The 144179-nt window shown below is 44.7% G+C and overlaps 2 protein-coding genes and 1 pseudogene across 6 annotated transcripts; all 3 read left to right on the top strand.

Annotated features, from left to right (window-relative positions):
• Window positions 1–4525: 4525 nt before the first annotated feature.
• On the top strand, window positions 4526–5314 carry LOC308595152 (translationally-controlled tumor protein homolog pseudogene; annotated as a pseudogene). The gene has a single exon. The product of its transcript is annotated as a translationally-controlled tumor protein homolog pseudogene (transcript).
• An 11685-nt stretch (window positions 5315–16999) lies between these two features.
• GSX2 (GS homeobox 2) lies at window positions 17000–21709 on the top strand. Its single transcript, XM_081209090.1, has 2 exons — window positions 17000–17995; window positions 21035–21709. The coding sequence occupies exons 1-2, from the start codon at window positions 17467–17469 to the stop codon at window positions 21370–21372; spliced, it is 867 nt and encodes a 288-aa protein (XP_081065216.1). The 5' UTR covers window positions 17000–17466; the 3' UTR covers window positions 21373–21709.
• Window positions 21710–65724: 44015 nt separating this feature from the next.
• On the top strand, window positions 65725–123540 carry PDGFRA (platelet derived growth factor receptor alpha). Of its 4 annotated transcripts, none has more exons than XM_081208748.1 (23): window positions 65725–65908; window positions 82534–82594; window positions 83353–83667; window positions 89432–89698; window positions 91480–91610; window positions 93589–93760; window positions 93853–94042; window positions 95426–95541; window positions 98660–98783; window positions 100523–100716; window positions 102276–102370; window positions 102466–102598; window positions 105617–105721; window positions 108148–108258; window positions 108961–109114; window positions 110150–110316; window positions 113051–113166; window positions 113441–113563; window positions 114473–114584; window positions 115313–115412; window positions 116518–116623; window positions 117206–117441; window positions 118869–123540. In XM_081208748.1, exons 2-23 carry the CDS (start codon window positions 82537–82539, stop codon window positions 119014–119016), a joined length of 3273 nt encoding a protein of 1090 aa, XP_081064874.1. In that variant the 5' UTR covers window positions 65725–65908; window positions 82534–82536; the 3' UTR covers window positions 119017–123540. The 4 variants fall into 4 exon arrangements, with proteins under 4 accessions (XP_081064874.1, XP_081064875.1, XP_081064877.1 ...); XM_081208749.1 differs by lacking the exon at window positions 65725–65908 and adding an exon at window positions 66767–66947; XM_081208751.1 differs by lacking the exon at window positions 65725–65908 and adding an exon at window positions 68483–68505.
• The last annotated feature ends 20639 nt before the right edge of the window (window positions 123541–144179 follow it).

Genomic DNA, 144179 nt, shown 5'->3' with positions numbered 1-144179 from the left:
TAGGCATTTACAGTTGGTTAAATAGAGAACACCTGTATAGGGTGCCTGTCTAAAATTCCATCTCTAACACTGAGGGAAGTCTATGGGTGGGGGGGGGAAGGATGTATGCTTGTTTTCTTACGTGACTTATGTTAATGGATTATGCTGATTAAATTGTAAAATTCAATTTTACAATTTTAAAAATTTACAATCTTTTAAAAATTAAAAATTAAATTCCATCTCTAACACTAACTAATAAATCTTCAGGAGGGGAATTGTATCTCCTTTAAGACCCCAATATACAGAGCAGCATTTCCTTGCATAAATAGTATCCCTTTAATAAACCAACAATCTTATTTAAATTCTTCCTGGTGTCCATCTCACACCATAGCCTACTGTACTAGCTATGAGGAGGTTTTGAAAGGATTCTGAGTAAACTGGTGGCAGCGGAAAATTAAAGAAGCACAGATACCTACACTTGTGTTTATACAAGTGAGGCTGAGGGAACTGGTTTCCCTGACAGTGAGGTTTGCCTGAAATGATTATAATTATAATTCATTTAGTACATATTATGTTAAGTGCATGCTTTGATGTGCCTGCTTATAGCTGGCCACTGTTGTTGTTTATTAAACAAAAGCAGCTGCAGGAGCCCACACACACTCCCCCAAATGTAGATCAAGACTGGGGAGGAATGTGTGCGTTCCCTTTCCCTTCTCTGCACTGATTTTCTGCCTCACCTGCAAGGCCAGCCCTACCATTAGGGAGAGCAGGTGTGGGGAACATTTGGCCTTCCAGATGTTGCTGAACTACAACTCATCTGATCAACACTAACAAGCATGCTAGTCAGGGGGTGATGGGAGTTTTATCTTGCAACGTTTGGATGGTCAAAGTTGAGGTAAACAGGCAGCTACTTCAGGTGGTAAATGACTGGGGGTAAGGAGAGGCAGCAAGGTGCTTTTTTCAGGTGGTACTCAGGGGTACACAGTACCAGCACACCTTTTTTGTTAAAAACTGAGACACTTACTGTAACAACTTCATGGTAAATACCGGCACCTATTTTTCTACCGGCACTGGTATTGGACGATAACATTGTGTATAGTATACAACCTTCCCTTTCCTTGCCAAACTAGACTGCTGCCCCAAGTGCATTGGAGAAAGCTGTGCCATCAGCAGCATGGTTGGATTCTGTGCATGGAATAGGACTGGGGGGGCATCTTTCTTTCACCTCAGCAGCTACTAGGTGCCCCCAGATGTCCTGTTTTTCCTGCATATAACAAAAAATATTTGCCTCTAAGTAACAAAGGCTGCCTAAATAGTTCAAAGGAAACTGTACTGATGTAGCACATGTCAATGTACTGAATTCCTTTTCTTAAAAAATAAAAAAATATGTTCATTTTAGCATACATAGCTCCTGTCAGCTGGAAAAGCCCAGAGCTATGCATTCCCCCAGTGAATTTGCCTGTCAAATCAGTATGATAAGTTATAATATCCTAACATCTTTTCCATTAATTCTTGTGGCAAATTTTGATCAAGGGAAAATAACAAAAGACAGCTAGTTTCAAAACTGTCAAAACATTCCCATCTATTATTTTTTCATGGGCTTTCTCAATTGTCTGTTAATGTTTAGAAATACAAACATACCTGCAGTCTTTTAATCTAAGCCATTTTGGTTTACTAATGAACACCTTCTTTCCAGAGGCAGCAAGTAAAATTATTCTACACATATGGAAATCTCTTTTTCTTATAAATTTGTTTTAAAATATACTTTATTAATTTTCAAGCCAATGTTCCATAGTTTAACTACAACACACAGCACATCCAAATTACATGCACAAAGCCCAAACAAATGTGAGATAAATTAATTGGGTCTTTCTTTTTTCTTTTCAGCTAGTAAGCAATATACCACCAGCATACAGTCTTGCATTTTGCTATAGCAATCCATATAAATGCAGAGGTGTCCAGTTGTTCCTTTTCCTGTCCTGTTCACAAAACAATAAATTTCCTTCAAACTCTACTGCATTTTATTGTCCTTTAGCCTCTTAGAATTTTCAATACCAGGTTCTTCAGAATGCCTATATTTCCTACTAGTCTCCATAACTTGAGATACAAAAAAGCGGAATGGAATGAAAATCTTTAATCACTACCAACAAGTAAATCAGCATCTTCTTTGTGCAAGGTCTTCATTTTCTCCTTCAGAAATTGATAACAGTGCTGGTTTTGGGTTCTTCCTACTAGTTTGAATAGTTGTTTTTTTTTACATTTATTAAATATGGCACTCCCACTATAAGAGAAAGTAAATTCCAACTGCTTCACAGCCTTTTCAGCAGTGTGTGTCACTCATTTTATAAATTAGACTTGCCCTCTGTATTCAGCCCTCTGGGCTGAATAGGTTATGAAACCCACTGGTGCTATTGGGCAGGACTTGGGGGTAGAGTCCAAGGTCCTACACAACAGCAGTGTTGGCTGGTGCCCATTGGGGGACCAACAGTAAGTGGAGACATCCTCTCCTTTGCTGAGGTCTACAAGGGCAACACTGAAACTAAGCAGGAGGAAGGTGCCCCCTCAACCCCTTGGACTGTGTTTAAGTAAGAAACAGGCAGAGCTTTGGGTCGCAGAGCTACATTCACCCTCCACTGCTAACAGAATGATGAAGAGGTGCCCCCCAGATGCAGCAAGGCCTTTGAAGAACAACCACCTTTTGAAGTAAGCAAAGTAATACACATTTCCACCTAAAGGAGGACAACCCTTTCTCCCTATTATCACCTAGCCGCACCCTGAATGTAGGACTTGGGATTTATCCTTATAACTACCATAATGGGCCTTAATCTCCATAAAGTGGAGGGTGGGAGAAGATAAGCTTTTTTCAATCCTCATTTTGAAATGGCGGTCCACTGTGTGGCTATTCAGATGGACGTTCTACACCAGAGGTAGGCAACCTAAGGCCTGGGGGCCAGATGCGGCCCAATCACCTTCTCAATCCGGCCTGTGGATGGTCCGGGAATCAGCATGTTTTTACATGAGTAGAATGTGTCCTTTTATTTAAAATGCATCTCTGGGTTATTTGTGGGGCATAGGAATTCATTCATTCCCCCCCCCCAAAAAAAATATAGTCCAGCCCACCACAAGGTCTGAGGGACGGTGGACTGGCTACGGCTGAAGAAGGTTGCTGACCCCTGTTCTACACATACCCAAATACATTTTAAATTATTGCTCAAGCTGAAGTCTGGCGCAATTGGACACAAACAATTTCCCCATCCTTACTTATTTTCAAGGGTGGGGGGAATCACCCTACCTTTTTATGCTTTTGTATCATTCAAGGTAGCTTATATAAATCAAAATTACAATCACACAATAAAACCACACCCACCCATTGTGAAGACATTGTAATTTGGGGGAATGTTCCCCTTTAAATAGGAACATGGGAGGTGCACATTCAAACAGCTGAGAACATGCTAATGTGTACATGAGTTGTGCAGATCTCATTTTTCCATGTGCATTCACACAAGTGCTTTCAGCTGCACCCTGTCTCAGTGTTTCCCATCCACACAAGGGGGTGGTGCTTGACAGGATGTGTTTGTATGTAAGGGACAAGATGGAACTTTTCAGTACCTCAGCAAGGGGCCAAATAGAATCCCCCTAGCACCACCTTCTGAAAAGAGCCCTGTGAGGGAAACCACAATATGACTGTTCTCCCAGCTGACAGAGTGAGCCCAGAAATTGACATGGTCACACTCCCCTGCCCTCCTCCAATGGAGGTCTCCCATGAGGTTGTTTCTCCGCCATAAGCACCATGATTTGTTTTTACATCATCTGCCTCATCCAAGTGAGTCCAGAATTGGACAGCCACTACTCACTTGAGTATGTCTGAGTATATTTGAGATGGTGTGGGTCCATGGCGGCCATTTTAAGGAGCAACTGCACCACTACTAGCTTCAGAAGGTAATTGGAACCACTCCCTTTCTTAATGGGGCATTAATTCCTGGATATACCAAGTCAACAGGGCCAGTGCTATAATAAGCCAAGAGGAGGAGGGTGCGTCAGTGGCAGAATGAGAGGGGCAGCAGATCTGGATCAGGGTCCTAGCTTACTTCCCTTGCTAGAAAGGCAATCTGCTGCCACAAAATGTCTCACCAAACAGCACACCTTATCTCTCTGGCTCCCATTGCCTCATGGAAGAGCAAGCTCTGTCCCCATGGGTGGGTGGGTGCAGCTGCTGACTTGGGAGTAGCCAGGATTTTTGTTAAGGAGGGCGGGCTTTTGTCAGAGGGGGTAGAACCTCAGATTTGTACAGTGGTACCTCGGGTTGCAGATGCTTCAGTTTACAGACTCCACTAAGCCAGAAATAGTACCTCTGGTTAAGAACTTTGCTTCAGGATGAGAACAGAAATTGTGTGGCGGCAGGGCGGCAGCAGCAGGAGGCCCCATTAGCTAAAGTGGTACCTAAGGTTAAGAACAGTTTCAGGTTAAGAACGGACCTCCAGCTTTTTCGCCGCCTCGCTCCTTGCTCTCGCCGGGAGTTGCTGCCCAGCCGCTCTGCTCCCCAAAGCCTCCCATTTGCCCACCCACTCAAGCCACCACCGCCCAATGACGCCTCAGCCATGATCATCTACCGGGACTGCATCAGCCAAGACGAGATGTTCTCGGACATCGACAAGGTCAAAGAAGTGGCCAGCAGACTCTGCCTGGAAGTGGAAGGGAAGATGGTGAGCAGGAAAGAAGGTGAAACAGATGATGCTTTAATTGGTGGAAATGCGTTGGCTGAAGGTCCAGATGGTGAAGGGGCAGAGGCTACCGTTGTCACTGGTGTTGACATTGTCATGAACCACCACCTTCAGGAAACAAGCTTCACTAAAGAGTCTTACAAGAAGTACATCAAGAACTATATGAAAGCAATCAAAGCAAGACTTGAGGAACCAAAGCCAGAGAGAGTAAAGCCGTTTATGACTGGAGCAGCTGAACAAGTCAAACATATCCTTGCAAACTTCAAAAATTACCAGTTTTCTGTAGGCGAGAACATGAATCCAGATGGAATGGTGGCGTTGCTGGATTTCCGTGAGGATGGTATCACTCCTTATATGATTTTCTTTAAGGATGGATTAGAAATGCAGAAATGTTAACAAGAGACCAACCCTTCTGGATCATCTGTCATCATAACTGGCTGCTGTTCTTTATTCATCAACAAAACATCATGACTCAGCATTGTTTGAAAACTGGACTGATGCCATCTTGAGCTTAATTTGATTTATTTTGACCCTGAATTAATTGGAGTGGAGGCATTGGTTTTTAAAAACTTGCCATGTAGGCTGCCTAAAATTAAAAAAAAAACTCATTTAAACCCAGAAAAGGAAAAAGAATGGACCTCCAGAACGAATTAAAACCTGAGGTCCCACTGTATTGATTTTTATTGATTTGGGAGGTAGCCACCCCCTGCCCCCCAGTAGCATAGCTAGGGGGCTGCAGGGGGGCGCACTGGGAGGCCACTCACAATATGGGTGGCACTTACCCAGGGGGGCCTGTAGTACTCCCGAGCCATGGATCTCTCCTCGGAGTGACACAGTGGCTCAGGCACCTGCAGGCACTGCGCCACCTGAAAAGGAGGCCTGGGGCTCGCGTCCACCCACCGCCTCCCCCTCAGCCGCCCTGCAGCTGATGCAGGCAGAGCATCTATGCAGGCTTTGGCTCTGCGCAGCGTGCCCTGCCTGGTTGGCCGTGCCCCATGGACAGCTTGCCCTGCCCCCTGGCTAGCTACACCACTACTGCTCCCCCTTGGCTATGCCCATGGCTGCTGGTGCATTCTAAACTGCAAATAAATAAATTGAGTATGCATGCACACAGCAGGACACCTCACTTTTCTTCCGTCTCCCCTCTGTGCGCTTGCACAAAATGGCATTCTTGCACTGCCTAGACTGGCATTTCCTCTTTTTTGTTTTTGCTGCTGTATCACACTGTCAACTCATTAAGTTGGTGATCCACACAGACCCCTAGATCCTTTCCATGTGTACTACTAGTAAGCCAGGTGCCCCACCGTCTTATATTTGTACAGCTGGTTCTTCGGGCCTAAGTACAGAACCTTACATTTGTGCCTATTCAGTTTGTTAGTTTGGGCCCAGTTCTCTAGTTCCTTTTTTGTAGCTATTTTCCCCAGGGGATAAGTGGGTGGGGGTGGGGAACCTGTGCCCCCCCTTCTTCCTCCATAACTTTTATTTCATTTTCTGCTTTACATTTTAGAATATTCATTTAAGCAACCTTAAAATATCAATGACTTCTCTTTCCGTGGTTCATTTTGCATAACATAAACGAAACCATTCAGTCTTTCATTATTACATCCATCAAAACTTATTCACACTGTTGAATTTATCTTTATGCTGCCCACGTTTTCAAGTGCACACAATTTCCTCCCATATATTCAATAAACATTTTTCAATCTTCTTGAAAAGTATGTTCTTCATGTTCTCTTATTCTATATGTTAAATCTGTAAACTGCGCATATTCTGTCAACTTACGCTGCCATTCTTCTTTGGTTGGGACCACGCTCGTTTTCCATTTTGGGCTAATGAAACACGGGCTGCAGTAGTGGCATACATAAATACAGTGGTACCTCAGGTTACATACGCTTCAGGTCACAGACTCCACTAACCCAGAAATAGTACCTCAGGTTAAGAACTTTGCTTCAGGATGAGAACAGAAATCGTGAGGTGGCAGCGGGAGGCCCCATTAGCTAAAGTGGTACCTCAGGTTAAGAACAGTTACAGGTTCAGAACGGACCTCCAGAACAAATTAAGTTCTTAACCTGAGGTACCACTGTAACCTTTTTGGACATCTGGGAATTTCTGTCTGAATTATCCCCAACAAAAAGGACTCTCTGTTTTTTTGGAGGGAAGTACCTTTTTCAATTCATTGTGAATTATTTCCCAATTCTCTTTTACCCTTTTACAGGTCCACAGCATATGATAGAATGTACCCTCGGTCTCATTGCATCTCCAGCACTTATCTGATTCAGTCTTATACATCTTAGCAAGGGGAACCTGTGGCCTGCTCAGTGATGTTGGACTACGCCTCCCATCATCCCTGATCGTTGGCCATGCTGGCAAGGGATGATGGGAAATGGACTCCGATAAGCTCTGGAAGGCCATCGCTGTCCTAAATCATGTAGATTAAGTTTGGAAAGCACTGGTGTGTGAGTGTGAATGGTGTGTGTGTGTGATTGAGAGAGAGAAGTGTTGATGCATGTTGTCTCTTTATGGTGCAGTGGGGAGAGAACTTGTTTTTCCACCCACCTCCAGCAACCCATCCTTACTAACAATCAGGATCTTTACAAAGTCTTTTTTTGAAAATAATAATAAGGGGGGAAAGATGGGGGAGGAGGACCTCTAGCTCCGCTTTCTGCTGAATGAACTTCTTAGTTCCTCTAATGCAGTGGGCCTTTTGATGTGCTACAAAGCGCGTTACGCCCCAAGATTGTCTCTTCGGTCTGATCGACAAAACGCTCGGCTTCTGCATCAAGGGCTGCGAATGAAATGGACAGCGGGGCTGTCGAAACTCCCACGCTTGCTTGAACCCACTGGGACAATTCGCTACAATTTCCGTGAGAGAGAGAGTTTAAAGTTTCCAGAAGTGAACCAGTGGAAGCTGGAGGGGGGGGAGGCTGGGGTGCAAAGGAAAATAAAAAGGGGGCAGAGATTAGGATTCTTCCCCCCCCCCCTGCCCCCACTCACCGCCCAAATCCTTGGCAACATTAAACTAACCAACTCTTTCCTCCGGGATGACGGTTTTGTACCTTTCAGCCTCTAAAAATGTTGCTTCTCTATGAAGTCAAAATTTATGATTATTCAAATGTTGGGAGGTGGGGGCAGGTGGGGGGGAAAGAGAGAGAGAAGACTTTGAAAAGAGAGGAAGAAAGCGAGAAAATTAATATTGCAGCTGTTCTTCTGATTAATGAGAGATAATTGCTCTTGAAAAGTCACCCCTGTGGCATTTTGTTGTCTCCTGGATCTTTGTTCTTTTCCCCACTATTATTGAGGACTTTCTTGAAGACTAAGCGGTTCTTTTCAATTTTTGGTATTCAGAAAGTGTTGCTTGGTTACGGAGAATGGAGAGATCTGGGGCTATATTGGGTAAGATGTGCCACAGGCAGGAATATCACAATGCCACGCTCGGGAGAAAAAGGATGGATACAAGTTAACGATGCGCTTTCAATAAAACATTCATAGGCTTGTTCACGCTTTTAGAATGGCCTCATTAAGGGGAGCTGGGGCAAGCCCCGGCTTCTGTTTGCCTTTGCTTACACACACACACACACACACACACACACACACACACATACACATACACACCAGCGCTTGCTTTGGAAACTTTTCGAGGAAAGCGAAAGATAACGTGAAAAGGAAAGCTTAGATTCTTCGGGCGCTCACGCGATGGTCCTCTTTGCTGTTCCAAACCAGCGAGCCATGGTGGGTAGGGCGCATCAGGTTTTGCCTAGAGAGCAGCTTGGGTTTCCGGGACTGAGATGAGCGCACACTTTGCATTTGGAAACCGGAGAGTTTCGCGAAGTCACTGACTGAAATCCTTCGGGTGACGTTAGAAATCTCCCTCACCCTCAAATCAGAAAAGGATCCGAGGGCTTATAGGTAGTTCCCTGGACTTTCAAAAACTCCTCGCCAACTCTAAAAGGGAGACACCCACCCAGAGAGTCTTAAGAGCGCATAGTGGGAAGTTAAGTCCTATTCTGCATTCTGTGGTTTTCTCCTATGCAGAGTTAGATGCGCCTCTAAGGCGATGGAGAGCCTAACAGGTTGGGTTCAAAGGGACCACAAGGGAACTTCTATAGCGGGGATCGATCCCACAAGTAGGACTTGGAAAGTGAACAGAGGAAAAAGGGTATTTTGAGTATCAATGATTTGAAAAGATTGGCAGCGGGGTGGGGTATCCAAACCTTATAAAGAAAGAACAGTCCTCTTACTCGGAAGTAAATTGCAACCGCGACCAGGGGGAGAGCTATTAATCTATGCTCGCTCGAAACCCCATTGAATATTTATGCACAATACTGCCATCCCCTACAAATTTACCAGGAAAGTAAGGCCTGTTGGATCTCAGAGTATTTTACTTCTGAACAGGCATGATTCGGACCTCCAGCGTCGTGCGGAAGGTAGACACGGTTGCTCCGGCTTAATCCCATGGGCTTCGGGAATTCTTCTGGAAGATTAAATCCAGGATCATGTTGGCTTGCCACTCTTCAGCCCATGGACAGGAGTCTTCTAGGTATATTTATTCATTCAGAAGCAAGCACTATTGAGTTCAATGGTCCTTAATTCTGTCCACTATGTGCATTTAGGACTGTATACTTGCTTCGAAAAAAGCCTCGTTTCATTCAAGTGAGCTACTAGCCCAGAGTTATGTTGTTGCTCGGATCGCTTTGCGAAGCGCCATGATAAGCAAACACGCCTGTAAACTGGGTTTCAGATTTCTTTATTTATGCATAGAGACGGTGTATTTTGTATACTTAAAAATAAAATAAAATAAAAAGCAAACCCAAACCAAGCTTCCATTGTTTGATAGCAAAACACGACTAGGAATACACACGTCTCCAATCCTAAAAGTTGCAGGGAAGAAAGGCAGAGGGGTGTGTGTATGTGTGTGTGTGTGTGTGTGTGTGTGTGCGTGTGTTGTCGTCTCTGATGTTCTTTTTGAACAGCACTGGCATAAAAAAAAAGTTTTTTTAAAAGGGGGGCAATTTTGTTACATTCCCATTTGTTACACTGTCTTGAACTAAAAGCAGACAAAGCTATACTCTGTCACCCCGAGCAGAATGAAGGGAATCAAAGGATTTTCCCTTAAAAGGACTAATTTTCTCCTTGAATTATGAAAGTAATGGCAAGGTAACAGCCCGCGCTCTGTACCCAACCGCTTAATACCTTCTAAATCCTTCCACGTGGCTCGACTAGTCGTGGCAATTAGAGCTCATTATAGGCTCATAAGAGCTCTCATTTCGGGGATTACTTAATGGACAATGAAATTTTATCGGACAGAATTATTGAAAAATAAAATTGTAACGAGGTCGATGTGATGCGGGCGCACGCCTTGCATTCATTCCGCCTGGGTTGGGATATCTTTGCTTTTCAAATCGCTGTGTTTTTATTTGCTCTCTCGTCTCCCTTCTCGCTGCACTCGGTTTGTTAGAACAATTACAGGTTCAAATGCTGATCGGGATTCTCGCTGCCTCCAAGCAGGAGGGCATTTCCAGGCTGCCCAAGGCCAGCAGCCTGATCACACACCCTCGAATTCGCTTCTTACACGGACGTAGTTCCCATATTCAAGTTCCTCTCTAAAGGCTGCCCCAAAGGCGTCTTTATCGAAGTGAGCTCCAGGGTAGAAGTAGGGCTGTCAGCTCCTTAGCTGGAGCTACTCTTGTGCAGAAACGGAACAGTCCAACCCGTCTCTCTACGTCGAGTTTTTGAGACAGAGGGCGTCGAAAGCGCAGGAGCTCAGCTAGGAGAGGGGCAAAGTTGGCTGCTGTATCTGGAATCCATGGGACCTGCTTTCAACTAAAACCAGAGCTGCAGGGAACCTGGTCCCCACATGCATACTTTCAAATAATGTTCTCAATAATACTAAGTTTCTAGTCAACTCTTAGTCGTGGCTAATGGAGTCACTGATTCGGGTCGTATGCTGTAACGCGCAAAGAATATTTCCATCCAGGAGTTCACAAGCTCCAGTTTTCTGGCCAATGAAGGAGGTTGTGCAAAAATGGCTTGCAGTCATTCATTCACGCAGGCATGCCCTAATTGGATACAGTTTTGAGAGGTTTACCTGAAAGAATGGGAGTTTCCTATAGAGCCTCCTAAATGCAGGTGTGTGTGCCTACTAAAAACAAGCTTACCTGTCTTCTACTATCCAGCCCTCCTATAGCTACTCTTAACCCCCACTGGTTTCAAGGGAACTTGAGTGCGCCTGTGCATATAGCCTTGCTAGTTTCACGGTCCAACAATAAATTCTTTCACACAAGCCCCATTGAAACACCGCTGCCTTCTTTACCACATTGGAAGACAGTGAAGTGGCAAATCACATCCTCCGCTTCCCCTGTTAATGAGCAAAACATTGGAGAGACTTCAGCTCTTCTCGGCTTATATATCAGACCGCCCAAGTTCCCTAAATATAATTAGTCGAGACTAATCCACAACATACTTTTAAAGCACTCTCATGCCATGGTCATGGAGAATTCTGGGAATTGTAGTTTGTTCAGGGTGCTGACCTCACAGAGCTGCAATTCCCAGCACCCTCAGCTACAGTTCCCCGGGATTCTCCACAACTGTCAGAGAGGTATAATAGCGCTTTACATGTACCGTATGGCTGTGACATAAGACTGCGGGCACAGCACATTTAAAGTACATCATTACTCACAAAGAATTCTGAGGTGAAGGGTGCTGGGAAATGTAGTTCTGTGTGGCGTTTGTGAACTAGGATTTTGTGGGGTGAAGTCATGTGTATTAAATGTAAGGCGTGTCTGCAGCCTAACACCCATTCAGCTAGTTGGATTTCAGCTTCTGGTTGGAATGCCCTCCCATCAGATGTCAAGGAGATAAAGAACTACACAACTTTTAAAAGACATTTGAAGGCAGCCTTGTATAGGGAAGTTTTTAATGTTTTAAGTTTTATTATGTTTTTGTATTTTGCTGGAGGTCCTCAGAGTGGCTGGGGAGGCCCAGCCAGATGGGTGGGGTAATAATAATAATACTGGAACAATAACCAACCAACCAACCAACCAACCAAGGCTATCATTGTCATGTTTTCTGAGAGGTAAACCCCACTCCGCTCAAAGGAGTTGGTTCCACGGAATGCACTTCGCAGTACAGGCCTACATTTGTGAAAGGGCACAATTCTTTCCATGTTTACTCGGAAGGATATCCAACTGTGTTCAATGGGGCTTACTCATTACTAGGAAGGATCCTTAGGATTGCATTGCAGCCTTCGTCCCTACAGAAAATGTGTCTGAGATTAGACGTAATTTTAGCGATTTCCAAGCACAAATGTGCTTATGCAGAGGTCTGGACAGAGGGTGGTGAGCAACCTCGAGTTGTCGAGGTTAGTTAGCGTGTTGGACTAGGACCCTGTGGACCCGAGTTCGAATCCCACCTTGACCTCGAAGCTCACCGGGTGACCTTGGGCCAGCCACCAACTCTCCACCTCCCAGGGTTGTTGTGGGGGCATTCTTGAGAAGGGGGAGTCGCCTGCAGGCACATCCTTGGTGGAAAGGCTGGCTAGAAATGCAAACATCATAAATGACTCCAAAGAGTCCAGCAGCATCTGGACAGCCGCAAGCATCCCTCCCGGAACAATCCGTTGCAAAGGTTCCTTAAAGGAGGACCAGGAACCTTGACCAAGAACTAAAATCAGGTAGCAATCCACTGTGCGCTGCTGGGAACAGAGTCCCCTTTTACCCAATGGACTTTCCTCCCAAGGATCGGACGACAGCTCGAATGAAGCTTTGTCTGAGGCTTCTCTCTCTTGCCCTCTTTGGAAATGCCACGTTCTTGTCCAGTAAACTCCTGTTTCCTTTTGCTCTTTCCACCGCCACCACCACAACCGCCGCCAGCAGCAGCAGCAACAGCAGCAGCAGCAGGAAGGCCTCGGCAGCGCTGACCTGCCTCTCCCTTGGTTGCCTAATTGTTGTCACAAGACCTTGGATTAGCACATTTCTGGAATAGCTGCCTGTTTACCCTCCAGAGACCCCACCGTCCAGTAAACACTTTCTAATTGAATCCTAATCGCATTCGAATAGCGGCATCGCGGGTCTCAGCTGCAATTCATAAAACTTTAATTGCCACCCATAAATCCTCCTCAGACGAGGAAGTAGACTCCCGACGACCATGCGATCCTTCCCTTGAGACGACGCGACGGCAAGGAAGCAAGGCACGCCGACAGCCGCAGAGGTGGCCATCGCAGCTTCCAGACAGGGACGAGCCTAATCCATGGAGCTGCCACCCCCAACGTGGCGCCCTCGGGATATTTCGGAATACAACTCCCATAATCCCTGATTCATCGGCCAGGCTGGCTGGGGCTGGGGCTCCAAAAAAAGATCTGGCGGGCGCCACGTTGGGGAAGAGGGTAACCGGAGCAGCCTTTTGTTAGCCCTGTGCGGGGATATTACTTGAGCTCGGGGTGGTGTTAAAATCCAGATAGCCCATATATCATTTGATCTCGTTCACAGTATCCAGACAGTAACGTGGTTTCAACAAAAATGGCGCAACTGAAAGATGAACCACAGCATTATGGTGGCATAAACTTTCGTGGACTGCAGTCAACTTATTCAGTTGTATGGACTGTTATTTTGAGCTACAGCTCTCTCTCTCTGTGTGTGTACTCACACACATAACGGGACTGGAGGGACAGAATAATATTTGCATGCAACTGATAAAAATGGACTACTGTATAGTCTATAATCCACGAAAGTTTACGCCATAATACATTGGTTCGTTTTTAAGCTGCCACAAGATTCTTCGCTGATTTTAAGAGATGGGTATAAAGAGAAATTTGAGAAGAGCTGAAGAAATCGACCTGCAGAAATGCCAGCTTTTTCCTCACCCAGTAAGCGCACCGTGTCTTCTCTTTCTGTCTTTCTGTCAAAGCAACTGGTCCCTTCATTGTACACGTCAATGTCATCGAGGGACCTCATAGGTTTACATCTTATCTTTCTGTCCACTACTATACCTTCCACGAGAGGATACAATTCCATGTACCTGAAGATGAGGACTCTAGTTCACGAAAACTAATATGAATATGTTAGTGCCACAAGAATCTTTGCTGGGGGTTTTCGCTGCTTGGGTTGCTATCCCACGCCTTGGTTGCAAACCCTGTTGCATAGGACTGCACTGCCCATTGCATGGTGTACCGGTGGCTGCCAGTCGACGTTCGCTTCTCTTCCTTAGGCTTGAATACAACCGAAGAATCCGTTTTTGTCTGGAGTGGGAGGGAGGTTGAGCATGGAAGATCCGCGGACCCACCTCGCAAGGGAGGAGGAATCGGCTGGTATGGATGCTGAGCTGCCATCGAACTTAATGGATCCACCACCAGTCCAGAACAAGGACCCCGATCGAAAAAAGACGGGCCCTAACTTCGGTTAATTACATCTTTGTAGTCCTTATAATACTTACTTGGGAGTAAGTCCCATTGTATATAGGTATTTACTGTACAGGATTGCGCTACTGAGTGAAATCCACACCAATTTTTAAGCGATGGGGTGGGAGAAAGGAATCAGTCTCCTTAAAACTAGGAAACTGGTTGAGATTATACCTGTCTTTTCAACCCGTTTAAGTGTCTTGTGATTCACATTTTAAAGCTACCGGTTGTCTCCAAAACACACACGGCTTCTCTCTCATAATATCCTTCCTTCTATGTACTCGGACAAATGACCACTGAATTCAGTGGAAGTGACTCCTGAGTAAGTGTGCACAGGATTGCAACCCGACAGTTTCTCCTCCACTCCACTTCGGGTTGTGGGGGGTTACATATTCATGGTTTTATTAGTGCTTTCATTGGCAATTTGTCGACTTCTGCCGGCCCCAAGTTGAGTGGAAATGGATGGGCAGCTCTCGCCTCAAGAAGGCTGCAACAATCTCCCCTCCATTAACTCTATAAGCCGCTTCTTAAACTCCCATAAAACAGGTCATTGGGAAATCGCGTAATACGCTGCGAAGTGTCTCTGGCTGTCGTCTAATGAAATCTGAAATGCTCAGGAATCAGCGAGCGCGCCTTTTCGCCATTTAGCCAATTTCCCTCGGCCTGATCGCCTCGGCGAACTTGGTGGAGATCAAAGCATCCTTCCGGCCGGCGTTTTCTCTTTGCATTAAGGCTTCGGAGTGAAGCCCCGCAACCATCGCCAAAGTTTGACTTGAAAGTCTTCCGTTTTGGCCCAGAAGCATCCAGAGGAGTTTTAAGCCTTTGTGCCTTGAACTAATTGCCAATTTGACAAAATCCACTGCTTGCTTGCTTTTAAAAGAAAAGCTCCTGGAACCAACTTTGCGGTTTACTTTGAAATAAGGCTGAAATCCTAAATGACTGGGGGAATAAGGCGTCCCACTGAATTCACTGAGGATCCTTAGGCTACAGTCCTAGGCACACCTCCCTGGGAATTACTACCAAAGGAAACTCGCATAGGATCGGGCAGTTAGGATTGCGCTGCAGGAAGCTTCAGTTTCAACAGGACTCTTCTCCAGAGGTTTGCAATCATAGGCGCATTTCCCCGGAACTGAATCTCACAGGATCGTGCCGCAAGTCTGCCTCACTCTTCCAACCAAAATCACTTCTGCACAATGTTGACCAAGTCCCATTGAGTTCAATGACACTTTCGCGCTCTGAGTGTGGATTGCATCCTGACTTGGCTCTCGGGTTCCCAGTATCGCTTTACAGAGGATTTAAAGCAAAGCAATGTGGGGGGAGTCTTCAAGGACATGTACAATGTCACCAAATGTATAGAATCAGCTCCCCCCTCCCTTTTTTAAATGCACCTAAAATAGGAAACAGACGTAAGTGGCTGGGGTGTAAGTCGTAAGAAGAGCAGGTGGTGTCTGCAGCAAGAGTTGCGCTCCTTTTTAAAAGAAAGCTCTCTGTTCCACTGTAATCTTCCTCCTCCCATTCACGCTACAAACTCGCTTCTCAAACTACAGTACTATCAATACATTATACGACCATTCCATGCAAGCTTATTCGGAGTCGTAGGGCTGTTCAGTGAGACTTATTTCGCGACAAACGTGTTTATGGGTGCAGAAAAGGATATTGCTATACACGTTTACTCGAAAGTAAATCTCACTGAACTTTATGGGACAATGTGTATAGGACTGCAGTCAGCGGTACTCAGGCATGAGTAGCACAGAAGTACTACCAAATGACAGGTGGAGCACTGGCATTTTGGACGACCGGGAAGTAAATTTAATTCACACTTATAGTAGGAGGGGATAAATATACAAACAAGCACACACACAGAGAGAGCGCAAGTGCGATCGTGACCTCGTTTAAAAATTAGAAATCAAGGGTTTAAAATACTAAAACCAGCTTCATATTATGCAGGGAAGAGCTGCTGCAAGGCGGCTTTTTGAAGTTACATAGTTGGGGTTATGGCAGCAAAAAGTTATCGCTACATTTACACAGTATTCTGTGTTCAGTGGACACGCCAGAGCCGCTAACTGAGCAAGCCAACCCGATCCTATGCGGTTTAATAGCGAAGCAAATCCCTCGGAGCTCAGACGAGCTTTCTTCCATGTTAAGAATGGATCGTAAGACCAGAGCTTTCTACGTATGTATGGATCGTTAAGGCACGGTTCTCAAAACTATGAAGCGAAGAACATGAAGCAAGAGTTAGAAGCGCCTTCCATTAGGGTCCATGGGAGCCAATGCTCAGAGCAGAGCGCAGGAGAGGAGAGCTGCGCAGGAGCTGGGCTCTAGGTTGAAACCCTAGAAAAGGCGAGCTCGTTGCCTCCAGTAGCCCAGCCGGGGCAGAAGCCCAGAGCCCCACTCAGCAGAAGGAGCAGAACGGGCCCCAAACCAAGCAGGGCTCCTGGCTAACATCTTTTGAACTGATAAAACATAAATCTCAAGGCAGGGTGGTCGTGGTGGTAGGCTGGACCACTAAGCCTAGCGTCTAACATTTCCTAACTGCTCCCCTGGAAAAAGAGACTCTTCTGGAGAAAGAGTCCCGTTGCACCTGACAGTCGCAGCGGCAGGCGCTCTGCCTTGGACACCTGCGAGGGCTTACAGAGGCTCAAAGAGAACAAAACGAGAATGGAAGATGAAGAACGAGTGAAAATGGGAACCAAACGGATGTAATGCTGGGTCCTATACGGGAGATAACGGTTGTTGTGTCGAAACAAAGTTGGCCCACCAAGTCGCAGAGGCAATCGGACTTTTTTTTTAAGGGCTGCGAACTGGAAACTTGTAACCTGCGCCCCAGCACTTGCTGTTTTTGCCTGTCGACTGAATCTGGTGATGGAGGGGGACGAAGAAGAAGAATAGCCGGCAGCTCTGGAGTCCCTATGAAATGAACGAAACGCACACGCGCTTCTTGCCAAGCAAGCTCCCCTCCTTTCTCTGCCTTCTTTTTCCCCCCAGGCGGTGGAAGGGGGAGAGCTTCTCCCCTGAAAGGGCTCCCAAATAGGAAGCCCGAGGAGCCTCAGATGCGCGTCGATTTCCAGGCATCACGTGTTAAATAGTTGCTATAAATCCCCACACCCGCAGTAGAGGGGGCGGGGGAGAGATCCAGGGGAGGTCTAGAGAGAAGGAAAGGGGGGTTGGTTGATGGTGGTTTGTTTTTTTTAAAGACCAGCCCTCTCCAGAGCCCCCCTTTGTTCAGCTCTCAGACTTAAGCACCTTCCGGGCTCGCCCAGGGGCTTTTGCAGAGGCGACTCGGCCCCAGGAGGACCGGCTCCGCAGAGCGCACAGAGCCAGAGAGCGCCACCGGGAGTCACAGCCAGCCAGCCCGCGCGCCTCCGATCCTCAACCATGTCTCGCTCGTTCTATGTGGATTCGCTCATCATCAAGGACCCGGCTCGGCCGGCTCCCTCGTTGCCGGATCACCACCACCCGCCCCCCGGGCAGGACTTCCTCATCCCGCTGGGCGTGCCGTCGCCGCTGGTCATGTCGGTGGCGGGCGGGCCGGCGTGCCCGTCGCGCAAGAGCGGCGCTTTCTGCGTATGCCCGCTGTGTGTCAGCTCGCACCTGCACGCCTCTTCCCGGGCGGGCGCGGCAGGAGGAGCCGGAGGAGGAGGAGGAGGAGCGGGCGCCGCTGCCGCCATCCCGCTCCTCAAGGGCCACTTCCCTCCCGCTGCGGCCAGCGAGGGCCAGTATTGCCCCCGCCTGAGCCATGCCCAGCAGCAGCCAGCCCCGCAGCAGCAGCAGCAGCAAGCCGGCTCGGTGGCCTCCGCGGCGGCCGCAGCAGTGGCAGCAGCGCACGCCCTGGGCCACCCACCTGTCTGCGCAGCGGCCGCCTACAGCATGAGCGACCCCCGGCGATTCCACTGCCTCGGCATGGGTAGGAGCTTCCTCCGCCGCGTCCCGCCTTTGGGGGACTGGGAGGTGGGGATGGGGATCCAGGGGGCAGCGGGGTGGTTGCAAGGATAGCTGGGACAGGTCCAGTAACAGGTTGGCTCTCCAGGTAAGGCAGAGTCCAAAGGCGGTTCTTCTGCAGCCCTTCGTTTCCGGAGTGGCTCCGGATCGTGTTCTCACCGGTTGGTGCCGAAAGAGTTAAGCGGGGAGAGGAGACCCCTCTGGGGCTTGCACCTGTGTGAGCCCCCAACCTGAAGGAGTTGTAATCAGTTCAGCCGGCAGAGCATGAGACCTTTGCTCTCAAGGTCGTAGGTTCGAGCCCCACGTTGAGCAAAAGATTTCTGCATTGCAGGGGGTTCGGATGGATGACCCTCGGGATCCCTTCCAACCCTACAATTCTATGATTCTCTGGAGTCTTTCCGTTTGCTCCGACGGGGTTGTGCCATAAACCAGCTCCAGCACCGTCCGTCGTCCTGTCACTTGCCTACTCCGACAAGGGACATTTGATTCCGCTCCCTGCCGGTGTTGGCAGCTCAGGCGTTCCCAAGAGTGAGCCCCACTGACTTCCCAAAGCATCCTCAAATCCTTCCAAGGCAACCCTCGCCCCCTCCGACTCCCAAGGAGAGCAAGGACCTCATTAAACGCCCCCCTGACTTCGTGGGGATCAGCCCATCATCAAGAGCCCTAGGCTCTTAAACTCACTAAACCTCTTCCCCTCCAGGGGACCTTCAGTGGGGAAATTCAGAAGCTAAGAAGTGCGAGGACTGGCGCGTTAGTTTAGCGGGCTTCTTTTTTCCATCTTCCCTAGACGCGAAGGTGAGAAGTTGTTAAAGTGAGATCTGGATACTGTAGGTAATGTTGTGAGGCGGCGGTGCAGGAAGGACACTAAAGTATTTCCGCACCCTGTAGACTGCAGTCCTCCGTTTCCTCCTGGCCAGATTTGACTTGAGTGGGATTATCTCGCAGAAAGCAATTTGGGGATTGGTATTCCACTTAATTGAGGATAAGTGGTCAGAAAGATGCGAGGATGGAGCTGCATGGCTCGCAGAGAACAGGTGCAGAGGCCGGGCTGGCTCCGACTCAGAGCGACCCGAAGAGAGCCAGATTCGTGTCTTTGATTCTGAATGGAGCAGAGCGCGTGTATGTCACAGGCTGAACCAGAATCAAGCTACAGGGTGCATCTCTTCTTCTGAGAATAGCGGCAAACCCCAAGCCATTATGTCGCGAGTAGTCCCATTGGCTTGAGGATCCCAGTCTGAGCCTACACCTTCAGACCGGATCCAACGTTAAGTTCAGTGAAATGTGCTTTTTTCGGAGCAATAGGCTCGACGGATACGAATTGCACATTCAGTCTTAGAATGGACAGCTTTCTCAGAGACACCGATGTAAAGGATGGATCTGACCCACGTTGCGATCCTTAGCAACCTCAACCAGTCAAGGCTTGCAGCCAGTCAATGAAAAGAGGCAGTAGCTCGAGAAAGATCCTATTCTGATCTTAGCTGCGCACCAGAGTTCAACAAGACTGCTCTAAGAATCTCAGTCTGCACTTGCAATCCAGGATCATGACACAGGGCTACTTTGAGAAGAATTTAGGTGCATGCAGCTCATTGGGACTGGCTTCTGCAATCCGCATAGATGATCCGGATCAATGCAGGCATAAACTGGAACCTCTGAACGGTTCCTTCTAACTGGAGTTAATAATACCGAAGTTAGAATGAAGAGTTTGAAAGGTATCCTTCTGTGAGCGCCTTTCTTTCGAGCAGACACTTTGTTTCTCGAGTGCTTGTCAACGGTGTAAAAAAATTTAAAATGCTGTAAAGGTCTGCTGCTAAGAAGGGTATAAAAGAGTTCTTCCCTCTCGGATAAAACGAAGCAAGGACTGAAGAGGTGTAGAACTGTAACCCCTGATTTCCAGCTAGCGAGACTCGAAAAGAAGTAGGCTTTTCTCTCTGAAAGCTTCGAGCCAGAGGAAGTCTAACAGCTGAAAGCAGGACTCAGCTATGGGCAATGCAGCAATTTGATTTTCATTTAAGAACAGTTGGAGCAGATAGTTACTACTTACCATTGAGTTACTACTACTTTCAGAAGAAGAAATTAGGATAGGAGGACTTCCAGTCCAGAGGCGTGGCTTAAAGGCAGCCTTAACCCCTGACACTTCCTTACAGTAAAATAATAACGTGATATCAGTCAACCGCGGGGTGTGCAAGCTTCTGGAGTTTCAGTTTCACCTGGCAAAGGTGAAGAGGAAAGGCTACATTGGCTTCCACCTGGTTTAGCTGCTTGGGCAGAAATAAATTGCCACACATAGTGCTAGAACTCTGAGCCTTCCAGCAGAATGGATGGACTGTCGTTCCATCACAGGGTCATTCTGCACAGGTGCCTGATAAATTTGTGGAATTTGCTGCCACGTGGTGATGACCTTCGGTTAAGATGGCTTGAAAAGGGGGATGAGACTGAGTCATGGAAGACAGCTCTGCCGGTGGCTACTGGTCTTCATGGCTGCCTATGCCCATTCGAGGATCAGAGGCTCCAAGCCTATGAACACCAGTCTCTATGGTACAAAAATTGGGGGGGGGGGTTTCCGCATGCACTGCTGCAGTTTGCAGGCTTCCCATAGTCAACTGTGGAAAATCGGGTGCTGGTCTTGATGGTCTTCTGGTATGATCCAAAGGGGCTCTTACATTATTATGTTCTGATGTCTCCTGTTTTTGGGGGATCAAACTAGTCACTGTTCGGTGCCCCCAGCGCTTCTAGTTAAAGACCTCGTGTTTCATTTTCCTAAAACAAGTGACTCCAAATTCTCAGCGGATTGCTGGGGGAGCCGCCCTACTTGTGGCTATTCAAGGCCAAGCGAAAGGCTCCCTCTGTGTTCCCACTTGGTTCTTTATCCCAGGACTCAGCCCGGGTTTTGGAAACATATTCCAGGGCTCCGGCCCATCATTTTAGCATTTCCTTTCTGTCGGTTGCTAACTGGGTCTTTCTGTGTATGTGTGTTCTCCACCTCCTCCCGCCCCCCCCCCCGCAGGAGGCTCGGATGCCAGCCAGTTGCAAAACGGCAAGCGGATGCGCACGGCCTTCACCAGCACGCAGCTGTTGGAGCTGGAGAGAGAGTTCTCGTCCAACATGTACCTGTCCCGGCTGCGTAGGATCGAGATCGCCACGTACCTCAACCTGTCCGAGAAGCAGGTGAAGATCTGGTTCCAGAACCGGAGGGTGAAGCACAAGAAGGAAGGCAAAGGGACCCAGAGGAATCCGCACGGCGGCTGCAGCTGCACCGGCAACCCGGGACGTTACTCCAGGTCCGAGGACGAAGAGTCGCTCTCGCCGGCCTCGGCTAACGAAGACAAGGTCTCCCCTTTATGAAAAGGCTCCCCTTGGACTTCTTGACGGGCGATCGCAGGCAGAGGCAGCCAAGTTGAGCCGGCGGGGCCTTCTGCAAAGAAGAACAGACTCCCAAGGGCTCTGTCCACGGGCCTAGTGCTAGATTTTGTTGAATGTAAATGAACGTTCAGTTGAAACGGTATTTATAATGTAACACAAGCAGCTGCAAGGCCTCCACTCCCAGTTAACACACAGTTCTGCCTTCCCCTCTTAAGGGGGTGGGAGAGGAGAATCTCCTTTTCTCTTTCTTCCTCCCCACAAATATCAGTTCCTTCTTCCTTCCAGGGTTTGTGGGCAAAAGTTTAGAAACTGGAATTGGGGGGAAAAAAACTGTCTGAGACTCTCTTTTTTTTGGTACAGATCTTTATATGAAATGGAAAATAATAATAATAATCCGAATTATAGTTGTTGGGTGCTCTCCTTTGTATGTGAATAGTTTTATATTAAATTTATATTTATATTTATTTAAATAAAGGAGTTCAGACAAGAAGTGCGGTGGCTTTCACTTTTTAAAGGATTTTCCCCCCCTCCCCACCCTCTCTTTTGCCAGCATTGAACCTGAAGCTTTTTGTTTCTATAGAAAGGTAAAGGGACCCCTGGCTGTTAGGTCCAGTCACGGACGACTCTGGGGTTGCGGCGCTCATCTTGCTTTACAGGCCGAGGGGGAATTGTTTCTGGAGAGTGAGAAAGGGACCATTCAAGCCATCTTAGTCTGTCGCAGCAAAAGCAAGGAAGAGTCTTGTGCCACCTTAAATAGTATCCATTGCATAATGGCATAAGTTCCTGTGGGTTACTTCATCAGATGTGCAAAGCTTTGGCCCAAGTGGGGAAACTACATGTAAAATGTTGTGTATTTTTGTGAGGGTTGTGAACAGTGTCAGAGGGAGATGCAAAATGCCATGAAAATGCCATATAGTATTTCTAAACTCATGGTACATGCTTTTCTAATCAGAGTCCCTCTCCAGGATTGGGGGTGGACAGTGTATGTGTTTCTGAAGAGGAAAATGTATCCTTTTCACTTTCCTCTCACTCAATTCCTTCCTGTATAATGTGGCAAGGTATTTTTTTATTTTTTTTAAAAATACAAGAAGTGCAATTTTTCTCCTCTCGTTCTGAGATGATTACTACATTCTCACACACTTGATTTTATGTGCTGTGTGGAAGCTCAGAATACACAGATCTGCGTGGGGTTGGGGCACCAATTACCACTGCAGGGTTGTGTTGTTGCTTTAAATAACTGGTGTTTCCCTTTGCTCTTGATGGAGAATGAAGCAAGCAGCCTTGCAAAAGTTTTTCTTCAGTTGTATGAAGCAGCTTGAGGAATGATAGCCAACCAAACAAGCTGTCTCCTCTTGCCCTTCTCCCTGTGTCCATTAAGGTGAGCAGTCAGAGCCATATGGGAGCTGCTTTTCTATAGGCTGATCCCACATGGCTAAGGGATGCATCGGAAAGAGACAACCTACATAAGAATTTCCCCATTTCTCTGTACTTGAAATCTATAGTTGTGCAGCAGACACAGGCAGTACCATATAGGGAAACTATTATTGCCCTCCATTATATATTTTGCAGTATTCTACTTAGAATTCAAGCTTTCTACTCACCCTAGTCATCTTGGTATTTGAAGAGAGTTGAACTTCATCTCCTCTTTTCTGCATCCCCCACCTTCACCTCTACTTCCAGGCTACTTCCAGGATAAGCAGGTCAATTCCCTTTCCTGAACTCTGTTTCCCTTTTCTAATCATTGCATTGTTCACCTGCTCTTCCCCATTTTGAAGGTCCTGGAAGCTCACAGTTCCTGGCTAGAAGGTTGTGTATGTATGTTTCAATTTCCTTTTCAAATTACAAACTACTGGGTGGTATTCAACCAAGTGTTACTCAGAGTAGACTCATTGAAATTAACAACTGTATGTTAGTCATCTGAGTTTACTCTGAGTAGGGACTAGCACTGAATACTATCTAACATCTTCTGGCTACTTACAGAATCCACCAGCTATAGAGAAAACCAAGGCTTTATTTAGGATTTTGCTCCCAAATTGATAGGGATGGAACCACTCAGGTTTGGTATTGGGATATAGCAATACAGGACACAGGTTGCATTCCCTGCCCCAATCCTAATCTCCACCTTCATTCTAGGCTGTTGGGAGCTTAAGCAGACCAATTCTGCCTCGCCCCACCACCTTTTCAGCTGACTCTCTAAGCATTGTGTAGAATTATAAGCATTTTCAAATGCACTGTAAACGAGAGGCGCCATGGTAGCTCTGCAGTGCCCAGTGTTTATATTGCCAATTGTGGCCTAAGGTTGGTTTGGGTTTCCATCCGGAAATCACCTGTGCAAGGTGCTCCTGGGGTTTCCACAAAAATCAAGTTGCTTAAATTCCTCCTCAGGATAACAACCCAACCCCCAACCCCCAACCCCCAACCAAAATCAATTGGTTGGTTCCAGTAGAACATACCTTGTGAATAGCATGAGGTCATGTTGCATTATTAAAGCTATCCAATCTATCTAATTTCCCTCTTCTTTTGTACTCTCTTACAAATTCTGACCAAATTGAATGGGCTGAGAAGGAGGAGAACTAAAGTGCTTCATACACAATGGTGCTAAAGGGTTTCATCAATGCCCATGGGTTTGGGATGAAAACTGTCTCTGCCTGAAACTGTACTGGCTCGCACTGCTGAGACATTAGGTTCCTTGCTTTTAGCCCCTGTATTGCATGTGCTTGCCACACATTTGCTTCCAGCCAGGCTTGTGGCTGACCCAAGTCAAGGAAATAGGCCTCACCTTCTCCCAACATCTCATTCCCTACATTCTATCTATCACCAGGGACACTAGTTGAGAAGACCTCAGTGTCTCACCAGATCTGCTTCTGAAGCTTTAGTCAAAGATTGGGATAGGACACTATCCAACTAGTTTTTTGTGAATTGCCAGTTTGAGCAGCACACGAATGCTGATGGAATAGACATCACTCTTCTCCCCCTCTACCTATATTTTGCCTTTGGGCTGCCAATCCAAAAGCCACTTGAAATTCCACAGAAAGCCAGTCTTTTGTTAGGGGGGCAGAACATCTGATTTGTATTGATTTTTATTCATTTTTTACTTATGGGGGGCAGCTGCCCCCTGCCCCCCCACCAATGCCCATGGTGGGGCCACAGGAAGAAGACAAGGTTGAAAGAAGGCTATGGTCAGAAAAAGGTGTGGGAATGTTCAGGGAGGCAGGAGAGGATATATTGTCTAATTATATCCTTCCCAACTTGTGTTAACAAGTTCTACAATTTAGCAGAGTAACATTCCCCTTTTTTAAACTTTCACAGTGGATAACGTCTTATGCCAGGCAAAAGCCTCTAAAATAAGTTTCCTGGTAAATCCCCTTTATTTCCTCTTAAAAGAATAGACACAACACAGTCTTATATAAAAGTATAAAATAGTTTACTCACACACATTCTGTTCACAGATGGATCCCAGAAGGCAGACTTAATTTACAAAATATATACACCTGGAATCTATCCCATAAGGAGATAGTTCCTTTGTCCTCCCTTGGCTGGGCATCTCAGGCTAAGGAGATGTTGCTTCTTCGAGGAATGGAGTCAGAAAGAGAGATGGCTGCCTCCCCTGTGCTGTTTGGTTACCTGAGCAGGTGAGGGCACGCTCACCTCTGGTCACATGTAGAGTAAGTTTATCCCAGCCCAGGAGGAAACAGGAAGTTCCGACTGGCTGGTCCAGACATCCCATTTTAATGTCCACTCTAGAAATGTTGTATTTGATTGCTCTGTGTTTTACACCCCACAAAAGGTTGGAAAATACTGATTTAATTTGTGCTGACCTTCCCTCAAGTGTTAGACTGATACTCTTCAAGTTGTTCCTTCTTCTTTCATCTGTACCATGGGAGAAAACACATATTTGTTTGCTTCTCCTGCTGAGAACAAAGAGCAAGCATGACTCTTTGTATCTCCACCTTAGTTAGATAGGTCTTTCCTATCAGTTATTAAATAAACTTAACTTTCTTATTTTCCAAATTCAGAGTCTTGGTGTGATTATACCCAGGGTAAAGTGTGCTCCTCCAGCAGGGATCCAGTATTCAGTTCAGCTTGTGTGTGTGTGTGTGTGTGTGTGTTGACACCAAAGACCATCATGTATAAGGACAAACTTTATGAAGTTTCCTCCTGGAAACAAAAATACAACTAAAGAGCTCGTTCTTTGAGGTTACCTTTGATGCAAACACCTCTCTTGTGAAGATAATTTATTCTGGTACAAAATCTTTGTACCTCACCCCTTCTGCACTTGAATACCCTCAAGTTTAAAGACAATAGAATTTGCTTGGAAGTAAATGAGATTAAGGGACATGGGTGGCGCTGTGGTCTAAACTACAGAGCTTAGGGCTTGCCGATCGGAAGATCAGCAGTTCGAATCCCCGCGATGGCGTGAGCTCCCATTGCTCAGTCCCTGCTCCTGCCAACCTAGCAGTTCAAAACCACGTCAAAGTGAAGGTAAACAGTGTTTCCGTGCTCTGCTCTGGTTCACCAGAAGCAGCTTAGTCATGCTGGCCACATGACCAGGAAGCTGTACACTGGCTCCCTCGGCCAGTAAAGCAAGATGAGCGCCACAACCTCAGAATCGTCCGCGACTGGACTTAATGTTCAGGAGTCCCTTTACCTTTTTAAATGAGATTAGAATTCTGGTCCCCTCCTCTCCAAAAAGCTATTGGATTTGATGACCCATAGTTTTATATTCAAATAACAATTGGCACCAGGCAGCCACAACCAAACACTTTTCTGCCCTCGCATATTTTTAATGGAAGACATTTAAGAACTTAATTAACTCCCACTTTGGCATCAGTAGGACTTGGAAGTATCCCTTTGGCTTGCTCTTGAGCATCTTGCTCATAGGTTTTCCACAGGCAGTTTATATTATGAACTGCACATGAAAACAAGCCGGTAACAGAAGACAGTTTTGAAGTTCAAGCTGAATGTAATTATGAGTTGCAAAATGCTTGGTCAAAAGATAGGAATGAAGATCTGCAAATGGTAAACTTTACTGCAAGCATTTCTACGCAGGCTTAGGAGGAAGTAGGTCTCATTCAACTCAATGGGCTTGACTCCAGAGTAAATATGGTTAGGAAGACTGGGCGGGAAAAGCCCAATCCACTAAAACTCAAAAGGTGGTGCCTCAATACCTTCATTCCACAGATTCTAGCCAATTTTCTGACTTCACTGACTTCAGAAACAAGCCTCTTTGAGTTAAAGTTGTGTTACCTTGAAGTAAAGATACACACAGGATCACATCCTTAAATCCTACAATCACCACTGAAATAACTGAGGGTGCAGGGATGTCCTAAGCACAGTTACTTGGAAATGACTCCCTAAGCCATGTGTTTAGGAATGCAGCCATAAAAAGTGCTTAACCATTTGCTGTGGCAATTTTATGAGTTTGTCCTCATACTAAAAACAACCTCCTTGGGCATCCAGCTGCCAAAAGACTGGATATACATAATATGAAAAAGGTTCCAGGAGGCATTAAGGCATCCCTTAAGGTTATCTCTGTGTTACTTAACCTGACTGCAAGAATATATCCAAAGAGGAGCAGCAAATAAATATCTAAACAGGCACCCCATCCCCCACCACACACTTCCCCATGTGGAACATAACTAGTTCCAGATTAATTAAGGGGTGACAATTTCAATCTGCTGTGAGGCCGCAGTTGGCACTGCCCAAGGCTGAGAGTGGGGAGCTTGCCAGGCTTTGCTTTTTATTGTCCGCCTTCTTCTCTGAAGAACAGACAAAGATGGATAGAGGGACCCTGAAAAACAGGAGGCGTATTTCAAGCAGCCCAATAAAGGAGGCCTGTCACTTCAAGACAAGAACCAGAGGGCTTTGATGACTTTGTATTGAGCATCACCGTTTCCAATAAGTGACTCCCGACTCCCTTGAGACTGGAGGCTGAAAGGAAATTTAAGGGGATGACACTTCAAGTGAAGCTACCTTAGCCAGGGCACTCCGGGGCGAAAATCCGCTTAAGGGAAAAGAAAGATACTGGATGGACGGCTTGACCTGGGGGGTGCGTGTGCTGTTTTGTTTTGCTTGCCAAAGTCAAACAAAATGTAGGGATTCAGAGTTGCAGAAAAGTGGGATGCAGACTCTTAAGATCTGGAGAAAATGGAGCAAAGCCGCCTGGGATCAGTTATGAAGGAATCCTTAATTCCTCATTTGAGGAGAATCATTTGGCTGAGTGGAGCACATGTTTTAAAGGGGTCTTAATGAAGATTTGGGGCTACTGTTGGTGCTTGGATCCCCCCAAATTCTCTTTTGTTTCTGACTCTCCGTACCTCTTAGAGAAAGGCAAAACTAGACTCAACCCCCCAGAAACATTGGCAGCATTATAACCCCATATGCATATATGGGTCAGCGTTTTAAGTCAAAACACTTGAAAAATCTTGACAAAGTTAAACTAGACGGGGTATTCTCACACACAAAAGCCCTGTTGTCTTTCCTTTCTACACTAGGCCATGTTCACAAACCACATTCCACTCTGTACAGACTACTTTGGACCCACTTCTGTACACGGCTTTCCCCATTCCCACATGCCTGGGCCGAATTTGGAGTCCCACCCTGTGAAGCGAAGTGGCCTTTGGGAGGGTTGTGTTGGTGTGTGTGTGTGGGGGGGAGCTACTTTAACCACCTCATGAGCCCGGAATGGGGACACTTCTTCCATGAGGGAAAAGAGGGGCTCAAATCCAGGGGGCTGCTTAGGTGAGGCGAAGAGGCTGCTGAGGAAACGGAAGGTTTTCCCGAGTGCTTGAGGGAGGGCAAAAGAAGTGGAAGAAGGTGGGCTTTCAAGGAAAAGAAAGAGAATTGTTTGTGCGTCAGAAATTACTGCGTGCGAGAGAAGAAGAAGAAGAAGAAGAAGAAGAAGAAGAAGAAGAAGAAGAGGCTTAGGGACGAATGAATGAATGCCAGGCTGAGTGTAGCTGAGAGAGCACGTGTGAATGTGAGGGAAACACAGTCGTGCCTTCGTACCCGTGTGAGTGGATGCGTGGGAACTGGGAGAGTGAGGGACAGCTGTGTGACAGGAAGCCTGTGCTTGGGAGTGAGACGCTTGTGAAGGAAGGAAGGAAGGAAGGAAGGAAGGAAGGAAGGAAGGAAGGAAGGAAGGAAGAAGGAAGGAAGGAAGGAAGGAAGGAAGGAAGGAAGGAAGGAAGGAAGGAAGGAAGGAAGATAAAGGGAAGTTTTCCTTCTGCCCATACTTGCTGCATTTTGGGGAAGCCTTGCACCTTTTCTCTTGCATTCTAGAAAGTCTTGCTTATAATCTTTTCCCTGCTTTCGCACAAACTGTACAAACTGTTCCAAACACCAGGACATTCTTTTCCTTGTTCAGTCATCCTAAGCGCATGGAAAACAACATGACCTGCTCTCCATGCCTAGCTGACCACATCTACAGAACCTGATTGTTATATTGTTTGTGCCATATTAATCTCTAGTTACAATTCAATCAGGAGGCTTCATGCCTGTCTAGTTCCAGCTTCGATTCCCAGCCTTTACTCCATCAATGATAAATGATCACATGTAATCCCCACCTCTCACATGTAATTCCCACCTTATGCTTATGTATCAACCAATCAGCTACAAGCACACCTGCGGCAATGCTTGTAATATTCAATAAAAGAGGCTCTCAAGGTCCGCCCAGGGAGACACATGTTACACCTGCCTCTCGTCTCCTGTGATTTTTCATTCCTACAGGAAGGAAGGAAGGAAGGAAGGAAGAAGGTTAATGTGAGAATGTGGCAAGGGGACGTAAGCGAGAGTCAGTCAGAATGGTGCGAGTAAATAGGTATCTGTGGCAGAGGAAAACAGGGGGAGAAATGCGCGTGGATGGTCCTCTGCGCGCGCGAGAGAGAGTTGTGTGACAGAAAATCTGCATTAGGGTGTGTGAGGAAAAAGGGGAGCCAACAAGAAAGCGAGAGGGATGGGGTTGCTCAAATAAATGAGGGCTAGGCAGGCGCAGCCTTTGGGAGTTTTCTGCCCAAGCTCTTTTCCCGGCCACCTCGCCACCGACGCGTGGTCAGTCCTGAGGGCCCAACGGACCTGAGGGCGAGAGGGAGGGTTTGTGATGGCGGCCGAGGGGAGCCGGCGAGGAGATGAACCCTCGCTTAATTTAACGCTGGGTTGTTGTTGTTTTCTTCTGCTCGCATTTTCGCCACCTTCCGAGGCAGGTGAAAGCGGAGCCCTCATGCGGGCTCATTCACGGCCGGGAATCAATGGCTCTTTTTTCAACTCCCACGTCCACTCACACAATATGTCACCGGGGGGAAAAGGCAGGCCATGAATATGTTGGTTTGAATCTCTCTCTCTCTCCACCCCCCACCCAAACACACCAAATAGTCATATTCTTAGTGGAGTTACATCCAGAAGAGGAGGCTATATCGAAATGAAATCAGACGAACGTGTCAGGATTCAAAGCACCATAAAAAATGAGGAACAGGGAAATTATTAGATCCCCCCCCCCAGACAGAGGCTCCAGAATGGAGAGGAGGAGCTCGCTAATTAATAATTAGATAAACATGATAATTAACAGCGATTATCAAGCAAAACCGAGTAAACGTGTCTACTATGACTGGGCTGCGAGGCAAGGAGCATCTCGCTTGGAGCCAGCCGTTGCCCTAATACAGGGTTTCGATTTTATTAAAGCTCTGAAGTAGAGGCTTCCTTGAATCATCATCATTCATGCATTGCAGAGGGTTGGACTAGATGACTCAGGGGGTCCCTTCCATAGAATCTGCAGTTCTGTGATTCTGTGATCATCATCATTTTTTAAAACCCTCCTGGCCACGAGGGATCCAAGGCATAAAAGGCATAGAACTGTAAGAGTTGGAAGGGACCCCAAGGGTCATCTAGTCCAACCCCCTGCAATGCAGGAATCTTTCACCCAAGGTGGGACTCGAACCCACAACGCTGAGATCATGAGGCTCATGATGGACCGACTGACTGATTCATTCATTCATTCATTCATTCATTCATTCATTGCATTTATATGCCACCTTTTCTCCAGAGAGCTCAAGGTGGCATATACATCCTCGTTTAATCCGCACGACAACCCTGCGGGGTAGGTTATAGAATCATAGAATCATAGAATCATAGAGTTGGAAGAGACCACAAGGGCCATCGAGTCCAACCCCCTGCCAAGCAGGAAACACCATCAGAGCACTCCTGACATATGGTTGTCAAGCCTCTGCTTAAAGACCTCCAAAGAAGGAGACTCCACCACACTCCTTGGCAGCAAATTCCACTGTCAAACAGCTCTTACTGTCAGGAAGTTCTTCCTAATGTTTAGGTGGAATCTTCTTTCTTGTAGTTTGGATCCATTGCTCCGTGTCCGCTTCTCTGGAGCAGCAGAAAACAACCTTTCTCCCTCCTCTATGTGACATCCTTTTACACATTTGAACATGGCTATCATATCACCCCTTAACCTCCTCTTCTCCAGGCTAAACATGCCCAGCTCCCTTAGCCGTTCCTTAGGTTAGGGCTGAGAGATTTGTGACTGGCCCAAGGTCACCCAGTGAGCTTCGTGACTGAGTCTCCCAGGTCCTAAGCCAGCACTCAAAAGCAAGTTGTTGGGTTTTGTGTGTGGTTTTTTAAAACAACAACAACAACAACAATAACGAGGGATCCTTAATAAAATGGGATTTAATATAATGGAAGCGGAATGGAGTCGTTGATGGTATTTTTTTTAAAAAAATAAGTATTGTAAGGAAGCAGAAAGCGTGTGACATCGTGTGACATCTAGGGGTGGGGGTGGGGCGCTACCTGGGTCTGGCAGGCGAAGAGGTGACCCATGCAAATGAGCTCGTGCTAGCCGAGAAAGAAATACACTCCAAATCTTCCAAAAGCTGTTTCTCTTTTCTCCCCCTTCCCCTTCGCAGCGTTTCCCCACCCTATAGAAAAGGGAGGTATTCTGCATGACAAAACACAATTAAGCTTGCTATTCAGGAGTTTTGCAGCTGGTAGCCCATTGGGAAAGTGGGAGGAAACGCGAATATATTAATTGTTGTGTGCAAAAAGTTTCTCTTTTTTGTTTTTGGAGGAGGAGGAGGGGGAGAAAACGCTCCGACACTTTGGAGCCCTGCCCCCTGAACAATGTCGCCTCTTCCCACGTTAAAAGGCACGCTTGTCACGGATCAAGGACCTTTCGGAGTGAACCCTGCGACCTTCTTCTGCTACAAAGGCTAAACGCAGGAGGTAGATCCCTCCGGGGGGTGGGGCAGAAAAGGGCACACGTGTAGCATCAGTTGCAGATTCAGAGGTTGGGTGCGTAAAAAGATCCAGGTAGGTGAGATCGCGTGCGCGCACGCACACAATTATGCCCCAAGAAGCAACAGATCACTCGACGCCTGCTTGTAAAAAAATATTCAGCTCCACTCCTGCTGAAAAGCCAGGGATGTGAGCCATTAAACAGAAGGCGAAGAAGCGGAGCTTTGCACACGGGGTCGGTGCTGCAAAGAGCCCTGGAAACACGGGGCAAGGGGAGGGCTGCAGCTGGGCATGTTATTTATGGTCTGCAGATTGCTGTAGCCTTGAAAAAAACAACAACCAAAGTCTACGACTGCGTTGGAATGAATCTTGTTCTGATCAGGGAGAGGGAGGTTTCCTGTGTTGTCACCTAGCTCCTTTCAGGCCTTGGAATAATCAAAATAGCCAAAGGCGCTTTTCACAGTTTCCCTTTCTTCTCGCTTCTTTTTCAAACGGTTGAAAAACAACAACAATCAACTTTCCTAGATACCATGATGAACAGCACCACGGTTCTAGACCTCATGATAAATGTTCGGTAATCCGTCTGGTACCATAAAGGCTGTGGAAGGGACTTCACAGCAATCCAAGGTATTGGTGGAAATGGGTTTGAAAGCTGAGAAGAGCCTTATACTTAAAAACACAAAAAGTAGATAATTATGCAGTGAAGGCCTCTGTGTCTGTTTGCTGCTGAATCCAACCCTGTGCTATTAGTACTACTGAAGAAGTGGGCGAATCACTAGTTAACAGCCCTTCTAACTAAACAACATAATAAAATTAAGAAATTTTACAATATAAGACTGTAAAACAGTTGGTTTACTATAAAGACCAAATAGTTCAATAGCAAGTAACTTCGTATTTACTCTTTTCTGTAGAAATATAATTGGAGACCCCTTTCTGGTCATTTATTGTGGACATCAATAACTAGAAATGGTAGTGCTAATCTCACAAGTACCTACCTACATGCTAGCCCCAAATTTTCATAATTTCTATCTGTCATCATTCTGATTATTATTTTTCTAAACTGAAACACACATTTTCGCAGAGGGAGCTATCATTGTATTATATTTTTGTATAATAAAGTCATTCCACACAGTGAAATAGTATTCTGGTTTCACTTTCCCTGTCATCACACTACAATCTGCTAACTTCCAAAAATTTACGCAAATCTAATGTGCTTTCAAATCTACTGAGCACCTCAATTTTCAAAACCTTGAAACCAAAAAAGTATTTTCTGCTGCCATCAAATCTAATGCACACCCTAATTTTCATGATGTAATTTGGCCAAAAAGGATGTGTGTTATAACTGAGTAAATATGGTAAATACAGCTGTGCATAACCTTTCCAGTTTTGTGTAATAGCAAGTCTGGTCACAACCAATATAAAATGTACAAACACTTTTGGTTTCAAATGTGTGCTGACTTCTTCAAATGCAGAAAGCGATATTAGTTTTGGAGTGTTCACTGTCATGAGCCCTGCAGTGCTATCAGTACTGTATCTGGATTGGGTTTGAAGTTGCTGATGCATGAGGAAGAAATTGGGGGGTGGTCCTGAATGATGGGAACCTAGGTTAGAGGAAGGGGGCTCTCCCATTTCTGCCCTGATTTGGTAGGGGGAGCAGGGATGTTGGTTCTCCCCCTTGAGTTTCCTGTGGAGTGCAGAATCTTAGCTGAGGTTGGGGAGGCCTTGGAACAGCCATGGGAGGGGGGAGGCAGAACTGGAGGCTGCAGTGACTGAACAGGAGTAAGAACAGAAGGGTGCAGTCTTGGCACCTAAAACCAGACACTGCTTTCGCAGATGGGAGCAGACTTACCCACCCCAAGGAGATACGAGTTTGCAGTCCCAAAATTCCTTGTGTCTGCTGCTGAGCTTGTACAGTTATATGGCTGAATAAATATCTCCTTCTTACTTACAAGTAAGAGCCTCTTCTTGTGTGTTTTGTGGCAAGAACTAGGACATTCACAATCATTTGTCCTATAATTCTAGACAGCACTCTATTCCAGATAATATCTACCTATAGACATTGCCATCAAAGATGTGTATAAGTTCCCTTTCCCCCACATCCTTTCCAACAGTTTGGGAGGAACTTTCACTGCCTTTGTCTGAACCACACAGTTTTTAACAGTTTTTAACTGTCTTTAATTGCCTTCAGACTGTTGTTTAGAAGTCAATTAATAAATCAATGATGATGATAATAATAATAATAATAATTATTATTATTATTATTATTATTATTATTATTATTATTATTATTATTATTATTATTATTTATTTATTTATTTATTTATTTATTATTTATACCCCACCCATCTGGCTGGGTTTCCCCAGCCAGTCTGGGTTGCTCCCAACAGATTAAAAACAGAATACAACATCAAACATTAAAAACTTCCCTAAACAGGGCTGCCTTCAGATGTTGTCTAAAAGTCAGATAGTTGTTTATTTCCTTGATATCTGATGGAAGAGAGTTCCACAGGGGTGTGTGCCACCACCGAGAAGGCCTTCTGCCTGGTTCCCTGTAACCTCACATCTCGCAGTGAGGGAACCACCAGAAGGCCCTCAGAGCTGGTCCTCAGTGTCTGGGCTGACTGATGGGGGTGGAGACACTCCTTTATGAATACAAGAATAAGATCAGTGGTGACACATTTTCATTCTGAAGAAAAACCCTCATTAAAATAAACTAGATTTACTTTGAAGTAAGATGGTTAGCAGTGGAATAAGGCCTTATAGCTTGATGCTGTTGAATGTAAGGTCTATGTGTGGACGTATAGCCCACTGATTTGAGTGGGACTAGCTCTTAAGCTGGGCCACCCAGTGGCAGGGGTCATGGTTTGTCCCAGTAGCAACCCCAAGTACCTTACATTGGCTTTCCCCATAAGATGGAATAATACTGTATTTTTCCTTCTATAAGACGCCCCCATGTATAAGACGCCCCCTATTTTGGGGGACTCAGATTTAAGAAAATGGAGGGAGATAGCCCCATGTATGACGCCCCCTAATTTTTGACATTATTTTTTAGGGGAAAAGCCTAGTCTTACACACAGAAAAATACGGTAACTGTTCTTTTATGCAGACAAAGTAAAGAGACACCATTAGAGTGGAGGTTTCACACATTGTGGGTCAAAGCCTCTCTCTGATTTTCTCAGTTTCTTAGAGGGAACAAGATTTGTTCCCTTCCCATCTGCCTTGCTGGCCACGGTCATGCTGGTGAACTCAGTAGGACCCACTGGGAACCAAAATTGAACCTGTCTATGAAGTGCACAGATGTTGTGTTTGATTATATTGAAGTTCATCCCCTCCAGCATTGTACTTCCAAACACGTCCACCCAGGGCATGAAGATGATGGTCATTCATTTTTGCTTTCCCCTAACTGTTGGCAATCAGAAATAGGCTGCCTCTGAACATGAAGGGTCCATTAGCTGTTTACGGCTAAAAATAATGAATTCATTTACCATATTTACTCAAGTCTAATGTGCTATTGAATCTAATGCACACCTCAGTTTTCAGAACCTTGAAACAAAACCAAAAAAGTATGTGTGAATGTAAATGTGCCGTCGAATCTAATGCCCACCTTAATTTTCTTATTGTAATTTGGCAAAAAAAAAAAAGGTGAGCATTAGATTCAAGTAAATACGGTGATCCTTTTATAAAGTCATCTAAGCTTGTGGCCATCTTTCTGTCACATCTTTCAGTTCTTAGCTTGGTAAGGTAATAATGCATTGTGGGGGAAAGTGCTTTCATTTGCTTTTATCAACCAAGCCTACTGCAATCAATTCCATTACTTTGCACCAAATTAGATTGAATCAAAGAGCTGTGCTGATATTATATAAAAATCAGAGTACAATTTTACATATTTGTGGAAGTTCAAGAAGGGAAGCGACACCCTCAATGACCCTTCTCTTTTTTAAAATTTAAATTGGTTGGCTTTTGACTGAACTATAGGAAAGGGGGAAAGAGGGATTCAGATATTGATTTTCACCTTGGTATTCAGCAGACTGTCTGAATAAAAATCTGAATCCCTGAACACATTATTATCCCAGTCATGTATTTACAAAAGTGGCTCAGACTGTGAAGAAAAAGCAAGCAAACAAACAAAACAAGCAAACTTGCACTTGAAGGGATGATAGATCATGCTGGATTAATATATTTGCCACATCAGCTTTGTTTAATGCAACAAAGATCACTGGGACAGTGCATAGCATCTTGTTCGTGAAGGAGCAAAGACTAAGTTTGTGGGGAAGGGTCATGGCTTAGTAACTGGGCATATGTTCTGCACCCAGAAACTTCTGGGTTCAATCTCTGGCATATCTATGTAAGGCTGAGAAAGACTTATCTGAAATCTGGGGAAACACTGATACTCAGGGTAGTGCTCTTCAGACATTGTTGGACTCCAACTCCCTTTAGCCCCAGCTAACAGAAATTACCGTATAGGGACTGTAGTAAACAACATCTGGAGGGCTCCATAATGTCCACCTCAATATAGATGAAACTGAGTCTGATTCAGTGTATAGAGGTCTCGTGCACAAAGTGAGAAGAAAGCAAAAGAAATAACACATTAAGAATAGCACAAACCTGCCAGGCTATAGTTGCTAAGATGCAATCAGTAGCATTCAGGAAAAAACATCTGGGCCCATGAATGATGTGGGGTCTCACTCAATGATAGTGATTGACACAAAGGCCTTCGAGAACTGTGCAGTGACTGACATGTTCTGGGACCTTTGAGCGAACAGCCCTGTTGCAGTCTGGTTGAGCTTTACCTGGAGGAAGCTAATAAAATACCAGCAAAGATACATTTAGGGCTACACCAGATATTCACCCATTTCCAGGTTTTTTCAGGTTAAAATGTTTTTTATTTTTTGAAACATTTCCCCTTAAATATAATCTTTTTGGAGCCTGCTACTACCAGTTTTAGCACCCATTTTTTATTTCCCAAGTTGCTGCAACTTCTTCTTGATGTAATCACATGGGAGATCCCAGATATTTGGGAACCACAAAGAGAACAAGGTGGTGTCATTGAATACTTAGCCAATCAGAGCAGGAGACACACTGATGTCACTGAGCTTGAGGAAGCGTTCCCTCACTCTTAATGGATGAACACTTTCAACCTATCTCAAACCAATTCCTAAAAAACTGTTGAAATGTGTGTGCACATGGTGGGGAGATATTTTTTTAAGCTATCCAAAAGCTTCATGAAAAGTTTCTTCTTTGGGTTCATCTCTACAAGAAACAAAGCAGGGTACTGTGGCTGGATGGGCAGAAGGAACAAGCTGCTAACTTGCTTTCTGGATCTGGGGCCATCTAGTGGCCTGAAAAAAATGATTATACAGTACATACCATGCAATGTGTAAACAGATTTTTTTGGAAACTGTAAGAAGTACTAAAGTTAATACAATTGGGGGGGGGGTTGTTGTTTTTTGTTCACTTATTTCTCAGAGTCGTTAGAGGTACTGTGAATGGGAAAGGTAAAAGGGAAAAAAGTAGGAGAAGGGAAAGAACAGAAATCAAAGGACAAAACTTTCCTTTCCAAAAGTGCATTTTGACCCTCTGACAATTTCACTATTTCAGGTTGCCAGGGCTTCATGAAAGGGAGTACAGGAGGAGTGATCAACCAATCAAAGATTGTATGTGGATTTAAATGCTTCATTCTTAGTGCAACTAGAGCAGAAAATGGCACAACGTGAATCCATTCTAGTGGCACTGATTGTAATGAGAATGGGAATGGCACAAAGGTAACCCATTACAGTCTCAATAAAGTAATCTTGTGTGGTCTTCCTTGGATGGCCTAACACCCTTGTGCTCTTTATTTTGTGCAACCTTCAAGTTTCTTTTGCAGAATAACTGCATGCTACATAGCCATGGAACTGCACTTTCGCGAAGCCTTATTCATCCTTAAAGGCTATCAGCTCCCACTTTAATCAAATGGATGTTGACCAGTAAACTTCTTGCAGCCATATTATTACAGCATCATGAAAGTGATATCAGAGTTACTAAGGGGGCACTCATCATTGCAGACCTATTTCTAGGTACTTAGGACTCTGCAAAATGTAGACTATTTGTCCGGAGAGAGAAAATGGCTCATTGCTCTGTGTCTGGTTTGGCCATGTGCAAGCTCCATTGATTACAGAAGCAAACCCTAATGCAGCAATGAAGAGACATAATGCTTTAGTGAGACTTGTGTCTGTGCACTAACGTTTGCTTATTTGCAAATCTACGAATACAGCTCATGGCATGCAATTAATTCAAATGAAAAGAAGGCTTTGCTTTTTGAGGAAAAATAAACCACAATGGGCTGTAGGTTTAGAAAATGGATTTTTAAATAGTGGATATAGCTTAAAATGGAAAGATATTTAATGAGTAAGGATGCAATAAAAAAGCATAATTTTTTTAGGAGAAAGCCCAACTGAAACAGCTTGAGCCAAGAAAGAAGAAAGAGATAAACACACAATTATTACAATATTCTGTGCAGGCAAGACTCAAAGTTTCAACAGATCTCAGAAAACGAAGGTGTTAGAACATACAAAAGCACATGTCTTTTGGCACTGTTGAAAATATAACTTTGAGGATTTCACCCCTAAACGTAGTTTTCTTTGGGCGGCATTCAACTAAGTTTTACCCAGAGTAGACTCATTGCAATTGACGAACATGACTAATTTAGCTCCACTAATTTCAACAGGTTTACTCTGAGTAAAATTTAATTGAATATGCATCTTCATTTATCAGTTCGCTGTTACTGAACAAATGTTTTAAATCATTTACTTGCAAGCTTGGTGCTGGTAGGAAATGCTTATTTGCAAACCCAGGGACTACCTTTAATTCCAGTCTGCAACTCTGTGTGTGTGTGTGTGTGTGTGTGTGTGTGTGTGTGTGTGTGTACTATTTGTATTCCATCCTCTCCCCTTCCTTCTATCTCCATCTTCTCTTCCACTCTTTTTGCCCCCCCCCCCTCCGAAACCTAATAGCGGTTTCTCTGGTATTACTAATATTAGGCAGGTTGTTACCCAACTGTAGATTCAGAGTGAACAGCCAAATACCAGCAGTTAAAGAAGTATCTGCTGCAGAGCCAAATAATCATTAGTTTGGTTCATGCAATTGCTAGTCATAAGCAGATTTGTTATAAGTGGTTCTTATCAGCATCACATCTTCATTCTCATGGAAGAGAGAGGTGGTAATGATAATAAGGTACTGAGCCTAGAGTCAGTATACTCCAGTTCCGGTCTCATAATTGCCATCAACTCAATTGGTGGCTTGAAGCAACCCTAAATCTGCAACCTTACACTGTTGTTGTAATTAGTGAGATAAAAGATGTGAAGTGTTTTGAACATTCTAAAGTGTGGCAGAAATGCCAAGTAGTATTTAGTGCTCAGGCTTATTACAAAAACAGATATACTCCAGATTTCAAATAGCTGCTAGTCAAAAGCTCTTGACTGCATTGTTATGTGTTACTTGGGTTTTCAGCTTTAGGATGTGATAACAGACAATTAAATTTGCTTGGCATGATAAAAAATGCATGGTTTCTTTCCAAATGTAAGTGTGCATTTCAAAAGGATGGCTGACTCTCCTTTAAACGTCTGGTGGAGGAATACAGTTTTTTCAATGTTCTGTGCCATATTGTGCAATTCATCCTCTGGTTTCCCCCATCATTTCTTCACTGTAGTTTTGTTTAAAAATGAGCCAGTAATTCATTACAGAACAGAGAACCATTACACAGCACTCTTTCTTTCGTGGAGATAACTTTACAAGATGTATTGCACAAAGGAAGTGTTATCATTAATAGTTGGCTGGCTAGCATTTTTCCCCCAGTGTAAGATAGGCAGTTTCAAAAAGCTTCTGGATCTGTTTTCTAAAATGGCATAAATACCTAGCTGAGCTTAATGCAAAACTAAAAAACCTTCGTGTGCAATCCAGAATCAAGTCTTCTTCATCTTCAATGGAACAGAGATAAGCCACTGATGGGCTTTAACTTTGACTAGATTTCAACATTTTATTATGGCAATTCTAAATGGAATTAGCATGGGCTAGGTCACTGGTATTAGGTCAATGTGGTAAATGTTTATACTTTGAAAAAAAGAAGTGGTAAATCACATGGAGGAACTTCAGATAAATTCCAATAAGGGTGGAGCTATACTGGGCATGCTTTGGACTACAAGCCAAGCTCAAGCATTGCATGCAACTGTGGCAGATGATTGCTCCAGTTGTAAGAAAGAGAATTATAGACTGATTTTGGCTGTGCCCTGTTGCCTTAAGAACACCATTGCATGTTGGATTAAAATAAAATAAATAATAAAATAAAATAATCCTTCCAGTAGCACCTTAAGGTAAAGGTAAAGGGACCCCTGACCATTAGGTACAGTCATGGCTGACTCTGGGGTTGTGGCGCTCATCTCGCTTTATTGGCTGAGGGAGCCGGCGTACAGCTTCCAGGTCATGTGGCCAGCATGACTAAACCGCTTCTGGCAAACCAGAGCAGCGCACGGAAACGCCGTTTACCTTCCCGCCAGAGCGGTACCTATTTATCTACTTGCACTTTGATGTGCTTTTGAACTGCTAGGTTGGCAGGAGCAAGGACCGAGCAACGGGAGCTCACCCTGTTGCGGGGATTCAAACCACCGACCTTCTGATCGGCAAGTCCTAGGCTCTGTGGGTTAACAAACAGCGCCACCCGCGTCCCTTAGTAGCACCTTAGAGACCAACTAAGTTCGTATCTTCATGTGCATGCACATGAAAGCTCATACCAATAACTAACTTAGTTGGTCTCTAAGATGCTACTGGAAGGATTTTTTTGTTTCTTTGTTTCAACTACGGCAGACCAATGCGGCTACCTACCTGTAACTTGTTGGACTAGGCAGTCTAGCCGAGCATCTGATTCTCACAGAAGCCAGCCAGATGCCTACAGGAAGGTTGAAACACAAGAGCGCTCTACCCTCCTGTGGTTTCCAGCAACTGGTATTCAGATGTTTGAGGAGTTTGGATTTGATATCCCGCCTTTCACTCCCTTTAAGGAGTCTCAAAGCGGCTAACATTCTCCTTTCCCTTCCTCCCCCACAACAAACACTCTGTGAGGTGAGTGGGGCTGAGAGACTTCAAAGAAGTATGACTGGCCCAAGGTCACCCAGCAGCTGCATGTGGAGGAGCGGAGACGCGAACCCGGTTCCCCAGATTACGAGACTACTGCTCTTAACCACTACGCCACACTGGCTCTCTGTATACTGAGATGTATACTGCCTCTGACTGCAGAGGCAGAGGATAGCCGTCATGGCTAGTAGCCACAAAGGAGTCAGCCTCTCTGGAAGTCTTATCTTCTATGAATTTGTCTAATTCTCTTTCAAGGCCATCCAAGTTGGTGGCCCTCACTGCCTGTTGTGGGAGTAAATCCCAAAGTTTAAATATGCATTGTCTGGAGAAGTACTTTCTTCTGTCTGTCCTGGGATCTCCCAACATTCAGCTTCATTGGATGTCCTCAAGTTTTAGTGTTATGAGCAAAAACCTTCTCCACACCATGCAAATGTATATGAGTTTCTATCATGTCAATGCCCCAAATGCTGTAACCTTTCCTCTTAGTGGAGTTTTTCCATACCCTTTATCATTTTGGTTGCCCTTTTTGAAACCTTTCCCAACTCTACAATATCCTTTTTTGTGGGAATGTTCAGGGATGCAGGAGAGGATATATTGTGAGATTATATCCTTATCCAACTTGTGCTAACAAGTTCCCAAAATATCAGCAGATTAAGACATTCCCCTTTTAAGTTCCCAACGGTAATGCGTGCTCAGGTTCACTAGAACCTCTATAACAATCATTTTGGTAATTTCCCCTTTGTTCCCTCTTAAAATACAAGACACGACACAGTCTTTCATAAAAGTATAAAAAACAGTTTACTCACGTTCTGTTCACAATAGGATCCCAGAAGGCAGACAGGCTTAAAAAGGTAACATACATTTAGAATCTATCTTATAAGAAGATAGTCCCTTTGTCCTCTCTTGGCGGGGAGCCAAGAGGGCATCTTTAGATGTTGCTTCTTCGAAGGAAGATGGCAGAGAGAGCAAGAGAGAGATGGCTGCCCCTGCCCTGTGCTTTTATCATTACCTGCACAGGTGAGGCCACCCCCACCTCTGGTCACATGCGGAGGAGGTCTGTCCCAGGAAGTTTACCTGCTGGCTGGACAGACATCCCTCCCCATGTCTCAACATGTACACTCTAGGAATGTTGTAATTGACTGCTCCTGTGTTTTACATCCCACATTTTTGAGGCGAGGTGACCAGAATTGCATAGAGGATTCCAAATGTGGTCACAAGGTAGTTTTGTATGATGGCATTATGGTGTTGGCAGTTTTGTTTTCAACTCCTTTCCTAATAATCCCTAGCATGCAATTAGCTTTTTTCACAGCGCTCATGTACTTGGTCAACATCTACGCTGAGCTATCTGCTCCAAGGTCTTTCTCCTGGTCAGTCACCACCAGTTCGGACCCCATGAGCTTATATGTGAAATTAAGATTTGTTGCCACTATATGCATTGCTTTGCACTGTTTACATGGAATTACATTTGCCATCTTAACACCCATTCACTCAGTTCAGATAAGTCCTTTGGGAGCTCTTTGCAATCCCTTTTTTGTTTTAATGATCCTGAGCTGCCTTCAAAATGCATCAAATGTGTAAAAAGAAAAATGCAGTTTCAAATGGGGGGGGGGGAATCATTTGTAGCCAGAATCCCCACTATCACTATGTTGGCATGTATACTTTGTATTTTAATGGCAGTATGAAATTTGCAAAGCATTCCTTTGTATCTTTCCAGCTTGAAATACCGTATTTTTCACTCTATAAGACGCACCAGACCACAAGACGCACCCAGTTTTTGGAGGAGGAAAACAAGAAAAAAAATATCTGAATTTCAGAAGCCAGAACAGCAAGAGGGATTGCTGTGCAGTGAAAGCAGCAGTCCCTCTTGCTGTTCTGGCTTCTGTGATAGCCGCTCGGCCTGCATTCACTCCATAAGACGCACACACATTTCCCCTTACTTTTTAGGAGGGAAAAAGTGAGTCTTATAGAGCAAAAAATACGGTAATTCTAGTATTTTTCCTAGACCTTTTCATGAGAATGTATTTTGGGCAAGGGTGGGTCTTGTTATTCCTTAAAAAAAACCACACACAATAACCATGCATCCATATGACACAATATATCAGCCTCAGATACTTTATTGAGACAAGCAAGATAATATCAAATCTCAAGGATGCTCACGTAGTAAAAGCCGGAAGAGATACAGATTATCTTACAGAAAGCTGCTAGCATTTCTTGGTTGACATGAAGCCCAAAGAATAGATAAGGTGTCATTGATTCCTTGGACTATATTGTAACAAGTTATGGATACCACTTACAGACAAATCTTCTTGGCAGCTATCATGAGGTCACAGCCTTCTATATAGAGTTGACTCTAGAGCTGCTTCCTCCACCCTTGTGCCCTCCAGCTCAGTATGTCCAGTGGCCACGGGTGATGGGAATTGTAGTCAGTGTTACCTGGAGAGCAGAAAATTAGGGGAAGCTACTCTAAAGTATGTATATTTCCTTCACATTTTCTCCCCTTGCATCCCAAAAGAACATGGTTCCTCTGGCCCATTCTCCTTCTTCCTGAGGGCCGGTTCAGAAATGCATCTCCATCACTTGTTGACTGCAGCATCAACGAATGGCTTTCATATGTGAAGGGATACAGAACTACAGGTAGAATGTTCCTATCAGCTTTCATATCTCCCAGTGTAGGGAAGGACCATTGTTCAGTGGTGGGGCACATGCTTTGACTGCAAAAGATCCCAAGTTAAATTCTTGGTGTATCCAGGCAGGGCTGAGAAGGACTCTCCCCGAAACCATGGAGAGTGAGGGATGTTTATTGCAGACAAACCAACAATTCATGTTTTGCTAGATAGGCACATAATAGGCACAAAGTTCCTCTGGTACTTACTAAGGAGGACTCTTTGAGATCACTTCCCTCTTGTACCCTGACAGGACAAGGCATAACTATATATGCTCCTCCCTGCCTGGGCACACTCCTTTTCCATCCTGCCTGCAGCATGAGAGCACCTGTAAATCTAAGCTCCAGCTCAGATCCCATTTTGAAGATAGACTGTATGTTAGAGAGTCAATTAGCATTTTAAGCCTGCCTGTATCAAGCTGCTGTATCTGTTTTTCTTGAAGACGTAGACTGAGTGAGTAAATGTTATTTTTTACCTTTTCTCAAAACTGTGTGTGATTATTACTTTGAGAGGGAGAAAACTGGGTGGTACAAAACAGTAAATGTTATTTTTTTACCTTTTCTCAAAACTGTGTGTGATTATTATTTTGAGGGGGAGAAAAGGGGGTGGTACAAAACAAATCCAGTCTGCCTTAAAGTGTCCTGGATTACTAATATGAAAAGACTAATACTAGCCTATCCAAGAATCCCTTTAAGATGCAACAGGATGGCACTCTGCTGAACTCACAAATATGAAGAAGGAAGGAAAATATCTAACAAATATATCTTCTCCTAGCATGTAATCAATTAGCAACAGAGAGATGCTGCCAGTCACTGTTGAAATACAGAGCTAAATGGACCATTGATTTAGGACAGCTTATGAACACAATGGCTTGGATCATAACTTTCCTTCTGTGACAGGAACATGGTCCACATTCACAGAATCGGGCTTTCCTGACATCCTTCCCCTTCACCCTACGAAAATCTGTTTGTGGAGATTGGGGAACCTTCAGGAATGGTGTGCAGGAGAGCTGCAGATGGAAGCTGGACTTGGCAGAAGCTGACCCTCCCTTATGAGAATGGAAGAACAGCTTCAGTTCAAAGCCAGTGTTTTTCAGTCAGGCCAGTTCACATAGCTGGCTGAGAGTTACGGTAGGTACTGAAGAATCATATGCATGTGTTAGCCAAGAAAAATGAGCTTGCTCCTCTGTTAGAAACCTGATGGTCCTCAAATTGTATTACCTTATATTGGTGAAAGTTGATTCTCTTAATCATGCACAAGCTAAGGCACTCATATCCCAAAGCCACAAGGCTGGGGAAGAAGCTCTAGAGTCTACTCTATACATGTACACACTACCCCAGGGGTCTGCAACCCGCGGCTCCGGAGCCGCATGTGGCTCTTTTACACCTTTGCCGCAGCTCCGGGGCAGATACTAGTGAGGGGAGGAGGCGCATTGTGCGCCCCGACACTCCCCACTGTGGTGGGCGCTGTACTGGCTGTGACGTCGCATGGGGGCGGTGCGTGCGTTAGTCACGCACCGTCCCGACGTCACCTTCCCGCCCGCTGTCAGATCGCGGCTCCGGAGATATATTTGTTTTAAATGTCGCAATGGTTTTGCGGCTCCCAGTTGTTTTTTTCTTCGAAAACGGGTCCAAGTGGCTCTTTTTGTCTTAAGGGTTGCAGACCCCTGCACTACCCCAATCTCTGAGCAGTGAGAGATTCCAGGGGTTCCAGGCACTTACCAATAGTTTAGTTTCCTTGGAACGAGGGACAGCAGAGACTGTGGTGTCTTTAGGATATATGGTTTATGTGCACACATATACAGCCTAAGCCTAAGATGGAGTGGCTCACAGCGCTAACACCTCAGCAAATTTTGATTCTCCTATAGTCATAGCTTGGATTCAGTCCCAAAGCAAGCATGCCTCTGTCTCTCAGCTTCCCAGCCTGCAGTCTGCCTCCAGATGAGGTCTCACACCCTACACTCCTATTGTTCTCTATCTACCATCCTGATGAGGAGGGGAGAAGGCCCACCCATTTGTCCAGAGGGCACCATCACTGTTGCCACCCAACTTATTCTTTTGGGATGCTGATGAGAACACCTAAGTGGCCAGCTAGGTCCTTGTCTTGCAAAGAATCTTGCCTGACTAGTCACACAATAGAGTCCTCCATTAGATTTTTACCCTCACTGGGTATAAGACCCCAAGAATTGGAAGAGATTCGGAGCAGACTGACCCTCCAAACCTGCAATGTTCAGACATTGAAAATGTATAAGCAATGAACCTTGATTCACATTTAGCCCTGATAACATAATGCTTCTTCAGGTTGAAACTGCCATTTGGTTTAACTATATGGTGCAACAATTCCCCAACCCCAGCATACTGGATATACGGTACATTGCTTGACTATGCAGTCAGTTGTCTTTGAGATCACAACAGAAGAGACACAATCTTGTTAAAACAAATAATTATCATCAGAGCCTGACAGGAACGATATGTTTCACTTCCTGGAATTTGGGACTGTGTAGTTTTATATTTTGCACATTCTTGTTGTGGAAGGCACTTGAAACAGGGCAAGATTAAATCATTTGCTCGTAGCTTTCCCAGACAAAGCCATCTGTTTTTCAGTAATATTAACACATGAGCCTGATAGTTCCATGACTCGCAATTCTGTAAACATGACTTTTGGAAACACTATCAACTCTGAAACCACTAACTTACTCTGAAACCACTCCAAGGATATTGTGAATGTCTCTTTGTTATGCTAAAAATGTCTTCGGAATTTTCACTCACAAATTTTGAATAACTGAATTTTAAACTGAACAATCTGAGGTAACTGGAGAACAAAAACAAGGATTCACTTACTGAATCCTTATTTTCCTCTCTGTTCCACTGCAGTAGCTTGTGATCGTGTTGTAACTGCTGAGACTTCCAACATGGTTGTTCCATTGTTTCATCAGTCCAGAAAAGGAAGGCCTACAGCCAACTATATTATATGGCATATACATGTACCCACTTCAACCATTTGATATTTTGTACTGAATACATACCACAACATCTTAACAAATTTCTGGCTACAGTTCTCCCCGAACTGTTTTCTCGTTGAAATGTGTATGTGTGCCTAGAGTGAGCAAACTAGCTATTCTCAGAAGTCTTAAGTGACAGGCTTCATCAAAACAGCTTAGAAAATCTATTCTACAAAACTACAGTGCTATAGCAGTCTAGTGAACCCAGAAACCTAATAAATGGCAAAAAAGGGCAGGACGCAGAAACTCTCCCCTTCCCAAAACAGGGCACACTACAAATGTTTAAACACCCACCCAGCCCTAAAATATAAAAAGCTCATAACTTCCTCAGGTTAAAATTATTATTTTAAAAAGGCCACCACATTTCTTAATAAAGAAAAGAGCAGCATACAGATACATATAACATCTATGCCATTCCAAAATGCAACAAAACAAACCCATTCTGTATAACCACTCTGTATACAAATTTAACAATAACAACAATTCCAAATGATTATTTTGGACAACATTTCTCTTAGCTTCCTTGATTTATTTTTGCGTTTGTTAAATTTCATTTATGTTGATTACCTTCTAATCCTCTGGCAAGGAGGCTGATTTTAGGCATATGTCACATATTTTAATATGTAACCATTTCAGCTACGTATTGTTTCTGAACTTTCGAGGGAATGCTATAGGGCACAAGGGGGCCTGAGACATTTTGGCACCTGAGGCAAATGACAAAATGCCCACCACTATGGAAGAAGGGATGAGTAAACATCTAGATCAGGAACAAGGGGGGCAGATAAAGATCCTACATCGGAATCTGCTGCCCCTGTGATCCTGCCGCCTTCTTCACCTTGCCACATGGGTGGGGCGGCCTTGTCTAGCACCAACAACATGCTACTTTCAACATTTTGAAATATTTATTCTACCAACTAAAACTTCATCTTGGGACACCTCTGTCTGATACAGTTGTTAACAAGCATTGCCCTAAAACAATGGTTTCACAAGAGCAGCAAAGACAGAAATCATTTAAGCATCTCTGCAATTTCCTTACTTTTTTACACCCGACCCCCCCCTGACTAGGGGAGGCTGAAGTTCATAAATGAGAGGCATTTTCTCCCTGTGTCAGACCTTGCCACAGCTGATACCATCAGCCAGCTAGAAACAGGATGCTTACAGTGTTCTCTTCTTGATTACGTTAATCAAGACCATTCAGGTCGTGCAAGGAGTACAAATGATGCTGAACTGAATCATCTATTTTACTGAAAAGGTCAGTGTGACTAACAGTAATCCTGAGCTCCCTACGAGGAAGTACATTCACCCCCAAATCAATAGCACTTGCTTCTAAGCAAATATGTTTAGAATCAGGGTGTAATGAGACAGCAAAGTTTTTGGGCTTTCCCATAATTACTTTCTGAATGTAATGGCAATGTACGACCTCCAGTAACCAGAGGTTTCTGAATATCCATTGTTGGGAATCACAAGAGAGAAGGGTGCTATTGCACTCACGTCTTGCTTATGGGCTTCCTATAGGCATATCGTTAGCCATCATGAGAATAAGGTGCTGAACTAGGTGGGTCTCTTCTTATATTTTACTTTATTAATGCAAAAATAAAAATAAAAGTAGAAAGTTTTAACACATTTGTCCGCATAACTTAAAATGCACCTTACTTATGTTTGATTCTTGTCACACAGCTCTTTTCTAATTGACACAGTTTGGTCCTTTCGTGGGTGTGTCTGTTGACACTTCCAGATTTAGTCTGTTTGGTGATTAAAAGTCTTTTCTGAGCGATTCCAGCTGCGAAACTCACACACACTCATGTTCTTACAGAACCATCATGTTCGTTTCAAAACAAATTATTCCTTCCTATATGCTAGCTGTTTTCCAGTGCTCCTTGAATCCCAACACATCTCAGGATCTATTAACTACTGCCTTCTTTTTTCAGAAAGTGAAATAGCACAGGGGGGAGCCCGGCCAGCCGATACAGGCCTTGCATCACCCCAGCCTTGCAAAGTGGTTCGGGGCTGACAGGGTGGCATGAGGAGGACACAACAGCCATGCGCTTTTGGTCCCAGCCCTGCAAAGCAAAGGTGAGACTGGGATCAAAGGGAGCATGGCTGTTGTGTCCTTCTCATGCCGTCCTGCCAGCCCTAAGCCTCTTTGTGACACTGAGATGCTGGGACTCCTTTGCCTGCAAATTCCATCCACTTCTGTGGAAAGAAAATAGATGTAGCCATTTTTAGATTCCCCATGGTTTCAGTTTTAACAGAATCGATCTGCACCCAAATAACAGGTTCCTTCCCAACACAACAGACACATATACAAGGCAAAACTTGCGACTGGCGCAAATCCTTAACATTTCCTGCCCTAAAGCATTTATTTCTGTTGGAGCAATCAAAAATTGCTTAAACTGATGTTACTATTCTCAAAGCTAGGCTAGGCAGTGGGTCTGCCAGAGTACAGGACATAACAGAGCAAGTTATTTTAAACTTTCTTCTTTCTATGTCAATATTGGGGTAGACTGAAATGAAAACCAAAAAAAGAAAAGAGAAAGAAAAAAGAGTAACACATGGAAAAGAACTTAGGAGGCATTTTAGAAGCAGTGACCACACAGGGCAAAGAGCAATTAAAAGACACCAACAGGTGTAAATGGGCTGTAGGACCTCATATTTACAATAGCTTGTATCCATTGGATTTGTCTCATCGCTTATACTTTTTTTCTTTGCACAAGCACAATTCTATTCCTGTGACACGTCTGGTGTTATATGACAGTTACATTTATAACAACAGCGCCGTTTCTGCCATTCTACATGGAAATGGTTTAAAATAAGGTCACTGAGGCATTTATTTGTATTAATTAGAGTTTATGAACCAGATATTTCCTTTAGTTAGTTTTAATCCAGCAACAATATGATGCAAGTTCCCATAGTCTTATGTAGGACACTGAACAACCTGTGATGCATCAAGGCAGATAGAGCGCATCAACAATGTATTTTGGTTGCTTAATTATCCTTTTTGTCTCCTTGCCCTCTCCAGTGTTTGGAGTCCATAGCATCAAAACAATGAAGTTTACGCTGACACATCATATGCTACACAGGCTTGTCCTTTAGTTATATATGTGCAACCAACTCCTTGTTATTCGACTTTACAGGGCATTTTTTAAAAATAAAAAAGCACAATAAGCTCTATAATGGTCTGCTAGGTCAGACTGGGAAAGACAAGGCCACATTTGGAAGTAATTGTTTCTAGTTCTCCCCAGAGACATTGTCCTATTCACAATACTTACATAACAGAGGTTCGCTAAAACCAACAGTGTTCTTTGGGACAGTAAATAGAACGTGTTCATAAAATGGAACTGGCTGGAGATGAGAGAAGTCTTCCATTGTAGGGATGTTTGAGTGATTTTTTTAAAAAAGAAAGAGTCAAATCTTGTTCATTGTATAAAGTTAGCAGAAGTGGCGCACACACAAATACTCCATTTACCCCGAGAGGGGCGTGTAGTTTCGTCCAGAGGTGAAATCTGAATACCTCATCCACAATTCAACTGATTTTCCTTGGACTCCTGCCAAGCTGTCTTGAACTAATTTTGTTGTGCTCTCCTGGACTCGAGTGCCCCCTAGTGGCTCTGCTAAAGGCCACTGGGGAATTGTACTGCTCTGAGACTTACACTCTGCATCATTTTTCTTCTTATTAACTCTTGCACGCTACTAAGGCAATGGGATGCTGCTGTGGTGGGGATAGAAGTACTGGTGCATGTGTGTGTGCGTGTGTGTTTAATGAAATTGCAGACAAGCCTTTTCGACGTTGCTGGAAACCAGCGCCATAGCAAACCAAACTATTTCAACAACAACTAAACCCAGCCCACATTGTGCAATATTATATAGCCAGCAGCACAGTCTGCAGAGGAAGTCTCTCCTCCCTCCCCCTGCCCTCCATCGTCTAACAGATGTTTGCGCAGTGACATTTGGAAATCCTTGCAGCACAAAGGATATTAATAATCCTGTAGTTGACTAACAATCCATCTCAGGTCATTAGGATTTAATGCCCCATGCGCAAAACCACCTGGAGGGCTTTCGTATCCAATACTTCTCTGTTTACCTTGGGGGACATTATTTGGCTGTTTTTGCTATACATGTGCTGTGTGCTGGCCCACATCTTTCCATCTGATGCATTTGCGGAACATTTAACTCTCTGGCCTAAACTTCACCTCTGCCACAGATTTCCTGCCAGGCCCTGAGCAAGTGACTTAAGCATAATTAACAAGTTAACACTGAAGGCATGAACCTTTCTAGGCTAGAGATGGTGATTCCACAAAACAACAGGATCTGGAATTAATTAGTATTTGGGGAGAAAGTTGCTATTCTCACGTTCCCTTGCTCAGCTCCACAAATTTGACAGGAGGAGTTCATTTGTACTGGCCACAAGAATTGGGGGAAGGTGACGTAGGGCATTCTAAAACTGGGCAAACATAGAAAGAAACCTAGCAAACATGTATTATTGCTTTTGCTTACTTTTGTAGCAGTCTATAGGGACTATCGGGGGATGCGGGTGGCGCTGTGGGTTAAACCACAGAGCCTAGGACTTGCCGATCAGAAGGTCGGGGGTTCCAATCCCCGCGATGGGGTGAGCTCCCGTTGCTCGGTCCCTGCTCCTGCCAACCTAGCAGTTTGAAAGCACACCAAAGTGCAAGTAGATAAATAGGTACCGCTTCAGTGGGAAGGTAAACGGTGCTTCCGTGCGCTGCTCTGGTTCGCCAGAAGCGGCATAGTCGTGCTGGCCACATGACCCAGAAGGTGTACGCCGGCTCCCTCACCAGTAAAGCGAGATGAGTGCCGCAACCCCAGAGTCGACCACGACTGGACCTAATGGTCAGGGGTCCCCTTTACACTTTACTTTATAGGGACTATCAGAAACTAGTCCAAATGTTCTCTCCTCAACAGGCCACTCAATAGCACATTGTTCAGTAGTAATGGACATGCGCACAGATGCACATCATTTCTCTCTCTCTCCCCCCCCCCAACACATCAGTGATCAGCTGAGCCCTGCTGCTTGTCAGAGTAATTCAGTTTCCCCTTTATAGAAGCCAGGAGTGCCAACTTGGCCTGGGGGCCATGGGTGCCCTGGATTGTGGATGCTATGCAGCATGCATGGTCCTGGTACTGAAATTTGTGGGTGCCTGGCCCCTTCATGGGGAATTTTGTGGGTGCTCGGGCACCCAGGGCCCCAGAGAGTTGTGTTCTTCGTGTCATTCAAGAGATATGTCTATTCAACTTGCAAGCCCTACTCAAATAGTACAAACTGCTGAACTCTGCCTGCCAAGGCTGCTTTAGAAATTTTCTCTATGTCAAAAATCAGGGAAATGTGATGGTTCCTTTTTGCTGCCAGAAGAAAAGCATCCTCAAACTTCCCTCTTAGTGGCCATAGGTTCGGCTGATATGCACAACCAAATTGTCAGAGTGGATTGAGCATGCAAATGGTGGAAGAGCTTTCTGAGCGCTCTGCACAGCCTCCCAAATAAAGCCGGACTCAAAGCTTCTGAAATCTACTACAATGAGGCCTGGAAAATTGACTCCTCGTTCATTGTGATGTAATGCTCAAACAAGGTCTGCATAAGTCAAGCCAAGGGTGTTTGACTTGGACTGGGGAAACCTAGATTCAAATCCCCCCTGAGGTATGAAGATCACTGGGTGGCCAAGTTTTTGTGAGCACAAATCTTTATTATTGCCAGCTGTCAGACTGCAAGAAACAAAAGTTATAAGCGCCAGGTAGACCACTGAACATGGCTGGTAACTTCCATTCAACTTCACGGATCAAAAACTGTGCTTCATGACTTCCTTGCTATGATTATGACTTAAGGTGCAATCCTATGGTGTGTGGGAGGGCATTCCAGGGCCATAGGGTTATATTTGCCCCAATGACACTGGATAGAGAGAGCCAATGTCAGAGCCTCCCTTTCCATTGCCAAGGACTCCTCTCGTGCCTTAAGCAGTGGGCATGCTGGGGACATGCCAGGGTTGAGCCAGGAAGCAGCTTAGATCCAAAACCATTTTGGTCCCCCAATGTGCCCCAGACTGTGGGAAAGGTAGACACACTTTTATTATTGTCCAATGAGATAATAAAATACTAAATAGGAAATGGATAAAGGAACACAAGAGCGTTCATCCACTTGCACTACTGCCTTGCCAGTTTGAGCCTTTGAGAACTTTGAATCAAGTGGTAGAACTAACTTCATATTTCTCTGCCTCCAACAATTATACTCTAAGATGATAGTCCTATGCCCAATCACTTAGGAGCAAGCCCCATGAAGCTCTGTGGGACTTAGAGAAAACATGGCTAGGATTGCACTTTAAATCCTCTCTCAACTTAAAACATGTCCATACTGAGGTCAAGTAATTATTTTATTCCTTTTATTTCTATTTCTTTTATTATTATTATTGATGATGTGCATGTGACTATGACGATGTGTGGAGAACTGGCTTTAGATCTGGTCTTCAAAACCTGAAGTTCTCAAAAGCTGAATATTTCATTCATAGTTAAGTACTAATTTCTATTTGTTTGGCCATAAGGCAAAACAAAACTTTGAATTTTTACAAATTAATTTTTATTTGCAAATTTAACAGGAAGCAAAAGAAAAAAGAAAAAGATGAAATGGAATTAATGAAGAAAAATAGAGAAGGGAAAAAAAGATAATGATAAATAATACTATTGTTGGTAGGTCACCATCTGTTCACATTGCAGATATAGTGATCATCAACACATGAATCTTACATTAAACTTGTAAGTTCATATAAGCCCTCCAGATATCCCAAACTAAGATGTTTATACAAAATTAAACACAAGAACAGTATTTAGATTCAGAGAAGCAGCACAAGCTCTGCCCTGGTCATCCTTCTCAACCCATATTTTAATGTATATTTTTGGGGACCTGCATACACAATGAAATTATTGACAGTGCCGAGTGCCAAATACTGACAATATCTTATTTGTCATGGACTTCTTGCTTTTTTGTGATTCCTTCCTTTGGGTATTTTAAGTGAAGTTAGCAGTGGCCTCCACTAGATCTCCCCCTTTTCTCCTTTGATCTTCATGGCCCTGGGCTGGGGACATTATCAATCAAGTGGTCCATCTTCATTCTGTGACATGTTCAGAGGCCCAAACTGTGTTTTTCTTACAGTGAAACAATATTAAGAATCCCTGCTCCAAACACATTACTTGTACCCAAGGGCCTTGTCTATCTTGCCTCTTAATTAACTTGTTAAATAACCTTCTTTTGCAATTATACAGAACAGGTGACTAAAAATGTCAGGGTGCTCAAGAAAGCTCTAAGTGTTACTAAGTGTTAAGACACACAGAAGTAAACACTCAGATTTGTGAGAAAGTTGAACAACCTTGTGCTGTTCTTGCATACCAAGTCTGCTAGTGGATGGTGGATGTTAAGCATATCTTTAATGGTCCATTAGGCCAATTTTGATCGACGATGACTGGACGTTATCTTAAAACCCATTGTAGAAGGCACCTGAAGCCACAGATGACTCTATTACAGTATTTAGTGTGGTCAGAGTAGGAAGGAATAGGCACAAGCTTAGACCAGGCTGGCTTTTTAGGATCATAGGAACCTTATGCTTTGGAATCTGCACTTCTGCCTGTATGCCTGCTTGCTTCCCATCTGCTCAACCTGCATATTGCTAAATAAACAAACACTTACAAAAACACAACAAGCCTCCAGTAAATTTAACTCTCTTGCTGCTTTAAAGGTAATTGACTCTTCACAGGTTCTTGGAACTTCCTATCACGCAGGGAGCAGGGAGTGCCAAACAATATAATAAAAGTACAATGTATTATTGTGTTTTACCAATATATTTTTTACAGCTTGCCAGTTACATAAGGCGAAATGGTTATGGGAAGTAAACGAGGGCCCCCTTTTTAAGCACAATCCCCAAACTTCCACTTGCACAAACTCCACACATGCACACATGTGTGCACACTGAAAGCCACAGCAATAACATAAAGCTTTTGGCTCCATGACCTCATTCCAAAGTAGAGATGCTAAGTCTGCCTAAGGGCCAGAGGCAGCCTCACTGCCAGAAGAGTCAAACCCCAGGACTATAGAAGAAAATGAAACTTGTTTCCAGGAAAAATATGTATGCCATATTTAACTTCTTTGGAGGATTGCTGGGGGAAAGGGAGGAAGAAACCAGCATTTTACATTAAAAGCCAAAGAAAGCAACGGCGACAATAACAACAGCAAAGAAAATATACTGAGACTGCAACAGCAACCACAGTGAAACAAGCAAAGAACACAATCAATTATCTTAAGTTAAACAGCCATGTTTGAGTAAAACAAAGGTAGGGGGAGTGAAGGGGTGGGAACAACTAGTCTTTAACTTCTTTTGTCTCTAGCTTAGTTCTCTCTTCCTTCCCGCCCCTCACTGGAGCCATGCTATTCAGAGCCAAATTCTGTTGAGCAAACAGAATGAGTAGGCTGGTGCTGTAGAAGAAAAACAAGAAGCCAAAGAAACCATCCATGTGAGCATGTCAGCAAAAGAGCTGCCTAACCTTGTCAGGCTTAGTGCAGATGATGGTTGAGATCTGGTCTCTTTCCTCTCTGTTCTTTTGTCCCCTCGGTGGAGGGAGTCTTTAGGGTCTCTGGGAAGAGAAAGATTTGGAGCTTCACTTACATGCTCTTCCCATTGTTTATCTCTGCAGAAAAAACATTCCCCGTATCTGCCCTGTCAAAATATGGTGCCAAAAGAAAAATGGAGATGACGATCTCTCTAATTCTCCTCAGACTGTGCCTGAGACTCCCAGACACTCTTTGGAATGATTGTTTTGTCATCAAAATAACTGTGGCACCAACAGCATTTGACTGAACAAAATTGTCCCTGCTCTGCTCAAGGCTGGCCCTGCCATTAGCGTGCCTCAGGAGCAGAAGCTGAGGGGTGGTGCTCAGTGGCAAAGTACTATAGGACAGAGCTGAATACACCTGTCTTGCACCCCTTAAGTTAATCCACTGCCCAGCATCAGCTATACTGGAAGATGCCTGTTGCCACTTGTTAATGGTTGTCGCTAATAAGACTTCAAAATCATTTTAATTTCTGTGTTCTATCATTGTTTTGTTCAGTGGGATGAACACCAATGGACTCCAGGAACACAGGGGGGTGAGATTCATTTTGAGGAATGTTAGGGCCACATCTGGGAAATAATTTTTAGACAGTATTGAAGTGTGAGATCCATCTGCCTTAGGTTGGCCCTGGCTCTTCTGCGGTAGTTGCTTCTAATCTCATTCCTCGGGTAACTTCGATGGGAACTATTATGGGCCAGTCTCACACACCCATGCTGTCTCAGAACTGTTCAGAGAGTAGCAATGATACAATGTTCCTTGGCCCACTTATTGATGTGCAGTATAGCCTGTTGCAGCCGTACCAGGTTAGCCCCATGGACAAATGCACAAAGTAATATCAGGTTCTACCTTTTATTAGACCAAGTGGTGGCGCTAACCCAGGATACCTAATGTGGTGATCACACAGTGTCCCTGGACGTTTCACCGTCTATTGATCCCTGTGCCACCACTTTATTTCTCGCTGCCACCACCCAGGCCCTACCTGGTACAATACTGAGTCCAGTCAGGGTTAAACTTCTGTTTATTTATTGCAGTTTAACAAGCGTGTGGTTTCATAAACGGTATCGGTCAATTACAATCATGGGGTGCCTATCCAGACCTATAACTTCTGCTACCTGCTCTCACTCACTAAACCACCTCTCAGATATTTACTTGTCTTCCTAGCCCCTAACTGTCCCTGACTCAGCTTATTTCGCTACACTAACTCAACCTACCCACAGACTCTATCCCAATTCACTTCCACGCCAACCAACCAACGAACTTCCAAGAACTTCTCCCTTCACCCCTCCCAGAGCTGGTTTAATAGTCCCTCTGACTCCACCCCCCTGGGTTCTGATTGGGTAACCTGTTTAACTATTTCACCTCCAGCACTCTCATATGTTAATATCACACCTGATTCCAGCATTTTTTTCCACCCCAATACTCCAGATTTTGGAAGTAGTGGTGAAAAGCAAAAACATAAATTGGACATGGTGCTGATGTGAGTGGAAAGGTTTACACCTCTTTGAAGAGCCCGTCAGCCCAATGGTTATGGAAATCAACCCCACACTAGTCATCAGATCAATCAATTGATGAACAGGGCCCGATTGATAAACCTCCCTCCTTAGCTAACCTGCAAGGATCAACTGAGAAGCAGGGTTGTGTGTGGGTGTGAGCATGGGTGGCCACACCCTGTGGTGTCATGCGGCCCCTGCAGGGTTGGCCAAGTGTAAACGTGGCCCTTGGGACCAAAAAGGTTAGCCTTCCTTACTAGATATACCAAACAACAACAACAAAAAAACCACTATTGCATCACATCTGATCTCTCAGATGAGTGAGAGTTGCAGAACAGATTTGACCAGGCTAACTAGGAACAACCTGGCGTAAGACCCCCTCTCCCCTCCCTCAGCTGCTAACACTGTTTGGAGTGCCTGCCTGGTTTCTTCCTATTGCAGGGTATAAAACAGTGGAAACGTTCGCATAAGTGAAGGACTAGTTTTGCTGATGCCATTGACTAGATGTGCACACAGGAGTGTTTTGTAGTTGCAAAATAAAGAAGGAACACATGGATGAGGGAGGGGGTGCTTGTGGACCTAATTCTACCTATGTAGTCCCTGGGACTGGAAGGGAAAGTGAAGCTTGCATGCCCTGTCACTGAATAGTTACCACTTCCCACCACCTACTTGAGCAATGACAGCCTCCTGTATGTGTGGCTCCTCAGGTAAGGCTCCAGAAGCCTCTGTTTCTAAAAATGTGTCTCTGCACCAATCTTCAGTTGCTAGCTGGAAACCATAGGGGGAGGGGGGCAGAATGAGATCGGTGCTGTGTGTGTGTGTTTTTCTCCACCCAGCCCCCTTTCTCTTCGGAGCAAGCGTTTGCCTCTGGTCTGGATCAAAGAAGAAATCTCCAAGCCATTTCCTGCTGCTAGGAAAAGGATGGAAGTGCTGCTCCGTCGGTTCTCTGAGATCGCAAGAAGAAATCGCTGGGGAAAGACTTTGATGTTTGCAGAGAGAGAGAGAGTGGGAAGACTTTCACACCTTCCCGAAAGACCACTTTGCTCCAGAGAACGGATGGAGCCTTTTTGTAAACGACAGGGGGGTGTTTCGGAAGCGTGCGCCCACTTTTCTTTTCTAGCCAGTTTTGAATAAGGGCTGGCTGTTTTGGGGGTGGTGGTGGGGAGGGAATCCAAAGAAGAGGCTCTCAAATGGTTTGTAGGGCTGGGCAGAAAGAGAGGAGCTCGAGGTCGCTGCCCCAGACTTTTAAAAAGCCCGCCCGTTTGGAGGGAGACATTCCATAAGGTGGGACGCAGAGGGGCAGCCGAGAAGGGTTTCAGATGAAGCCAGCGAGTCTATTTGCTGCGAAAAGGCATAAAGGCATAAACACGGGCCACCATAATTGAAGCCAGACCTTCCATCGAGCAAGACAAAAGACTCCAGCTCGCCTCAGGGACTCGTCTGCAGAGTTTTCCCCTCCCCACAACCGGCTCCCTCCTCCTCCTCCTGCAAGTTCCTGCACACCCACCCACCATTTACGAAGTTAATAAAATAATAAAAAAAGATAATCGACCATGTCAGGGAAGAGGGCCAGGGAAGGACTCTGAACCCAAGAGCAACACCTCCGCTTGGCTGCAGTCAAAACAAAAGGGGGCGAAATGAAGGAAGAGGCCGCCTCGGCTGGGTTTGTTTCCCCCCCCCCCTTTGGGATGAGGCGGGAGAAAAGGGCGCGAGGGGAGAGGAAACGCGTCTGCGTCCATGGAGGGCGAATGGCGCGCAGATTGAAGGAGGCGGGGGGGGGGTGTTGGAAAAGCCTGCCTCCCCAGACCCTCGACTCAATAAATGGCAGAAAACTTAACGAGCAGCTCTGGAAAGGAAGCCCCCGCCGCTCGCCTCCCTTCTCCCCTCCTCCCTCAGAGTGAGTCCCTCGGACTCGACCGCTTCGCCACTTTTAGTCAACGTGGACCCGCGCGGTCTCCGTTGTGGTACATGGACGCTGTGTGGGGCGAGGGATGAGTGTTTAATGTATCTGGGCGTCTGTTGTGGGACAGAAGAAACGACAATCGCCTCAGCGACTACTCCGAAAAGCGGGTTTGGGCGGCAGATCCCCCCGCCACCCGCCGCCTCAGTTGGTTTGCGAGGGAAAATCCTTCCGCCAGTCACAGAGCGGGGCGCTCGCCTGAGGGAGCTCGGCTTCCCAATGGCTTGCGAGCGCTTCTTCCCTCACGCGTCGCCACAGCACCACACGAGGCAATAAAGGCGGGAACTGGAAAAGCTGAGGGTACAGACGCGGGCAGTGGTCGAATTACCCTCTTGAGGGCTTTTTTTAAAATATAGTGATCATTCCCTTAGTTGCGGGGGGAGGGGAGAGCTAGATTTGGGTAAAACTCGGGAAAGGGAGAGGGGCAGACTCTGGAGCCATGGGGCAGCCTTCAAGAAGCTTATCTGAAGCTGCAAATCGCGCGTTATTGGATCCATTGCCGCTGTGGGTTTTGTTATGACTGTTGCTTGTGGGACTCCGCTTCAAGTGCCAGAAGAAATGGGCTGGAGTTGGCTGGCTCCCTGCCTTGACCTCAGAGGGGGACGGGGGACGGGAGCCATTTGCAGCACGAACGCCTCGAGTCCTCCCCGCCCCCCATTCCTTTCCCGCCCTTCATAACACGAGCTCTGGACGTCCCTCACTTCCAACGAGGAATATTTATTTAGCCCTTATTCACGGAAGGGGCGGAGGGAGGAGAGGCATGAAATGACGGGGAAGAAGGTCTTTTTGAGAAGTCTGAAGAGATACCAGGCTGGAGGCTGGGATGGATGAGCTGAGAAAGCCATCCCTTCATGCTGTGGCGAGAACCAAGCCTCCTCCATATTCTCTCTCTCTCTCTCTCTCTCTCTCGCACAGACACGCACTTTTACTACGTGCCAGACGCAAAAACTGAGCCATAGACGGGATCGCTGTCACACTCGCTGCAGACTTGAGACGCGAGGACGTTTGAAATGTTGGACTACAACTCCCATCATCCCTGAGCTCTGGCCTTGCTAGCTAGGGGTGATGGGAGTTGTAGTCCAACAACATCTGGGGACCCACAGGTTGAGAAAGGCTGTAAGAGCTGGTCTTCATTTTTTGCCCCAATACCTTAAAGAGCCACAGCTTTAAGGGACACCACACTAACACCTCGAAGAAATGAGACACGATATATTATTATTTTTATTTATGAGACACCCCTCCCTATAAGTGACCAGCCAATCAGATTTGAGAGCGTGTGTGGCAATCGCATGGCTGCCCACTGCAGCGAACGCGCAAGCCAAACCCACTTTATCTCTTTTATCTTCTTCAAAAGAACTATTCCTGCCCCGCCTGTCCTATATCCATTAGATCCATTAGCTTTTGTTGTGAGCACTGCGGATGCCTCAGATCTGTTCCCATCGGTCCCAGTGGGATGTTCAATCTTTGGCTGCTTGCTTTTGGAACCCTGATCTCTGGACTAGATGGATCTTCGATTTGATACAGCAAGGCAATTTTTTAGTGTTTCTGTTTCAAAAGAAAAATTGCTGCCAAAAAATCTATATAACTGAGAAATCAGATTTGAAACGCGTCCTAAAAAAAAAACCTTACAAAAATATGGATCTAGCTCAGTCTACTAAAACCTAGTGGATGTTTTAGCCCACAATCAACGCTTTCTTTTTTTAAAAAAGATATAAAAATAACTGGGACACGGAAAGAACAGGAAGCTTGCCATAAAACAGGCACTTATGGGAAATAATAGGAATTTGTCAAGCTATTAAGGCCACAACCTGGGAGAGTCTCGTTGAAGTCAATGTAGATTCCTCCCGAGTAGACATAATATTTTGCAATGAACAGTGTTTTATGCTGCCAACCCAGGTATATTTGCCTGGCTGTAAGCGTATGTGCCAAGCAAGTTCTGTTTCAAAATGTTCAAATGTCTTTGTATTTGGGAGGAGGTGTTAATCTATTCATTGTTTTGCTTTTACTCGATTGATGTATTGATTAACCGATTGGAATCCAGAGGTGTAAAAAAAGGCAACAGACTGAGGCACTTCCTTTATCTGTGTTAAAAACGACGCTTATGGGAAAATATTTTTTATGGGAACATAAAAACATATGCATATCAGAAATATATATATATATATATAGAGAGAGAGGCTGTTTAGACAATACTAGCATAAGTACACAACCTTCCATCAAGGAACAGGACTGATTGAGATAAATTCAACATTAGATTCTTTAATTAATTCATCAGTCAATCAATCATCACAAAGAATGTATCAGTCCTAACTTAATGGCAGTCAGACAGAGAGGGATTAAAGAAGGGCAGTTTCAAATATAACGAAATACATTCCCTCAGGGAAAGGTGCAGGGATTTAATGCAGGATGTGCACATATGTTTTACACACTGATGCCCCATCAATGCTTACACGTGTGAATCAGCCATCCTGTGAATGAGCCATTTGCAGACCCAACACACCACAGCAATGATTTTCTTCCAGACATCAGCCCGCCCCCATACACTAATAGTCTCCCTTGAAGTCAGGCCACCAATGTGACAAGCATGCACGTGTGAAACAGCCCTCAGGTGTAACGATCTTGCATTCCTGTAATCCGCTATCTATACACTCTTCAGGAAGCTGTGGAAGGGACTCTTCCGCTGGATTTCACAAAGTATGGCAATTAATCCCGACAACAACAGTGGTTCCCAATCAGTGGTCCATAGACCCCAGGGGGTCCGCATAACCCACAAAACGAGTCCGTGCACCATTCACACAACAAAAACTACCATAAAGATAATTCAAATTTCATGGCTTGGCTTTTGAACAACGGTTCTTAGCTAATTGGGAACCACTGGACCATAACATTCATGAAAACTACACTGGTGCTGCATTCATAGACACATTTATCTGGGAGTAAGTCCCATTGATATTCACTTTTGCGCAGCTACCTATGGAATGCGCTGTAAGGCTAACTTTCTGGTAAGAGTCTAGTTCCCTGTTAGGATCTAATAGCTTCCCCAAAAAGGATAACTGAAGCAGGACAGACACTCTTCTTCACAGATTGATGCCTAACGGAGGAATACACATTCGCCCCTCCTCTGACACGCCGGCTCCAATTTGTTCTGCATATATATGAAGAATGTGGTGCTTAAAGGAGACGTTGCAAATCGCACGAAGCTTAAAATGGACTAGCTCAGTGAAAAACAAATGTCCTTCAGACTACTTTGGGGGAAAGAGGATGATGATGGTTCTGAAAACCCCCAACACGCACACACATGCGCACGAACAGATTCTGATCCGATGCGCGCGAAGCTCGTTTCCGCCTCCCCCACTGCCCCCCTCAAGGCAATGGTCCCATCCCTCTTCCCTGGAGCATCCTGGCTTCCCAGTGGCCACACAGTGCCACACAGTCGACACGCAGGATGGAAAGGGCGCCGGTGGCACTTTCCCTTTTGGGCCAAGATAGCCACAGTTCATCGATCACAGCACACACACCCCTGCCATTAACGAGAGCTGGCTGGCTCCTGAGCACAATAGGATAGAGAAGGAGGCGAAGGATGAGAGAGAAGTGGGGGGGCGGCGGTTGACTTCGTCCCAGCGGGGCTCCCTTCCCAGCAAATGGCGAGGAGACAGCTGAGGGCTGGTGGGAGGGGGCCAGGGCAACAGTCTGCTTACCCAAGGGCACATATGGTGTGAATATTCTCTGCTTTCTATCAACCCCCAGCTACTTAGATAAGGGGGAAAAAATAAACACCCAGGCTTTAGAGGAAGGGGGTTGGAGGCGGGGAAAGCGAGGATTTCTCGCCCTGTTCCCAAGCGCAGGAGGACCACACAGGGATGGCACCTCTGCTCCTCTCCGTCCAACTATCTTGTAGGATCTTAGAATAACATCGTGGGATCAAAGGCCTCTCTTGGCCTCTCTTTAGCGCTCGCTCCCTGCAAAGTCGAAGAAAGGGTGCTGCTCCGTGTGTGTGTTTAATACCCCCCCTCTCTCCTATTATTCATACATGAGCTGCCTTCATATTAAGCTGGCCAATGTCAGTCCGTCATCCATCCATAGATCTGTCCATCTATGTACTGTAGCATCAGAAGAAGGGACGTGTGATGATGCCCTCTGTCCCGATCTCACTTGCAAACCCTCCGTTTCTCCGGGCTTACAATCCTAACAAAGGCATTATTCAAATCAGGCACCTAATTACAAACAGAATGTGCTTTCCTCTTCCCTTCTCCCCCGCTCGCTCTTCCCGGCTCTCCCCCCCCCTTATCTTTCTTCCTTTCTTTTCTGTTTTCCAGAGCAGTAGCTCCGTCTTCACATCTGGCCCGGACTATACGTCCTGCAACAAAAGTACCCATTATCAGTTCTCCAGGCTTTTTATCTGCACGGAGAAACCCCAACCCCCGCTTTCCCGCCCTCTCCTCTCCTTCCCTGCGCGCTGACGACGCACGGGCGGACTCGGTTAGACTGTAGCAACTTGGATAGAAGCAGACGCAAGCCCACCGACAACAATGAGACCTGATCGGCTTAAATCCAAAGGATTTTACACATCTCGTCGTGTGACCTTCCCACCCCCCACCCCATGCAGGAGGGATATTGCCATAGCTGTCAACTTTTCCCTTTTCTTGCGAGGAATCCTATTCGGAATAAGGGAATTTCCCTTTTAAAAAAAGGGAAACGTTGACAGCTATGGATATTGCCAGTGGAGCATCTTTGCCACTGATCATTGTTATTTACTGTGCACTGTGTTGCTTCACACTCCTTTTCTATTATTAAACTGCTGATTATTATTTCCCTCTCTTCTCTCCACAGAGCTTAGCCGAGGCTTGCAGTCCACAAACCAGGTACACCAAAGCGCTCTTTTTGGAGTCCAAACTCAACCCCCACCCCGGGGGCCTCTGAAGCAATTGAGTTCTTGCAATCGGTCAGTTTCAGGAGATTTCTCTCCCCCACCCCCCATCTCCCCAATCCATAACATAAACCTGTATTTCCTGTATTAGCTTTTCAGCCATAATCAACTCCGAGAAGGTAAGTTACACACATAGGATTTTTCTTCCCTGGCGCTGAGCTGCAGATTGCAGAGTGCCGTTCCTCTCCAGGCAATACGGTATCCTGTTAGCATTCCGAACAAGGGGCTGTTCATAGGTTTGCCTCCAATGATTTCCTGAAGGAACATGTGGAAGCAATAGGCCAGGGCTGCGCATTCACCCCAGTTGACGATGCAGTGGTGGAAAGAGAGTCGTGCTAAGGGGGCTGCAGGCAATATGAGCCCAGAGAAACGCAAGCTGGAAACACAACCAGAGGGGATCCGTGACATGAGCAGGAAAAGTCTGCCTTGACAGCAAGGCAGCCAATTCCTCTGCCTCCACAAAGTCCCATTTCGCCCTTAGAATTGCCAGATCCCTTCAGCCAGCTGCTCCTGATTTCAGCCCCAGAAACAAACATACGGTGGATGGACACGTGTCATGGACGGAGAGCCCGGAGGGGAAATAGCCTTTCCCAATCAACTTATAGCCCGAGCGATCATTTCTCTGGACGATAGCTCTTCTTCCAAGCAGCGTCTGGGATGGTGATGACCCACCACAGCTCTACAGGATAAGGGATGGCAGCAACCCGCTCCTTATAGAGATAGAGGCAGTGCGTTTTCAAGGATGGCCAGAGAGCAACAGGCAATATCTGGCAACCGAGTGATGAACTGAGCTGAAAAAACCCTGCAGGAATTTTCCATTGGGAGGGAGAAAGAGAGCAAAAGCAGTTTGCGGGGGAAAGGAAAAGAGTTTACGCCAGAGGACCCTCGGTTTTTTGGTTGTTGTTGTTGCTGCTGCTTTTTTTCTTTCCAAATTTATTATTCTAACGCGCGCCTTGAAATGGAGATGATCAGCGCCTCCCCGCACCCTCCTCCTCCCCGCGCTCTTTCCTGGAACTGCACTGCCCCCTAGGCCACCAAAGCGGAACAGCTCCGAAGTTGCAAGAAGCGGCGCGTTCTGATGCTTCATTTCCTACGAGCGAGACGGAAAATAAATATAGCAGCCTGTTCTAACTCCCATGATGATAGCGCCCAGATCTCCTGGTCCCACCAACATTTCTCTCTCTCTCTCTCTCTCTCTCTCTCTCTCTCACACACACACACACACACACACACACACACACCCAACACGCCTAAGTAAGCTCACAGCATCTCTTCCTTATCCAGTCACCAATCTGACTGGGCTATTCTGGCACTCCAGTTCAAAACAGTCTTTCGAGTGACACTTGATGCGCTTCGGATCGTTGTAAAATCACAGAATTGGAGGGTCATCTATAGCCCAACCTCCTGGATACCTTTTGCCCAGGTGAGGCTCGAACCAACGACCCTTAGCTTAAGAGTCTCATAGCTCTACCAACTGAGCTATTCACAGATCATTGTAGCCCTCCTGCAGTTTCACGCGGGATTTCTTCCCGGATAAAAACTTAACTCCCTGGTTATCTACCTTGGGATGAAGAAGACCTTTGCCTGGTTCTTGTGACTGTACGCTCAGCAAAAAAATCACGAAGCAATAGAATGCCACCATTGTGGAAAAGGGATGGATGGACATATTCCCTCCCCCCTTCCTCTCCAAACCTCCCATTCTCCTTTTTCCGTTTCATTCACAAATACTCCGTAAGCAACAGAGGCTTCACTAGCGCTCCCGGAGCCGCGTTCTGATCAGTCCGCAACAACCCATCTCAGCTTTCCCTCCACACAGACTGGCTGCAGGGCTGGAGCCAGTCCGTGAAACGACAGTATCATAAATAAACTAGCAAGTCAGGACGACCACAATTGCGCCTCCATCAACTTACATGGCGAGAATGAACCCAAGTCTACGCAGCTGACCGACCTACCGTCCCTGGGACTGTGTGAGGAGGGGAAACTTCTGTTCGTTCATGAAATTGGGACCATTTGGGAAGAAGGGGAAATAAAGTCGTCCCCCCCCCGTCGTGCAAATGTCCCCCTCCCACCTCCAGCCTCTACCATATGGTCAAGCTCTCCCCATCGCCAATACACACACACACACACACACACACACACACACACACACACACACACACAGAGGCACGCACGCGCTTCTCCGCCCCCGTCCCAAATGAAGCCCGAAAGCCAGGGCTGACCCCCCCTTCCCGCCCCCCTCCAGCGTAAGAGGCGGGCAGAGGAGCTCAGGCGCCCAACAAACCAGGGAGGCTCTTATTATGAAGGAGCGCGGGGGGGGGGGCTTCATTTCCTGACAGCTATTTACTTGAAGCAAATGATTAGTTTGGGCAGGATGGTCTCTAGCATTGAATCAATTACAGGACTCTGTTTCTGAGGCCATCAGAGAAAGGGAAATAGCAGCAGGGAGACTGGGACCTTACTTGGGGGCAAAAACAAAAACAAAGTTTTCGTTCTCCTCGTACTATTTTTTATGGATTATTAACACAAGAAGGTAAGGGAAGGGATTTCTTCCTTCTCTTTCTCTCTCTCTTTCTCTCTCGGGACGTTTTCGACGTCGGATTCTAGCAAACGGAGAGCTCGGTGTGTCTGGGTGGGATAAGAAAGCGCCTTTGGGGACACAGGCGCGCGGTGGGGGGGGGACTTTGCCACGCGATTCTATGTGCGCAGAAGTAAAGTAACCGAGCCCCCCCTCCCCGTCGATCAAGCAGGGAACTGAATCCCGAGGCAGTGTGTCCAGGACCGCAGATTTCTCCTGAAACAACGGGGAGCTGCAGGAAAGTTTTTGGATTTGCGAGGCAGCTTATCGCAAAGAGAGGGGGGCGGTGGTGGAAACGGAGCTTTCGCCTCCTGCCAAGGTGAGACGCTCTCTTTCTTCCTGGCGCGGAGCGAGAAAGAGGCAGCGCTCTGGAGCAGAGGCGAAGATGGAGAGGTGGGGAATCTCCGAGGATCGGGTCTGGGGATGAGCTGGATGGGATGTTGGGGGAAGATACAGGAGTGGACAGAGAAACACCTCAATTCGGAGTCAAGCTCCAATTCGGATTCCTGCCCGTAAGGCAAGTGTCCCCAGCCAGTCGCCAAGGGATCTCCGCGATCGGGTGTTGCTCTCCAGGGAGCTGTGAACTCGGGTCTGAAGGGAGGCTGCGGCGCTGGCGGAAAGAAAAAACTCTGCCTGCTTCTTGGCAGCGTTAATGACAACCAGATTCGGCGGAGCGCGCAGGGGCCACCGCGCCGCATTCCTGCAGCTGGGCTGGGAGGAGGGACTGGGGAAGGGGGGCAGCAGCAGAAGGGGGGCTCCTGGAGGGGAGGGGAAAGAGGGGCGCGAGTGTGTGTGTGTGCGCGCGCGCCTGCCCCAAACTGGAGTGAAGCCCCTTTTGAGCGTATGCGTGTTTAAACAGCGGGGATAATCTGCAGATGAATCCCGGAGCAGGAAGAGGACTGGGGAGCTAGTCATGCAGCCTTGGCTTCTCCGTCCTGCCTGTGCTCAGCAGATGCAGGGAGGTCGGGGGACAGCTTAGAGCCTGTTGCGGAAGGTAAGAGGCAAGAAATCGTGGCAGTCCTAAAATCCAGGTCTCTCTCATTCTCATTCTCTCTCTCTCTTCTCTCTTTCCAATAACTACTAGAACTCTTCGTTCCTTGCCCTTTCCTTTCCCCTCTAAACCGAAGCCACTCCGAATCTGGTGATCCCAGTGTATCAGACCCAGAGGGAGATCTACCCCCCGTCCCTGTTTATCTGCTCTCTTAATTCGAAGAGCGCCCAGTGGCACTCTAAACGTGGCTAGAATATCCTTTCAAAAGCAGATACTTTCGCCCTTTGGGGTGACTGGCTGCCACTAAACCCCCTCCCTGCCCTCCCCATCGCGTCCCTAAAGACGCACATTTAATTCGACCCATCCTAGCCTTGCGCGCAAGCTGGACCCGAGGAACCAGGCGAGGAAGAGGAAACTTTTGGTTCGGGGATTGCAGACGCTGCTTATGGAAAACCCGACGGGGCTGTTTGTCTGGCGCTGCCAACGCTGCAAGGCGAGCCGAGTCGCCTTGGAAAAAAAGTTCTTGGGCGGGCGCACCAGGAAATGGCTCTCTCCTCGCTCGCTTGCTCAACGTTTTCTTTGGACCGGGATCGTCCATCCAGCAGCTCGTGGGCGATCCAAAGAACACGGCCGGCCGGGACAACCCGCTGGAGAGGACAGAAACGGATCTGGGACCGGGCGGAGGTGGGGAAGGACGAGCGCACAACCCCCAAAGCGGGAGTTTACTCTGGATTAGCCTCCACAAACACACTCCTGCGGAGAGGTTTTTTCTTCCTTGCTTGCTTTGAGGAAAAAAAGTCCCTGAAGACCTTTGCAACTCCGCTTCAGATCGCTTTGGCTCCGAAAGGGCCACAGAACTGGGATGTATCTCTCTTTGGAGCCTAAGAATTTGTCTTCTCCATTTGTCTCCATTTGTCTTCTCCATTTCTATGGACATTTCATCCTCCCTCCCCCCAAAAGGTGAAGCGACTTGGAGCGCCTTGATTTTGTTATTGAAGCGGACGGCCCTGACGCTCTCTTTTTGCCTCGTTTCTTGACCCAACGGGGAGGACCTGGAGTTCCACTTGCAGCACCTTTTCCGCGGCACTTTGTTCCGAGGTGAGACACCATTTGTGAAATCTGGAGTTTCCCGGAGAAGGCAACCAAAGCTCAGCACCCGCGCGCCCTTCTGCCAGCTCCCCCTATTTTCCCCATCACAGCCCCGTCTAACTGGAATCGCTTCCATAGGCCACCGTTGATTCGAGGGGCTTTTATACTGATTTTTTTATTATTATTATTATTTGCTTCCTGATGCATTGACCGAGGGGACTTTTGGCAGACGCGGGTCTATTCTTGCCTTCCGATCCTAAAGGGCTGCGTCACAAGGATTAACTAATTTTCATCTACTGAAAGGGTGCCAACCCAATACCCACATAAATCAACTCTGAAACACCGCTCGGCTGAAACACCCTGGAATCTACTTCACACAAAGAATCCGGAGCAGGAGCCGGGAGTCCCATTCATCTTCGACAGTCACTACGGCCCGGATCTCCCTGAAACCTGGAGGGATCCTTTTCACTAGGTGATCTGATAGCAAATCCTCCCGGAAGCCCATAACCCCTCTCGGCCAAGAACTCACGGGAGGCGGGCACAGAATAATAGGCTCCCCTTTCGCTCCCCCCCTCCCAAATTTTTGTTTCTTGAATTTGGTCCAGACAATCCTATTGTGTTCTCGCAGGGAAGGAGTAAAAGCGTAAGGAAGATCTTCTCTTAGTCTAAGCTTTTCTTTCTCTGCTCTCTTTCCTCATTCACTCTTCTTTTTTAAACGAGAGCCCCCATGTGAAGTACTGGTCTCTGCGAGGAAACGGATCCTCGAGCCAGTTAAGCCGCAGCGCTGCTTTCTTCTAAGGCGCCTTCCTTCAATGGACTTTCGAGGCCAGCGACTCCGGCTTAACAAGGTGTGTGGACAGAGACCCACCAAGTCCTGGCGGGCATTAAACGGGCAGGCTGTGAAAAGCGTGTGAACGTAAGCGGTCTCCAAGCTAAACAATGAGATAATGTCGAGGCGTCTCTTTACAATGCGCATTGTTTTGGATTGGAAGCTAGCTCGCGCCGCTTATTCTGGAAAGGATCCCTTAAGTCGAGTCAGGCTGGCTGATGCCTGACTTTTTTCCTTTGCTCCATGGGTCTATCGAATAAGGGTGAAGTCCGAGGGCCCATTCACACGTGCATGGTCATCATCTGATCACAGCGTTGGTGACTCGCAGTTGAACGTGTGAACAGACCGGGGCTGCAAAGCATGGCTTTTGAAGCGGCATGTCTTTATGGTCTGTAATGTCTCATTCACACATGCAGGTCTGTCTTCTGTAAGTGGACGCAAGCCAGCTTCCAGATGTTGTTCTTCAGCGATCATCTCAAAATCTAGGCCTCATGCTAAGACACTGAAACGCGGGTCAGAGTGCATAACAAGGACATGAGGGAGCAGGATTTTTGAGGTGCATTGAGGTGGTTAGAATGTCGCTTCATAAGTTACGTTTTGCCCTAGAAATCTTATTGCTAACACGTGAAAAGCGCGCCTGGTAGCAAATCGAAGTTCTTGCGTGCTGCCAGATATTCGGGATTCGAGCCCGCGTCTGAATTTCCTTCCCTCTTGCCCAGAAGGCCACAATGGCTCTCGAATCTATGTCTCAATATTGCCACTTTTAAAAACACGGGGAAAGGAAAGAGGCATCTGTTATGTGCTGGCTTTAGGAAGGGGGTGGTGACTTTTAAAATACATGGGACCCCTCAGGAGAAGAAGGGAGAGAGGGCGGGGGAATCTAGGAAGACTCCAGCTTGCAAACTTCGCTTTGTTTTGCTTTCCCAGGCAAGGCCTTGGTGATTCCTATACGGATGGAAAACAGCGGTCTCCAAATCGCTGACTGGGGCTGGGGCTGGCGAGAAGTCATGAATGCGGTTTGCTGCTCGGCTACAGAATCACATTCTCCCTCCCTCTAAAACTGTCGAGTCCGCAGGTCACACCCCCCCCCGCAAAGACTTCTCGCGATAAAGTTGAGCAAGGGTGGGAGGGAAGACAACTAGCGAGGAGTCACGTACCCCTGATCTTGACGCGCGACGTGCACTGCAAGGGGTTGGTCTGGATGACCCTTGAGTCCCTTCCACCGTTACAATTCTGCAATTCCGTGATCTGGCAAGAAGAGCACGGGGTGGTGAACTCATTAATTACCGAGAAATAGCAAAGTCCATGATCAGTACCACACCAGGAGTTGGGGGTGGGGGGAGGCGGGGGATATGAAAGAGAGAAGAAGAAAGTTTAGAATTTAAGACCAGGCACTAAAAACGCTGGACACGCGTGTGTGTGTTTGTGTGTGTGTGTGTGTGTGTGTGTGTGTGTGTGTGTGTGGAGAGAGAGAGAGAAGTAGTGGAGGAATCGCGCAGAATTTCTTGAATGCTGCTGTGTTGACTGTGTGATGTGGCGGGGTGGGTCGGCTTGGACCGTGCCAGATCTTCTGATTTCCCAAGGGAAGAGGCTGCAGTAAATTATAGCCGCGAGGTCAGATTCGTCCTCTGCGCCGTTTTGCAACAACGCACAGCAGCAGCAGCAGTGAGGCGTTGAGGTTGGCGGTGCTCTGCTGCCCTCCAGCGATTGTTTTGGCGAATTGCGAGCGCCTTGTGCCAGAGTGTGAGGGGGATGTGGACAGGAGACCCCATTCATCGCTAGTAGTGAATCTGCTTTTGAGCACTCTCCCTTCCTCACATTAGGGAACTTCCTGCGGGGACGCACGACGGACTGAATGGAAAGCCCTCTTGCTTGCAAGATATGTGGCGACCCTCAGCTGCTGCTATTCTAACTCCCGGGCTTTTCTGGCCACGCTGCAAGTAGTACCCTACAATGAGTGAAGCCTTCAGATCCATTCATTCACCAAATAGTTGAGCACGATTTAAGTATGGAGGGTCCTCGTTGGTTGCTGCCCTTGGTTTCAGAGAAACTTGATCTTGTAGCCAGGAGTTTGGAACAGATGGCTCTTCCAGTGCTCTAATTCAACATTTATACATTATTATAATTTGTTATCCCTCCCTCTAATTTTAACTCATTGTCCCTGAAATGAAGCTGAAGTCTCTGAGGAACAAGTGGGAGTTGTTTGTATGCTTGGGGGAGGTTGGGATGTTTGCGGAAGCACAAAAACCCCAACCTTAACAAATAAACACAAGACCACAAAGTGGACAAAGAATACCTCTGAACATGTGCAGAGTAGATTTCTTTCAACATTGGAGTGGTCACAGGTCCACAAACAGTCCCAGGTTTTCAGAGCAGGGAATGTGGCGTCTCAATCCAGACACCTTTTGTTTTAAATATTAAGAACTAGGAGACTACCCTGCCCCTAAAAAGACACCTGATTTACTACCGGTACTTCTTATAGATTCCACATACTCTGGTTGAATCAAATTTTGACCCTAGAGACGTCAATGCGGGCACTGTTGTTTTTGCGTAAAGTGAGAATAACAAGAGCAAAAAATCCTACTTCACCAGTGGTGAATTCATATGATGTATTTCTTTCAACGTAGTTGATATCTGCGGTCAATTTTGATAGTGTGTGGATATGTGATTCTGGTTTTGTGAGTGGACCATTCTAAAGACATGGTGGGTCAGACTGTATAAGAAGTTCTGAAAGATCTCAAATGTGGTTCTCCAATGAGCTGGACAGAATGGTTGGGGTGGGGGAGAGAGTCTAAGTGAGTCATAAACATATTCTCATGACCATTTCTTCCATGTTGAGTATAAGCAGATGTTTTTGAATCGTTCTGCATGTTCTAATCACCCTGCCTTTGCCTGCTCCAAGTCATTTCCAGGGGAACAGCCCAAATCTTTCTGGTTAAACTTTTTTGTGGGGTGAGGATATTTTCCAGGTTGTGTTGTGTGGCCAGATTCCGAAGTCAAGTCATGTGGATTTAGCTAGTCAAAACAATTGCTGTGACAACCTGCCTGACATTTAGTGAGTGAACGAACTAGCCTGAATGAGGAAAACCTTTTAAAAAGTGGTTGTGCGAATTTATCATCAGACTCCGAACCCTGTGATTCTCAGTTTGCAGAATCTGACGGAAATCAATATTTTGCCACTTAAAAAATACAATTCCACCATGAGTGACTGACACTTGCATGAAAATGGACTGAAGATAATGCAGGAAAAGTTTGAACCCAGTTTAGATAGCCTGGAGTTCACTTTTCAAGTATTCTGAACCGAACTTCATTTATAGATAATAAAAACCACTCCATTGAGAAGTAATGTTGAAGTCCCACTTCTCCTGCTAGATCTGTTGTGGCTCCTTGAGAACAGACCTCATGGCTTGACCTTGTGACTTTCCCTTGACCCTAATAAAGGCATCATGTTACTGCTACTACCTCTGAGATCAGTAAGGCATGGTGAATATTAAGCTGGTGTCTAGAAATAATGATTTTTAAAGGCATTGAGTCCAAGTGAATAGCTCAGTTGGTTAGAGCGTGGTGCTGATAGTGCTAAGGCTCATGTGAGACACCTGCATATTCCTGTTTTGCAGGAGACTAGATGATCCTCAGGATTGCTTCCGACTCTATAATTCTATGATCTCCTTTTCTTACGGGGTTGCTGTTACATGGCTCTTAAGAAATGAGGTGGCTTGCCCCAAAGCACCAAGCAAAAATCCATTTGTGTGTGTGTGTTTGTGTGACATTGTGGGTTTTACTCAGCTTTGTGTTGAACTGAGAGAGACTGGTTCTCCCCAGTTCAGAGTGGACTGTGATTCCAGAATCCCTTTGCTTCACTATATAGCTAGCAAAATAGCAACGGTTTGCTTGCTTAAGCCACCTGTAACTGCTCACCAAACGTATTCCGTTTCTGGCATGTTGTACCTGTGCTTCTGGCACTCTTTGACTGGAAGGTGTGTACGAAATGTGCAATGGATGATGGGAACTGATGCTCTTGCCTCAGCACTGGATTAGTTAACAATACAGTGGTACCTCGGGTTACAGACGCTTCAGGTTACAGACTCTGCTAACCCAGAAATAGTACCTCAGGTTAAGAACTTTGCTTCAGGATGAGAACAGAAATCGCGCGTTGGCGGCATGGTGGCAGCAGGAGGCCCCATTAGCTAAAGTGGTACCTCAGGTTAAGAACAGTTTCAGGTTAAGAACGGACCTCCAGAATGAATTAAGTTCTTAACCCGAGGTACCAGTGTACTGGAAAAGCTTTATACTGCACAATGAGCATAGAATTCATTTTATATTTTTGCAACCCATTCCTAGGCATGTTTACTACTCCTGAATTCAGCGGGGCACATTTTATTTTATTTCATTTACATTGATACCTCACCTTTCCTCCAAGGAGATCAAGGTGGTGTTCATGGTTCACCCCCTACCCGTTTTATCCTCTCAACAACCCTGTGTGGTAGGCTGGACTGAGAGACAGCAACTGGCCCAAGGCCACCCAGTGAAGTTTGTGGCTAAGTGGGGACTCGCAGGTACATCTCTCTAACCTCTGTAGCAAAAGGGATGGATGGCAGCCTTAAGTGTCCTTCAGCTTCCTCCAGCTGCTTTAAGGGTCAACAGGATTCCTTAATGGTTGGCTTACATATCCGCAGCTTCACATTCTCTTTCCTCACTGTGTAAGTAGCAAGAAATCTTGGCTGCCCTGACATTAGCGACCTACAGCTTAGAGTTTATGTTCAGAGAATCTGAAAACCTTTTGAGTTAACACTCCTGCGTTACACCAGTGAGGCACACATACCATCCTAGAATCTCAGTCAAGCAAAAGGCAACAGATGTTATCATGCTAGGATCCAGCAATCCTTTAGTGACATAACATATTAATGTGAAAAGGAAGTCTAGATGCCAAGATAGGAGAGTCGTAAGTGCACATATTTGGGCTTCTTTGGCAGAAAGGGTGGGATAGAATTAGAGTTAGATTATAGTAGTAGTAGTAGTAGTAGTAGTAGTAGTAGTAGTAGTAGTAATTTATTTATATGCTGCTCATCTGACTGGGTTGCTCTACTCTGGGCAGCTTCCAGAAAATTAAAAACATTAAGCACAGTAAAACACCAAACATTAAAAACTTCCCTATACAGGGCTGCCTTCAGATGTCTTCTAAAAGCTGTATCATTACTTATCTCCTTGACATCTGATGGGAGGGAGTTCCACAGGGCGGGTGCCACTACCGAGAAGGCCCTCTGCCTGGTTCCCTGTAGCTTTGCTTCTAGCAGTGAGGGAACTGCCAGAAGGCCCTTGGCGCTGGACCTCAGTGTCCCGGTAGAATGGTGGGGGTGGAGATGCTCCTTCGGGTATACTGGGCTGAGGCCATTTAGGGCTTTAAAGGTCAGTACCAACACTTTGAATTGTGCTTGGAAACATACATGGTAGTAGTATTTTTACATTGGTAGGGAAACAAAGGAGCAGCTCACACATGCATATTCATCACTCATGGACTGCTGCTCAAGCATGGGCATAGCTGCCCCCCATCAAGTAAATAAATAAAAATACTAACTGAGCAATTGCATTGAAGATAACTCGGTTCTGCCTCACCCCAGCATAAAGCCTGTCCCCCTAAAATAAATCGTGGCTATGCCCATGACTTCAGGTAGCAATTTGCATGTGCCAATGACCCGTCACAGATTAGGCACAGCAGACGGAATCTTTTTATCACAGGTTAGCTGAAACTTAAAACCCTTCCCTTTAGTAGGTGAACAAGACTTCTCACTACACAGGTTGATATTTCGCTCCAGCCAGTGGCGCTTATCCAAAAATAAGAGACCACACTTAGAGCGAGTAGATTATATGTCAGCTTGTCGCTCCAGAATGCCAACCCTTTTGGGGTACTGATCTAGCAGGCTCCCCATATTCTCGCTTAATCAACAGTTTGCTGCTTTACTGTGTTGCAATGATAACAGCAACACAGGACTCCAAATGCATACATGTTTAGTTAGAGTTTTTTTTAAAGGTGGCGGAACCCTCCACCACATTAAGTTTCAATTTGGGCCAATACGAAGCTCACTGGTGTTTTCAAACTAGGCCAAGCATAGGTAAAGGGACCCCTGATCATTAGGTCCAGTCGCAGACAACTGTTGGGTTGCGGTGCTCATCTTGCTTTACTGGCCGAGGGATCTGGTGTACAGCTTCCAGGTCATGTAGCCAGCATGACTAAGCCACTTCTGGCAAACCAGAGCAGCGCACGGAAATGCCATTTACCTTCCCGCTGGAGTGGTACCTATTTATCTACTTGTACTAGGTGCTTTCGAACTGCTAGGTTGGCAGGAGCAGGGACCGAGCAAAGGGAGCTCACCCCGTTGCAGGGATTCGAACCGCCAACCTTCTGATCGGCAAGCCCTAGGTTCAGTGGTTTAACCCACAGCGCCACCCTATGCCAAGCATACTTTACCACAAATGGGAGGCTGGCACACAATAGTAGACCTGTAACCTAAATGGCCCCGGGTCACATGTGCATCACTCAATGTATTTGATGCAAGGTTGCGGCAAGGTGGTGTTCCTTCCATGGGAGCAGCAAACTAGGGAGGCATTAGGAAAAGACCCTTCTCTTCTTCCTTCTCCTCTGCTCTTCAGTATTTCCTTGGCTGGGAAACAGTCCAGGAAATGAAATACTTGCAGCGGGTAATGGGCCAAAAGGGGGAAGTGATATCCATCAAACCAAGGAGGAATTGACATTTTTGGAAAGCAATCTTGGATACGGGCCTTGGATGGAGAATTTGATCCTGTAACTCATTCAGGTTTTACGCCTGTGAATTCATCATCTTTAAAATGGATCTAGGAAGCCAATTTTTTTATTGCCTGCTCCTCTCTCCCCTGGAGTCACTGAAAGCTGCAGAATTCCCTGCTATTCCTTGCACTGGGAATTTCTGCTTTCGGTAGAACTTTGCTAGGAAAAAAGCCAGCAACCGTGAAAAGTTGCAGGTGGCCCCATGAACATGTTTCAATGAAGCTTGCAAAATATAAAGCTTTCTTCAAAATGCGTTTCTTTTTATTGGGCTTCCTTGATGCTTTCTTGGAAATGTGCAACATCTCCTTGGGGAGACTATAGGCTGATTAGCATCTGATGACCCTCAAGGAGGTTTTCAATCCTTGCAAATGTTGGACAACCTTGCGATTATGTAACTGGTTCCTTACCTGGTTCGAATAATGCTTGGGCAGTTTCTAGGACTATGGGGTCATGGCATTTAGCAAAAGCAGAGCAGAAATACATATATTTTTTTCCATTTGAAAATCAAGGTTTTCCAGCAGATGTTATTTAGGTAATCTGGATTCACTCCAAAATTGATCTGTTGCCTCTGAGGCTAAAGTTTGCATCAGTCAAAAGTAATAGAACGTTGCTGTATCAGTGTGAATCAACAGTGCCGCCAACTGGCCTGTTGGAGTAAATGCAGCCAAATCACACCGCAGGAGCTTCATAGCAGGGCTCAATGGTGTTTTAGGAGGAGGGTAAGATGGGTGAATTTTCTTTCTCTTGCTCCATTCGCTCTTCTAAAGCTGGTCCCCTGACTTCTGTTTATCCATCACTCACACTTTAACATGGCATTGCTTGAGAGCGGCAGACAGAATTTTGTGAACTGGCTATTTTATGGCAATACAGTGAAAGACTGTACTTTAGAAGCAAACACCTAAGAACTTGTGCAGCCCACTCCTATGCATGGTTACTTAAAGGTAAGCCCCATTCTGTTTAATGTGGCTTCCTCCCAAGCACGTTTGCGTAAGATTTTGCAGCAATAGGCAGCAATTTTATGCACATTTTTGCTGGGAATAAACCATCACGCAAACAGTTTACTTGTATTTTGTATTTTTTAATAAACATGAATACAATTGAGCTGTTACTTTGCTTCCCTTCTGAGGAACTGCAGAATGGCTGGCTTGGTGTTGTTTATTGTAATGCCCACTTACTAGTGTTTTGGAGGGACACGGGTGGCGCTGTGGGTTAAACCACAGAGCCTAGGACTTGCCGATCGGAAGATTGGCAGTTCGAATCCCCGCGACGGGGTAAGCTCCCGTTGCTTGGTCCCTGCTCCTGCCAACCTAGCAGTTTGAAAGCACGTCAAAAGTGCAAGTAGATAAATAGCTATCGCTCTGGCGGGAAGATAAACGGCGTTTCTGTGCGCTGCTCTGGTTCGCCAGAAGCGGCTTAGTCATGCTGGCCACATGACCTGGAAGCTGTACGCCGGCTCCCTCGGCCAATAAAGCGAGATGAGCGCCGCAACCCCAGAGTCGGCCATGACTGGACCTAATGGTCAGGGGTCCCTTTACCTTTACTAGTGTTTTTGGTCTTAACTTTTCTAGCAAAGAAGGGAGTAGCTCAAATTTCCATTTGCTCTACAAACCAACATGTCATCTTTTCTCTCTCTGCGCCCCCCCCCCCGTATTTTCCAATTTGATGATCACCAAAAGGGGAAACCCAGAATTTGCTCCAATTGAGTGCTAGAGAGTGCATTTACACTGAGAAACCTCCAGGTCAAAAACAAAGCAAAACTTATTGGACACAGAGCTTTAAATGTGAACCTATGTCAGGAAAGAACAGGGCAAAAGTGTGGATAAGCCCTGAATCCTGATGTGGTTTATTTTAAACATGAAAACTTTATTGTAGAATGTTTCTAAGCACACTGATTTGGAGTATTTTTCACTGAACTCAGTGCATTTTCTTTCTCTGTGAATAGATGGGAGTTGGTTGCAAGAATAGACAGCAGAGACAGCTTGAAGCACGAGAGGTTAGCTAATCAGAGAAGATTATGGGATATATCTTTTTTTTTTAAAGATGTATGTACTGTGGATTCTTTATCTAGGAAAAATACAGGCTAGAACTGTGATTTAAAAAAAAAAAAGATGAGGGGAGAAGAAGGCTGGAAGGGAAGACGACTTTGATGTCCAAGAGGCTCTTATCAGTGGGAGGCACTTTACACAAACACATGGCCATTATTGCTAATTGAAAAGCCAAGGCAGATGACTTGTTTCTGCAGGAATGCCATCTGCTGAATTTCTGGAGTTGTTGTGCATGTTCTGGTCATCTGTCAGTCCTGGTGGGGGAATGCAGGCTGCTGCTCATCCCTCTACTTACAGAAGGGCAGCCAGATCGAGATTGCAGTGGTCAGTAAATCACTCCTTTGGTTTTTCCTTGGTATTGGTTTAATGTTCCTCCCTGATATGCTGTTGCAGTTCCAATGCATGTCACAAGTACAGTCTGTACACTGGTACCTCGGGTTACATACGCTTCAGGTTACATACGCTTCAGGTTACAGACTCCGCTAACCCAGAAATAGTACCTTGGGTTAAGAACTTTGCTTCAGGATGAGAACAGAAATCGTGCTCTGGTGGTGCGGCAGCAGCAGGAGGCCCCATTAGCTAAAGTGGTGCTTCAGGTTAAGAACAGTTTAAGGTTAAGAACGGACCTCCGGAATGAATTAAGTTCTTAACCAGAGGTACCACTGTATTTAGGAACAAAGGGAGCTACCTTATACAGAGTCAGACAATTGGCCCATCTAGCACAATATTGTCAACTCTGACTGACAGAGGTTCTCCAAGGTTTCAGACAGGAGCCTTTCCTGCCCCTATCTGGAAATGTCAGGGATTAAGCATGCAAGTCCAATGCTGTACCATGGAGCTCTGGTTCTGCCTCAAGGAAGGACCTTATTCATAGAATCATGGAATCTTAAAGTTGGAAGGGTTCTTGAGTATCATCTAGTCCAACCCTCTGCAATGCAGGAATATGCACCTGTCCCATGTGGGGATCAAGCCTGCAACCTTGGTGTTACCAGCACCATGCTCTAACCAGCTGAGCTACCCAGGCTCTAAGCCGATGGCACCCGGTATTCTCAGGTGGTCTCCCATCCAAGTACTAACCAGGCCTGACCCTGCTTAGCTTCCGAGATCAGACGGGATGAGGCGTGTTCAGGATAGTATGGCTGTAAGCTATTCATTTTCTATCATATATGGAAAAGGAGTTTTGGTTGAAGCTGCTTAAAGCTAAATCCTTGGCAACAAATAATAGTTTAGAAGGGATGGATAGGAATGCGACTGGCAGTCCTATGGATGGTCTTTTGGGAGTGCCTATGCTTGTATCAATGGACGCGAGTGGTGCTGTGGGTTAAACCAGAGAGCCTAGGACTTGCCGATCAGAAGGTCAGCAGTTCGAATCCACGCAACAGGGTGAGCCCCCGTTGCTCGGTCCCTGCTCCTGCCAACCTAGCAGTTCAAAAGCACATCAAAGTGCAAGTAGAGAAATAGGTACCGCTCCGGCGGGAAGGTAAACTGCGTTTCCGTGTGCTGCTCTGGTTCTCCAGAAGTGGCGTAGTCATGCTGGCCACATGACCCGGAAGCTGTACGCCGGCTCCCTTGGACAATAAAGCGAGATGAGCGCTGCAACCCCAGAGTCGGCCACGACTGGACCTAATGGTCAGGGGTCCCTTTACCTTTTATGCTTGTATCATACCTTTGTCCAGTAGAAGAGGTGGATGCTATAAACGGCAGAATCCTAAATATCTTTATTAAGTCTTTGAGTAAACATGCTTAGGGTCATGCTGTAAATTTGCTGTTGATAGAACCCACTTCTTCAGCTGGGCAAAGGGAAGACCCAAGATAACATCTGGTATAAAAGCAGCATGCGCTGTCACTTGTATTGAACTGTGCATGTTGCGTAAGGAAAGAGGTACTGAGTTGTCATTTATAAGACAATATTTCTTGGCCTGTTGAGGTCTTGCTGCTATATTGTTTCAGGATCATCTGTTATGTGAGTTGATCTAGCACAGTGCATCATAGACTGTGGCCAGGATCCAAAAAGCTACCTTTGTACACTCAGGACCATTTGCAATGGAGTGTTTTGCCACATGGATGTGTGTGTTTTGTGTGTGTGTGTGTGAAATTGCTGTTTAACCCTACCCTTAAACTGCTATTCAGAATAGCTGTGTGGGTTTCATGGTGACTGCATTTGCAAGTTTATATCAACACTGATGCAGAATAGCCAGTGTGCTACAGAGTGCTTTTTTAAAGGGGGGGGGGGAGAAACTGCATTTTAGGGCCTGGTCCAGCAGCAACACCACTTCCAACACACTACAGCAGGGGTCTGCAAACTATTTCAGCAGGGGGCCGGTCCACTGTCCCTCAGACCTTGTGGGGGGGACAGACTATATTTTGAAGGGGGAAAATGAACGTATTCCTATGCCCCACAAATAACCCAGAGATGCATTTTAAATAAAAGCACACATTCTACTCATGTAAAAACACGCTGATTCCCGGACCATCCGCAGGCCAGATTTAGAAGGGGATTGGGCCGTATCCGGGCCCCCAGACCTTAGTTTACCTATCCATGCACTACAGACATTGCCACTGCAACCATGACAGCATTTATACCTGTGCATTTGCTAAAAACTACCTCAGTTTTTTTTAAAAAAACAACAACACATGTAATAGCCAGCCCTGTGTGTGTTTGTGTGCAATTTGCATCAGCACATGGGGAGGAAAGGTTTAACCCCCTTATTCCTGCTAAAATTCTGGCAAAAATCAAAATGGGATGATGTGAAGTGTTTTGAACACTCTAAATACAAAGGGGTGTGTGCTTTTTAAAAGAACCTCAGCATTTGCAATACACATATTTTTAGACTTGGGAACATTTCTCAGTGACGCTGATTATGGCTGGTGTCAAATATGAAATCTCCCATGCTGTCAACTGTCAAACATGAAATGCCATTTCTTGTCATCTATTCAATGCTGTCGGTAAATATAGGAAAATGAAATATCTTTGGATACCAAATAAAGTGCATCAAATGTTCAGGAAGTAACTGGTGCATACCTGACATTAGAATTTGCAGAGGACTCTTTGGGGGAACAGATATACCGGCTCAGACGATTTGTCTACCTAGTCCATTATTGACTACTCTGATTTGCAGTAACTCTCCAAGGTCTTGGGCAGAGGTCTTTGATGTTGCCTGCTGCCTGACCCTTTTAGCCAGAGATCCCAGGGACTGAACCCGGGACCTCCTGAATGCAAAACTACAAGAAATTATAATTTCCTCATAAAATGCAAAAACGTTTTTGATCAAGTTTGTTTCAGCCACAGACAATTGCACACTGACATGTATTTTGTGTATGTAATTTAGCACAGATTGAGACCAGCTTGATAAACCAGACAGCCTCTTAATAGTCCTGCTGAATGTTCCTAATGACCTCACCCATGTTTTCTTTGTAGAGCCTTCACCAAATCACACCGTCAGACAGACAGACCTAATCCCAGAGTCAGTTCCAAGACTTCCATTGGGTTCAAAGGCAATTTCACTTGAAAAGAGAGTTCGGTGTTAGCCTTTTAGATATGAGCAGGTGGGCAGCTTGATTACCCAAGACTGTAAATTACACATGGCACATAGAGAAAAAGCTTGTTAGTTGTTGTCCTGGAGAGATTAGCCATTGATTTACAGCCATTTGCTCAGCCAAACTTAAAAGAGAATGCAATGGTAGTAATAATGTACTGCTTGTCTTGCTCTTCAAGAAACAAAATACAACATGAACATGGACCCAGTCATATATCCCTTTTCATGTATAGCAAGAGAGTTTCGTCATACATTTAGAATCTAGGTTTTAAATGATCAAGGATATTTATTTTACAAGAAAAATACATGTCATATATTTGTATAAAATGGAAATCCTGAAATACTAAAAGCCCAGCAAACTATGATAACCATTTCCCCTCTCACTGTCAGTGGAGTAATGTGTATCCTGATCTTCTGCATATTTACCTTTGGAGTATGTTCATTGTACTAACTCCCCAGATATGTGTGCAGAGGACTGCAACCTTGCTTGTTGCAAATGGTGAAGATCTTTGAAATCTCTGTATTCAGCACTGAACAGAGATGGGTCAAAGCAGAGGCTGTGTTTCTCTGGGGCTGTTTTCATAAGAAATTCCTGCAGCTTGAGGATAATGTTTTCAATGAGCCAAAGGAATTTGGAGAAGAGCATAACTAAATGGATGCTGTCTGTGGAATAGGCTAATCAAGATCAGGCTTTCCATTCTTGCTCTCTTCCCCCCAATACTGATGCTTTTGAGAATTGCATATAGTGTTTAATACTCTATCCTCAAGATCTTGCTTCAAACATTGAATGTAAGAGACCGAAATTTTGCAAGATCCACTTGGCATATTTTTGAAGATATCGTGTCTGATTTCGGTAGTTGGAGAAAGAGAGAGGGGGGCAAAATTTGCAGCAAGGTTCGAAAGCGTGCTCTTAAATACATCCGAGATTTAAGACTGCAGCCTCATGCACACTGGCAAGTCCCACCGCCGTCTGCAGAACTTCTGAGAAAATATGAAAGAGATTGTGCCGTGTGCATTTGTTGTGGGTATCTTTTTTCAGTTCGCAATAAACAGAAATGTATGTGCTAATCTGCCAAATGGTACCCCTGGTGAATTTAACATAGATTTGAATGTAACAGACCAAAATTGGTGCTTCTAGGACTATTTGTCATTTTTGACAGTACAGAATGATTAATGCCACCATTCCACATTTCCAAGGTGCTAATGCGCATTGCAGATGTAGCGTTGTCATTTCCTATACCCTCACTAACTAATCATGCCTTGCCTTTGTTTCCTGTTCTTGTTTCAGTTGATGATCGTCATGGGTCCTTCCCGGAGAACGATCCTGATTGTGGGCTGCTTCTTGACAGGTAACCACAGTTGAAATTGTTTGTCAAGCTCAATATTCTTCAGCAGAGAGCTGATAGTTAAATCAAAATTATCTGAGCCTAGACCCAAAGACACAACAGCTGAACTACTTGGAATCTTATATTTTTTTTCTGGCCTGGGATGGAGAGGTATCATCAGGAAGCTTGGAGAAAGGAGAGGCTAATAGCATGAGTTTGGTCTATACAGGTGACCAACAAAATTGCCTGATTTGTGCAATGGATCTTCTTCTCCTTCTCCTTCTCCTTCTCCTTCTCCTTCTCCTTCTCCTTCTCCTTCTCCTTCTCCTTCTCCTCCTCCTCCTCCTCCTTCTCCTCCTCCTTCCTCAGTGCACCCACAAATCTGTTCTGGGGCAGAGTTGTCTCTGGAGCAGAGTTGTCAGGGAGAGGGGAGGAAGGGGAAGTTCTGCTACACAAGCAGAGGTCCTTGCATGAATGTGATGACTTCACTGGATATGTGTGTGGCTTCATAAAAAAGGATGGCACAGAAACAATCACCTTAAAATGAATCAATTGTGCTTGAAATACGGTCTCTTCCTGGCCCCCAGCTGGGTTCCCCATCTCTGGTGTTCTGGTATTCTGAACTAAAGATGTGGCCTGCTGTACTAAATTGAGTGCTCCACGTCCTGCAGAACTATGGTTCCCCCCCCCCCCCAATAGAAATGGCCATTGTTCAGAAATGAGCAGATGATCATTTCCTCCCCAAATTCCAATGTAAAAATATTATACTTTTATTTTCACAGGGCCATGGCTAGCCTCTTGCCAGTCTTTGCTTCCGACTATTCTGCCAAACAACGATGAAATGGTTGTGCAGCTGAATTCCCCCTTCACCCTGAAATGTTCTGGAGACAGTGAAGTCAGCTGGCAACATCCAATACCCGATGGCAACCATACCATAGATCTCAAAAGCGAGGAGAACAACAGCGGCCTGTTTGTGACCGTGCTTGATGTGGCAAATGCTTCTGCTTCTCACACTGGATTGTACACTTGCTACTACAATCATTCTCAAGAGGAAGATGCTGAGGTGGAGGGGAAGGACATCTATGTCTTTGTGCCAGGTGAGCTGATTCCTTTCACTGTATCTATGATAAAGCCTCCATGATAGTGAAACCTCTTTGACAGAGAAGGTTGTGGAGCAACTGAACGTTACAATGCTGGTCATTTCTATTGATCAAAACACACCATTTTATTTTATTTTTATTTTTTAATATGATATTTATTGAAAATTTTTGAAATTACAAAGAAAAAATAAAGCAGGAAAAAAGAAAATAGAAAAAACAAAGAAAAAACAAACCACATCAAACAATACAAATTTTAAAAAACAAAAATACATCGCAAACAAACAAAAATAAGTCCATCATTCTCAAATCCTCAACTCTCATTACCTTCTTTCTCATTACCTTCTTTACCTCCCTTTTTTTGTATCCTGGTTAATAATTATGCAGCAAATCCTTTCCATATTTCATAGTATTCTGTCATTACATTACCTTAATCTATTTTCATCTTATCTTATAAAAAACCTTAAAAATTAAAACTTAAATCTTATTTTTACCGACTTCTCACAACCATAATATTCTTACCTAATTCTTTAAACATTTTTACTAGAGCCAAGTAATTTTGTCAGTCCTGACACCCCGCTCCAGGATCAGGACGGTGGAAAGTTACTTTACTTTAAACTCACTTCTGCAGGTTTAAACAGTCCAAAAAAAGATCCCCCTTCTTCTCCTGCTGCCGAAGGGGGGTTCAACAATTATAAATGATGAAAGCCAATCCTTTAGAAGCGATTTTCTAAGCTCTAGTTTACGTTGTCTTTGCTTTATTCTGTCTACAAAGAAACGGAAGGCTGACTTCCTGTTTAGACCTTCCCATTTCAGTACCAAATTAGAGTAAATTTTTAAGTCCAATTCCTTTCTTCTCCCAAGTCCTTATTTAAAGTCCAATAGTTCAAAGTTTAAGTACTCACGGGTGCTTATTTTAGAAGCCAAATTGTCCCAGGAAAAAGGCAGCGCTCTCCGGCAACAGCTGTGCGGCTTCGCTCCACGGAAATAGCAGTTGACTCACAGCACCGCGCCACTTCCCCCTCTTCACTTCGGAGCCCGTTAGTGGGCTCCTTTGCGGGTTAGGGGGGCGCTAAGGGTGCCCGCCAAGTCCCATGGTCACAGGCTTCATCCGCCTGTGATTTTTAGCAGGGTCCCCGCTTCGCCGTAGCAGAAAAGACCCGTTTCACGCAGAGCTAGTCCCTCCAGTTCAGAGGGAGTCCGCCATTGCCGATGGCGCCACCCCAGAAGTCCCAAAACATACCATTTTAGAAGCTGCATATAAATCCAGTTAAGAGCCTTTCCTATGTTTAGATTTTCAAACCTGACCTGGCCACAGATCACAATCAAAGAACATACCGCACTAACCAAATGGAGATGAATTTTGTGGAATTAGCCCAAACTTGACTTGTTCCAATGGAAAGTAGCTTCACACTGTTCTAACAACAGGGAACTCTTTCCATATCAACTTTTCTGCTGGTAATTCCTGCATGCAAATTCCTGTGTGTACTGCAAAAGGAACCGAACAATGCTCAGTTTGCAGTTCCCAGAATTTGCTGGGCTTTATTTGTACCCAACAGAATATCCAACAGTCCTCTGTGGCTGTGCATGACGTGTGAAGGTGAATAATGGACAAATGATCTTCCAAGAAAGCTTGATGATATTAGAGTACTACTAACATTCTCATCCATTGAGGAGCCTTTGACAAAGCTTCCTAGGAACGCCAGGATTTTCTGGACCACAGTGCAAAAAACATTCCCTTAGATAGATTTAGAATCAGAGAATGCATCTTGAATCTTTTCAAAACTATTTGGGGTATGCGCTTGAAAATGTTTAATTTAGTTTCGCTTTCTAAAGGCCACAGTTTAGTTTCACTTTCATTTCACTTACACTCATCTCATTGCACGTTGGTTATTCTCAGTTTTAATTTCACCTTTGTTTTTGCATTGATTTTAGCCAAGATGCATCCTCTGTTCTGCGACCTATGACATTGGTGCATCCGATCTAAATGGCAGAACATTCACAGGCATTCTGCTATGCCTCTGCCTACAGCACCATACCTGCTGGATTTGGTACAGATTGGCCAAAGGGGATCCCATTTTGTAGGCAATAGAGAGATCCAAATGTTTTCCTCTTGTTTTCCCCCCATGTAAATATCATGATAGTTGTGGGCATTCTGTCCCCCAAGCCATCAGACAGAGGACAGTTTGGAAAGGACATTCTGTTTGATCATTGGAGACTTTTTGTAAGATACGGAACTAATGTTTCTAAGCTTCAGGTTGGAGAGTTGGCGCGTCTTTTCAGTTCCACAGTTTTCTCCCTCCACTTGTTCCTTGTACCATTTCAGGAATGTTATAATTTTCAATGCAATGCAATGCCTTCTAGGTAAAACTAGCATGTGAAACTTTTTTTAAAAAAGGGTACTCTTGTTAGTTTCTCACCTTTAAGTTTTTGCATTGAAAAGTAATGTGGGGTAATTAGTCTCACATTACTTTCTGAAGCTAAGGCACACCCCAATGATCTATATAGACAAGGGACTTAGTAGTAGTTTGAGAACCACAAAGCATATGCATTGCATTCCAAAATTTGTCTTCCAATGAATGAATCACGATTGATTGGCCTGACAGACAGAGATACCCAGGGCTTCATCCTGTTGAGTTTAGGGCAGCCTTCTTGCCTTTACCAAATCAACCAGCAAATATATGCTGCCGTTTTGCCATTGTTTAATGGGGTAGTTACAGTGGGAATGATTGTGGCATTTCCCTTTGCCCAGAGAAGCGATTCCTGCTTGACTGAGATTTTCCCCATAGACTAAAAAACGAGCTGCCAGTGTTGCAGATCTTAAACTTCTTCTTTCTCTATTATTCAAATTAAAATGCCTCTTTCCATCACGAACAGTATATTTTCTAAGAAACCCATATATTCCCTCCTCCCACATAAGAATTTTGAAAGCACAGGTGGAAGCCATTTTCTTTATTAGAAGCAGAAAGCATTAAAAGACTGTGCACTGGATCAATCCCAAGGCAATGTGGGGGGGGGGGAGCTGTGAGAATCCCATTTGTGGGGGGAAAGCAAATGCACTGCTTTTGTGGAATGCAAGTTTATGTGCTGCTAGGTTTGAATGATTACTAGAAGGTCTCACAGCGCACATTACAAATTCCTTTGTCGGCTGGGTTTGGATTTTCTATATAGTCAACTGCCTGCCCCCCAAAAAAACTTGATACAAGACATCCCAGGCTTGAAGTACCATTTTCTTTATTTTTACAAGATAGATTTCAATAAGACCTGGATTACTAAGCATAATACTGTATTGTGGTAAAATGTAAAACACTGGGAGATGTGGTTTCTTTCTCTTTACACCAAAGGGTGGTTTAAAAGTTAATGGCCTATAAACCGGCCTATACATACTCTGCACTAAGGGCCTGTTCTGTCACCCCCATTTCTGTGGCAAGAAAAAACTTGATTCTGATTTGCGTAATTTCTCGTACATTCAGTGGAGTAGCGTGGGGGGTGCAGGGGGGGTGGGCCGCACCGGGCACAACATCTGGGGGTTAGGGTTAGGGGGCGCAAATCCACGGGTTAGGGGGCACAAATTACTTGCCTTGCCCCGGGTGCTGACAACCCACGCTACGCCACTGCGTACATTGCATTCTTCATTCTGAGTTTTTTTTTACCATGTGTTATTTCTGAGAATAGTATGCAGCTATCCAGGGAGGTGTTGAACTGAAAGTTCTCCTGAGGGGAACTTTCAGCTTATATTTCAGGGCTTCGGGGTGTGTGTGTGTGTGTGTGTGTGTGTGTGTGTGTGTGTGATAGGGCAGCCAAACCCCCTCTTTCCAATTTGAGAGAAGGGAAAATTCAGAGGTGAAACTCATCACTGCCACCCAGAGTTCCTCCTTGCTCCTACCATTTTCTTTTCCCCAAAGTCCCCAAGAGTGACACTACAAAGGCCAAGTTTGCACATCACACTAAACAATGGTTGGTGCAGCTTTCGTTTTGCACTCCAGACATTTCAGACTTCATTTCCCATCATCCAGTGCCTTGATTATGGTTGTAATGTGATTGGGTTTTGTTTTTTTAAAAAATGTTGTTAGCTACCTTCAACTCCTTTGGGAAAAAGGTTGGGATTGGAATTTAAATCCTCACCCTGAACAATGACAATGGCAGCTGGGGCTGAAGGAAGTTGAGGTCCAAAACATCTGGAAAGCACCAATTTGGAGAAGACTGGTTTAGCACTACAAGGACAGGCCTCAATGTGCCTGAGCAAAGCATCAGACTCTCACACTCCCCTCTCCATCTAAGATTACCTTCACTTCCAAAGAAAATTGGCTTAGTGTTACATACGGACTAAGGAACTAGCTTTGAAACAAACTCTGCGTAGTTTAACAAGCCAGCTTCATGACTCATGGTTTGAGTTCCTTGTGACCACTATTTTGCTCAGCCTTAATACAGGGCACTACAGCTCCACCCTCTGGCCACTGCAAATCTTATTCAGCAATTCTCTGGCTTTTGAAGTATTTTCCAACTACTTTCAACCATGCCTCAAAAATAAAAAGAAACCTATTAAAAGCAATTGGCTGGCTGTTATGGAAAACAGGGTGCTGGACTAGAAAGACTTTGATCTGATCTAGAAAAACAGTTCCTAATGGCTTCAAGTTCCTTCCTTACAGTTGCCTGCCTCTGTCCGTGACTGACAGAAACTGTATTATTCAAATAGGAAAATGTTTTGCAAAATAAACACTTTGCGAAAGAAAGAAAGAAAGAAAGAAAGAAAGAAAGAAAGAAAGAAAGAAAGAAAGAGGAAGGAAGGAAGGAAGGAAGGAAGGAAGGAAGGAAGGAAGGAAGGAAGGAAGGAAACTTTGCACATTAGCAATCAAAAGGGCTAGAAACCTGCTTGTGGAAAAGAAAAGAAATAAAGCTGTGATTCTTTGGAATCTAAATACAGTAACCTCTACCACATCTGCAGTGTTTATCTGGAATTGCAGCATGCACACACACACACACACACACACACACACACACACACACACTTTACAATCTGGAACTGAAAACTTTGGCTGCTACTGAATTTGGACGTGTTTAGCAAATGAACACATCCTTTCCCCAATCCTTTCCCAACCTGAAGGGAGGGTTGCACTGCCATGTTATAACGTGAATGCTTTTGCCCTCTTAACAACTGTTCTGTATGGTAGCAGAGGTCCCATTCACGCTCATGTGCATCTCTGAGACTGCATCAGTTTGCATGAACATGATAATGACGAATTACAGGACCACCTAAGATTGTTGCTGGTGTTGTTGTTTAAGCTGGCATATTTATAGGAGCTATCGCTGGAATTTTAAAGCAACACTTCTCCATGCTATGCGTGCCGTTTCAACCACATTCTGAAGATGACTGAATGACCATAGCTCAGTAGCACAACATCTCCTTTGCATATAGGAGGGGGGCTGGGAGGGCTGCCTCTCTGAAATCCTGGAGAGCCACTGCCAGCCTGTGTAGACAGTATGGAGCTAGATGGCCTGATTCCAGCAGAGCAGGAGACTCTTAATCTCAGGGTTGTGGGTTCAAGCCCCACGTTGGACAAAAGATTCCTGAATTGTAGCTGGTTGGACTAGCTAACCCTTGTGGTCTCTTCCAGCTCTACAATTCTATGGTTCTAGCTTCCTATGTCCCTGTGTCAGCAGCTTGCCAGTGTAAGAGAGGGTTTTAACAGAGACCTGTGGGAGATATTAAAGTCACTTACTCCTCTAGCCTGGTTGATGGTTCAACATATCTCCCTCTTCACAGATCCAGCTGTTCCCTTTGTTCCGACATTCCCAGAAGATGAGTTCATTGTCATCACCGAAGAAGAAGAGTCCTCCACCATCCCTTGCCGGACAAGTGACCCCAACACCCAAGTAACTTTGATGACCAACGAAGGGAAAATCGTGTATGCCTTTTATGACAACAGGCAGGGCTTCATCGGAAACTTCTCCGCAGGCTCCTATCGGTGCAAGACCACCGTTAAGGGAGAGGAGTTCCGGTCCAGTGAATTTGTCATCTATATTTACAAAGGTATTTCTTTTCACCTTTTCTCTATGTAAGGGACAAATGAGTTTTTCACTCACGCTCTTGAAGCATGAGTGAAAAACTCATTTGTTCTTTCCATAGATCGCTGCAATGCATTATATGTGGGGCTGCCTCTAAAGATGTGGGATGTAATCCACTGAGAGCAGTCAAACACAACATTCCTTGTTTTCCTAGAGAAGACATGCAGGGGAATGTTTGGTCCAGTCAGTCAAAAACTTCCTGTTTCCTCCTAGCTGGAACATGCTTCCTTTGCATGTGACTAGAGGTGGGCGTGACCTTACCTGTCCAGGTAACAAAAGGACAAGGCATGCTGCCACACTCTCTCTTTTTCACTTCCTCCTTCGTTGGACCAGCTTCTTAGCTAGAAATGGGGTATTGGGACCAAGTCTCCCATATGAGGTAGATCCACATGTATCTATTTGTAACTAAGTCTGGCTTCAGGGATCCAACTGTGAACTGATGTGAGTAAACAAATTTTATTGACTTAAATAAGATTGTCATGTGTTTCTTCTTTTATAAAAGGGAACTTACCAGGAACATACAATTCAGTACTGAATTGTATGGTAGCGAGAGGCTTACACAAGCCTGCAGCCAGCTATCTGCTGTGCATTTACAGGGGGAATGTAAAACTCTGCCACGTTATAGAACCTGCTAACGCTAGTTAGGAAGGATATTAAGAAACAATATATTCTCCTCCCTGAACATTCCCACAAAAGATAGTTCAGAAACTTCAGCTTTTGCAGAATTCAGCGGCCAGGTTGCTCACTGGGACAAGATGGTTTGGGCACACAAGGCCAATCCTACTGGAGTTGCCAATTTGTTTCTGGGCCCAATGCAAAGTGCTGTTTTTGACCTATAAAGCCTTAAACAGCTCAGGACCACAATACCTCAAGGCCCCCCTCTCCCCATATGAACTGACCTGGACCCCACCGCACCTCCTGGTCTCTGAGCTGCTCCCCACCCCCTGCCCCAAGAGAGGTGTCTCCTCATGCTGCCCCACAGGGGCCTGGAGAGATTATACCCCCAGACTGAGACTGGCCAAAGGTGAATGTGAGGCCAGCAAATTACCTCACCTTGGGAGGCAGCAGTGACAGCAGCGGGTGCTGCTGGCCTGCATGGTGGAAAGGCTCTCCTTCAGTGCTGGGCACTCAGCTCCCAGGCAGGCACTGCACACAGCAAGCACAAGAAAGGCTAGCACAACGCCTGCCTGCATGCCCAGCCTCCTGTTTTCTGTCCATTCCCATCAGCAAAGGCTGGTGCACTGGCTGGCTGGCTGGCTGGCTGGGCTCCCTCACCCACTTGCCTGTTTACTCTGAGGTCACCTCAGTTCCTGGCAACCAGAACCCCCTGGCCAACCCCAGAGGCACCATTCACCTGGGGAGCTTGTAGCCAGGGCTGCTGCAGCAAGCAGCCACACAAGTCTTTGGAAGGCAGAGATATGAGAAGGTATCACAGGAGGAAGGGAAGGAAAAAGGGACAGAGGCCAGTGTTGCCCACAGCACCCCTGAGTATCATTCAAGGCACCCCAGGGTGCCACGGCACACTGGTTGAAAGCCACTGCCTTACATTATGGAAGACCTGACACGAATCATGTCAATTGTTGAATGCTGGTTTCTGGAAGCACCACGGTTTATTTTAATGGACTTATCCCTGTGCCTTAGTGCAAAGGTCTCCCTCAACAGTTACTCAGAGCAAATTGTTCAAAAGAACCTCTGTGATGTGCAAAACATTTCTTAAATGTGCAAATTCTCTTTTTCCTCTTCCAGCTACATCATATATTCATGTTGAGATCGAATCCCCCAAGACCGTGTATAAGACAGGAGAAACCATTGTTGTAACGTGTGTGGTCTTGGATAACGAAGTCGTGAACTTACAGTGGAATTATCCAGGGAAAGTGGTAAATATCTCTCCCCCCCCTCCCCAAATACTTGTTGTTGAATAAGTGACCGAAGAAGACTGTGGGTGGGGTTGTAGGGGGATTTCTTTTTTTGTAAAAAAATAAAAATAACAAATAGAATAAAGACAGATGAGAGAGCATTTTCTTGTTGTGTTAGCTGGGTATCATGAACCAAGACTTTATTGTTAGTAAATGTGCAGAACTTTACAAGATGTTAAGAGGAGATGAGTGACATATGAGGTTGACAGGAAGTGGGACAGTGGTTATAAAGTAATAACACTCCCCTCAAACCTGGAAAACATAATAGAACAAAAAATGGAGTGTTTCTGGAGCTGCCCACATGTTACACTTCTATAGATGTGAGAATATGACTCTCTACAAATGACTTCAAGTCATAATCAGATGGGCTGATTCTTCTCTGAAGCACAGCACACCAGAGTTAACTGGGAGCTAGTGCAGCAGAGGAACTTAAAGTGCTGGATTGGGACTAATCCCGCTTCAGAAAGTTATTGCAGAGATAAAAAGGAAGAGTGGAAGAGTGGATAATTAATCATAATGGGCTGGTGCCAGACGACGGTAGTCACACTAAGGTCCCATTGATATCAATGTGAACAGTTAGTCATGACTACCTGAAGTCCCATTGATTTTGATGGGAAGCAAGTGGATCCAATCTAGTGTTTATCACAGCTACCTCAGCAGAAAGACAAGAGAAGAATAAATCTCATAAACTGTCATATTGGGCCAAAGTGAACTGAGAATAGATCCCATGCATAGATTTATGATAGTGTATTCCTAGTCCCATTCATTCTGATTCTGCTGCTAAGATTTTACTTTTCTCCATGTCCATAATGTGCCATGTGGTTAAGTAGATAAATGAGCAATACCATAAATAGGATTTCAGTTTTTTAAAAAATGTTTTAATCTCATTCTTGGCATCTATCAAACCCACCAACTGTCCTGTTTTAACCTGGACATCACGGATCACAGAAGCCAATCCTGGCATCTGTTTTGATTCCCGGTTGTCCCTTTTTCGGCCTGGCACTCTCGCGATTTCAGAAAATAAAAAGTTGGGCAGTGTGCTTCTACTTAACATCAATTTTATTCTCAGAAAAAGTCTTTATTTTTGTGTAGGCCCCCATTTTGTTAGTTTCCATATTCATCAAGAGCTCTAGCTATTCCCACTGCTTTCAATTTTTTCACCACCTTTGAGGAAGGCTGTGCTGTGGTTTGATCTATTAGATCAAAGAATCCTTCTTTTGACAATTGCCTAAATCACAGAAACTGAGGTGTTTGGGATGGGTTTTTTTGTGGTGGGGGAGGCATTATGAATTAATTTTGCTTTCTGAAAACCTGAATAAGTAATCGGAACAAAAATCAGTAGCATTGCCACTCGAATGGAAATAAATTACCGTGATCCCAGTTTGCTGACTTCCTTTTCAACCTCATTAGCATTCAGCACTGTGGACATGTTGATTTTCAAATGTACTATTTCTAGGTTTGGGCCCAATTTTTTAATATTCACGGTATAAAAAATAATTTGTAATTGAATTCCTTTGGCTGTTAGAGACAGCATGTATGACTGCAGTCTTCAGCATTCTCAATAGGTTATGCTCAGGGTCACTTGATTGAATATTCACACAACCACTGTGCTCCAGCTAGGGCCCATGTGTGCATATAAGCTGTCATTAGTATATCCTTGGCTAGATGATGAATTTCACAGGCAAGCAAGGTACTGTGTGCATGATTATTCCCAATCTGCAAAGAAGAGGTGTGTATGCCTCCTGTGATACAGATATGGAGCCACCACCTGTCTACTAGTCTTTGTCCATTTGACCTTGAGATGAAGATGGGATCTACTATAGGGCTTTCTCTGAGGGTCTTTGTGAAACCTGGAAACTGATAATGGATCTTAAGGGTGCCAAGTTGTTTTCTGTAGCCATGTTGTTTGACCAAGTATTCTGATACTTTAACTATGCAGAAGAACAAAGGTACAGTTTCACTTGATGACATCAAAATGCCAACCCAGAAGCTGGTTTACAACCTAACCATTCCAGATGCTTCAGTTAAGGACAGTGGAGATTATGAATGTGCTGCTCTTCATGTGACCAAAGATTTTAAGAAAACGAAAAGAGTCGTGATCACAGTTCATGGTACAATCTGTTTCTAGTTTCCTTTGTTGTTCTCAATTGAGCATGCCGACTATCATTGAGAGATACTCATGGAAACCTTTGTCCTCCTACAGATAAAGGGTTCATTCATCTGGAACCCCATTTTAACCCCATGGAAGCTGTCAATCTTCATGAAGTTAAAAAATTTGTAGTTGATGTGCATGCATACCCAGAGCCAAAAATGTTTTGGCTGAAGGACAATGTGACTCTGATGGAAAATCTCACGGAGATTGTCACTAAGTCCAAGCAGATCCAGGAGACGAGGTAAAGAAAATGCTTGCCAAGGAATTTGTAGGTTTTAGTTGTCCAGTTCTCCATTTGCAAACCAGAGTATCTCCTTGGAAACAGATTGATCTCTCCTCTAGAGAATCTGCAGCCTGCTCTGTATCTCTATGAAAATTCCACTTGGCAGATTCTTGGTTCTCCAGTTCCTCTACTATTCCTATCTTTGCACATTTTTCAAACCTTTATTTGGCTTCATACAGGTTTTAAGAATTATTACTTGCTTCTCCTTCTGATTTATTATAAGATGTGCAGGATGATTCTATGCACGTTTACTCAGACATCTCTTCAGGTGACTTCAATAGGGTTTACTCCTAGGGTTGCCTGCTTGCAGTTTGTTGTGTCCTTGTCTACTCAAAAGCCAAGTCTCCTTGGGTTGCGTCCAACAGTGTCACTCAGCTGACAGTATGGGTGAATGTATCTGCTCTGGAGATTCTCCCACCCCTCCAAGGGATTGCATGGGGAGGGGGAAATTGCTTACCTCCCTATTCCATTGTCAGAATCCTTACTGTCAGCTTTTGCAACTCTGTTGGATACAACCCACTAAGTGCACTGGGCTTACTCTCAGGTAGGTATAATAAAATAAGGCTACAATTCCATGCATAGAACCAGGCTGTTAGAGAAATAGGGTGTGATTCAGAGAAATTTGAAGATTACCATGTAAAGTGTAGCATACATTTCCCCCCCTCCCATAGTACATTCGCTTTATCTACTTAAGTTTTACTGAAGTAAAGTATATTCTTTAACACGGTAGATTGCCTTACATTAAACATTGGTTTAAAGCATTTATCTCATTCTGAAAGAGATAATATTTCATACATTTTTTCAGTCCTCCCTCCAAAAAGCCCGCAGAAGAAAATGGAATCCCCCCCGCTGTTAAATTTTACTATACCCCTCGCAAGGCCTTCACTTCACTAATCAGATCACCTCATAAATGTAAATGTTCTGGTTTTTGTTTTGTTTATTTGTTGCTTCAGAGCATTACACACACACACACACAAACACACACACACCATAGCTGTCAACGTTTCCCTTTTTAAAAGGGAAATTCCCTTATTCCGAATAGGATTCCTCGCGAGAAAAGGGAAAAGTTGACAGCTATCACACACACACACACACACACACACACACACACACACACACACCCCTTCTCAGGCAAGCAAAAAGGGGACAGAACTATCCTTGCATTGATAATGTGTGAAATTAACACAGGCCAAATTTAGTCTGATCCATTTGTCCTTACCATATACTAAGCCTGTCTTTTACACAGAGAGAGATTGATTTCCAACAAAGCTATCAGTTTGCTTTGCTTATATTTGTACTGTTCCTCTTGTGGGAAATGATCACAATGTTCTCTTTCAATAGGTACCAGAGCCTATTAAAATTAATCCGTGCCAAGGAAGAAGACAGTGGATATTATACTTTTGTAGCACAGAATGAGGATGAAACTCAAAGATATATTTTCTCCCTGCTCATACAAGGTAAACCTGTAAAATGGGTAAGATCAGTATAAAACTAGAGGAGTTAGGTAGATGTGGAAGTGACACTACAGAGACTGATCCATAGGCCAACAAGCAAATATGAACTACTGAGGGTTTAGTAGAAAGTTTAGAAAGCTAGAAAAACTAAACTTGGAAATGCGGTTGAGGGGAATCCAGGAATCAGCTGTGAAGCTTGCTGGGTAACTGTGGGCTAGTTGTTTCTCAGCCTAATCTTCCTCATGATGTTGTTGTGATGATAAAATGGCAGGAGGAACATGTGTGCTCTGCAGATGAGGAGGAATTTGAACTGTGCTCTCCCAGTTGTTTAACCACATTGACTTTCAGGGAGATTTAGGTAGCCTAAGGCCTGGTGTACACAGACAAAAACAGATGAGAGGATAAGATTGTTCCTATCTTGAACCATTCAGACTGCAGGTGGTAGTGCAAGTTGAGACACACACACATCTGGAAAATAATCACCACACACAGAAATCAAGCATGGTGGGGAAAAGGCAAAACTGCAGTTATTCCCCCGGGGGTGAGGTGGGGTGAGATTCAGTCATGTGATTCCCACCCGTCTAGCTGAATTGATGCGGCCCAAGAACAGTTTGGCCACCTCATTTGCTGTTTGTGTAGGTCACATTTGGGAACCTGTGGCTATCTACTATGGTCAATGGTCAGGGGTGGTGGGTGCTGTAGCAACTGGAGAGTCAGAGTTTCCTAAGCCCTGGTGTAGACCAAGCCTAAATGTTTAAGAATGCAGCCTAGATGGCTAGAACCAGGTTACTTCTTTCATGTGACCCCGTCCATATTATTTGTACATCGAGTTCTTGCTCCTAGAAGGAAAATTCTCTTGCCATTCATGTATCCAGCATTTGCAAGAAACAACATATGGTACGGATAATACTTCTGAAAATAGGAGTCAATAATAAGGCAAATTATCTAGGAACAAACTCGCTTGCTTGCCGCTGTCCATGGAAGATACTTTGGAGATTAGTTCAGCCCCAGATGCCGACAAACTTAAACATCTGCTGTGCCTGGCTGAGAGTCAGAAATGGTCCCTTCCACATGGATTTGATTTGGAGAGAGGAAGGAGTACATAAAAGGGATGAGGAATCACAGCACAAAATGTGCATTTAGTGTAGAACTTATCATGGCGACCATTGCTCAGAGATGTTTTGAAAGAAGAGTTTTGGAAAGAGTTCATACAGATGTCTACTCCACCCACCCCCATCTATCAATCACTTATCCTAATTTATGCACCATACTTGTGTGTAACTTTTCTCCTGAGCTGTTTACATATGATTCCCAAGCAGCCCCTTATCCAGATCTGCTTAGCTGCAGCAGCAGAATGGCTGTCATGTCATCTGCCTTTAAAGCATTCTCTCATAGCTGGGACAGTAGCTCTGAGTTAGAGAACATGCTTTGCTTGCAAAAGGTCTCAAGGACAATCCCTGACACTTACATATAAAAGGATCAGGTAGCAGGTGACGTCTAAGACCTCTGCCTGGAACCTTGGAGAGCCACTAAAAGTCAGCGTGGACAATACTGAGCCAGATGGAATCAGTCTTCATAGGAAGGCCATGTCTCCTACTTTGCAGAGGACAGTCCTCTATTGGAAGGGCTTCCAAGAACCGTAAGAAGGGAGAGTAGGGACCTTGGTGTTGCTTGTCAGTAGCGTGTGGACAGTAGACTGAGCAGGCACACCAATTCCTTGGTCACTGTCTTCCCCACTATGGTGAAGACACAGTGTATTTCTGTTTTAATTATTTCTAAATTTGCATGCATCAATACATATAAATCAGCATATCCACATCGTATCCAAAACACGTGGTTGGCAAAAGATGAATGATCCAAGTAACAGTCAAAGCAGGGCTTAAATTAGTCAATCAATCGACTCAAGCTTCAATCGATTAATCAGTGAGAGTCAACTTCCTAAGTGCAGGCCATTTTGATCTGTGGGATGATGAACTAAGGGCATGCTGCTGTTGGGCTTTTAAAGGCTGTTTGGGTTGTGATATGCTGCTGTAACAGAATGAAAAAATATCTTGGAAGTAATCTAAAAATGCTTCAGCCCATTGACAGCCTTAACTCAAAGAGGAGTTCTGAAATGAGCAAATGAAGAGTTCATTCTTCTCTTGACCGTGCACCCCCAGCTTGCTGTGTAGCTGCCTTGTTGTGCCTGGATTCCTTTATTCCACATCCCAAAAGTACTGCCATATGTTCTTCTCTTGAAGCCAGGACCCTACTAAGGCCCTACAGGATATGAGTCCCAATTAAAGCCAGTGAACTAGTAATTCCCAATGAAGACTAACCTTCCGTCTGATCCTATGCATGTTTATTCACCTGACTTAATTGGGACTTTCCTCAAGAAAGTGTGCAAGGTTTTGCAGTAGAACGATCCAATACTACCCATCTTTACTCAGAAATAAGTCATCCTGAATTCAGTGGAACTTACTCCAAGGAATGTGTTCTTAGGATTGCAGCTAACAGCCTAATCCAGGGGTCTGCAACCCGCGGCTCCGGAGCCGCATGTGGCTCTTTTACATCTTTGCTGCGGCTCCGGGGCAGATACTAGCGAGGGGAGGAGGCGCATTGTGCACCCGAACACTCCTCACTGTGGCGGGCGCTGTACTGGCTGTGACGTCGCATGGGGGCGGTGCATGCGTTAGTCACGCACCGTCCCGACATCACCTTCCCGCCCGCTCTCAGATCGTGGCTCCGGAGATATATTTGTTTTAAATGTCGCAATGGTTTTGCGGCTCCCAGTTGTTGTTTTTTCTTCGGAAACGGGTGCAAGTGGCTCTTTTTGTCTTAAAGGTTGCAGACCCCTGGCCTAATCTTACCTATGTTTAGTAAAAAGTAAGTCCCACGGAGTTGGATGGTGCTTGCTTCCAGTAAGTAAGTACAGGTAATCTAGATACAGGAGAGGATCATGTGTTAGTGAAAACAAGCAAAGAACTCCAGAAAGTCTGAATCTAGATTTCCCCAAGGAATGACTGAGTTTGCCAGGCAGATGGGAGTTCAAAACTATGCTTCTGCTGCTTCTTTTCAGTAAACAGAATTTCTTCAGCACTGTAAGGATCTAACATGCTCTTCCCAAATTATCCCTTTTCAGTTCCAGCTTTAATTCGAGATCTGGTGGATAGTCATCATGACTCTGCGGGGCAAACAGTGACATGCTTGGCAGAAGGGACACCACTCCCTGATGTGGAATGGCTGGTTTGCAAGGACATTAAAAAGTAAGGAAAGTTGATTCTGACCGTCTTAGAATATAATCAGTGTAATTATAAATGGATCACATGATTATAGATCAATAAGCTTATAAATTCTTTATAATACATAGAGACTTGCATTTTTGGAGATGGAGGGGATATTATTTCAGGTACAGTGGTGCCCCACAAGACGAATGCCTCGCAAGACGGAAAACTCGCTAGATGAAAGAGTTTTCCGTTTTGGAGGTGCTTCGCAAAACGAATTTCCTATGGGCTTGCTTCGCAAGACGACAATGTCTTGCGAGTTCCTGCTGGTTTTTTCCCATCCCCCCCTTTTTCTAAGCCGCTAAGCCGCTTATCAGCTGATCCGATCAGCAGATAAGCCGCTAAAAGCCGCTAATAGCGCTAATCCGCTAATCTGTCAATGGGCTTGCTTCGCAAGACGAAAAAACCGCTAGACGAAGAGAATCACAGAACAGATTCTTTTCGTCTTGCGAGGCACCACTGTAATAATAAACCGCTGCAAGTTACTGTATATTGCTGTTGTAACATAGTCTTCTCAGTGGGTAGGTGTGATGTTAAATGACTTCAATGTGTCTTATTATTATTATTTGGGGGAGAAACCACAACAATCATGTGACTACCCAATGATGACTGGATCTCAACATATGGGCAGGGAGGGGTCCCAGCAAAATTACCCCCAGCTGCTGTTTCCTTTGGGAGGGAAGCTGCCAGCTTCTACTGCAGTATGATTTATAACTAGCACCCAGGTGTAAAGATTCCTAATAATCTGGTCATATCCATTGTATGTCGTCAATATTTTCTAAGCTGCTTTGTAGTCACTGGTTATCATCACTGGGCACGACCTTTTCTTGAGCCTTCATGCTCATTTGTTTGCCGGGAGCATCCTGTATGTTTAATGAGCGTTCATTCTCATGCGTTTGTGGGGAGTTTAAATGATGTTGCATAGTTCATCTTCCAGTGCATTTTTGCATGTTGGGGTCGTGGGAAGTGGGTTCGTTGCGCAAGACCATCCATCCAACTGAATTTGATGGTTTATGATTGAAGTCTGTCTGAACACGACAACAGCCTGGAATTGCCCAGTGAAGTTTCCAAGGCAGTACCTGTAATCAGCATGAAAAGCTTGCGAATTCTTCAAGGAAAGTCTTTTCTTTTTAAAAAAAGATTTTCTTGTGCTACAAGACAGACAAATAAATGGGGGAAAGTACATCTGTCACCTCCGCTTTTAATTCATAGAGTGTTTTTCACAGTTCGTTTACACGTAGTGAGAGACACTTTTGTCATAGGCATCTTGCAGTGGAAGGAAAAGAGGAGAGAGAGGGAGAGAGACGGGGTGTTGTTCTCCCGTTCTGTTTCAAAATGTTAGTGTAGGAGTTTGTGTTGGCATCACATGGGTATGTTGTGTGTGTGTGTGTGTGTGTGTGTGTGTGTGTGTGTGTGTGTGTAGAGAGAGAGAGAGAGAGAGAGTTTGCAAGAGGTTAGGGGGTCGAAAGCTTGGTTGGTTGTGTCCAGTTGACATTTCTAAGGCAATGTGTCTTTATACAAGGGGTTGCCAATGTTTTGGACTTCATTTCACCACATCCCTGATAATTGGTCATGCTGGCTAGGGCTGATGTGAGATTGAGTCCAAAACAACACACTGGCTACCCACTGATGTATGTATACAAAGTTGTTTGCTCATTGAGCAATTCTCAATAAAAGGGAAGTGTTTGGTAATCCTCATTTATATCTATACTTCTCTTCAGGTGTAGTAATGACACCTCGTGGACCTTCCTGACGAACAATATCTCAGATATCACCATGGAGACTCACCTTGATCAGAAAAACATGGTAAAAAGCCAGGTGACCTTTCAGAAGGTGGAAGAAACACTGGCTGTTCGCTGTATGGCAAGGAATGACCTTGGAACTGTGGCACGGGAACTGAAGCTTGTGGCTCCCAGTGAGTAAACATGGTATATGGTTGGCACAGCTGCTATTGGCTCTATCTCCTTAAAAGGGACCCAAGGAGTCATGAAAAAAATTATGCTGTGTGGATGTGATCTCAGCAGTGGCGTAGCGTGGGTTGTCAGCACCCGGGGCAAGGCAAGTAATTTGCGCCCCCTAACCCGTGGATTTTAGAGAGCTGTGAGTGCGAGCGCCCCCCCCAGATGTTGCGCCCGGTGCGGCCGGCCCCCCCTGCACCCCCCACGCTACGCCACTGGATCTCAGACCTTTTAACATGGTGGTGCCCTCAGGGCAGCACTTTAGCTCAGAAGTCCAGGGCTTCACTCTGCAATGAGAAGGAAGCTCCTCAAATGCAGTGAGGCAGGCTTCACACATTTTAAAGTGAGTGAATGGATACAAATTGCCATCTAAAAGAGCACATGATAGAACGATTAAGTCCAGAGTGTAAAATTACCTAGCTGCACCACTGTTTTAACAACCAGATAATATTGAAAACCACAGTCTTGCATGATTTACTGCATCTTTTGCATTTACCATCCTGGTGCCTCCAATCTATATTCTGATGGCTTGGGCAAGATATGCAATATTGTTTGTCTGGTGTGAAGCTGTTTAGAAATATTTTCCATTCTGCCATACCCGAGATCACAGAAGCCACTCCAAATAATTCCCCTTAGTTATTTGCATTTTTGTGCTCAAGGGCCTCCAAGCGACTGGCACGGTAAAAATAAAATAAAAGGGCATTAAAATCAGGTAAAAGCAGCAATGAACAAAGAACTAAAATACTCATATGACAATATATTGAAAAGGAAGAAGTCCTACCCATTTAAAGAACATGCCTATTCAATATATATATAAGTATAATGGTATGTATATTAATATCCTGAGTGGGACGAACCTGTACTTGCTTAAATAATTCTTAGAATATTGAAAACAGGAGTTGATGGAGAGTTGTGTGAAATATGGAGCCTTCTCTTCTCCGTCACACTTATGCCCCCCTCCAACTTAACTATAGCTGAACCCACAAAGAAAGGGTGTGTGAGAGGAATTTACAGAGGAAATAGTGGTATCATATGGATCTTTAATCTCAAGGAAGACAGGAAACAGCAACTGGTAATTAAAAGATGGATGCATACAAATCAAAAGGAGGGCATAATTCAGCTAGAGTTAAGGAGTTTTAATTTCCTTTGATTTCAGTGGGAAAGACTTAAGGCATGCACAAAACTGATTTATCAGAAGTCCATTGAGTTGAAAGGGATTTACTTTGAGATAACTGTGTATAAGGAAATCCCATTGAACACAGCTGGACTTACTTTTGAGTAAGCATGCATAGGGTTGCACTTCACTGCTCATGCTTAATTCTATGGGATTTTCTGCCTGTTATGCCAAAATAACCAGGCCAGACTTGGATACTACACACCTTGAATGAGGAAGAAGCACAATTTAGTGTACTGTCCCAAGCCTGCCTGGGATCATGGCCACCATGACTGCTTTTGAAAGTAAGCACCTGCTGGCGAGAGAAATAAACCTCAACTACACATTTCCTTTCTCCTACAGCTTTACGATCAGAATTGACGGTGGCTGCTGCAGTCCTAGTGTTGCTCGTAATTGTAATAATTTCGCTGATTGTCCTGGTAATCATATGGAAGCAGGTAATGTAGAAACACACTTCTTTAAAACTGTCTCCATTCACGTGTTCAGTAGGGATGAGTTTAACATGCTCCGTTCCATTCCTTGTGCGCTGCAGAAACCAAGATATGAAATAAGATGGAGAGTCATCGAGTCCATCAGCCCGGATGGACATGAATACATTTATGTGGACCCTATGCAGCTGCCATATGACTCAAGATGGGAATTTCCACGAGATGGATTAGTACTAGGTAAGAGCCTCTTGATGCTACAGAGATAGCAGCATTCATTTCATGTAGAATGTTAGTATCATTGTTAGCAATGTTGCATAACCATTGAGGAAGGAAATGCTTTGACTGTGCGGCTAATAGCAAGCTCCTTCTGTGCATGCAAATTCTTAATGTAGCCAAAATGGCACCATCCATGTGCAAGAGGGAGCTATCAGCAGGCTTGGGAGAGCCTGTTTTGCAGAAGTGTGGGAAGAAAACCCAGATTTGTGGGGGAACCAATAAAATAAAATACAATTAAAATGGCCCAGTGCAAAACTAAGGATGTTCAGTGGCCACAGAATGCTGCTGACAGCTGAAGTGAGAATGGAATGGCATATTCTGCATAAGGGCACAGCTGGCTGGAACCCTGAAAGGAGCAGTCCACACTGCAGTGGACATTTTGGGTGCTGTGATCTTGCATGCTGTTGGGCTGTGTCTAGTCACCAAAAGGTGCTTGGGGGGGGGGGGCTAGAGTGTGACACAGGCAATGCAACTTGTCCAGAAACGTGTCCCCGAAGACATGGGTCCCGGTTTCGGGTCCCCAAAAGTTGGACAGTATGACATGATCATTTACTGAAAAGCCACAGCCAATTGATTTGTTTCAACCCTTTAACTTAGTTTCAACCTCTAATTTGCTTACAATGTGTTGTATATGCAGGCACTGTGGGCCGAAGCCAGGCTGTATGCATGCAATGCAGGCCTAGGCGTTCAGGTCTCCTGGAGCTCAAGAGCTTCATCTGCATAACAAAAGACCAAGAGGGTTCTAAAACCCATCCATGACATTGTTAGTATCTGGCAGGCAGGCAGCCAACCCCTGCTGAGATAGGGCCAGTGTTGTGATTCGCTAATTGCAGCATTACGGCAATTTATCACAGGTGGTGTGTGTATTTTGCCTGGGCCGGCTTAAGGTATATACAGTGGTACCTTGGGTTAAGTTCTTAATTTGTTCCGGAGGTCTGTTCTTAACCTGAAACCATTCTTAACCTGAAGCACCACTTTAGCTAATGGGGCATCCTGCTGCTGCCGTGCCGCCGGAGCACGATTTCTGTTCTCACCCTGAAGCAAAGTTCTTCACCTGAGGTACTATTTATGTGTTAGCGGAGTCTGTAACCTGAAGCGTATGTAACCTGAAGCGTATGTAACCCGAGGTACCACTGTATACCAGGCCAAGAACCCTGTTTGTCATTCTTGCTCCTGATGTTCCAATAAATCCTTTCTGAGCTGAATCTTGGTCTTGGGTCATACCCAAACTATTGAGAGTGGAGGAACGCTCATGGTTAATTATGAGTTATGCATATGAAGAAGGTTGGTTTCATCCTAGCCAGGCATCACCAGAGGCCAGCCCTGGAACTGGCTTTCAGTGCTAGGAATTCAGCCATGGGACATGCAAAACAGTGCCTGTCATTGTGCGCAGAGGGCCCTTCAAAAAGATAAACTGTGGCCTGCAGAGACAAGCTGTGGATGGAATCATCTGATTCCAGACATTCATGTTGTAAAACCTGGTAAACAAGTCTTTTATCCAAATGAATGCGCACGAGTGCAAATAGGAGACCTACTAATAAATCCCTGACGTCCAGGAAGTTCTCCCACCTACCCTACACATACGGATCAGAGGTGTGGGCAGAGCAGGAAGTTTTTCTCATGTTGAATATATATACAGCCATGACACTGAGTCGAGTGGGCACTGGATGATGACTAGATTGAGCCACACCAGCAAATGTTTATGAGAGGCTGCATCCTGCCATGTGGTCCACAGACCTCAAGTCACAAAAGGCCTTTGGGGGTTTGGTGGAAGCTCAACATGTTGGCGTGGGTTTGACATGTTATAGGAAGCTTTCTTCATCCTGGATATATCACAAGAAGCCAGATCAAAGTTTTGTTGAACTGCAAGAATTTCCTTGTGGGATTTTCAGAAATGGACCTGACCATGCTTGCACTTTAATGGGGGAAATATTAGGTCAAGCTTCTCTCCGAATCATCTCTGAATTTTCAGACAGGTTCTAACAGTTGCATTAAAATCCCTGAATTGTGACACAGGTTTGAAGAGCCTTGAGTATACATGCACACTGGACAGTTTTAATAATTCCCATAATCTCATTTGGGCATACAAGTCTGGGACTAGTGTTGAGACTGATTAAAGTTTTCGTGGAACACAGAAAGCCAGAAGGGGAAATGGGTTGCAGGTGGTATAATAATTGAGAAGGACCACAACTTTTGCTAAGTGAGAAAGCCCCAATCTGTCAGTCTGAAAAAGCTGTCCACCTATTTTCAGAGGTTTCTCTGTAACCATGAGGTGCATAAACTTGCCCTTTTAAATGAAACTGGAGGTGTTGAGGACCCTGTAGAAACTGCTAGGACAGATCTTTCTTGCAAATACAAAGTCTTACGAAATCAGTTTAAACTTCTATGTTTTCAGCCAGACTGAATTGTCAGCTAACTGGAATTTGTAGCTGTTCAGGGTGCTACCATGTCTTTGTTATAGACTGTTAGACTAATCTCCTCATTGAGGGATCCCTGAACTGCTTCATTTCTTGGGGGATGTTTTGAAAACCACTGCTGTGAAGACTCAAATGTAGCCCAGTTTAAGCAAAGCATTCAATGCCATATTGCTGGGATGAGATAAACCAAACTGCATTTGACTGACCAAAGCTGTTTGCTTATAAATGATTTACTCTAGAACAATGCTATTAATGTTAGTGGAGTCGTCTTGGAATCATGATGTTGTAAGGCTGTAGAAGAAATGGGTTCAGTCTAAGAAATGGGCGTCAGAACTCTGATACATGCTCAGATTTCTCATGTGAGTAGGTATCTCCCATTCATTCAGTTGGAGGAACTGGCTCATCATGTGTTAATGGGTTTTTAGAAATCAGACGGACAAAGGAACACATACCTTCCACTCTCAAACGCATGCCATCAGCAGGATCTCAAGAATGCTAGAAGCTGTGAAATAAGATATGATAGGTTGCCTCTCAGTAATTAGCAACACTCTGTTGTTTACAGGACGAATCCTTGGCTCTGGAGCTTTTGGGAAAGTAGTTGAAGGAACTGCTTATGGATTAAGCCGGTCACAGCCTGTGATGAAGGTGGCTGTGAAAATGTTGAAGCGTAAGTGTTTCTTCAGGTTGTAAGTACTCCAATCCATCTCTCTGGCTCATCTCAAATCGTGAGAATGGCTGAATTAGAACTTAAAAGCAAAATTAATGGGCATGATATTTACCATGACAGTTTTCCTTCTGGATGCTTTTGATTCCATCAAGTTGTGTCTGCTTTTATGCCTTTATTGCCACTGTGCCCATTCCGCTGCTTCAATCTGTGGAGATGGCACTGTGAAATGTACCACATTCCGTAGCTGTGAGAAATTGATATTTTAGTGTGGTGGCACTTTGGTGCTCCCTTCCTAATGACATTTCATTGTACACTTTTTGGCACCTGCTTAAAACATTTTTGTTTAGGGAAGCCTACCCAAAAATGTTCATGTTGATGTGCTTTAATATTTTAAACACTTGTAATGGTTTTTTAAACTGCTTTATTGATAATTTTAATATTTCTTGTAAATGACTTGGACGTTTTACTACAATCAAGTGTTGTGTAAACCTGGTTTAGGCCCGGTTCTGTCACAGAAACTGTTTTGGTCAGCCTGAAAGCATCATATGAGACCCTTCTTTGAGTGGTCCCCTCCATGAGATGTCTGGAGGACATGAGAACAGGCCTTTTCTGCAGTGGCTTCCCAGTTGCAGAATGCTCTCCTTAGGGAGTCTCACCTGGTGCCTTCATTACATATCTTTTGGCACCAGGTGATAACATTACTCAGTAACCAGGCCTTGGGCTGATTAAATATTCCATGACCAAAGAACCAGTTGCCCTCCATCTGTTGTTGGATTCCAACTCCCATCAGGAACTATGGGATGTGCAGCAGAATCTGAAGGACTGCTGGTTCCCTTGCCCTTGACATATTCTGCAATACTTAGCATGATAATGTTATTCATTGTTTCAAAGCAATGCTTCAGTTCTGAGCACATTTGCTTGGAATGGAAGTAGATTCAATTGATTTCAACAGAACTAACCCCAAAGTGAATGGGTGGAATTCAAAGCACCCCCTGAGGCATTTGTAAGAAAGTCATGCATGCTACTGGAGTGGTTGTCGCTGTCTTGAAACTCCCGTAACAAGCGATCAGAAGCTTCCCTTCACTGTGGGAGGCAAACTCAGTTAAGACTACAAAGCACACTTCTGTCTTCATGCATGGCTTACTTATACACACATGCACAGCTCCTTTGGAACTTGTCCACGATGCTTAGAATCATCAGAAGCTGTGATCGTCAGAGACCTTAATGCTAGAAGTTGCCAGGGATAAAGCCAATGGGTCTACTTCAAAGGTATGCCTTTATAGGACCAGAATACAAGCTACTACTCATGGTGGCTATATGCCGCCTTGAAGATCCCAGCAGTAAGTCTCCAGATATCAGATTCTAGAGCTCAAGGGCAGGAGAGTGCAGAGGTTTCCCAAAGGCATGTGGTTGACCAGGGGCGAAACTAGGCTTTATTTCACCTTGGTCAAAGACCCAGTTTGGCATCACCCTCACACACTTTTGTGTACACACATACACACAAGATGGGAGCCTCTGGAAGCTTCACCCGGGGCAAAAAACTTACCCTCCGTAGCTACAGTACTGTGAGAAACAGGATCATGGTCTAGATAGGCCTTTAGTTTGATCCAACAGGGCTCTTCTCACATTCTTAAGACTTTTACTTAGTTGACATTTCTTTAAGTTAATAGTAAATAGCAAGTTTCACCATCTGTGCCCACTTCTTGTGCAAGTGAATCCTATAAATAAATGGAAGGGTTTGTTGTGGGCTGCTGCTGTGCACTCTGGCTAAGGAAAAGGCGAGAGCTTTGATAGAAACGAAAAAAATAAAATTAGCGTTCAGCGTGATTTTGAGTTTCTGTGCTGTTCCTCCCAACTCCCAAATAACATTTTAATGAAACCCTGAGGTTGCAATGTTTGACACGGGTAGTAGCAGAACAGAGAACAATCTGTAACTAAAAAAATGTGAAGCTGGTATAAAATGGTGCCAATTAAACCAAACCAGACTGAACCCAAGCAAGTTCAAATTGGTTTATCTTGAAATTAGGCTCATGTTAACATAAGCTGATTCAGAAATTGACCCAGTTTGATGAATTAAAAATGAATCATCATCATACAAGTGCACCTTTGTTTGTTTGTTATACAATACATGCCTTCTAGTTGAGAAACCAATCATTTTAGGCTGCAATGCTATACTCATTTACCTGAGAGTAAGTCTCATTGAACTGAGTACAAGAGCCGTAGGTTCTACTGTCTATGTATAATTATTTTATTTCCCAGCAGCTTTTACCCCTGACAATACTTTTTCCTCACAAAAACCCGATCACAATTCCATAATTAACAGCATGTTACTGTAATGATGTATAATCTTATCACTTTATTATCCTTTGTATGTTATCTGTTCAATATAAATTCTAATTAGCTGCTCTGTTCATTTTTTCCAACAGCCACTGCGAGATCCAGCGAAAAGCAGGCTCTTATGTCTGAATTAAAGATAATGACCCATCTTGGACCCCACTTGAACATAGTGAACTTGTTAGGAGCTTGTACGAAGTCAGGTAGGTTTGGTTAAGAGTCTTCTCACACCGTTGAAATAAGGAACTGAGCGGCTCCTTGATGTTTACTTGATCTCACTGACCTAGTATTCAGACAGGGAGGCAGACTCCATAATTTGCCAGGTCAAAAGGTAGCTACTAGACTAGATGGCTGCTGAGAGTCATTCCACCGTAATTGATCTATACTTATTTGCCCACATCGTATAAACATCTGCCTGCTGTAGCCATCATAGCATCTAGGTTATCAGGCCTACACAATCTGTGACCCACCAAGAATGATTAGCCCTTGATGGAAGCCCACCTGGACCTTAAAAACAGCAGGGTTCTTGTACATCTGGCGTGTCACAATTCACAGCAGATGGGACACGAATTGCAAAGGCCTTATTCAGATTGTCAACCCTTCAGGACAGGGTTTTAAAGGTGTCAATGCAGGAAAGCTCAGACCATAGCTGTGAATTAATTAAAATGCATTTCCTGGCTCCAGGATTTGGAGGGCCCTCAGGCAAGGACCCTCAACAGCCTGCTTTAATCTCAGAAGGTGGGGCGTGCATCCCAGGAATTCTCTCAGGCCATCTCTGAGACAGTGGGAGAGTGAGCTCCTTGCTGATATTAGACCTGACCTCACCATTCTGTGGAGATGACACTGGCAAGAGGCTAAGCGTTTTGATTCAATTTTTTTTGCCCTTTTTATCCCACCTCCATCAGGTCCAATCTATATCATAACAGAATATTGCTTTTATGGAGACTTGGTGAACTACCTGCATAAAAATAGGGACAACTATCTGAATCGACATCCTGAAAAGCCCAAGAAGGACCTGGACATCTTTGGGATGAACTCAGCTGATGAAAGTACTAGGAGGTAGGGTTTATTTTTCAGGTTTGGAAATGGTTCTTTCTTTGGGTAAGTTGCATAGAATTGGGAAGTGGGGCGCAGTAGGTCATGTACCTTTTGTGATGGCAAGAAAGTTGAATATGATGTGAAATTGGGGGGGGGCATTTTGCCCAATATTAATGGGGGGGCAGTGAAATTGTCCAGCAGTTTTTCACAGAATTCCCTCCCCCTGGAAAATGTTGGTTTGTTTAATGTTGGAGGATGAAATGGGCTGAGGAGAACTGGAAGGTGTAGACATTGAACCCAATTAGTATTCAACTAAGTTTTACTCATAATAGACCTATTGAAATTAACTAATATGGCGAAATGAGGTCTATTAATTTCAGTAGGTCTGCTCTGAGTAAATACCAATTTCCTGACAACAGTATTAAAGTAGATCCACCTTTGCACCTAGAATAAATCTGCCTTTTCCACCAAATATGCTCCAGAAGAAAGACTGAAATTCTCCAACAATTCAGGTGAAGCTCAAAAAAACAAAGAGTGCTATTCAACTAAGAACAGAACTGTTGAAATTAAGGGACCTAACTTACTCATGAATTTCAGTGGGTCCACTCTGATCAAAACTTAGTCGAATACTACTGGGAAAGTTTTTTAATTTGATAGAAATTTCTTTTCTGAGAAATTTCAGGTCATTCTTAATTTTGAGGGAAAGGATCATATTATAACTACTGTCGTACCTTGGAAGTTGAACGGAATCTGTTCCGGAAGTCCATTCGACTTCCAAAACCAAAGTGTGGCTTCTGATTGGCTGCAGGAAGCTCCTGCGGCCAATTGGAAGCCCTGTAAGCCCCGTCGGACATTTGGCTTCCAAAAGAACGTTCAAAAACCGGAACACTCACTTCTGGATTTCGATCGTTCAGGAGCCGATTTGTTCAGGAGCCAAGGCATTTGAGATCCAAGGTACGACTGTATATCTACTCTGTTTTATGAGTAGAGATGAATGTGGCACAAATCCCCACCATAAACTTATTTCTCTGTGTTGCTGTTGTGCTTTCATTCCAGCTATGTAATCCTATCCTTTGAAAACAATGGTGAATATATGGATATGAAACAAGCAGAGACGATGCAGTATGTGCCGATGCTAGAAAGGAAAGACAGATCGAAATATTCTGACATCCAAAGGTCATTGTATGATAGGCCTGCTTCGTATAAGAAAAAATATGTGTCAGGTAAGTTAAGGTGCATTTCTAATAATAGCCTAATATTCTGCCTTAATCCCAAGTAGTCATGGAAAGCTTCCCACATGATACACCACTTATTTTTATCTGCTTTTTAAGTGAGATGCTGAGCTGAGTTTGATTATTTAATGGTTTCCTGCTGCTAGTTTTTACATTGTTTCCCTCTTCGCTGATTTTTTTATGGGCGTGTGGAGCTAGTCCATGCCATTATTTAGGCAGCTGGTTTAGTTCTATTGTAATGAGGTGTTTCTGTTTTCATGCTTTTACTATGTATGCAAGTTCCCATGGGGAAGCTTTGCCCTGAAAGACAGCACAGAGGGGCAGGGGGAGGAAATAAATAAATATGAATACATCCTCTCAAAGTAGAATGCCCTTGTAATGTTTCTGTGACAACTGCATTTAGCCAGTACTGCTATTTTATTGATTCCTCTTGCATAAAGTTGTAGCTCACGTTTAGCTTGTTGTGAAAGGCGTCTTTATTCAGACTTTGCTTTGGTTCCTTTGGTTCCTCAAAACTGAAAACTTTGACACAGAAAATAAATCATTAGATTATTATTTCCATTATTCTAAATAAGCAGAGTCCAAAAGTAAACTGAGTTGTTGTGGGTAGTGATGGAGGAGATATTTGATTTGGTTCACGTTGAAAGGTGGATTTTTGTACCCAGTATAAAATTACAAGTTCACAAGGTAAGATAAAACATGGGGGAAAATTGTTAAGATATACCCATGTAAAAAAATAAAATATAAAAATCTTATAAACATTACATGATTGTTATTGTATTTTAACAATATTTGGAAATCATTTTTTATAAACACTGCATTAGGTTAAGTTTAGGATAAGTACAATAACAAACACAGCCAACCTTCCAAATTCACACTCAATTTTGCAGTGCAATTCTCCCACCAAGTAATGCACACGATAATGCATGTACTGGGGTAAATGTGCATATAAATGCACATATTACTGAAAATAACATAAACAATGCATATGTATATTGGGCAAAATTCCATTAAAAATGTGTATATTGGGAGAAATTTGCAATAAATGTTGATGGAATTTCAGGAGGCCCTTTTAAAAAAAGAATCACAAACTGACGTGGAATTGGAAAAATGAGAAATCAAAATTGATATATTCGCCTGGCCCTAGTTGCGGGCCCCTTGCAACTCGCCCTGCCAAATATACTTGAAAACCTGAAAGAAGATAGGTTTTACAAGGAGAAGAAAACTTGAACTATGGGTTTCTGCAAGCGGAATCAATGAATGGGCCTACATCTAAGTTGCGGGAGTGGGTGACAGGGCAGCGCGGCAGGGCTTACTCGACCTCCAGTTGGTTAAGTTGCTATTGCTTCCTTAAGAGGTAGAGGGAGGCAGTAGGTTCGCTGTACCTGTGTGCAAAAACATTGGTGAAGATCCATAAATAAAAATGCTGCAGGAATTCAGAGATCCTCTGAAAGTAGACTGCTCCTTTCACCTTGCCACCACCACGCAGCACCACAATGACCATTCTTGCAGATGTGAAGGAAGTTGGTCGGCGGAATGGTACCAAATTATTATTATACCTAGTAAAAAGCCAGTGTCATACGTGGCACTTGTAGTAGCTTTGATACCTTTCTGGATTCAGCAGAATTTTGAGCCATTTGGCTGGGCTATTTGTTAGGGATTCATTTCCAGCAGCCTCACTGCCCTCATATAGAACACTCCCAAATGATTTGTAGAGTATTAAATTGAGGGTTAGGAAAGGCCCATATGGCTAACTCATCCCTTTTACTGTCCTTTGACTAAGAAATCTGATCTGCGGCATTCAAAACAGGTTGGGTCACCCCTGGCTTGTGGTCTCAGAACCTGAATCTTTTCCAGACCCGGGCTTAAGAGGCTAGTCAACTCTCGTATTTCACTGAGCCAACAGGGTAATTGAATGGCTAGGTTTTAGACAGTTTGCTGCCATCATTTTCCAGGACAAAAATAAGGATAACTGCCCCTAGAATCACTGGTCTTTGGATGGCACTGAAAGGTCCCCATCAAATAGTTAACCAAGGAACATGAGAATTCTGCGGGGCTAGAAGAGACAAAAATGGATGTATATATAAAAAAAGTTGACAAGGCTATGCCATCTCTAAATCATTGCTTTGGGTATAAACCACAACTGGAATAAAGTACAAAAACAAGCTGTATAATATGTAGGTGGCACTTTTTTAATCCTACAATTTCTTGGAAAAAGTCTATAATCAGCAGAGAAAGGACAGCTATATTTGGTTTTTGTACCATTTTTTTACGGCAGTGTCTATCGCTGATTGATGCAAATGTACAAGTGAGCCGCTTGTTTTGAAGAAATGTTTTGGAAGGAGATGTTGGAGTGCTGGTACCAGGAAAAGCGGAGAAGAATGCCATTGGCTATGTGTAGGAAGACAGCAGCAATGCAAGAAAATACAGTATCTGTTTATTCTCTGATGTCGGGGGTGGTCAGTATGACGCCCTCCAGATGGTGTTGGACTTCAGCTCCTATCATCCTTGACCACTGGCTGATGGAAACTGTAGTTCAGCAACCACAATGGCTGCCCTTGCTCTGCGTAGTTTAAAAACAAACTTTCCCTCAGTTCAAGTGAGTTCCTTGCATACAGATATGTTCTGGAAAGATGATGGACTGAAGCAGATTGCCTGTTTGATGTATGCTTTCAATGCACCTTCATGTTTCAGATGGTTTTTTCTTTTCATCTTCCCTACTCAGAACTAGATGTGAAGAACCTCCTTTCCGATGACAATTCAGAAGGCCTCACTTTGTTGGACCTCCTCAGCTTCACTTACCAAGTTGCACGGGGAATGGAATTCTTAGCTTCTAAAAATGTGAGTGTCTAAAAGGAAACAGTGAAGGGATTGCCTAGCTTTAAACCATGATTGTTTTGTTTGGGGAACTTTGAAAATGTGTTTGATAAAAGAGCAGCCTACAAAGTTTTAGGGTTTAGAGTTTTAGGGTTGCAATACTGAATGAATCTATCCCAGGGTATCCCAATTAATCTTTTTTTATTACACATGCTTTCTGAAGTTCCTTCCAACATGAAATATTACGTATTCGTATTCTATGCCTACATTCTACTCATGTAATTTATGCATCCCACAGTGTGTTCACCGTGATTTGGCAGCACGGAATGTCCTTCTGGCTCAAGGAAAAATTGTGAAGATCTGTGACTTTGGTCTGGCTAGAGACATCATGCATGATTCAAACTATGTATCTAAAGGCAGTGTATGTACCTTTACATTTATTACCTTAGACTACATCATTAGAAACCATAAACTAATGCAAACAGTGCTTTGGAATCGTGTGTGTGTGTGTGTGTGTGTGTGTGTGTGTGTGTGTGTGTGTAAAATGAAATTAACTGACATTCAGATAACAAACACCCATCCAGTGTCTCCAATCAACCTATTCATGCCAAACACAACCAGCATCAAAGCACTCTTTACACATTACAGAACAGTTGAATTTTGCTGCACAGAATTCCCTTCCTTCTCTGCAGGCAAATTATAGTAATGTATGGTGTGTCTTGTCAGAGCTGCAATTAGAATGGGCAAGATTTGCACAGGACTTCACATTTACTATAGCATAAGAAGCATATAGATTGATGATATATATCTCTCCCCGCTCCCACTTACTTGCCCATCTCATACAAGTTTTCTCAAAACCATTGGAGCATTTTTCAGTATTTGCAAAAAAAATTATCAAACCAGTTATTCCTGGATTAGTTTCTACTCAGAGTCAACAACAACATTTGACTCATTCAGTGGAAGTCAATAGGTTGCATTGGCACTGGTCTCCATAATGACAAAATGCCACGCAAGGCTCATAATCACACTATTTTAAATAATATTACTGGAAATTACTTGAATAAAACCAAAATATGGGAAATTGTATCACCTCTTCAGACAATACTACTGATATGTGGTACTGTAAACCATTTTAAAGTCTCAGTTGTGTTTGGGTGGCCAGGGACAATGTAGGATGCATTTTAATATCTCCATGGATTTTTTTAATGTTGTCACCCATCCCAAGCTTTTGAGATATGCTAAAAATCAAATTAAAATATATTTATTGGTGAACATCTCCTTTTATGATTGTTTTAGTAACTACTCTTATTGATTTTTTATATTCTTGCAGACCTTCCTTCCAGTGAAATGGATGGCACCTGAAAGCATTTTCGACAACCTGTATACAACATTAAGTGATGTCTGGTCTTATGGCATTCTGCTGTGGGAAATATTTTCTCTTGGTAGGCATCCTCATTACTTTGGATCATAAAAGAATGGAACTTCAATGAATAATTGGAGATCTGCCAATTGTGCTGTGCAGGCAGGTGGCTAGAGGCTAGCCGAACCCCTTCAAAATGTTTAAATCCAACGAGAAGACTGACTACAAAGATACATATAGAAAAGCAGAAGGTCATATCCCTAATGAGGCAGAAAGGAACACCATGTTCTCCTGACTAGATGATACCTTGCATATCCTGATTCTTATCCAAACTACAAATGATATAATCCCCCCACTAGACGATGTTTCTTCTAAGAGATGTTTAAGGGCAGGTCTTGGCTTAAACCAAATTTCACCACAGGAGAATAATAGGTTTGGTGCCCCCATTTGTTCAGTATTGGTTTTTTAATTACATTTGTAGCCCCATTTTATAACTTGGATGCATGGTTTGCAAACATGATTTATCCCTGCTGTTTAAGGTGATCCTGGAACGTAACCCCCACGAAGGTTGCAGGCTTACTGTACTTAATTCTTACATCTCACTCACTAACTGACTGGTTGGCTGCCTCACCCTTATGTACATCTGAAAGCTTGACTGAGAATATTCTAGAAGGTTTGAGGAACATGTAGTTCTCGGAAAATCTTGAAAGGTTCTATATGGTCCTAAACATTCAAAAAACAAATCCATGCATAGAATTTATTTTACCCCAACAAACATTATAACGACATCTATTTCCCCTTGACTTTCAGGTGGGACTCCATATCCTGGCATGATGGTTGATTCTATGTTCTATAATAAAATTAAAAGTGGCTACCGAATGGCAAAACCGGACCATGCTACAAGTGAGGTGTACGTATTCTTTTCATCTCATTCTTCTACAACACCTCAGGGAAATTATGTACAGAGCACTTGGACTGATCTAGAAGCGCCCTCACAGCATTCAATCCAAACATACCTAAACCTCTCCAGGTTTAACTTGGGAACCAAACAGGCACAGCCCTGCAAGTTTGCAGCAGAACCTGGCTGTCTATGATGCTGATTAACTTTCCTCCTACAATGCGTTCCTCTCCCAGGTGATGGGTCTCATCCAGATGGGGATCTAGCCTGAGCAGGGTAGTCAGATGCTAGGCTTCTATAAAAGGGAAGCAAGGCAAACTCAAGCACATCCAAATTCAGGTTCTGATAAGACAACAACCAGGAGGACAAGTTTTAGGTAATGTCAAACAGAGATCAGGTTCCATTAAGGTGGGAGTGGGGAACATGTAGCTCTGCAGAGGCTGCCCTGACCATTGACCATACTGGCTGGGTCTGACGGTGTCTAGCTACATCTGGAGGGTCCCAGAGATCTGGTTCTGGTGAAGCAATATCCAAACTCTTCTGGTGAGGGAAGACCAGGGACGTAGGAGGAGGCTCAAACATGGCTTCAATGGCAAGCAAATACAGACCGAGGTTTAAATATTTGAGTAACTAGCTAAGGCTGGAGTAATCAGAGCTCACAGATGGCAACACAGCCTCCTCAGGCTGGAGAGATGTTGAAGGCATGGGGTCCAGCTCAGATATTCCTTGGCAATGGGACATGAGGCAAGTCTATTTCCCACTACAAAACCTCTTCTGAATCTCCAGCATTGGATCCCAATATCATGCCACAACATCACTCAAAAGTTTCCTTTCTAAAACAAGGTGACAAATATGCAGATAAATGCATGGCTGGTCATGCGGCACTTTTAAGAGTAAAAAAGGATAGACAATCCACCCGAACATGGGGAACGGAGCAAGACTGATGGCTGAGCCAATCTCTAGTTCATCAGTTTGCGCATTTGTCACAGCACCTGCAAAGCTAGGCTTCCTCTATGGCTCTCTTCCCCTGCATTATGTCTCTCTTTATACTGTCATCAATTTGCTTAAACATCACAAATCATTAAGATATTCCCTCCCGCCTCAATACTGTTCACAGGTATGACATCATGGTGAAATGCTGGAACAGTGAACCCGAGAAAAGACCTTCTTTTTACCACTTGAGCGAAATAGTTGAGAACCTGTTGCCTGGAGAATACAAGAAGGTTTGTCCTTTTGGAAACTGGGTTGCTTCTAGGATTTCAGAAGAAGACATTGCTTGGTTGTGCCATTGACTCTTGGCTCTTAAGTGGGGTAAATAAAATGTTGTTTCATGATGACACTGCAGAGAATGGTGAAAATGTGGAGACAGAAAACCCCACCATAAGATCCTATTTGATGCTTGACCTATCTCAAGCAGCAGATTTTGAAGGTAGCCTAAGAGGGTGACAAATTGTCAGTCCTATTCCCTCTCTTTTCAGTTTGGCCCTGTAGCTTTCTCTGTCCTGCGCCTGATGTCATGTGATGTCAGGACAGGTGGGTGTGGTTTGGGCCTAACCATGCCAGAGGGCAAATGGAGAGGCCTAGTGGCCTTAATTAGGCTCACGAAGGTCAGAACTCCCACCCCACTGCCTTAAAAGATGCTTCTGACCCCATGTGACACAAAACACTACTCATGTGCAAAAAAAAATTGAAAGGAAATCTTACCAGGTTCTATAGAGATTTATAAAGATCCTGTTTTGGGGGAGTGTGGGATGGAGAGCCTTAAACAATTCCAACCAATTTTGTTATATATATATATATTTCAGAGCTATGAGAGAATTCACTTGGACTTCTTGAAGAGTGACCATCCCGCTGTCACACGCATGAGAGCGGACTGTGACAACACCTACATTGGAGTCACTTACAAGAATGAAGACAAACTGAAGGACAGGGAGAGTGGATTTGATGAACAAAGACTCAGCGCCGACAGTGGCTACATAATCCCCCTGCCGGATATTGACCCTGTTTCAGAAGACGAGCTCAGCAAAAGGAACAGGCACAGGTACACCTGATTAAAGTTCACTGTGACCTAAATCCCACATCATTAACCACTAGGGCTGGATGGATCAGTCTATTTCTGTGCCATTGTTAATTTTATGTCTGTCACTGTTTTCACATTGATCTGCAACTTAAAAGAATATCTACAACAAAGTACATATTTAAATAATGGTTTCCCACAAAGCATGACAGCGCAGTGTAGTCAGCATCACGTTTGTCACCCCAAATGCCAGCTGGGGCAGAAGATGGAGGGAAGCTATGCAATGCCAGTGACTGCAGTAGGGCTGGCTTGTGATCTGTCCCTCTCTGCTCCCTGTGTGCCCAATTTGGGTATTCCAGTCTTATCAATGGTGGGAATCCTTCTGACTGTGTTTCCACCTGCTCACAAGTTTAGCACAAGTGGAACAGAGAGCTCTGTTCCAGAGGATTCCTGCTGGCACCACTCTGCTGATGGAACTGTTTCAGTTGGTAAGATCTCTATCCCACCTACATAATCCCCCACACACACTCACCTAGCACAGCAGACTAGGGGTCTGAATTGAAGCCTAGATGTATTTTTTCTTCAGAGTATGCATTTCTAAATGTACTTTTTTATAATAAAATGCCAACATTTTTGTTGACATTTTGGTACCCTTGGTTGAGCCAAGAACTGTTAAAAATTCAGTGTGAACTCTGAGGGATCACCACATTGACATTAGCCTGGGAAATGCTGATCAAGTCACTACTGCAAAGAAGAAGCCCCTCAAATATCCCTGTTACCCACTCGAGGCAGCATATCCAGAATGTTGATTTAAAACACGTTAAGTAATTTGTCCTTGATTAGTGATTTCAGTGCTGAATATAGGAAGCTTTTTACCATTATAATTTATCATTATGTGCACAGAACTAGTGGCTGATCTGATCTTCAGTATTGTCCAGCGAGTGGTGGAGTCCGCATAGTATTTTACTACTCTCATGCTTTCTCAGACTTATGATTTGGGGAGCTATGTGCTCCATTCATCCCTTGTTTCCTGAGATTTGTCATCAGGTGTAGACCTGTGCTAGAACCCCCTTTAGTCCCGCACATGGTAATGGTGAAGCTCAGCAAAGCTGACCTGCATGAATTTAATGTGCTACCTGGGATATGCTCCCAGAATCCTCTGCAATGAGCAGTGGTTCTGTGACAAAAGCAAAGGGATTCCTCAGCAAGCAAGCTGATGTGGAGAAGTTTCCCCAAAGATAGAGAGCTGGAAAAACTGCAGCATTAAAGCATTTCATGTAAGAGTGAGTCTCTTTGGGGAACTTTTCTTTTGGACTCCAAAATTATGTGGCATGTGCCTTCTGATGAATTCCTAAGGAGGATTTCTGTTGCCCCAAGACAATTGAAGAATGTGTTCTTCACAGTGTGTTTTTAAGTTCCTAAATGTTTCCCCCTGTGGTCTTCTTACACAGTTCCCAGACTTCTGAAGAAAGTGCCATCGAAACTGGTTCCAGCAGCTCCACATTCGTAAAGCGAGAGGACGAGACCATTGAGGATATTGACATCATCGATGACATTGGAATGGATTCCTCAGAACTGGTTGAGGACAGTTTCCTGTAATTCCCGAAGGAAGTAGTGGACATCTTTTGAGGGGTGCGAGACAAGAAAGAAAGAAAGAAAGAAAGAAAGAAAGAAAGAAAGAAAGAAAGAAAGAAAGAAAGAAAGAAAGAGAATCTCAACACATAACTCATGGATTTTTGACTCTCTAAGGAAAACCACTTTAACATAGATGGTCGAGACTTGCAATCCTAAGTGTCCCCACAAGGGACGCAAAGATCTCACCCGGATTTGTGAAACAAGAAGACATTTAGAAACCAGCTTTTAAGCACTTCCATAGCATCTCAGTACCATCTGCTGTTCTGATAGGTGAGTGGATGAAGGAAAAGGCCATGGACAGTCCAATTTGTGTTTCAAGGGCATTCACAACTCAGATGAATAACATTTCCACTATGGTGAAACATCACCCATGTAATTATGTAAATACCTTACCAAGATGTTTTGTGGCATATGTGGAATAGGCATTTTTTTAGAAGACCACTCAAGACTTCTTTGTATTTTCTTCCTTCAGTCTCATCATAAGCTGCTGTTGAACTATCACATGAGATGAAGTACATGCAAAAAAAAGAAAGAAAACCACTTTTGAAACTCAAACTAATTGGTACTAGGAAACCTTTTTACCTTTTTTGCAGCTAATACAAATAAAACAGAATTACAGTAATTTCTAACCTTATACGATAGCTTAGTAAATCAAGTGAGACTCTTCATAACCATAGAAGAATAATTGTTTACCTACTGCTGTTTTCAGTATCACTAAGTATAGTTTATAACTACTCCTTGCCCTTCCTTAAAAACACAGTACTGAAAAAAACTAATGAACTAAAGCATTTTAGCATTTATACATTTACAAGAAACAACTGTTCTATTTGATAGTTAATGGCTTTGGTAAATTAAAACTAGTTTAGGAAGTAGGGAAAGCTAATGTATTCTATGGCATCCACCCTTAGCAGAGTAGCTATCCTAATGCAATGAATTTATGTGCTGGTGAATCCTTCTTTGATTCAGTGGAACTCTTCAGAAATTGAAGTTTATTTTTAAACCTTCGTTTGCAACCAGGTTCCTCAAGTTATTGCACAAAATATGTGTGGCTAATCAATCAATAGTAAGGCTGCTTGGAGCGGTTGAGAAAAAGAGCACATCGGGAAGTTTGTTTGGGGTTTGCATGTGACAAATGGATTGGATGTACCAAATGCTCTTTCTGAAAACGCTTCTTCCCGAGCCTGAGATTTCCAATTAAGTATGTAACTACTTTGGAAAGAAAGAAAGAAAGAAAAAGTTCTACTTTTGGTATAACAGAAATGGAACCGGATCCTTTTGCCCTTGTCAAGTTTTTAGCTATAACATTGGACGTTAACAAGGACAGCAGACGCTCAGGTTGTGAACGTGATCCGTGCGGGAGGCACGTTCGCAACCCGCAGCGCTGCGTCTGCGCACGCGCGGGTTGCGATTTGGCGCTTCTGTGCATGCGCAAAGCGCAATTTAGTGCTTCTGCATATGCGCGACCGCCGAACCCGGAAGTAACCTGTTCCGGTACTTCAGGGTTCGGCGCGGTGCGCAACCTGAAAACGCACAACCTGAAGCGACTGTAACCCGAGGTATGACTGTAAAGAGTCTTTTTCCATCCACACCAATGGGCACTGAATTGGGAGTGAAGCAATTGTTTCTAAACAATGTTCCATTTTTGAAGGAAATACATTTAAAATATAGGATTAGCTGTGACCTCTGTGGTGTGTATATTCAAGTGGCACATCTGTCTCTGTAATGTGTAAAATGGCCCCAAGCAGTTGCTAATCCTTCTTTTAGTCATTCTCACACAATAGTTTGAGATCAGTCCTTCCTTAATCTGAATATAATGTGTCTGTCAGTGTTTCTGTGATGATTTACAATGCATTCCTGGATGAGCCTCATTCAGTTCTATGGGACTTATTCCCAGCTAAGTGGGCATAGAGTTGCAGCCCTAGGGTGTGATTTTGTTACACTCTATGGAAATCATGAACTGGAATCAGTCTATGACATACAGGGAGCATGAAAGTACGGTGCACAAAAAGAAATTCCATGTTTTTCATAAATCCAGAGCTTGAGTTTCATTAAAGAGAAATGTCACAGGGTAAACTTGCAAAAGAGCTGTGCCATTAGCTCGAAAATTCCTGTTTCTTAATCCTAGACATGTATGTGGCAGGCAACTGGTGGCGAAAAAGGAACTTGACATATTCCTGCCATATTCTGTGTAGTTATAATAAAACATACCGAGACTCAGACCTGGGTGGAATCTACACAAATATAAAAAACGTTCTGAAAATGCTTTTTAAAAAGCGTTTTTAAAAATACATTGAATTTTCCATAAGGCTCACCATCCCCATCTAGTGTCACATTGTATATTACACTTAAAACACGCTTAAAACATTTTATTTGCAGCTGTATAGCTGAGTCCCTGGTATTGAAACCAGATGGTAGAGCATTAATTGATCTGTCATTTCCTTCGTGCAAATGTGGCCCAATGTGGATGTTTGCTGGATTTCCTATGATATCACTAAGAGCAGCATAGGGTAGCAATTGGCCAGTGGTGAGCAACCATTTTGAGCAATACAACTTTCTCTGTGCCAAACTCGCAGGCTTACCTACCATTACAGCTATGGCTCCATACTTTACTGATGTGATAGTTAAAGGACAAACAAATGAAGGCAACGTGTGCTAGAGACAGTGCTGTGTTGGAACTAAGCTCCACAGCAGTTGATGAACACCTGGCAGGATTAAAAATGCAGCGTAAATCAATGCTTTGCACCGGACTCAGAAGTACACAGCCATCTCTTTTGATGCTAAATAACTAACTACAACTTAAACATGAAGCATCAAGTGATGCTTCAGTGGAACGAGTGAAAAAGAACTCAATTTGATCTCCCCAAAAAAGCACAGAACCATATCCCATTAAAATTAATGGGACTTAAATGTGCTTCCTTGTGCACATAGGGATATCTGTGGTAAATAATTATTTGAGGTTCTGAATGCTAAAACGCAATGGGCCCAGTATAAATCTGTGCAAATACTTGGGCCAAATGAGTAAGTCCAAGCCTTTGAGATATTCTTCTCTGCTAGATCCAATTTATTACAAATGTGCCGGTGAAATGGATGGAAATTGCAGACACCTTACTTGCGTGTGTGTGTTTTGCATTACTGCACATGGATCAGGTCTTCTCATGTTTCGCAGGCTTTCCTGTTTCACTGGCCACTAAAGAATAAGCTACAATAATTCGTACCTTGGTTTTTCTTTTTCTTATTGTACTTTTTGTTATGTATCTCACAAAACAAACTCATGCTAATCCCATATCTTGCTTCAGGTGAACACAGATCCCATTGCAATGCACATCTGCCCATATTGCATGTCATAGATGGGGCTCCATTTTAATTTCCTGTCTACGTTGCAACGTGGATGAGCACATTTATCGCCACCTACTCTCTCATGTTAGTTATGCCCAACATGTTTTTGGCAAGGAAACTATAGCTGGACTGGGACCAAGTTCTAGTTGTGGACCAAAATATGCAGTATATTTTTTTAGATTTATAATCCTATGAAAAGTTCCTGACGCTGCAATGGACTGCACATCAGAAAACTTTACAAAGGCAACACATTAATGCAGGAGGTACCTGTTAGACTAAGGCTTGCAATCTTGTATTCACTTACCCAAGAGTAAGCCCTATTGAATTCAATGGGACTTACTTCTGAGTAGACCTATATAAGATTGCAATGTTAGTCTTTCAATATTAGCCTGGGGAAAAACCCTGGATTTTGTTACTGTCTTGATGTTTTGTTTTAGGACAGGCTTCTTCAACCTCGGCCCTCCAGATGTTTTGAGACTACAATTCCCATCTTCCCTGACCACTGGTCCTGCTAGCTAGGGATCATGGGAGTTGTAGGCCAAAAACATATGGAGGGCCGAGGTTGAGGAAGCCTGTTTTGGATCTTAGTGACTATTTCTCTGTGGCTCAGTTTTGAGAAGCTTTCAGAAAAGAAATACCCAGCCTTTGTTTGTTCTGTATTTGTATCATGACAATCGAACCTTGCCTGTGAAACACAACTTTCTCATTTTGAATGGCCCTGTTCCTTACAATGTGGTCTGCAAATGTACAAAAAGTCCTATGATATAATGAGGGACATAAGATAAGGTGATGTTATACATCAATATGTATATATGTATTTTTATATCAACTTTGAGAGTACTGCCAAAACATTTATGACAAGCTGTATCACTGCCTTTGTTTATATTTTTTGTTTTTACTGTGATATACTCCACAGGCACGCTAACTGTTGCACTTTTAAATGTCCAAAATTTATATTTTAGAATGATAAAGAAAAGCGAGAAAGAGTTTCCATAAAGGTGGTATTGTGAAGTGTTTGAGAAGAACCAGTTGGAACGAGTGACCATAGGTACAAAATGTAATACAGGTGCCCCTGTTCTTATTTTTGTCTTTTTAAAAAAACCATGTAAATTAAGATCTTTATATTTCAATAAATGATATATAATTTAAAGAGACCTAGGAGGGTTTTCTACTCTTGGCTCAGAGCAGGACCTTTCCTGTCAAGCAGGCCTCTCCCATGCAAGTCTCAGTTCAGTTTGTCTCTTCTAAAACAAATGGTAACTGGCAGCATCACTGTGTGATCCTATACATGTCTACGCGGGAGTAACTCCTATATTTGAATTCAGTGAGATTTACTCCTAGTTAAGTGATTTTGACCAAACTGCAGGAGGCAGTGGAAGACAGGAGTGCCTGGTGTGCTCTGGTCCATGGGTCATGAAGAGTCGGACACGACTAAACGACTAAACAACAACAAAGTGTGTCCAAGATTGCAGCTTCAGAGTACAATCCTAAACCCTCGTGCCTATTTCTGAGGGGGGAGTTGGGGATATTGCATAGATTTCTCTCTTGCTAATCTCTGCTGGTGGAAACCTGCTGGTCCAGTGTGACAGCGGCCCTGAACTGAGGTAGGAGGTAAGATGCTGAATATTTCTCCCACCGGACACTGAACAGGGAAAGCCTCAGAACGAGGAGTTGCAGGATACCAGATACTTTGGATCCACTCGATCTAAGGTCCTTTGGATCCGCTGAGGGTCGGAATCCTTTGGGATATGGCAAAAGAGCTACAGTGAGGGGGGAAAGTATTTGATCTGTCGACAGGTGTCTTTTGTACAGGTACTGTAAGGAGCTGGGATTACAGGTAAAACCTCTCCCTTACAGCAGGTGCTTCTAATCTCAGCTCATTACATACAGTGAAGATACCAGGTAGCCTGACATCTGGCTGGCTGAGAGGGGATTAAATACTTATTTCACTCATTATAATGCACATCCATCTCTGACTTTTGTCTTCTGGGTTTCTGGGGGTTTTCCTGTTGTTATTCTGTCTCTCACAGCTACAATAAACCTACCATTAAAATTATGGACTGGTCATTTCTTCGTCAGAGGGCAAATGGGCAAATTTAGCAGGGGATCAAATACTTTCCCCCCTCACTGTAAAAGCAATAGAATTTTACACACACACACACACACACCCAAACAAACAAAAAACTTTTAATACTGCAGAAGAGTAAGAACCCAAAATCCTGGCTTCAACAGAACCAAATTGTTTTGGGAGAGAAAATAAAAATATCTTTGTTGTTGTTGTTGTTTAGTCGTGTCTGACTCTTCGTGACCCTATGGACCAGAGCACGCCAGGCACTCCTGTCTTCCACTGCCTCCCGCAGTTTGGTCAAACTCATGCTGGTAGCTTCGAGAACACTGTCCAACCATCTCGTCCTCTGTCGTCCCCTTCTCCTTCTGCCCTCCAGTCTTCCCAACATCAGGGTCTTTCCCAGGGAGTCTTCTCTTCTCATGAGGTGGCCAAAGTATTGGAGCCTCAGCTTCAGGATCTGTCCTTCCAGTGAGCACTCAGGGCTGATTTCCTTAAGAATGGATAGGTTTGATCTTCTTGCAGTCCATGGGACTCTGAAGAGTCTCACCAGCACCATAATTCAAAAGCATCAATTCTTCAGCGATCAGCCTTCTTTATGGTCCAGCTCTCACTTCCATACATCGCTACTGGGAAAACCATAGCTTTAACTATATGGACCTTTGTTGGCAAGGTGATGTCTCTGCTTTTAAAAAAACCTTGGTTAGTTGGATAATAATGCTATCTCCTCTGCTTGTAGTATGTGCCTCTGAATGCCTATTGATGGGAATCACAGATGGAGAGAAAGCTGCTGAGCTTAGGTCCTGCTTGAAAGCTTCCCATGAGCCTCTGCTTGGCCACTTTGAGAAAAACGTGCTGAACTAGACCAGTGTTTCCCAACCGGTGTTCCGCGGCACACTAGTGTGCCGCGAGATGTTGCCTGGTGTGCCGCGAGATGTTGCCTGGAGGGAGGCGGGCGAGTCCAAAAAAGGTTGGGAAACACTGACTTAAGTTTCTCTTTCAAAAAGGAAACGTGGGTTAAAGCGGCGGCGCCGCCCCCCACTCACTTTCCTGCTCTGGCTTCCCTAACAGTTTTCCGAGTTGCGTCACTGGATCCAGCCCCCTTTTCCACAGGTGACACGGGGCTGGAGGGAGGGAAAGAGGGCTTTACGTCGCGCACAAAGGCAGCCTCCTAGAAGCGCTCTGGTCCGAAGGCGCCGGAGGACCCCCACCCTCAGCTCCTTCAGAAAGGAAGCCCCGCCCCTCGGCTCCCTACGAGGCCAGCTGCTGCACGCACGCGCCGGCTCGTCATCAGCTCCGTCTGTTTCCAACCCCCCTGCTCGCCTTCGCGCGAGCTCAGTCGGGTCCCTCAGCCGAAGAAGCGGAGCCTCTCTTTGCCGCCTCTTCCTTCTTCCCGGGGTCTCACTCCGGTTTGGGGCCTCCCCCGCCGCCGCCGGCCACCTCGGCCCCGCCGCCGCCCCCTCCTCCGCCCGCTATCGCCGCCACCACCACAACAGCCGCCGCCGCCTCAGCTGGGCCAATGCCTGCCGGGAGCGGCAGCAGCAGCAGCAGCGCCCCAGCGCCCTTCCCTCACGGCGGCGACCCGGCCCTGAACGAGCAGGAGAAGGAGCTCAAGCGGCGCCTCAAGCGGCTCTACCCGGCCGTGGACGAGCAGGAGACGCCGCTGCCGCGCTCCTGGAGCCCGAAGGACAAATTCAGCTACATCGGCCTCTCACAGAACAACCTGCGCGTCCACTACAAAGGTAGAGGGACGGAGGGAGGGCGAGGCCGAGGCCACCGCCATCCCCAGGCCCCCTCCGCCTCTTCCTCCGAAAGGCAGGCTGAGAAACTCCCAGGGAAGCTCTGAACGTCTCCCCCGAAACCGTCGGGAGGCTTCGGTTGTTGCCTTTCTCCGCCGAGGTCGGTGGACCCCGAGCCTAGGTTTCCTTCCCGCACCCCGCTTTCCGAAGACCGCACACCAGTTGGGCCAGTACATATTCCCCTCCCGTGACTGGAGCGGAATAGCCCTTTCTCTTCTTCCCCAACCCTTGTCGTTGGAGGAGTCCCTCAGTCCCTCGCTTTGCTGCCTCCTCCCCCCCCACCCCCAAAGCTTGGAGGTTCCCCTGCAAGGGGGAGGGGAAAAAATTGAAACTTTCACTTTCGTGCGTCCCTCCCGGCGTGACGCTGCGCGCTGACGTCACAGGGCTGTAATGGTGGTGTGCCTCGAGATTTTTTTCATCAAACAAGTGTGCCTTTGCCCAAAAAAGGTTGGGAAACACTGAACTAGACAACCCATTGGCCTGATCTGCAAGGCTCTTTTTATGATCTTAGCTTTTCTCAGAGTCGGCCACAAGGTGGAAGTATTGTTCAAGAATCAATTAAGCTTAAGGCACTAATTCAGTTTTTCACCGGCATCAAAGAATTCTCTGGAAAACAGCTGGTGGTCTCAGGACTGCAATTTATTTCCTATTACAAAGTATTTCCTGGCTTGCTCAGTGTTCTGAAACCATTTTTCATCCGGACTCACCATTTTGATGCAGTAAAAAAGAATGTGTGTGTGTGAGAGAGAGGTTGTTTTTGTTGTTTTGCTAAGAGGAATTCAAGGTATCATAAATGGGGAAAGAGCAGAAATGGGGGAAAAGAGAATTAATTCAAAAGTTGCACATTTTCATGTGAAAAGATATGTTTAGCTTCTGAATGTGTACTTAAGGTCAAACCCACCTGATTTGGACTGAATAAAATGCCTCTCAAAAACTCAGGCTTATGGGTTGGGGGTTCCTCCTGGGGCCAGCTTTGAGCATGAATTTTCGGGTGACAGCAGTGTACAAATACAAGCCCGCACCCCAGTAAACCAGTGGAGATCTTCCCACCACATGGCATGTACATGTATGCTGTTCCCACAAAACTATGGTTCTACCTCACTGTTTGTACTCCTGACCTGAGGCATTGGCCTCAGAAGAGTCATGTTGTGTTGGACAGTCAGCTCTAGCAGCTGTTTCAGTTTTCTCCTCACTGTTCCCTTGTTTTTCTCCTGCCCCTTTCTGTCATCTCGTCAGCATTCTTGAATCTTCTCTCGCAACACCTTCCAGCAAGTTGGATCCTCCTAACAGAGGGTCCATGTTGTGCTTGGCCCTGAAACTCTTCCCTAACCGGCTTGTGGGCGGGGCTTGCCCCGCTCCAAGCCGGTGGTGCCACAGTTATGCCAATGGCCTTTAGCCAATCAGCAGCTTGGCAAGGTTGGGGGTTGGGAGTATTTATTTGGCAGCACGACGTGGGGACCTCCTTTTGCTTCGCATTGCCAAACACCCACCCACCCACCCATTAATAAGGTTGTGTTTGGCCTTGCCTTGGACTTCAGTTGGTCGCCTGTTTTGGAATGGGGGCCAGGTAGGAATTTTTTCCAATGTGGCAGATTGGCTGTGGCCACTTGGTTTTTGCCTACCTCTTAGCAATCGTCACAACTTTGTAAGGTTTGGCGGTTAAGCGTTGGTTTAGGGGAATGTGGGGAGAGGAGGTGCGGCCATCACCTGCCCCTCCAATGAATAGGGTATTCCGTTAAAGGAAGTTGTTTACCCTTCCAGGCTTCCTGCAGGGTGGGGCAGGAGCCAGATATAGTTTAACGCCTAAACCAATACCAGTCACATTTGTGTATTTTAATAAAGTTGTGGCCAAAATTTGCCCATTAACATTTAAACTAAATTTTGTCTCCACTGTGTCTTTATTTCCATGGGGGATGGGTTTTGAGGCTCGAAGCACAACAGCCTTCAACTTTGTCATGCAGAGAGACACTTCTCTTTGGAAGCAATGGCTCTTTGGCCTTCTGCCTTCTTTTTAGGTCTCCACCGCATCTACCATCATCTTCTTTCAATGAGTCACGCCCATTTTGAGAAATTCTCCCAACATGCAAAATCAGTTGGCTCTTCTCTCACCTCTGAGCCTTCTTCAGAAAGAGCACGCTCATCTCACCTCTCACTCAATCACACACCTTCGGACCTTTCAGATTCTCAGTTTAAGTTGTAATATGTTTGCCAGCCTGGTTCATTTGTTGGAGGGAAATCATGGCGCAGTTATACTACAACTCATTTAAAAGCTGTTTTCTCTCGTCAGGGAATCCCGGGGATGGAAATTTTCTGAAGTGTTGGGAAAGGGATTGCAAGAGAAAACTGTAACTACTAGGATTCTTTCAGAGAATCCATGACAGTTAAACTGGCGTGAAACTGATAGGAGCTTGTAAGATAAGTATATTGTCCTCAGATCCTGCCCCCTCCCAAAGCAAAAGTGACAATAGAGTCTGTGGCACCTTTAAATTCTAAGGCATTTATCATACTATGAGCTTCCACAGGCAACAACCTATTTCATCAGATGCGTTTGATTAATGAGTGTAGTTTCCCCCATGCTGCTCTCCTGCAGCTCCAATTTGCTTGTGTTAGATATGTAGGTTTTGAAACAAGACTCTGTTGATCGGTTTCATTTGGGTTTATCCTCAGAGCTGCCTGTAGTTTACCAAAATACTACTGCTAATACTACTACTACCACCAATAATAATTCTTCCCTGAAATTCTACAAGTTTTGCAACGCAAACAAATTGACACGATCTCTGCTCTTTCTGCAATTAATGAAGAACAACAACGATGCAATGACACAAAAGCACCGCCCCCTTCCTACTAAATCCTGCACAAGCCGCCCACCTGACTTCTGAGATTTAGCTGGACAGTTGACCAAAGTTACCACAAGGGCTAGAAACTGGATTTAAAAATGAAAACCTGAGATTCTCAGAATGCAGAATTCTAGATCCCACACTTATGGAATGCGCACATCCCTGATATGGCTGGGATTTCCACTCCCTTCCTCCAAAACAAGTTACATTTCAGAACTGGGAAGGGACTGCGTGACGGAGCTTTAAAGACTGAGATGGGCATCTCTTAATACCATATCCCTTTAAAAAAACCACCCCACCCTATTGCATTTCAGTTCTATGGACATTAATCTCATATAGCATTCATTCATAAGTGTCCTTACTGGAAATGAACAGTTTGAAGAGCACAGACAATCTTCTTATGTGTAACCTGACACAACTGCCAATAATTAATGGCCCTAATAGCAACATATTGTCCCTTGAGTGACAGAAAGAAGTGTGGTCACTGGGCTGGTGTCTTTCAATCAGAAAGAAAATTAATAATTAGAGATGCTGCAGAGCTGTTCTAGTGTCACAGGCCATATGCCAGCTCTCAGTGCATATTTTAATATCCGTGTTCCTAAGCATTTGAGGAAAAGAAAAACATTATAGTCCCAAGCACTTTCCTGGCATGAAATGTCCAAGGCAGAAGTGATCGTACCTTAACAGGCCAGTTCTAGGCATGTCTACTCAGAAGCAAGTCCCACTGAGTTCATTGGTGCTTACTCCAAGGTAAGTGAGTAATGAATGTCAGCCTAAGTAGCCTTGGACTAGAATGGAAGTTGTCTCCTTGTATTGGTTCAGCCAAGGAATGGGTACAGTCGTACCTTGGTATTCAGATGTTTTGGCTCCCAAATGCCGCAAACCCGGAAGTGAGTGTTCCAGTTTGCAAACGTTTTTTGAAACCTGAACGTCTGATAGGGCTTCCGTGGCTTCTGATTAGCTGCAGGAGCTTCCTGCTGCTAATCAGAATCCACACTTTAGTTTCTGAATGTTTTGGAAGTCAAACGGACTTCCGGAATGGATTCCGTTCTACTTTCAAGGTGCGACTGTATCAGTACGAGGAATGGGTAAGGCTACAATCTGTATTCATACTTGGAAGGAAGTCTTATTGAGCTCATTGGGACACACTTCTGAGTAGGCATGTTTAGGATTGCCACCATAAGACTGCGTTCCTAAGCATGCTTCTTAGGGAGTAAGTCCTAATGAGCGCAGTAAAGTCAGGATTTATTATGTGCTGTTCTTCAGCTAGGCAATTTGCGTGAGGAATAGGGCCTACTCTCCAACAGATTGCCAGAAAAACACTTTCTAACACAAAAAATGTCGAGCAAGATGTGCTCTGTTTGCAAAGCTCCCTCTTATCCCCTCGACTACTTCCCAGCGTCTCAAAAGTCTCCCGGAAAGGCACTCTGTGGAAAGCCCCCTCCCCATCCTTTTTTGTCAGTCATCCTGTTCTCCCACTTATGTTCTTATATTTAATAACATAAGGGGCCTTTCCTTTTTGGAAGGATTTGAAACTGGGATGATGTGGCATTACTCGAAAAGATGCTCCATTTAATATTAATTCAGAGGGAGTTTTATAGCATTTTCCCTGACGATTTATTGGTTTTTATGACCCCACTGGGGCTATGCGTTTACAGAAAAATGAGGAAGAAATATACCAAATTTCTGGCTCCATCTCCCTCTTTCTCCTGAAAGATTCCTTGTACTCACAGAGGTAACGATAGAAAGTTTTATTATTCTTAGCCCCTTTTACCTGCATAAGCAGCAGGAGAGCAGGATAAGAACTGTGGCATAGCATAGTGGGTCTTAATCCTTTGCCCATACTGAATAAGAATCACTCCATACCTCCTATTTTCTGTGGGAGTAAAGCTCCCATTGCACCAATGGGAGCTTTCCTCCCATTGACAGCAGTTGGCATTAGACGGGTCTGATTCCAGTCAGAACCATGTTTGCAGTGGAAGGAAAGCCTCTCAGGTGTTGAAATGAGCACAGTATATTTCCCTGATATTTTCGAAATGGCCAACAATTTGAGACAAGGGACCCCTGAAAAAAGAACAAAACACCTTAGCAAATTCTCTTATAAGAAACTTCAGTTCACTAAATACTGAATAAAACTACAGTGGTACCTCGGGTTAAGAACTTAATTCGTTCTGGAGGTCTGTTCTTAACCTGAAACTGTTCTTAACCTGAAGCACCACTTTAGCTAATGGGGCCTCCTGCGGCCGCTGTGCTGCCGTGACACGATTTTGGTTCTCATCCTGAAGCAAAGTTCTTAACCTGAGGTAATATTTCTGGGTTAGCGGAATCTGTATCCTGAAGCGTATGTAACCCAAGGTACCACTGTATGTTGTTAGTTAAGACTAAGGGATGAGGGAAGCTAAGAAATAGCTAAAAGAGGAAGATATGATTCCATTGATTGATTCCATCAACAATTATATCAAAATATGTTGTGCCGTATCCCCAACGTGAGGCAGCCTCCTCAGGTGGCATCTACTGTGAGGCAGAGAGTAGACAGAGCTGTGTGTGTCATACGTCACTTGCCCTGCATCCCCTAACATACTGCTGCCCTCAGGAGTAGTGGAGGGCGCCGCCCCATTGCCTATGTTGAAATAACTTGCTTTGGTACGTGGAATTTTGTACATCTTGCCTGTCGCCTCAGGCAGCAAAATGTCTTGAGCCAGCCCTACTGTGATTCTTTCTGTCTCTCTGGGTTTCAGAAGGACGTTGCTTCTGAACTTGGCTGTTAATTACATGTATTGATCATGGATAATAGTCGCTGGCAGATCACGATTCTCCCTGTCTAATCCCCTTTTTTAAAGACATCGAAACCCATAACCATCTTGTGGCAGCGAATCTCATAATTAATTGCATGCTATCTGAAGTATTTTCTTTTGTCTGTCCTGAATATGCTGCCAATCAGTTCCATTGAGTGCTGCCAGGTTATTAATCAGAATACTCATACCAGAATCTTCTTCTTTTTTAAGCACTCATATGGTGTTTGGGGGGGGGGTTGCGAAAAATCCCAACTGTTTTCTCCTGCACCATCTCCTCATTCTCCTTCATGGAGGATGGATGGCGGCTAACAGATTGAGGTTGAATCCTGACAAGACAGAAGTACTGTTTTTGGGGGGCAGGGGGCGGGCTGGTGTGGGGGACTCCCTGGTCCTGAATGGGGTAACTGTGCCCCTGAAGGACCAGGTGCGCAGCCTGGGAGTCATTTTGGACTCACAGCTGTCCATGGAGGCGCAGGTTAATTATGTGTCCAGGGCAGCTGTCTACCAGCTCCATCTGGTACGCAGGCTGAGACCCTACCTGCCCACGGACTGTCTCGCCAGAGTGGTGCATGCTCTGGTTATCTCCCGCTTGGACTACTGCAACGCACTCTATGTGGGGCTACCTTTGAAGGTGATCCGGAAACTACAACTAATCCAGAATGCGGCAACTAGACTGGTGACTGGAAGTGGCCACCGGGACCACATAACACTGATTCTGAGAGATCTGCATTGGCTCCCTGTTATGTACTGAAGTTCTCACCCTGGGCCAGCAGGGGGATACTGTAGATAGTTATGCAAATGAAGGATCGAAAAGTGACGTTCAGTGATTTCGCTCAGTGATTCAGCTCTGCTCAGAGGGTGGCTGCATCTGGCTGTGCTCTGATGTCCATCGATCCCATCATCGTCGCCAGTGTTAAGTTGTGGGCAAACATGTCAGACGACACAGTGATTCTTTAAACAGCTCTTCTTTATTCAGATGCCAGAACAGAACTAGGCTGAGGAGCTCAGTCAGCCTGCTTATATAGAGCTCCAGAACAATGCAACTGTTGCCATTTTCTAAAACTATCCAATCACTGAATGTCACTTTTCGATCCTTCATTTGCATAACTATCTACAGTATCCCCTTCATTTGGATAACTATCTACAGTATCCCCCTGCTGGCCCAGGGTGAGAACTTCAATACATAACACTCCCAGTATGTTTCCGAGGACAATTCAAAGTGTTGGTGCTGACCTTTAAAGCCCTAAACGGCCTCAGTCCTGTATACCTGAAGGAGCGTCTCCACCCCCATCGTTCAGCCCGGACACTGAGATCCAGCGCCAAGGGCCTTCTGGCGGTTCTCTCATTGCGAGAAGTGAGGTTACAGGGAACCAGACAGAGGGCCTTCTTGGTAGTGGTGTCTGCCCTGTGGAACGCCCTCCCTTCAGATGTGAAGGAAATAAGCAGCTATCCTATCTTTAAAAGACATCTGAAGGCAGCCCTGTTCAGGGAAGTTTTTAATATTTAATGCTGTACTGTTTTTAACACTTAATTGGGAGCCACCCAGAGTGGCTGGGGAAACTCAGTCAGATGTGCGGGGGTATAAATAATAAATTATTATTATTATTATTATTATTATTATTAATAATAATAGATAGCAGCTCTAGACCAGTGTTTCCCAACCTTGGGCCTCCAGCTGTTTTCGAACTACAATTCCCATCATCCCTGACCACTGGTCTTGCTAGCTGAGGATTATGGGAGTTGTAGTCCAAAAACAGCTGGAGGCCCAAGGTTGGGAAATGCTGGTCTAGACGACAATTCAACTTTTGTAGAGGTATTTTGGACAAAAGCAGTTGCCACTTGCTGCAGAATGTCTCACCACAGGCCAAAGTGACCTCCTCAGGGACATCTTCTGTCCCTCAGACCAAACTTGATTCAACAGAGTGCAGCTTCTCCTCTTCCCTTGATGTTTGGTAGAGCCCTCAGCCTCTTCAAGACCACTTTGAAGCTATGCTGCAAGAGGACAGTGACCCACTGCTTACCTAGGCAGAAAGAGGCAGGTGACCTCTCTCCTAGAGGAGGCTGATGCATTGGGACAAGTGGGGCACTGCCCCACCAAGCTCAGTCTGTCTTCAGCTGGTCCCCACCTGCATCTTCTCTCATTGCCTCCTTCCTTACAGCTATGGACCGGGAGAAACTTGATTCAGTTCACATTTAAAAGCGAACCTACCTAAATGGCATTTTCCAAAACAGTACAAAAACCAAAATACAGCCACTCTTCACAATTTGCACTTCTCCAAATTTTGGCAACACAGTTCGCCAGCCAAGGGATGTGTACCAAAAATGCATTTACTAGGGCAAAGGGGGCATTAAGAACACATATCTTGGTGAAAATGCCGTACAAAAATGCATTGTATTAGGGGAAATTGCTTTGTTTTGAATATCAGCCAATAAACAAGCCTGGACACAAGGATCCAGTGGCAAGCATCAGAAAAGGGGTTGTGTGTGTTTTAAGGATAAAACCATTATGATCGAGAGGGGATGATAAAATTGTGTACCTCCTTCCCTCAACTCCGGAAGCAACCAAACTAAGCTGCTCTTAGCGGACTCCCAGTGTTAAGTTGTGGGTGAACATATTCAGACGACACAGCGATTCTTCAAGCAGCTCTTGTTTATTCACAGGCCAGAACAGAACTGAACTGAAGGGTTCAGCCAGCCTGCTTATATAGAGCTCCACTAAAACACAACAGTAACCATTTTCTATAACTATCCAATCACTGAACGTCACTTTCAATCCCTTATTTGCATATGTGGACCTGAGTGAAAACTATCTACAGTATCCCCCTGCTGGCCCAGGGTGGGAACTTCAGTACATAACACACAGCAAATATTTCCAGCTGATGCTCCCCCTCACAAATCAAATCCCATGAAGAGCTTCTTGGTTTGGTTCCTGCCCCACTCCACCCCCTGTTTTAGATGGCAACAACTTGTCCTGATCAGATTGCTCAAATTGGGGCAAAGTGTCCATGTGGCTGGTCCTCATTCTTCTTCTCTACAGAGCTTATTGCTGGTGATCTCTTGAAGCCTTGTTTACAGTCATCACATTATTTGTCTTGTGTTCCAGGCGAACTGGAAGATAAGCTGGATGAAACTAGTCAGACATGTTGTCAAAATCAAAGCCAAGGCAGCAGTCGGGCTTCATTCTGGCTATGCATTTGCAGCACAGATATGTAGGGATAGGGAAGGCTCACTCAGTTGCAGATCTACCGGCGCCACAACTATTGCAGACCTGTTCTGCAGTTCAGTGGCAGAGCTTGTGCTCTGCATGTGGAAAGATCCAGGTTCGATCCCCGTCGTCTCCTTTGTCCGCCCCCCCCATTTTTTATTGATTTTCATACAATTTAATAAATTCAATTCAGTTTCAATACAGTATTCCCTTAACATTTTGATTTACCATCCTTATCTCCATGATGTTTCTGTTCAAACCCTTTATCTACTGCCTTAAATGTAATACTTATTTCTATAACAGTACATTCCTTTAACATTCTCATTCCTTTGCTTATATTTCCAGTCCTGCCTGGAATTTCATTTGTCTATGCTATTATCTCAGATTGTCTGAAAAGGATCTCCACAAATATTTCAGCTTTTTGGTCTCTTATTATTTTGCCATCATTTTCACCATCTCCATATACAGTGGTACCTCGGGTTACATACGTTTCAGGTTACATACGCTTCAGGTTACAGACTCCGCTAACCCAGAAATAGTACCTCATGTTAAGAAATTTGCTTCAGGATGAGAACAGAAATCGTGCTCCGGTGGCGCGGCGGCAGTGGGAGGCCCCATTAGCTAAAGTGGTGCTTCAGGTTAAGAACAGTTTCAGGGTAAGAACGGACCTCCAGAACGAATTAAGTACTTAACCCGAGGTACCACTGTATAGTCCAATAGTTTTAAAGCCCAGTCCTCTTTGGTAGGAACTTTTCCTTTCCATTTATGCACATGCAAAATTCTGTGGTGGTAGCAGACAATTTATCCAACTTTTTTAAACAGGCTCACACACACACACACACACACACACACACACACACTACCTTTGCTTTCCCCCAGAATGACCCTCACAAAGCTACTTAAAAGAATTGGCTGCACCATTGCATCTCTGGGCTGTAAAGAGGGGTAATTTTATTTAAATGGGTTAGGAGAGAGGCTTGATAAGAGGGTGCTGCCTGGCAGTTCAGCTGCTCAGAACGAATCTGGGTTGCCAACACAAATAACAGTAGTGAAATGGACATCCTTTACCATCTGTCAGCTGTTCAACCTATGGGGAGTGAATCATTGTCTACGTCCGATATTTTTAGAGCAGCCATCACTGTTGTTAGTGTGCAGATGTCTCCGTCTCAAAGTTGTTTTCACTTCCAGGTAGGTAGCACATCCCCATGTTCACCATCTCGGCGTTTACAGTGATGGGATGAGTCTTTGTTTAGCGTCGAAGCATTCTGTTAATCCCAGTGCAGAGGCACAGCAGAAGTACCCCTCAGAGGATCTTGCCCATTGCAACTCTGCATGAATATGTGCTAGTAAAGTTAAAGGGACCCCTGACCATTAGGTCCAGTCGTGACCGGCGCTCATCTCACTTTATTGGCCGAGGGAGCCGGCGTACGGCTTCCGGGTCATGTGGCCAGCATGACTAAGCCACTTCTGGCGAACCAGAGCAGCGCACGGAAACGCCGTTTACCTTCCCGCCAGAGCGGTACCTATTTATCTACTTGCACTTTGACGTGCTTTCAAACTGCTAGGTTGGCAGGAGCAGGGACCAAGCAACGGGAGCTCACCCCGTTGTGGGGATTCGACCTTCTGATCGGCAAGTCCTAGGCTCTATGGTTGTAGCCCACAGCGCCACCTGTGTCCCTTCCGAATATGTGCTACCCTGCTTCTAATCAGGGTATGTGTCAAGTATGGTGATTCACGCAGAACCATAGGCAAAGGCAGTGGTGATATCAGGGCCACACTTCAGAACTGAACTCCAGGACTCTGCTTAGCAGAATGAGAAGGGGGGGGGGTGCAGTGCAGCAAGGTTGGCTGATAACACTTTGAAGTGTAAGACTATTAAATCCAGAGTCTAAAATTACATAACTGCATCAGTGGGTGAATAAACAAACATAACTGTGAAGGCTGTGAACAGGAACAAGCAGATTTCCCCCTCCCAGCTGAGTACTGGGTTCTGTCCCTCTTCCACCACCTCTGATCCTATACACTGGTACCTTGGTTTACAAACTTAATCCGTTCCGGAAGTCCATTCTTAAACCAAGGTGTTTTTAAACCAAGGTGTGCTTTCCCATAGCAGCGGGGGACTCAGTTTACAAATGGAACACACTCAACAGGAAGCAGAACATGTTCTTATTCCAAGGCAAAGTTCACAAACCAAAACACCTACTTCCGGGTTTTCAGTGTTCTTAACCCAAGTTGTTAATAAACTCAGCTGTCCTTAAACCAAGGTACCACTGCACATGGAAAGGCTGTGGGTCAAATCCTGATCGTCTTTTTATATACACACACAAGTGGTCTGCTTTGTTTGTTTGCTTGTTCTTTGAGTGCCTTGCATGTTTATGTGGTCAAATGTTTGCTCAGTGCTCAATTTCATTCTTTATGGATTGATCAAAGGAAAGAAGGTTTGGCATTGTGGTTGACACAGGCCAATCCAAACTGTGCGCAGCCCAGCTCTAGGGCATCAATATGTCTGCTTTACAGAGAGCAGTTCTCTGACTGAAGAGATGTCCAGTCTACATGTATTTCAAAGATTAAAATAAACTCCTAAGGAGGGAGAACAGGGGCCTTGAAGTTCGCACGTGGACAGCAGACTGAGGAGGCACGCAAATCACCCGATCACAGTCTCCACAGCGAGATGTTCTGCATTTTGATTTAGATTATAATAATTATTTCTATATTTGCATCTGTATGTACGAATTGGCATATTCAAATAACATGCAAATTGGTCCTCTTTCATCTTCTTTCTCATGGATGCCCTTCATCTTTTTTGGTGATGCAGAAGCGGCCACCCTCGTGAAACAAAAGACTTCAAGCGAAACAGTCCTGCCTCTTCTGGGCTTTCTTTTTTGTGAGCTCGGCTGCACGTCCATGCGGCATTCAGACTGGCTCCGGTTCAGCCCAGCAGAGAGTGAGCATCATAAAGGCTTGCCTGGGGGCCAATATCATGCCATGTGTGTTCAGTAAACAATCAGCAGAAATGTGAGCAAGTGCTGGGTGGGTGGCGAGGCTGGCTTTGGAATTGTGCAAAAAAATAAAAAATAAAAAATGTCGCCACCTGCCTGCCATCTTGCCACTTGTTTAGTAAATTAGACAGGGCTTGACAAATTGCCCCAGGCAATTGCACCCATACAGAAAGGCAAGGAAAAAAGTCACTTTAAAAGAGTTATTAAAATTAAAATAAAATTGAATGTAGGCCTCTAATGGAGTTGTTGTGAAGACAAACTACAGTGGTACCTCTGGTTACGTACTTAATTTGTTCTGGAGGTCTATTCTTAACCTGAAACTGTTCTTACCCTGAAGCACCACTTTAGCTAATGGGGCCTCCCACTGCTGCTGCACAATTTCTGTTCTCATCCTGAAGCAAAGTTCTTAACCCGAGGTACTATTTCTGGGTTAGCGGAGTCTGTAACCTGAAGTGTATGTAACCTGAAGAGTATGTAACCCGAGGTACCACTTTAAAAGGTTTCATTCTGTCATTACAGTTTGTGTGGGATTTCCACTGATCTCTTAAGCATTAAAAAGTGGTGCATTGGAAAAAAAGGAGAGTAGAACCTCCCAAACTTTTACATTTCTCTTAGATGCTCTCCAATATACAGTAGATTAGAACTGTCCACTGATGAAAGATTTTTGTGCTTGATTAACCTTCCCTTTAACCAATTAATTAGACAATGGGCCTTAAATAAATGTGGATCTTACAAAAGTCTCAATCCTCTGTGAGATATCGACAGATGTGCGAGAGAACGTACAAGTTAATGGGGAGAAACTGCCACTCCTCGTTAGGAAGGAAAGCCAGCTTCAAAATATATATTTTAACAAGCATTACTTTAGAGTACAATAACCCAAACAACTTACAAATGTTGTCTGGATGTAGACTCCTAGGTAAACTTACTGGAGCTTATAGAGGTTGAGGTGTAAGGCTGGGACCATAGAGGTGCAACCCTGATCCCTTTCACATGTTTTTACACATAATTAATATTTTGCAAATGCCCTGTTCTCTTGTTCTTGAAATCAGTGGAACAAATTAGTTTTGATTAACCTAAGTCCAATTGATTTCAACACAGCCATGATTAACTATCTCTGGATTAGAGCTAAACCATATATTTCTTAAGATTTACATTCAGCTAGCATTTATAGGACAATAACGTGTGTCTTCCTCTATTAAAAATAGCACACCTTAGTTTTGCCAATTGGAGTTCTGCCACGTTTTAACCATATCCCATCCACATGATTTATAGGTTGAGGTGTTTCTCACACGTGCATATAAAATAAAATAACAACTTCCCGATGGTCTTAAGTGAGTTACAAACAAGCTGAGGAAGTTTAGAATGTATTTTAAACACTATTCATCAAGTTTCCTTCTCACCCATTGCTGTAGCCTGAGCATGGATTTATTGTATACTGTCTTTCCATCCATCCCCAAAGCATTTTTTTGGCAGAAATTTTCTGGTTATTCAGGATTAGATGCCTTGCTGGCATTTTTTTTTTTAAATGAAAGGTTCAGCGCTCTCTCAAAAAAAGAGCACCCCATTAATCTATTTTGGAAGTGAAACACGTATGCCCCAGTTCAGAGATATAGGCAGTAGCTGCAACAAGGGCCAGTAGCTAAAGTGGTGCTTCAGGTTAAGAACAGTTTCAGGTTAAGTATGGACCTCTGGAATGAATTAAGTTCTTAACCCGAGGTACCACTGTATATCAAAACTCCTATCTACATTGTAATGAAGAGCTAACACAAAGTTCACTGGGCTTCCTCCAAATATCTATGTTGTACAAATTCTACCTGGTCTTATGAAAAAGATGGCGGAAACATTATGAAGATTCAAATGAACAGAGTGGTTGCAAGTTTTAAGTTTTACTTTCAATGCAGACCCATGCTATTGACAAGGGAAATCAGGGTTCTTGGAATGAATGTTAAAAGAGCCCTTATTACAGGCAAAGCAAAGAAGCTCAAGAGAATGGCAAAGGGTTATTTCTACTGCATTTGTATCATGTATCCTGCTTTACATGAGCATCTGCCTCTTGTGTCCTTTAAGAGAAGAACTGCTCTCAGGAGAAATACCGGTCTTTTGATTTTTGTCACAAGCTCCAACGGAAACCATCCTCTATCTCTTTAGGAGACCCTTCCCCTGGGCATTCATATCAGTTGAGGTAATCATTTCCAAATACAGCAAAGAGCATAAATCAAACCATAGATTAAAGGGGGGCGGGAGAGAGAGTTGTGGATTCAGTATCTCCAATACAGAAAATTCAGTTCAGACTTCCTGTGAGATTATGAACTATCTCAAAGGATCAAATGTTATAGTAATCAATACAGGCCGAGTCTCTTTCCAGGCTTCCTGTGCTGCTTATCTGCTTTTCAAGTAGCAGTAACAAGTATAACCCAGTAGCTCAAGATCACAGGGCAATGAGCCACAGAAGGAAAACAGCACTGTGGAGCAAGTGGCAGAAGACGTTATTAGGAAGGGAAAGGCTCGATACTGCTAACTGTAAAGTCCTAGCCCTAGACCCTTGCTAAATGCAAGACACGGATGGGGAACCTAGATATTGTTGGACTACAACTCCCATCATCCCTGACCATTGGCCATGCAGGCTGGGGCTGATGAAGGTTGGAGACCAGCAACATCTGGAAGGCCACAGGTGGGAATGGATGAATCTGTCCATTTTGGTTTCTCTCTGTTTCTCATTTTTCCAGTTGTAAATTCCGTTCTCTACATTTTCACATCAATTTGTGACTCTGTTTGTTTACTTGAAAATCCACATGAAATATCACCAGGATTTTAGGGCAAACTTCTAATATACACATTTATGTGTACAATTTCCTCTAATATACACATTTCCCCCCCAAATCAGTTTTCTATACAGTGGTACCTTGGGTTAAGTACTTAATTCATTCCGGAGGTCCGTTCTTAACCTGAAACTGTTCTTAACCTGAAGCACCACTTTAGCTAATGGGGCCTCCTGCTGCCGCCGTGCCACAGAAGCACGATTTCTGTTCTCATCCTGAAGCAAAGTTCTTAACCTGAAGCACTGTTTCTGGGTTAGCGGAGTCTGTAACCTGAAGCGTATGTAACCCGAGGTACCACTGTAATTATTTTGGTATGTTATTTTGACTAAAGTGGGCATTCACCTGCACACTTTGCCATAGTATATGCATTTTTGTACACATCATTTGCCGGCAGTGGGGTGGGGAACTAGGCTAAACAAGCAGAAACAAAACAAACTGGCAGGAGCACTCAGCTGCCTCTGCTGGTGCATTTGCACCACACCAACCAGTAGTGGATCGTATGCTACCACTTTCTGGGGAGGGTCACGGAGGAAGCCCGCTGCAGTCGCACCATCCCAGCCCTCACCTGCAACCCAGCGGAGGAGAGGGGAGGCAACGCTGCCGTTGTCTCTCCTCCTCTCCGCCCCCGGGTCAGGCCTGACCTGGGAGTGGAGCCATGCCTAGTTGGTGGAGTTGGGCCATAACAAAGGAAGCTGCCTCCATAGCTCCCTTCTGGGTCAGAGTCAGGCCCTGAAGGCACGGCCTTCCTTCCAGTGTGGTGTAGTGGTTAAGAGCGGTGGACTCGTAATCTGGTGAACCGGCTTCACTTCCCCGCTCCTCCACATGCAGCTGCTGGGTGACCTTGGACTAGTCACACTTCTCTGAAGTCTCTCAGCCCCACTCATCTCACAGAGTGTTTATTGTGGGGGAGGAAGGGAAAGGAGATTCTTAGCCGCTTTGAGACTCCTTAAGGAGAGTGAAAGGCAGGATATCAAGTCCAAACTCACTCTCTCTCTTTCCTGTGGCTCCAGCCTTGATGAGGGAGCCTGTTGTGGGGGTGCCTGGTTGCGTCCCCTCAAAAAATGTGCCCAGGGCCACGGCCCCCCAGCCCTCCCACACTATGCCCTATTTCTTCCCAGTTGCGTGTCGAGGTCCCCAAGCCACCCCCCAAATAACTCACAACGCACACTTAATTTTTGTTTAAGGTTTTTGGCATAATTTTGGCCACAACTTTATTTAAATACAAAACCGTGAGTGGTTGTTTAGGCATTGGTTAAGACTATCTGTCCCCCTGCCTGGGGACAGAACTGACTTCCGGGCACCACCGAAAGACAGTGCGGGGGAAAGCAAGTCGGGGAGACATGGAGCTGAGTCACAGACCCTCAGTTCTCATCCGCATGCTCCCCGAAGGCTTGCCGGCCCTAGTCCCATTCCAGGGATTGGACGAAAAGATGGCAAGCCCCAGGATTCCTTTAACGGAATTCCCTTTCTGCAGCAACCATGGAGGGGCAGGCCCAGCCTATCCTAACCCCTCCTCCACCAATTTATAACAAATGCCTAACCGCAACCTTACAAGTTGTGACGATTTGCTACGCAGTAGGCAAAAACCAAATGGCCCAGCCAATCAGCCAGATGGACAAAATTCCTACCAGGCCCCTGCCCCAATGGCAGACGACCCCATGACAGGCATAGCAAGGTCAATGCAACAACCCCTTACTCAAGGGCGGGTGGGCGGGTGATCCATTGCACGCAGCAAAGAGAAAGCTTCAGGCTGCGTGCAGAGTATTTAAACATTTTACCCCTCCCACCAAAATTGCAACATAACTGTTACCCCAGCAACCCAGTGAACCAATCACTGTCCCAGGCCATCTTTAGAGACCCTGCCTGGTAACAGAGGGGTGGCTCAGCAGACCCCAACGCAACATGTGCTCTCCATGAAGGAGAACATGCTTTACCAACAGCAACAACTCAACAGTCAGGAGATCAGGTGAGCAGGGCCACCCTATCATGCAATCCGCTACTGCACATAACCCCGTTTATCTTAGAGATTGCCTTGTATGTCTCTGGAACCCCCAATGTTGCCAGGGCAAAGTAAAGGCCCAATCCATTAATTTATCTGCCACTGTTGGGGACCCTCCATCCATCCTGCACAGGAATGGAGATCACATGACAGCTGGGTGTTATGGCGAACCTGAGCAGTCTTATTGGGGATTATCTGTACAGTGCAAGGACCCATTCAGCCTGCAGAGATGGTGGAGTCTGAATGGGGGCCACTTCACTCCATTTCACAATGGTGGTTAAGTTTCAATCACTTGTTTGACTAAGAGCGCCACAGGATTAGCATCTAAAAATACATTAGATATAAAGCAGACTCCGTTATCTTAAATATACATCCTTTCCTGTTCTTTCTGTAAACTCAATCTAGACACAAAACGGACTTCTTTCATTGCGCCTCTTCTGCTTAGCTTAAAGAAAAATACCCTCGATATTATATAGCTCCCCAAAGTATCACCAAATAAACTGAACAAATCCATAGATTCCTACATACACCCTGAGTCTAGTAATGTGTTTGATACAGTGCAGTTGTCATTTTCATATAAATATTTAAAGCTGGAAACTTTTGCGTTGCTTCATTTTACATTAAAACATTGTTTCAGTGGATTGTTCCCAGGACAAAACCAACCCTTTTTTCACCCGTAGAAAAGAAATATCAAAACATCCTACATAAAGTCTTACATAATCAACTGTGTAATCGCCGCAGCTATTTCGTTTTTTCTCAAATAGCTAACAATTCCATAACGAAGCTTGATCTGGCTCAATGCCCACTGCCATATAGGACTTTGCCACTGTTGTTACGTTGACAGTGATGCAGACACCAGCAAGCAATAAACAGTATAGCTATACCACAAAGTTGTTTAATGGACATTATATGGGAAAGGGCAGTAGGGCAGTGGTAGAGCATCTGCTTTACATGCAGAAGTCCCAGATTCAATCCCCCAAATCTCCAGGTTGGACTAGGAGAGACTGCTATCAAAAACCCCGGAGAGCCACTGTCATAAAAAGTATTGATTGGAAAATGAACGAGGTCCCAACTAAAGAAGAATGCCAACTTAAACTGATAGAATATGCACAGCTTGCAGACTTAACATATACAGTGGTACTTCGGGTTAAGTACTTAATTCATTCCGGAGGTCCGTTCTTAACCTGAAACTGTTCTTAACCTGAGGTACCACTTTAGCTAATGGGGCCTCCCGCTGCCACTGCACGATTTCTGTTCTCATCCTGAAGCAAAG

This window comes from Podarcis bocagei (assembly GCF_964188305.1).
Source record: "Podarcis bocagei genome assembly, chromosome: 9".
NCBI lineage: Eukaryota > Metazoa > Chordata > Lepidosauria > Squamata > Lacertidae > Podarcis > Podarcis bocagei.
The sequence above is the reverse complement of the archived record's forward strand: the minus strand, read 5'-3'. Positions and strand labels throughout refer to the sequence as shown.

What these genes read in the sequence shown, in the direction of transcription:
- GSX2 (XM_081209090.1), top strand. Translation starts at nt 17,467, where the DNA reads ATGTCTCGCTCGTTCTATGTGGATTCGCTCATCATCAAGGACCCGGCT. An exon ending in ATTCCACTGCCTCGGCATGG is followed by an intron (nt 17,996 to 21,034) that starts GTAGGAGCTTCC and finishes CCCCCCCCGCAG; the next exon opens with GAGGCTCGGATGCCAGCCAG.
- PDGFRA (XM_081208748.1), top strand. Translation starts at nt 82,537, where the DNA reads ATGATCGTCATGGGTCCTTCCCGGAGAACGATCCTGATTGTGGGCTGC. An exon ending in TGTCATCTATATTTACAAAG is followed by an intron (nt 89,699 to 91,479) that starts GTATTTCTTTTC and finishes TTCCTCTTCCAG; the next exon opens with CTACATCATATATTCATGTT. An exon ending in GTTTGCAAGGACATTAAAAA is followed by an intron (nt 98,784 to 100,522) that starts GTAAGGAAAGTT and finishes ACTTCTCTTCAG; the next exon opens with GTGTAGTAATGACACCTCGT.